This window comes from Lemur catta, chromosome 5 (genome assembly GCF_020740605.2).
Source record: "Lemur catta isolate mLemCat1 chromosome 5, mLemCat1.pri, whole genome shotgun sequence".
Classification (NCBI taxonomy): domain Eukaryota; kingdom Metazoa; phylum Chordata; class Mammalia; order Primates; family Lemuridae; genus Lemur; species Lemur catta.
The window spans coordinates 64,877,870-64,999,465 of record NC_059132.1 but is presented as its reverse complement, the minus strand read 5'-3'; the positions used below and the strand labels follow the sequence as shown (position 1 = coordinate 64,999,465).

The following is a 121,596-nucleotide window of genomic DNA, read 5'->3' as shown; positions in this document are numbered from 1 at the left end:
ATATATTTGTCCAAAAAATTAGATACAGTGGTTCAGGACTGGCTACTTCAGGTCTCCTACTAGAGAAAGCTCCAAGTACACCTGGGAAAGCCCCCTGACCATTTATACTAATCATCAGTTAAAATAACCATTAAATTCCAGGGGCCCCCATTTGCTGACTGATTCTACAATCTTCAGATGCCAGGTGTTATTGCTGGAGAACCAGCCAGGGGACCTAGTCCTTGTAAAGACTTAAAAAAAGAAGTGAGAGAAAAATATTTAAAAAGTTAAGAATATAAAGATGAAGGTATATTTTTGATAAGAAAGGTAAAAAAAGAAATAATTTTACATGAGAAAAGATCTTTTTTTTTGTTTTTTTTGAGACAGAGTCTCGCTCTGCTGCCTGGGCTAGAGTTCCATGTTGTCAACCTAGCTCACAGAACCTCAAACTGCTGGGCAAGTGATTCTCCTGTTTCAGACTCCCGAGTAGCTGGGACTACAGGCACGTGCCACCACGCCTGGCTTATTTTTTCTATTTTTAGTTGTTCAGCTAATTTCTGTTTTTAGTAGAGATGGGCTCTCATTCTTGCTGAGATTGGTCGCAAAGTCCTGACTTCAAATGATCCTCTTGCCTTGGCCTCACAGAGTGCTAGGGTTACAGGCGTGAGCCACCATGCCCGGCCAGAAAAGATCTTATAAATTTTTGTCCTAAAACAACTGGTTAATTAAGAAAGAAGGCTGGGCGCGGTGGCTCACGCCTGTAATCCTAGCCCTCTGGGAGGCCGAGGCGGGTGGATCGCTCGAGGTCAGGAGTTTGAGACCAGCCTGAGTGAGACCCTGTCTCTACTAAAAATAGAAATAAAAATTATCTGGACAACTAAAAATATATATAGAAAAAATTAGCTGGGCATGGTGGCACATGCCTGTAGTCCCAGCTATTCGGGAGGCTGAGGCAGTAGGATCGCTTAAGCCCAGGAGTTTGAGGTTGCTGTGAGCTAGGCTGATGCCACGGTACTCACTCTAGCCCGGGCAACAAAGTGAGACTCTGTCTCAAAAAAAAAAAAAAAAAAAAAAAGAAAGAAAATTTTAAGATAAAACAGAAAATCCAAACATATCACAGGTGGTCTATAAGTTGTAATAAAGTTTGTAAAATAATTTAAAAAAATTTTTGCATGTAATCAAATTGACTATAATTGAAAAGAATTGGTTAAAACAACAGAACTCTCTTAAAATATTGATTCTTCTTTGGGTCCTTCAGGAATAACTGGAATCCTGACTAACACCAATTATATCAGCTACAACTGTAATAATAATGGTCCTAATCTTAGGTCCCTGTATTTTTACTATTCTTGTTAAGTTTATCTCTTCCAGACTACAACAATTCTAGACAAAATTTCTAATAATACAGGGTTTTCAGCCAATTCCCACAAGTGATGAGTCCCTAAACACTTTAGGGACCCACAACACTTCTACCATCACAAGCCCTGTCCTTAACTTCTCTGACAGACAACAAGGATTATGGGATCCTGACCCAAATTCACCCCCATCTGACAAAAAAAATAGTTACAGACAACAAATAAGCCCCATAACCCCTGAAAAATTCAGGGTCCCAAATCCTTGAAGGCGGGATGTTAGAGTAGCTAGAAAAGTGAGACATGAGCAGAGGAGGTATACACAATGGGCCACGTAAACAAACAGGATACTGAGTAAGAAAGCACACTACAAGATAAGGGTAACCCAACTGGCACAATGTTAGTGTAAGAAAAGTAAGACATGAACAGAGAAAATATCAAAGCAAACAAATGGGATGCTGAGTAAGAGAACATACTGTAACAATAAGATAAGGGTAGCCACAACTATCTCAAGAAACATAACAAACAACACAGGACACATTATACATTATAGTTCCCCCTCCACCCCTGCATGGGCCTTGGATACCACAACACATCTGGGCCTAACTATATAAGGTCTCCCCACGCCTGACAGCAGGAAGGAGACAACATCCCTATGGGTTAAAAGAAAAAAAAAAGAGAGGGAAAAAAGACAACATCATAAAGGAAGAAAGGCCAGACAGGAGAAAAAGAGATGACATAGAGTCCCCAGTGCCACTATCCGCTGGGACGTATGCCCACTCCTACCCCTTTTGGAGCATACTGTTGCTTGCTGATTAGAAACCCAAAGAAACCCCAGGGCCACAGTCTGCTCAGATGTGTGCCTGCTCTTAACCCTTTTAAGAGTGAACTTTCACTTTAATGAACTATGATAATTTGTTATAGGAGTCCTAGAAAACTAATGCAGCCACATTATATATTACTAAGCGGGGGCAAAAAGTTGGTTGACAATAAGAAACATGAGACCATTTATGCTAAATAACTCCTCAAACACTCAAATAAAAATACATCAATAGACACAAACGTCAGAAAGTACACAATTGAAATATGTACCTTGTTTGTATCTAGGCAGTGAGATTGTGTTTTTCCCCTCTCTTTGGCATTTTTCTGTGTTTTCAAATATTTCTCATATGGTTGAATAATAGTAACATTAGGAAAAATACATGGTGCCTGCAACAAGGTTTTGGTGGTGAGCAGAGACTCTCCAGTTCATTCTTCCTCAGCAGAGTCATTGAAATAACAAACACTATTAGAAAAGGTGTGTTCAATTTTAGATATGCCAAGTGCCTGATACCTTTGAGATTCAAAATGAATGAATTTATTGATTTGAAGTCTAGGAGAGTGGTCTACACTAAAAATATAAACTTGGAACACTTTAAAAGAATTAAGGTAGTTGAAGTTATTAGAGTAGATGATATTACCCATGGAGTCTCCATCACTCAGAGTTCAACCAGTGAATAGGAACCAGCAGGGTGTGTGTATAAAGAGATTTATTACAAGGGATTTTCTTATGAAATTGTGGGAGCTGGCTAAGAAATTTCAAAACTGATAGAACAGGCAGGAGAAGATTATGAGCATCCTGGAACCCCAAGGGCAAGGGCAGAAGCAGTCAATTAGGAAGGGAAGATTCAAGAGAGCAGAGCAATTATAGAACTATTGGCTGTTTGAAGTCCCTTTTGCCAGGAAGAGCCCAGTCCCTTTTAAGAGCTCACTTTATTAGGTTAGCCCACCAAGGATAATCTCCCCAGTTTAAAGGGCCTTTAATTACATCTGCAAAATTCCTTCATATCAACAATTTACGTAGCATTTATATTGTACTAGGTAGTATAAGTACTCTAAGAGATGATTTAAAGTGTATAGGAGGATGTGGGTAGGTTATATGCAAACAGGCTATATGCAAGCATTACACCATTTTATACTTATAAGAGACTTAAGCACCTAAGGATTTTAATATCCTTGGAGGGTCCTGAAACCAATTCTCTTCAGATACCCAAAGATGACTGTATGTGTATAATTTTGGCCTGCCTCCATATAAATGTTACCAACAGCTTGGCACTTGTTCCTGAGGCCACATCAGAAGAATGAGGACAAGTGGCTGAGGAAAAGGAAAGAAGGGTTTATTAATTTGCCAGCAAATGAGAAGTATGCAGACTGCTGTCTTAAAATGCCATCATCCTACTCATAAGTAGAAATACAGAGCTTTTAAACGGAGGGTTTTCAGCTTCAGGCTATTGTTGAACTATAGTTGATGATTCGGATCCATCCCATCTCCAGCAAAGACAATCCACCCTGACAATCCATTGAGCCATCTCCTGTGGCACAAAGAACAAAGAACACTCTCCTGCCCCTCCCCACCGCTGGCTTGAGACAGGGATGCAGGTTTCAATTCCCAAAAAGAGTGGAGGAGATTTTTAAAAAGAGAAAAAACATTTTTACCCTTTTTTTTCCAGGCCAGGCCATTCCCTCTGTTACATAACTGTCCATCCATTTGGAGGAAAGAATAAAAATTGTCTTTTAATCAGCACATACATACTGTATTTTAAACACTTGCAATGAAAAGCAAGTATCTCTTTCACCCTAGCCCGTATTTCTTCATCCAGTCCCTTCTATAGAAGCATTATTATTTATGGTTTCTTGTATATCATTCCAGAAATATTTTATGCATAATAAGTAAAAATACAAATGTGTGTGTGTGTTTACAGAAATGGGAGCATACTGTATGTTCTACAGCTTTTTTAACCCAATGTTTTATCTTAGAGATTGTTCTATACTATATATGGATCTGAGGGTTTTTTTTTTTCTTTTCTTTCTTTTTCTTTTTTCTTTTTTTTAGATAGAGTCTCACTCTGTTGCCCAGGCTACTAGAGTGCAGTGGGGCAACCAAAGCTCAAATCTCATCCACTAAGTGTTCTTGATGAATAATGCAATGAATTGCTAAAATGTTGCTTCTGCTTTTTAAAAGTTGCCTAAAAACCAGTTTGCCTAACAATCACAAGTAATTTTCTATCAGATGTACAAGGAATGGCACTGGAGAAAAGAATGTATTTTCTATGAAATAATTATTTTAAATATAGATGATGCCTTTATACTTAACCATTAATAATTCTGAAATCACATTTCTTCTTCATCTGTTTCATTTTTTACAAATCTTAAATATGTTCAGTGAGGCTTTATTTTCTTCCAGTAGTCTTTCATCAGGTTATAATAAAAATTTCTCCTGACAACTGATTGTCAACACTTTTGCTATCTCCATGATTTCTTTCAACTCAAATATCATTGCTCAATAGCATAGAATAAATTATAAATTGTTTTATTTGGATTTCTTTCCTTCATTATATTAAAAAATCTCTTCGTTGTTTAGTAAGACAGCTCCCTCCCCCAATATATCATCATCATTTGGTAAGAAACAGCAAGACCTAAAGCCTTCTGATTAGATTTTGTTCTGTTTTGTCTTTTCATGCCATAAATTTTGGAAATCCTTATATATTTTAACCAATTGTATCAGAATGTTTCTGTAAAATGTTTACTCAATTTTGGCAATTACATATATTTATTTTTAGAACATTTGAAACAAAAAGTGTATTGGTAACTGTTAAATTGTGGATGAACTTTTAAAAACCAATTTTAAATATTCAACTGTGTAGTATCTGTTTTTGGACTCTGAAAATTGTGACCCCCTTATTTTCTTAGATAACAGTAGTTATAAATAATTGAATATAGTGAAGTGATTAGAGATACTCTTGACAGCCTGACTGGGTTTGAGTTGCAGTAATTCCACTTGCTCCTTATGTGATTGTTGGATTTATTACCTATAAAGTGAGAATAAAAGTCCCTATTTTATCATGTATAGTGAGGATTAATTTTTTAGGTGCTTTCAGCAGTGCCTGGCCTAATCTTGTTAGCTACTCTTTTCTACATTATGGGCGCTAAGATAGGTGCTTTATCCAACACTAGTTGAATTATCATGACAACCCTGTGAGACAGCAATTCTTACTCCCAATATGTAAACATGCAAACATGCTGAGAATTCCAAAGCAACATATCCAAAGTCCAAAGCCATGCTGCTCTTTCCCTATGCTTCCAGGGTACCTCCATCTATGTCTTTATCAAAGCATTTCTAGAGTGGAATTGTTTATGCACTTAACCTTGTAAGTCCACATCTGATAATACATCCATGTAAATAATCTAAAAGGGAAATAATTGTGTTTTATGGAAAGGAATTCATATCAGTCTTATTTATAATACTAGAAAATTAGAAACAATTTGAAAAAAAAAACATTTCCATGAATGTAAGTTTTGGTATCAAATAGACCTATGTTTCAACTCTACCATTTACCTAGTTGTTGCCCTTGAAAAAGATACTTCGTTTCTCTAGGCTTAATCTCCTCTTCCGTAAAATAAACAAAGTAATATAAAACTCACAGAGTTGTTTGTATTAGATGATTAAAAAGTGTATTAAACATCTATCTTAGTCTAGTGACTGGTACATAACTATTGCTCTATAAATGACATTATTATTCATCATCCCACAATGAGCAAATGGAAATTAAGGGGCCAAAATTTTCAGAGTAACCAGTGTAGAAATTATCTACTCTCAAAACATTACTTCCAGCTAAAACAATCTTATTACCCATCTAGTTACTGTGTGTCATCTATACTAGTAAGAAGATAAGTGATTAGAAAATGTGTTTTCTATTACCTGGCTCATAGTCATGCTGTGATGTAACAACTTCCCGACATCCAGATTTTAGATAAGTCTTTCACTTCATAATTTAAAAATGTCTTCACAAATGTGTGTTCATGCAGTCAAACAATAATTGCATATGATATGGCAATGTATTATATAATGTAAAGAAGCATCAATGTATCTTGCCACACACTTCTCATCTATTCCATCAGCTCTCTCCCCAGGGTAAAATGTTAGTAATGTGTTTTGGATTCATCTGGATTTTTTCCCCTATAATATCCTGCCATCTAGATTAAATTACTCATTCAAGGAATACATGGATTTTTACTTTTTTGTGTAACCTGTCATTTCAATAAAATGTTTAAAGTGTTTCACAAAACAATATGATGGAAAAATGCAAAGAGATAAAAGTCACACTCAAGAAAACTGTATAATGCCTCTCAATGTAAGCTGAGAGTCTAACTTCATTGCACCTCACAGAAAAGCCAACCTGGAAGTAGGGAAGTTGGAATTTCCTCACTGGTGGTCTGGAATTTTTTGGAACATTTGTGATGGTATCTTGAAGCCTTTATTATTTTAAAAATGTAAGAGAATCATAAATTTTGAGTTCTATTAAAAGCAAAGTGATGGATAAAATAAATATATAGTCTTTCTGTTCCCCCTGCAAAAGAACCAGAATGAGCGTTTATGACTCTCAATCACTCTGTAATGAGGGATGGCCAGTAATTATGCTCATGATATGGGCTCTCTCTTGAACAACCACCTGAACTCCACTAGCAACAACTGTGGGTTTTTTTTGTTTGTTTGTTTGTTTGTTTTTTGAGACAGAGTCTCACTCTCTTGCCTGGGCTAGAGTGCCATGGCATCAGCCTAACTCACAGCAACCTCAAACTCCTGGGCTCAAGCGATCCTCCTTCCTCAGCCTCCTGGGTAGCTGGGAATACAGGCACGTGCCACCATGCCCAGCTAATTTTTTCTATTTTTGGTTGTTTGGCTAATTTTCTTTCTATTTATAGTAGAGGCAGGGTCTCGCTCTTGCTCAGGCTGGTCTCGAACTCCTGAACTCAAGCGATCCTCCCGCCTCGGCCTCCCAGAGTGCTAGGATTACAGGGGTGAGCCACCGCACCCAGCCACAGCTGTGGTTTTAATCACTAATAATACAGTGGGTATGGGGCTAGATAATGCCCCTTGTGAGAACAGAGCCACAGAGGGACCCTTAGCTCCTTGGTGGGTTTCCTTAAAGCCTACCTAGGCTTTTGCAAATAGTCCTTTCATTAAACTTTCCCTAAATTGCGAAGTTTCAATGCGTTTTTCTGTTTGGACACTGGTTAATCCCAATAAAATGAAATGCAGAAAATTTTGCTTCTCCACCAATCTAAGGTGAGAGTGAGCAGCTACTTCTGTAGTTTATAAATGATAGAGTGACCACAGGAGGAATAGATAACAGGGTTGACTAAATATTGTTCCTGCAGTAGTATGCCATCCTTGTAAAATCTAATTACTATTTTTTAAAAAATAAGATTTTATTTATAATTTTTATGTTAAAATTTCAGATTTATTCTTGCATCACAGAAGTACCTTCCATTATGTTGATATTTGGCTTTGTTCTCAACTCCAGCCAAATATTAACAATAGCAGTCACCCAGTTGGCATTTGACATAAATGCAAATTATATACCTCTATCTAATTTATATATATATGTATTTACTATGTGTTGTATTCAATATGATATTATGAAAAAGCATATATCAAGTAATTAACTATGGCTACCCTAGAGAGTGGAAGTGGGATTCTTTCTACTTTACACAGTTTTCAACTAAAAAATACATATTTTTAAACCAGTGTGCATTGTTGTTATAATAAAGAGACATGAACATTTGGACAAAGAAAGACTCTAAGATGTAAAAGTACCCATTTATGTGCGTGTGTGTGAGTGTTTTTAAGAAGCAGTTTAAAGAACTATATATAAACTATGCTAATCACACACATACAGACACAAAATTAGCTTTAGATAATGAAATTATGAATGATTTAATTTTCTTTTCTTTTTTCTTTTCTTTTCTTTTTTTTTTTTAGACAGAGTCTCGCTCTGTTGCCCTGGCTAGAGTGCCGTGGCATCAGCCTAGCTCACGGCCATCTCAAACTCCTGGGCTTAAGCGATCCTTCTGCCTCAGCCTCCCGAGTAGCTACAGGCATGTGCCACCGTGCCTGGCCAATTTAATTTTCTTTCCGTGTAATTTATGTATTTTAAAGCATTTTCCCAATGGTCATGTAATAAAAATATTTATAGTAATATTAACAATTATCTGAATGTTTAAGAAACACTTTACTTGCATTCTTAGTTAAATGTTGTTATTGTCCGTGTTATGAAACCTATATTCAAGGAGGTAAGTTTTCCAGTGTTGCTAAGCTAGTACATGAAACTTATTGGGGATTCTATTATTAAACAAAGCCATATCTACAAATCTCTTCAAGACAAGCTCTCTTCTACCTTAGGATTCTTTTGCAACAACTGAAGCATTTTAGATGCCCTTGATTGGTTGAGCAATTCTCTGAGCCATTTTCTTGGATCTTTCTGAGAGCTTAGCAAACGATTTTAGAGCCAGACCCGCAATCTCATCTTTAGATCATACTTTTCTGGCAGTGCACTGGTTTTGTTCTTTGCCTTGAATACATTTTTTAGCTTTAGAATCATTTGCAGTCTGGAGAAACTAGAAATTTTCACAACTAGCAAGTCCTGGCTTCATTAGCTTCTCTCTCTGTGTTCCCATTTTGCTATAAACAAGAAGAAATCAGGCGGTGTCTTCACTGAATAGGGCTGATTTACATTAACAATAAGATATTACAGGGGTGATGGTGTAAGACTTCCAGAACTGTCACTGAAGCTTTCATCTTACTTTCTATTGGATGGGTCACTCTGGGGCTATCATCTGAAGGCCAACTGGGATTGGAGGATTCACTTCCAAGGTGGCTCACTCACATGCCGGCAGGTTGGTGCTGGTGGCTTCAGGTCCTCCATACATGGGACTCTTCACAGTCTGCCTTCTTCCTTGGTTTTTTTTTTTTCTTTTATCTTTCTCTCTTTTTTTCCTTCATGGGATATAGTAGCCTGCTGCCAAGATGATCCCCAATGATCCCAGCTAACTTGCAAATAGGTGGAATGATTTTACCAGTTCTAGCCAGTAAAATGAGTGCAGACATGGTGTGTGTCATTTCCTGCTTGGCATGTAAGATCCACAGGCCAATATGATGTTCTCTCACTTTCTTATATTTAAATAACTTTTTTATTTTAGCATAGCTTTAGATTTACACCATGGCTACAAAGACACTACAGAGAGTTCACGTATACCCTGTACCCAGTTTCCCCTGTTGTTAACATCTTATATTACTGTAGTACATTTAAAAAATATTTTTCATAGCTAATGAGCCAATTGATATATTATTCACTAAACTCCATATTTTATTCAGATTTTGTTAATTTTTCCCTAATTTTTTTTTTTCTGTTCCAAGATCCCCTCCAAGATACCACTTTGCATTTAGTCATCATGTAGCCTTAGGCTCCTTTGGTCTATGACAGTTCTCAGAATTCCCTTATTTTTTATGATCTTGAGAGTTTTGAGGAATATTGGTCAGACATTTTATAAAATGTACCTTCATCTCAGTTCGTTTTGTGTTATTCTTATGGTTAGACTAAAGTTACCCATTTAGGAAGGAAGACCACAGATGTGGAGTGCCATTCTTATCACATCAAGGGTGCCTGCTACCAACATGACATATCACTGATGATATGAACCTTGATCATCTGACTACAACAGTGTTTGCAAGAAGCAAGTCACTGTACTCTTTGTAAGCAAGGCACAATGCTGTCTTTACCTCTGTTACAACACCTCTGTGATGGTGTGTCACAAGATCAGGGAATATGGGTCTCAGAGTCACTCAAAAGAGCCACAGTTACAATATGCATTCAGTAGAAACCATAACCCCATCATAAGTTGTAAGGAGCTCTTCAATGTATAATGAATGGGATTATATCCTGATAAACTCATCATAAAGTGGGTTTCTAGGTTGAAACATTATAAGTCAGGGACTTATAATCCAATGTAAATTTACAAAAATAGTGTTTTAATTTTTTATACACTTGAATTGTATACATTTTCTTAGGGTATAAGTCTGATGCCTATGCAACTAGATGGCATGATGGCTAGTGATTTGTGTATTCTTACACATAAAATGTAAATGTGGTTAATTTCATAATTAGTGTTGTCAGCATTTTCTCCAAAGCCTGCATAAGGTAGTATCTTGTCAACAAATAACTGTACGTTTTAGGAAAGAGGATTAATTAAAATGACACAGATGGAAATGTTCCAAGAAAACTGGAGTGGCAAATTCCACTGAGGTGTGTCTTCTGATGGCAAATGATTTTATGCATTCCCTGTCAAAGTTGAGAAAGTATTTAGAGTGCCCAAAAAATTACCCTATTTCTACTTAATCCTATCCATCTCTTGTAGATGTGTACAGACTGAAACTGAGAGTTGCAGTCTGCCCTTGACCCAGGAACATATTCTCTAGACTGACAAGATAAACCACAGTCACTTTGGAGACCTGGGCAGTCTATTACATATCTCTAAGAAATGAAGCTCTTGTTCAAGCATCATTCATGCTTGTATAGGTGGTTTACTCATATAAATGTTTTCTTATATATGCATAGACTATTTAGGAACGTTCAACAAGAAGCCATTAAGAGCAATTAACTCTGGAAAGGCAAATAGAGGATAGACAGTCACTGTGTAACCATTCTGCCATGGGAGGGTGTCTCTTCTATACAGCACATCAATTTACTCCTTGAAACCTTTTATACAGATGCTTCCAAAGTGCAGGTGTTTGTGCTCCTGACAAAAGGAAAATCCTTGTCCTCTTCTCTAAGTAGATGCTGTCCTCATGAAGAAGGAGCCAAAATCTTCATCCTGCTGCTCATCACTCCCCTTTGCACTGCAGCTCCCTGCTGGTGAGGAATGTGCTGTTAGCCTTGTCTTCCAGGCTTCCAGTCAGATTCTATAGAATACGAACACTCAACAACTTTTTGACAGAATACATGAGTGAATGGCTGTCAGTGAATGGGATGACAGGCGAGCACTGTACATATTCATATAAGATTCTGATAGAACGGCCAAGCACGGTGGCTCACGTGCTGTAATCATAGCCCTCTGGGAGGCTGAGGCGGGAGGATCGCTTGAGTTCAGGAATTTGAAATCAGCCTGAGCAAGAGCGAGACCCTGTCTCTACTAAAAATAGAAAGAAATTAGCCAAACAACTAAAAATAGAAAAAATTAGCTGGGCATGGTGGCGCGTGCCTGTAGTCCCAGCTACCCAGGAGGCTGAGGCAGGAGGATGGCTTGAGCCCAGGAGTTTGAGGTTGCTGTGAGCTAGGCTGATGCCACGGCACTCTAGCCTAGGCAACAGAGTCAGACTCTGTCTCAAAAAAAAAGAAAAAAAAAATATATATATATATATTCTGATAGAGCTGGGGTCTGGAGGAACAGATGGTCACCACTTGAGTAGCAACTAAACCCCGTGCCCTGTGCATGAGATTATCAAGGACCTCACAGACTGGCAGGGTCATGCAGGGAGACTTATTTAAGCTATAGCCCACGTACCCCAAAGGAGACTTCTGAGTCCTCCTAGGAAAGCCTGCTCCTAGGGCTGCCTGGGTATGGCCCAGGCACAGTCCCCTCCCTTCTCCACAGCCCTCCACAGCCCGCACCGGCAGACTGAGCAGGGAACTTGTAACTGTCTCTACTGGCAACTTCCGTGCTGTATGTGAGGCGGGGTAGGTTGAAAAATACTGGAAACTTTGTAAACAGAGAACACAGACAAGACCTGGATCTGGAATCACGTCCTTTGTAGGGAAGAAGTTATTAAAACTGCCTGAGAAGGTACAGCCAAGACCAGTCAGCAGCAAATCCTGCATCTGCCCGCCTGACAAAGATTAGAATAGTCAACCATCTTCAAAATCGGCCACTGATTAAGTTAGCGGAGTGTCAGCGGGGAAGTGATGAGACACAACCAATGACCACGGATCAAACCTTCCGGCCACTCCCCTCGCGCCCCTCCCACCCCTCCTGGCAGAAGATGCAATCAGAGAGGATGACGGGAAATGTTCTCGGGAGCCAGTGATTGGCTGACGCTGATTGCATCCATCAGCAATCTGCCCAATAGGACGACAGAAAGGAGACGTTCCACGGCCTTATAAGGTGTGAGGGAGCCAGACCCAGAAGCCACAGGTGAGTGGACCGGTTGTGCTGTTGCCAGTTCTGACCTGGACCAAGGAGGAGTCATTAGTCTGTGCTGGTGCGGAGGGAACCACCACTGCCGACTTGGGACCCGAGGGCCCTTCCTGACCCCCTTCAGAGCCTGGACCACATGGAGCGAGCGTTGGCCTCAGGGCGTCCCTGGGAGCACACAAGCAGGTGAGCTGGGACCCAGGGAAGGACAGGGGCCTTGGGCGGGCTGGGCGTGGGGTAATCTTGCCAGGGCGCCCACCTACAGTCCATGAGGACTAAAGTAGGAAACTGCCCTAATCAGGATGGTGTGGGAGGCTACTCTGAGACGTGCTGATTAGGTTCACGTTGAGGTGACCTGAACGGCAGGGTGGGGGATGCGCGGGTTCAGAAGAGGCTGCGGTAGTTGGGAGGGAGGGGAAGGCCCAGCTGTGGTTGTGGACAGTGACCTGTGACATTAGAACACCGAACCCTAATGCCTGGCCTTGCTCTTGCCACAGACTTAATTCACTTCAATTTGGGAGATTTCTGTGGCCTTAGAGGAATCAGGACTGGCAGGAAAATGGGATTAGAGTGGGAGGAGAATGGGAGCAGATTTGTGTCAATTGTGAAGAGGAAGAGACTAGGAGACACAAGGGATTTTAGAGCTTTAAAATGTAGGCAAGGGAAAGATGAGGTTCTAAGAAGACAGTAAGAGATGAAGTTGTCTTGGCTTGGGGACAACTACACTTTGATAGTAATAGTTAGCCTTCTAAATAATGTTTTTTCTTAGAGAACGTATAAGGTACCTAAAATAGTAGCGAAATTAGTACGATAAACACTATGTACATATCTGCAAATTTATGTCCCAATCCCTCTACTCCTGAAACTTTTGAGGCAAACCCTAGACTAAATACAATTTTATGGATACATATCGCACTATGAATGGTGGATGTCCAGAGTCTCTTATACATAAGTAAGTTGAAATCATTATCAGACATAATAGTTAATTTTTGTTATGAGATTTCCTCTGTCTCCATTGACTTTTTTTAGTGTAAAAAATAATTGTGTTTAAATCAGGAAAAAGTTAACTATTTTGATTCATGTACATGTTCTTCATTGTTTTAATGTATATTATTCTCTTTTGTTCTCTTTTTTTTATGTAGAATAAAGCTAATTTAATGTCCTGGTGAATGTCCCACAGTGTGGAATGTTTTACGTGACTATTTATTTCCATTGCTTCTGGAAACTGCAGCTCTTCATAATGAAGACAACTGAATAGCCAAGCTTGAAGTTGAGGTGGATCCGGTGCCAAGGCATCATCAGTAGGTGCCTGGGTACCCCAGCAGCTTCTGGCAGCTGCTTCTAGAGCTGAAGGGAAAGAAGCAGACACACGCTTGTGGGGTTATACCTTCCTGGGACCCAGGAAAGCCCTCAGGTTGTTTTGAGGAGTTAGAGTGGTGAGGAATCAGCAGCTTCCAATTACAGCTCCTGAAGGGAGTCTCCTCAGACAGATCCCTCCCTACACAATGGCCTTTGCAGCCTCCCTGGCTGAGCTCCAAGCAGAGACCAGCTGCCCCATCTGCCTGGATTACCTGAGAGACCCAGTCACCACTGACTGTGGGCACAACTTCTGTCGCTCCTGCATCCACCAGTGCTGGGAAGACCTACAGGATATCTTCCCCTGTCCTGTCTGCCTCCACCACTGCCCTGACAAGACCCTCCAGAGGAACACCCAATTGTGCCACATGACTGATTTTGTTAAGCAGCTTCCCACCCCCAGGAGCAGCAAGAGAAAACGACAGGAAGAGGAGCCCTTGTGTGAAAAGCACAGTCAGGTTCTGGCCTTGTTCTGTGAGAAGGATCTGGAGCTCTTGTGTCTCCAGTGCAGGGTCTCCTGTGACCACCAGGGTCACCCCCTGATACCCATTGAGCAAGCTGCAGCTACTCACAGGAAGAAGCTCAAAAGCTATCTTGAACCACTAAAAAAGCAAGTTGAAGATGCAAAAAGGCAGTGTGAAATTCCAGTTTTAAAAACTTTTGACGTGAGGTGGAAGATGGACAATTGGAGTAGGGAATTACAGTCTGAATTTGAAGAACTTAAGCATTTCTTGAGAAAGGAGCAAGCCGCAATTCATAACAGGCTATGTACTGAAGAGAAGGATGTTGAAGAAAAACTAATTGAAAACCAAAGCCAAATTTCAGACCACATATCGACACTAAAAAATCTATTATATGAAGTAAGAGATAAATGTTTTCAGGCAGACTTGGATTTACTGACAGGCATCAAGAACATCCACAACATGTATGAGAATCTGAAAACCCCAGCAGTTCTTTCATACGAATTAAAGAAGGAGAATTTGAGTCTTCCTCCACATTATTTTGGCCTGCAAAAAATGATCAGTACATTTCAGGTAGATTTGACACTAGATCCAGAAACTGCCCACTCTAATCTTATTGTCTCAAAAGATGGAAAAAGTGTGATATTTAGGAAGATAAACCCCGACACTCTTTATAATCCTCATGCCTTTCATTTCTATGCAGCCGTCTGGAGTCGTGAGCAATTTGATGCTGGGAGACATTTCTGGCAAGTGGAAGTGAGAGGCACAGGGACATGGTCCTTGGGTGTGTGTAAGGACTCTTTTCCTAGAGATGCTCTTACAGTGCCATCTCCACAGAAGGGATGCTGGCAAATTCAGTATTTCAGTAGCATGTTCAGTACAAGAGATACAGTACAAGTCATCCGAATTGGCATTTTTCTGGACTATGACTTGGGAGAGGTTTCATTTTATAATCTGAATAACAGATCATACTTGTATACTTTCACTGATAAGTTCACAGAAAAGCTTGTGCCTTATTTCTCTATTGGACGGTCTTCAAAATCTCTTACAATCAGTATTGTCAGAGACCAATGATGAACTACTTAGAACACCTGTTTGTACATGGTTATCTTTTCATCTTGTGTTCTTGGAGGTGACTTGTAATAAAGATTCTGGTTCCATTTTTTATGTTTGATTGCTGATATTTTGAGGGAATCACCCTTCTTTCTTATGACCCACCAGTGGCAAAACTGATGAGGAAGCCCAGCTGCTCCCTGCTATGCTATAGGTGGGAGGTTCAAACCAAGTCAGGCCTTGGTAAAGGAGGAACACTCCCAGCAGCCCCATCCTTGGACCACCACAACAAGCCCAATCTAGTCTCCTTTCCCTCTCTCTTAAGTCATTTGTGGACCTACTCTGTAGGTACCCTGCTTTCCCCACAAAGCTAGTTATGCAATTACTGATCGTTTCCATACCTTCTTGGTATGTGTGTTGCATAGTCAATCTTGACAGTAAACCAAGTTGTGGTTGAAGGTCTATTCCCATCAGTTCAGGTTGGGAGAAGGATTATTGAGATGTTGGCTTCCACTATGAGGGGGCTTCTTTTCTTGCTTTGGTTTGCCAGTTGGCTCTGCTGCCCCATGACAAGTGGGCACTTCCAGCCCTGCTGTTTTGTGGGGCATTTGCTGAGTTTTGGGCAGGCTCTGTTAAATAGGCAACTGACCTAAGTCAGAAGTTTTGATGATTATTGGTATTTAGGGACAGAAGCAAGGAATCAGCTCTCTCTTAATGTGGCTGTGGGTCATGTACCTCATCCAGAACTATCTCTCTATTTTAGAATTCAGCATAATTTGTGACTGATGTAGGTTCATGTCAAGGTCTCTAATCTGTGACCATTCGGAGATGTGTCTCAACCAGACATTGGCCCCTGTTCCATACAGCACTCAACAGAAACATTCTATCCTATGTCATATATGGGCCCATTTGGTGGTCACTTTTTTTGGAGCAAGAATAGTCACTATTGTAAGATCCAGCATTAGTTGTAGACATGAATTATTGATGTCTTGGGCCCTTTATGTTACTATGACAGAACACTTGAGACTAGGTATTTAATAAAGACAAGAAATTTATTTTTCAACGTTCTAGGTGTTAAGAGTCCAAGATTGAGGCACCAGCGTTTTTGTTTTCTGGTAAGGGCCTAGTCTCCAAGATGGCACCTTCAGTGCTGTATCCTCTAGAGGGAGAAACATTTCCTCACATGTCAGAGGAGCAGGAGAGGCAACAGTCACTCCTCAAAGCCCTTTGGATTTTGGTGTTAATCCTTTCATTAGGGCTCCTTCCTCATGAATTAAACACCTCCTGTTATGCCTCAGCTCTCAACACTGTTGCTTTCATGATTATTTATTAAGCCTGACTTTTGGGGAGACAAACATTCAAATAATAGCAATTGAGGTCCACATTCCTAAAAGCAGATGGATATCTAGGATCCTACCAATGTCTTTACTGCTTCTGTTGTTGCTCTCTATACCTTTGTCACAACAAAGATCCTGATCATCAGGGTAATAGGCAGAAACACAGAAAGCACCTCTGTGGCACACTGAAGTGGTTAATTCCAAGCTTAAATGATCCTGAGCTTAAATGATCCTCCCGCCTCGGCCTCCCAGAGTGCTAGGATTACGGGTGTGAGTCACCGCGCCCGGCGGAGCTGTTCCAGTGTTTTAAGGAGCATGGTCAAAATTGCAATTTGGAAAAAGATATCATGCAGGGAGTGGAAAGGCATGAGGCAGACTGGAGTGGAGCAAATCACTGAAGAGGCCACACAGTGCAGGCTGGTGGAGACAGTCCTGTGGTAAATTGGACTCAATGGGACTTAAGACCTGCCTCAGGATAGGGCGGGACTGAGGACTGGAAAGAGTGGGGTCATTTTAATGGCTGCTGCATCAACCCCGTGGGGCACAAACAGGACAAGGAGTCAGCAGATGTTCAGAGCCCAGGACACTACATAAACCACTGTTGCCTCCTGGCCCTGGGCTTTTCCTGCTTCATCCCAAAACAGGTGTCTTAATTGCCCATTTCTTCCCCAGGATTCCTATGCCCAGACCCTTGATTTCTTGGAGACAATGATTCAGGAAGCATGAACCATTAGCATTAACAGCTGCACAACTGTCTTCTTGACTTGGGGCTTTTCACTGTTTCTCTTCCTGGGTTTCAGGCAGGCCCAGAGTTGTCTGTATAAACCACCCCCTGCTGGCGCGTATTTCCACAGTCACTGGAACAGGCTCAGCTTGTTGAGGAGGGCAGGGAGCAGGAGACGGCCTCAGCACAGACCTCTGCAAAGGGAGGGTAAAGTCTCCCGATCCTCGTCCCACACAGTGCTGGAAATTGCACCCTGGTTGAGCTGGTGGGCTCCAGAGCCTCACACGGGCGAGAGCTGGAGAGACCTCACTGAGCCTTTCTGTGGTTCAGTTTCCTCATCTGCAAAGATGGGATTAAAGTGTTTGGGGAGGATCAAGGGAGGATACCCAAGGTGTAAATTAGATCATGTGTATGGCTCTGGGCCCACCCGCCTGATTTAATCACAGGAGATTCCCTCCTCCCCATCAGGACCTCTGAACTCTGGCACCAACAGCCTGGCCCTTCCACCCTTCTCCGGGCGGGCGGAGCTGCAGTCCTGGGCGCGTGGGGCCCTGGTAGCTCCACCCTCCTGGCGCTGTATAAATGCCACGGTAGCCTCACTGCCCGCCAGTCTGGTGCTGGAGTGGCTTGGAGAAAACACTCTTAGACTAGCCTGCAAGAGCCTGCAAGAGCCTGCAAGACCCTTTCAGAACCGTCTGCTCCAGGTAGGTGGGGACGCGGACCCGAGGGAGCAGAGGACAGAGATCCGAGGCCTCCTGAGCGCCTGCTCTGTGCTGGGGAGCTCACACCTCCCCAGGGAACCCAAACTCGGGATCCAGTTCTTTCAAACATATGCTGTTCATTATGTCCTTGGGAACCCTAAGGGCGGGGATCACACGGAGGTCACGGTTATTGGGGAATGCAAATCCCCAAAAGTGTATAAATTTGCAGTAGTCATTAGCCTTAAAAGGAGAATCCATGATACTGTCCTTACTGCTCGGTGACAGTGTTATTGGTAGTGGCATTGGGGGGATGCTTGGGTCGGGAGGCAGTGACTAATGAGCTGAGAGCTGGCCAGGGATCAGCTGGTGCCAAGGTGCTGGGGTAGAGGGAGCCCAGCCTGCTAGAGAACGGGAAGGGAGCTGACAGCTGTAGAGAGCTGGGTGCTGGGAGACGCTGGGGTGAGGGAAGGACTGGTGCTCGGATGGGGGCGGCAGGCCTGTGGGAGAGGGGCATGATGAGCTCCCTGCCTAGAGGCCCCAGTGCATGCTGACAGGGGTGGCAGCAGGGGCAAGTGCAGTCATTCTGAGGGACAAGTTGGTAGCTTTGGGGAGAGTGGTAGTGGTGACGACCAAAGGTGGGTTCTGTGACCAGAGGATCCTGAGTGTGGACAGTCTGGGTTAGGGTACCTTCCATGGACCATGCCTACTGCTAGGAACGTCTTCCCTCTCCGATAAATCCTTTCTGACTGATTATAGTCAAAGGTCACATTGCCGTAAAGGGAGGAGCCAGGATTTCAGCCCCGGCAGCCTGGCTCAGGGTCACTGCTCTCAACTCACCAGGCTTCCTCTCCTTCCTGCCCCACTGCCTGGGTATGCAACCTCTGTAATCTTTGCCAGTCAAACCAGACACAAGGAACAGTCTGTCCTTTTCTCCACTCTCCTGTGTCTGGATTATTACAAATCATCTGCTTTGTTTTCTTAATTTTCCATTTGTTTCTAGGACTTACATTTTCAGCAGTTATGTATGAACATTTCAGTGACATCATTTATCACCAATACTCTTTATATTTTAACACTTTGAATTTCAACTTATGGCCTCTACCAGGTTTTTATTTATTTATTTTTTTTTTGAGACAGAGTCTTGCTCTGTTGCCCAGGCTAGAGTGCCGTGGCATCAGCCTAGCACACAGCAACCTCAGACTCCTGGGCTCAAGCAATCCTTCTGCCTCAGCCTCCCGAGTAGCTGGGACTACAGGCATGTGCCACCATGCCTGGCTAATTTTTTTATATATATATATTTTTAGTTGTCCAGATAATTTCTTTCTACTTTTAGTAGAGACGGGGTCTCGCTCTTGCTCAGGCTGGTCTCCAACTCCTGAGCTCAAACGATCCACCCTCCTTGGCCTCCCAGAGTGCTAGGATTGCAGGCATGAGCCACCATGCCCACCTACCTCTATCAGTTAAACCCAGAATTTCTTATTCCTGTAAGAGTTTGAGATAATTGAATCAACAGATCCTATAAGGCTGACATCATTTGATTCTTTGCTCTAATGTATAGCTGCTCACTGATCCTAATTTGAACATCAAGGGTTTAACCATGACTCCTGCTCTCTGGGGTGAATTTCTTTCAACCCTGAGAATCAGCTGAAAGCTCCACTGCGCCTCTCAGCTTCCATTTCAGAAATCAATAACTGCTTCTAAGAGAAAGCTCCAGTCCTTCTCAAGATCTCGTCCCTACAAATTCTTTACTAGATGGTAGCTCATTGATGACTTCAAAGACAAGTTTGTGTGTGTGTGTGTGTGTGTGATTCCCAGCTTCATCTCACATTGAAATCCTGATCCCTAATTTCATTCTGTGCATCATGTGAAAAATCATAATTTTCCTACTTGACAGGGTCCTCAGAGTAAATTAAATCTGGTCAAACTTCCAGTCACCTGTGTCCATGTTTCAGGAAAATCCTGGAACCACATAGCAAAACTGGCCCTCCAAAGTGAGATGGAGCAGAGAGACCAAAGGATGACTAGGAGAAGTCCAGCGTGTGAGTAAGAGGAGGTTATCTACACAGGGCCCTCTCCTGGGCAGCACAGGGCTTTTCCAGAGAGTAAGATCTGCTCTGTCTACCCATGGTGTTGCCTTAAATCCCTTCTCAGTGAGTGACACAAAGCACTTTCATTGTGTTATGACATGTTTACACTGAAACAAACTAAGCATGCTCAGTACAATCATCACCTGCCTTCAAACAACCCATGTTAAGTGAATTATATTATAACTTTCCAGGAAGCAATGTTTATAGAATTACAATTAGCTAAAGCATGCTATAGGACTGTTAAAGCATTCTAAAGCACTCAGGGCTGGTTTAAGCTGGTTGCCTTAAGAAAGTGCCTAAGCACACCTCTTGTGCCTTGTAGTATCTTTGCTATTGGCTCCATATATTTTGTAACAATTTTATTGAGCACTCCCAGCTAGCACAGTGTTCTTTCTGTCATGGGGAATTTTGTAATTTTCCCCCAGTCCACAATTGGTATATGCAGCAGTTAAGGCGCTTAGGTGAGCTGGTTGAGGTGACCCATGCCTGTAATCCTAGCACCCTGGGGGGCTGAAGCGGGAGGATCGCTTGAGGTCAGGAGTTCAAGACCAGCCTGAGCAAGAGCGAGATCCCATCTCAACAAAAAATAGAATAATTAGCCAGTTATGGTGGCATGCACCTTTAGTCCCAGGTAATTGAGGCTGAGACAGGAGGATCACTTTGAGTCCAGAAGTTTGAGGTTGCAGTGAGCTATGATGACATCACTGCACTCGAGCCTGGGTGACATAGTGATACTCAGGCTCCAAAAAAAAAAAAAAACTTAGATGAACAAGTAAACATTGGCATATTATGAACCCAGTGCTATCAGCAGTATCATGTTTAACCCTAAAAGTGGCAGACGCTTTTTTAGATTTCTCACAAGATTGCAATGTTTGAAGTTGGGATATTTGTCCTTGTGTCCTGATTCTCCTAGAGTGCAGTATGTTAAGTAACTTTCCCCAGATCATCCATATAGTATGTGACTAAGGCTGGAATGTAACCCAGGTACAAGGGATCTAGTCCCAAACCCCACACACTTTGCACAGAACTGTGCACCCCGTGTGGCTGACTAGGGCATGGGTGGATTGCTGGGGGTGGAGAGAAGAATCAGTGGCTGCCTCACATGTGGCAGTGAGCAGGGCACAGGAGGATGGCAATCTATATTAAATGAAGGAATACTTTCTTATCCCCAGGAAACAACAGGCACTTTACAGTCTGCTTACTGACTGAGAGAACTGCTGAGCTTGGCTGCCCAACTGACTAGCTGCAGGTGGTGGCGGAGCCCCTCTGGGCATCTGCCTTGGCAACTGAGGTGGCATGCACCTTTAGCCTACGTGGACCGTGGGGGTTTGTAAAGACTCCCTTTCCAGGAAGAGACAGAGGCCCCTGTCAGCACAGAATACACGCTGGACAATTCAGCTGCAGAATGGTGACTATGTGGCCCAAGGTGCTGTTCCAGTTACTCTTCTGCTGAAGGAAAAGCCCAGAGGAATTGGCATTTACCTGGATTACGAGTTGGGTGAGATTTCCTTTTACAATCTGAATGACAGGTCTCACATCCATACTTTCACTGATAAATTTTCTGAAGTACTGAAGCCTTATTTCTGTATGGGACCTGATTCAAAACCTCTTAGAATCTGCGCAATGACAGATTATGATGGATGAACTATGACATTGCTTCATTTTCTTCCTGTAATTTACAGACAGTGGCCTCATAGGACATCAAGGGCTGCCTGTAGTTGACAAGGATTCATTCAGAACAAGAAGGACAGTGACTCTGAGGGCGTATCTGCCTCTCAGGGGGGTACCCACAGAGTGCCAATGACTGAGGACAGCCCACATCAGTCCTGACCTTCACTCACAGCCCGATGGCGCTGGCAGCAGCCCTGGCAGGGCTCTGGGAAGAAGCCATGTGCCCCGTGTGTCTGGATTACCTGAGAGACCCGGTCACCATCAAGTGTGGGCACAACTTCTGTCACTTCTGCATCCAGCAATCCTGGGCAGAGCTACAGCACACTTTCCCTTGTCCTGTCTGTCGTCACCAATGCCAACAGGGACACTTCCAGAGCAACACCCAGCTGGGAAGGGTGATTGAAATTGCCAAGCTGCTGCATACTGCAAAGAGCAATGAAAAGAGGCAGGAAGAGACACCCTTGTGTGAGAAGCACAGCCAGGTCCTGAGCGTGTTCTGTGAGGAGGATGTGGAAGTGCTGTGTCCCCTGTGCACTCAGCTCCCAGAGCACCAGGGCCACCATGTGAAGACCATAGAGGAGGCTGCCTCTCATCACAGGAAAAGGCTGCTCGGTTACATTGAGCCCCTGAAGAGGCGAGTGGCAGACGTTCAGAAACTAATAGCCACGCAGGACAGAAAGCTATTAGAACTACGAGAGAAGGTACAAAGCCAAACACAGGAATTATTCTGTGAATTTGAGCACCTGAACCGGTGTGTAGAACAGGTGCAAGAGGCAGCTCTCTCTGAGTTAGTGAAAAAAGAGGAAGACATTCAACAGAAACTCAATGCAAACATCACAGCATTTTCAGACCACATTTCCACTCTAAAAGGTCTGCTAACAGAGGTGGCAGAGAAGAGTGTGATGCCAGAAGTGAAACTGCTGATGGATGTCAAGCGTGTCCTCCACAGGTGTGAAAGCCTGAAACCCCCAGCTCTCTCTTCCTGCCTCCAGCTGAGCAGGGGGGGATACAGTTTTCCTCCGCAGTATTCAGTTCTTCAGAAAATCACACAGAAGTTTAGAGAAGAAGTTACTCTGGATCCCGAAACAGCACATCCTAATCTACTTGTGTCTGAGGATAAAACATGTGTGACATTTGTGAGGAAAAAGCGAAGAGTTCGCCAGAATCCCAAGAGATTTACGGTTTATCTAGTCGTCCTGGGTTCTGAGGGATTCGATTGTGGCCGCCATTACTGGGAGGTCCAAGTGGATGACAAGCCTACGTGGACCGTGGGGGTTTGTAAAGACTCCCTTTCCAGGAAGAGACAGAGGCCCCTGTCAGCACAGAATACACGCTGGACAATTCAGCTGCAGAATGGTGACTATGTGGCCCAAGGTGCTGTTCCAGTTACTCTTCTGCTGAAGGAAAAGCCCAGAGGAATTGGCATTTACCTGGATTACGAGTTGGGTGAGATTTCCTTTTACAATCTGAATGACAGGTCTCACATCCATACTTTCACTGATAAATTTTCTGAAGTACTGAAGCCTTATTTCTGTATGGGACCTGATTCAAAACCTCTTAGAATCTGCGCAATGACAGATTATGATGGATGAACTATGACATTGCTTCACTTTCTTCCTGTAATTTACAGACAGTAGGTAGAATTTTATACAACCATCAGTGAATCTAGCACCAACAATCATTTTTAAGGTACTTATGATTTAAACACAAAGAATATTTTCTTACTTTGTATTTTTTAAAGTTATTTTGTTTCAATAGCAAGAGATGTAGAAACTAATAGAGATGTGAGGATTAACTATGAAGTGTTTCTGGAATACTGACATTAGAGTGTATGAATTATAACTCCATAGGCCTACTAAACTTTGTGTACATTTACATATTTTCAGCATCTATATATTTACTTGTGCCATTAGTACTGTACAAATTCCAGGTGGCAGAGAAGACATTGTGGGAGGCAGTTCTCCCAGGGTCTCCTGTTTCTGCGTGTGTTGGGAACAAGGCACTGAGTGCTCCAGACTACTTTTTCAAGGAGGGTTTTATGGGAACATGGTATGAAAAGGCTACGTATTGTATGATTGCAACTATATTACACTCTGAAAGAGGAAAAACTGTCAAAACAGTAAAAGGGCCAAAGTTTGCCAGGGGTTGGGGAGGGAGGGATGAATAGGCAGAGGACAGGATTGTTAGGGCAGTGAAACTGCTCTGTGAGGTGCTATAATGGTGGATTCATGTCATTATGCATCTGTCAAAATCCATAGAATGTGTACCACCAAGAGAACCAATGTAAACTTCGGACTTTGGGTGGTAATGATGTGTCAGTGAAGGTTCATCAACTGTAACGTACAGCCCTGCTGGGGATGTTGATAGTGGGGGAGGCTGTGTTTATGTGAGGGGAAGGCGTATATGGGGAAATCTCTGTACCTGCTAAAACTGCTCTTTTTAAATAAAGTTTATAAAAAATAAAAGGAAAAGAACAAAAGAGTATTTTATCTTTCCTCTTCAGGAAGCTTGAGGGGATTTTTCTCTGATATTCACTGTGAGAAGCTTGCAGCTCTCCTGGAACGTGAAACACAAAAATGTAGGTCTGGCTCCCCAGTGACTGGATTCCGATGGACTTTTTAATTCTCAGATTTGAGAATTAAAGCTCAGGCTGAGTTTTCAGCACTTCATCCATTATAGTTTTTTCCTACCCTGTTACTGATTCCCATAGAGGTTTCTGCCTTTGGCTTCCCTTCCAGTAAATTGGATGTGGATATTGTTCCCTGTTGAGTAGTAGCTTATTCCATGTGCTGTGGATCTGACTACCCAGGGAACTCATAGAATGCCAGAGTGACTGAGGACACTTATTTAAACTGTAGCCCAGGTACTCCAAAGGAAACTTCTGAGTCCTTCCTTCTAGGGGAGGCTGCTCCTACACCTGCCTGGGTGCTGCCCAAAGCCCCCACCTGCAGATTGAGTGGGGCAAGGAGAGATGTCCCTAACGGCGACTTGTCTGCTGTGTCTGAACCTATGAAGGTTGAAAACTACTGGAGTAAGTTTAGGGGTCCAAAAAACAGGCAAGGACTGACCTTAGAAACAGTTTTAAGGGGCAGAAAAAATTAAGACTGCCTGAGAAGGAAAAGGCCAAGACTAGTCAGGAAATCCTGCATCTGCCTGCCTGACAAAAACAAAATGAGAGCTTCTCAAATATTCAATCAACCCAGAAATAATTTACTGAGCCAATGAATGGCTCCTTCTCTTTCATGCCAGGCTAAGGCATCTATGCTGTCTGAGGTTTGCTGGACCAGTGATTTCTGTCAACTAGAGCAATGTTGCCTTTTGGGTTTTTTTGGGGGGGGATTGGGGGGTGCTTTATGAATGAAGAATTTCTTGGCCTCTGCTCCTAAAAGAGTTTCCTATCCATTGGCAATAGTGTTGAGGTCTGTGGATGAATGGTATTCAGCTAATAATGGACCCTTTGCACCATGCCAATCTTTTTTTTTTTTTTTTAACTTCAGAATATCAAGGGTAGAAATGCTTTGGTCACATGCCAATCTTAAAAAACAGAATTCTGTCCTGCATGGTTTTCCATTCTTCCTATGCCTTAGCCGTGATCATGGCCTTGGGGAAGTGAGCCTTCCACCAAGTATAAAGTGAGAATAGGCAAAGCCTCCTCCTCCTTTGCATTCAGTTCCTCCTCATCACTCTCCTCTGTGACTCTGTCATCATCTGTACTCTTGACATTATGATACTTACACTTATGGGAATGGCCCCCCTTGGGATATGGGAGCTCCTCTATGGTTTCACTGGTCACTGTTTATTGAAACTCGGTGCATTGAGCTGGTTCAAGGGGTCTGAGACCTCACCATGTCATATCTGCACTGGAGTAGCACACATGCAGACTGTGCAATAGAGTCTAGTTTTAGGGTCTGTTTGTTGCCTTACCTTTTTCCTTTTGTAGAAAGAACATTATATTCCACAGGTGTAGGGAAGACAAGCTCTAGGGAAGACAAGGTATAATCTGCCCTTTTTGGGGATAGCAGCAGGTAATTTGGAATTTTGTTGCTTGTATGGCAATTTCCTGGGCCTCTGGATAGTGGGTAGAGGCCTTACTTCCTTAGAAACCCCCCACTCCACCCATCCCAACCAGAACCTTGCTCAGGGCCACCCCTTTCAGTGTTAAATAGAAAAGAGCTTTTCTTGACGGGGAGGTTCAAGAATCATCAAGGTGTTTTTGACAAGTCTGCAGGATTCATGCTTAAAGAAGAATAGACAAGCCATGAAAACATACACACACACACCCTGGTGGCCAACAGGACCTCCCACCAGGAACCTGCAACAGGTGAGTAGAAAATATCCCAGGGGCCTATCATGGCCATTTCCTTGAGCTCTTCATCAGACAGACAGCCCAGGACAGCAGTGCTTCACCCTAGTTCAGCCAAGCACTATCACCCTGATATGCAGGAGATGGACTACAAGCATGCCACCACATCCAGCTAATTTTTTAATTTTTTGCAGAGATAAGATCATGCTATGTTGCCCAGGCTGGTCTCAAACTCCGGGTCTCAAGCAATCCTCCAGCCTGGGCCTCCCAAATTGCTGGCATTACAGGCGTGAGCCCCTGTGCCTGGCCCATAATGTAATATATTCAGCCATAAGAAAGAAAGAAGTCATGTTAGGTACAGTAACATGGATGGAACTGAAGGTCTTTATGTTAAATGAAATAAGCCAAGCACAGAAATACAAATATCACATGTTCTCACTCATATGTGGAAGCTTAAAAAGTGGATCTCATGAAGATAGAGCATAGATTGAGGTTTACCAGAGGCTGGGAAGGTGAAGGGAAAGGGGGGGATAAAGAGAGATTGATTAAAAGGTACAAATACGGTTTGAAAGAACAAATAAGACAGAGTTCAATAGATCAGTGCAGTCACTTTAGTTAACAATAATCTATTGTACATTTCAAAATAGCTAGAAGAGAATAATTTGAGTGTTCCTAGAAAAAAGAAGATAAATCTTTAAAGGTGATGAATATACCAATTATCCTGATTTGATCTTTACACGTTATATAAATGTACCAAAATATTACATGTATCCCTAAAATATGTATATCTATTATGTATCAATAGAAAGTGAGAAATAGAATTAAAAATCCAAAAGAAGTTCCAGGAACTCTGAACATAAATATGGCCCATTGTTTTTCTTTATTACTATTTTCTCTTAATTCATAACTGTCCACTTGCAGTATTAAACAGAATGTCCAGTGTTTTCATTTGGAGGTCCTCTTCCCCCTGAATGATCTCCAAATTTCAGGCTCCCAAAATAAGTTCGTATCAGTTTGCAAACCCAACCAAGAAAACACCCGAGTGTAAGTCCCCTCCTGCCATTTTTCTCAGTGCCACAAGGGAGCGCTATTGAAACATGGTCCCTCACGGGATAAGCACTGACAGGGCGGTCACCGTAATGAGAACTCACTGTTCCAGATCCAGGCCACGACGGTCCTTCCAAGGAGACAGACAGCCCTCCCCACTTTTTCATGGCAACTGCGTCTCAGTGAGCCCTGTCTGTGTTCGGTTTCTTCTTAGTGGCTGATCTTCGTTCTCAAGTCTTCCAGTCCGAAAAGCACCCATCTCCGTTAGAGAGCCTGCAGCCCAATTACTCCGGCAGAATTTGTTCGGGCGTGAGGATCTTGACGCCCTGCTCAGTATTCCCTCTTCCTCCTCTTCCCAGTTCCTTAGTGTCAGTCTTCACGAATCCTCAACAAAAACAAAACAAGCGTAATTACGCTCCTTCCCCAGAAGATGGCGCTTCCTACCTGCGCGCTCTCTGCGCCTCCCGCCGAGCCACGACTCGAGGGCCACCTCCCTCGTTTGCCCTCTTAATAGTGACCAAGATAATTTCCCAGTACTTCTTTCTCTGGGACAGTGTAGGGAGGGTAGCGGAGGGTGACCGAAGTTTAATTTCCGGAAGGGCATCCCACTACACATACCTTGCGAATGAGCCACCCAGCAACGAAATGGGATGAACTCCCTGAGCATAACGCTGTGGGTCACTGTGCCTGCGTGACACTGGGGCTTCCCGGCTGGAGGCCAAGTTTTAAGCCCGTGGATCCCATTTACCTCCGCTACGCTCTCGGAATACCCTGGAATCTTCCTCTTTCTGGTGTCTCCGGCCTTATAATCCCTTAGCGGTGCCTCTTCAATGAGGGTGCAGTTCTGATTGTGGTTGTGACCACCTCCGAACAATCGCAACCCTTCCTCGTACGTCCTCCAGGAACGGCTTGCAGAAAAGCTGGACAAGAGTCAGTGGGGAAGAAGGAAGAGGCGCGCTGTCCAGGGTCCGCAGACCGACAGCAACCGCTGCAGCCCCTGATAAAGCAAGACCAGGGTGATGGACCAGAACTGACTCCTTTCGCCCTCCAAAGCTCTCTAAGCTCCTGAAAAGACAAAAGCGGGGCCCACTCTGGGACATAAGGACTTAGTGAGCCTGACAGTGAGATGGCCCTGCCAAGAGAAAATGTTCCCCGAGGGAATAGCGCCTTCTGCAGCCTGGTGTGGGAGACTGAATTAGAACAGAAGGGAAGGCGTCCTTGAGCCACACTGGCATTGGGAGGTGTAAGGGATTGTAGGAAAAATGGTGTCAGGGAGAAAGAACTACATCTCCATTAATTCAAAAGTGTTACTATCTAGGCAGGGATTAGCTTTGGATACCAACAACTCAGTTCTTTGGCTGGAAAAATACGCAAGGAGGCTTATTAGAAAACTCTAAAGTAATAACAAAGGGAGGAACAGCATCAGCATCTGCATGTCAGTAAAATATAAATTTTAGTATTATTTGGCTTATCAAAAGACATTTCTGCCTACTTCCTAGTTATATGGGATGAGTTTATAAGAATTTGGATCATAGAATAATCTAAATGTCCTATGAGAATGGGAACAGATGCAAGTGCTGACAGTTCTTCATGAAAATTTGGAAATTGTTATTAATATTATTCCAAAGTCCTATTTGCAATCAGTTCGATTACAGCCTCTTAAGATGATCCTCCTGATTCTGGCCCTAAACCAGATTTGTCCAGACCAGGGGTGGGGAACCTAAGGCCTTAAGGCCACAGTGGCCTTTTAGCTCCTTAAGTGCAGCCTTTTGACTGAATCCAAATTTTACAAACAAATCCTTTTATTTTTATTAATACATTTTTGTTCATATTTTTATATATATTTTATACTTTTTAATACTTTTATATTTTTATTTTTAAAATGAACATACTTAAAATAGCAAAGAATAAGTTTCAACCAAATAATCCTCCCAGATTGATCAGCCCAATTAGAACATTAATAGGCTGGGCGCGGTGGCTCACGCCTGTAATCCTAGCGCTCTGGGAGGCCGAGGCGGGAGGATCGCTTGAGGTCAGGAGTTCGAGACCAGCCTGAGCAAGAGCGAGACCTGTCTCTACTAAAAATAGAAAGAAATGATTTGGACAGCCAAAAATATACATATAGAAAAAAAATTAGCCAGGTATGGTGGCACATGCCTGTAGTCCCAGCTACTCGGGAGGCTGAGGCAGAAGGATTGCTTGAGCCCAGGAGTTTGAGGTTGCTGTGAGCTAGGCTGATGTCACGGCACTCTAGCCCGGGCAACAGAGTGAGATACTGTCTTAAACAAACAAACAAAAAAAAAAAACTGTGAACAATCTGAGATTTTATTGTACTTGTAAGATAACAAATTAGCTTACCAGTTTTATGGTTGCTGGTGAAAAGGAGATTCCTGAGAAAAGACAAATGACAGTTTATTTGTTACAGCAATGGCAGAAGCCAGATTATCAGGCTTTGTGCAGATTCCTCAAGCACCAGTTCCCACAAAGGTGACTCAAATGGGCCCAAATGGATGGGTACACGTAGAGTGGGAGAGGAACCCTGAACTTAGGGAACCCAGTAAGCATGTCTGTACTTTGCTCCACATAAGGACACTGTCTCTAACTTCCAAGGATGTTCTTTATACAAATACCCTTGAGAAATAGTCCAAAACAAAGGGCAGTTAATGACTCTGTGGCATAATAAGAAATCTATGTTTGGTCTTTGTCCCTGGTTCCCAGCACATAAGTCTTAAATCTGTTGACATTTTTTGGATGATAGAACCCTCTTTCATTCTAATGAGATGATGCTTGATGGGCCCCTAGATAGATAGCTTCAGGTCACCGGAAAGACCAGGCCTTAATTAGAAGCCTGGAACTTTCAGCACCACCCCTCAACTTCTGGGGAGGGAAAAGGGGCTGAAGATTGAGTTAATAATTGATCACATCTATGATGATGAAACCTTCATAAAGACCCCTAAATGACAGAGTTCAGTGAGCTTCTGAGCTGGTGAATGAATTGGGGTGCTGGGAGGATGACTTACCCAGAGAAGGCATAGAAGCTCCAAGTACTTCCCCATATACCTTATCCTATACATCTTTTCCATTTGGCTGTTCCTGAGTTGTATCCTTTATAATAAACTGGTAAATGTAAGGAAAATATGTACCTGAGTTCTGTGAGCCAGTCTAACAAATTATCAAACATCAGCAGGGAGTTATGGAAACCACCAATTTATAGCCAGTGAGAAGTATAGGAGTCCTGGGACTTGCTTCTAAAGTAGGGGACGGTCTTGTGGGTCTCAGTCCTTAACCTATGGGATCACTAACTTCTGGTAGTGTTAGAATTAAATTGTTGAACACCTAGTTGGTGTCCACGGAGAATCAGAAAATTGGTTGTTGGTAAAAACAATACAGAGATGGCTTACGATACATGCAAAAACTGAGAGACCCACGGACAACTAACTGTCTTTCAACAGTAACCACTGGGATCAATCTGGTGACTGTCCTTCCATCTGTCATACAATACATATTATTATCTAACTTCTTTATTTTCTTAAATCGGGAACATCATTTGAAGTCCACACATAGAAAGCTACCTCTTTTTTAGTATAGATTGTACCATATTTGGGTAATAATTTATCAAATGCTTTAGAGCCCCATGAGAACTCCACTACCCTCTAAGTTCCATGGGGGCAGGGACAGACCATATGTAATGTTCTCCTCCATAGCCTCTCCATACCTTCCCTAAATGTAATCCTGTAGCTGGTAGGAGGGAGAGGGAGAGATTAGGGAAGGCTTCCAGGAAGAAAGCCCAGAGAATGAGAGAGAGACGCAATGTGTGCAAAGAGAACTGCTCAGAGCAGGGAGGGTTCCCCCGAAGGCCACAGAGATGGGGTGCTGAGAAGCAGGCAGAGGAGTGAGCGCACGTGGCGCTGGTGGGATGTGTCTGGCAGTAGTGAGGCAAGGCGAGGCACTTGTGCTTTCCCTAGAGTCATCTCTTCTCCAGTCCACATACTAGGGTTCCAAACATGAAATGAGCACACTACAGAGAGGCTGGAGGAAGAACAATAGCTGATTTTGAACATAAAGTATTCTGTCACAGGATCTGTCTTGAGTTGCAGGCAGATTCCAGGAGACTGACATCCATTCGTCTGTTTGTAACAAGGAAATATATGAAGTATATGCCATAAAAGCTTTGTTTGGGTTTGTTTTGGTTTCACTGGGTCTGTGTTACTCATTGCTGTATCTGGGGCACCTAGAATATATTGGCTTCTGTATAATGAAGAAACACTGTTCTAGGGGCAGTTATCTTTGGTGCCTGGGTAAACAGAAGTCAAGGTTGGGGGAAAGTGGGCTTGACAGTGGAAGATGTGTGAACAGTCAGTCTATCTACACTGGGCATGAAGAAAGAAGTCTCCGAGGTCAGGCCACAGTAAGAATGAATACCTTGGCAGCGGTGGGATTCGAACCCACGCCCCCAAAGAGACTGGAGCCTTAATCCAGCGCCTTAGACCGCTCGGCCACGCTACCAATCCTGTCTTGACGGGTCCTTATCAGTTTCCCTGTTAGCTAACTTCGTCCCCTTCAGACTCACATGAAGTCTTCTTGCGATTCTTCCCTCTTTGACACTTCCCCAGAATCACCAAAGAACCACCCAGCCTGCTAGAAGCGAGGGGAGGAAGCCCGCGGATCCAAGATGTCCGCCCCTTTTATCACAACGCAAGAGAAAGGGGCCGCGCGGACCCAGAGCCCCAGGCGACGCTGTGGGTGGCAGGTCCGCGGTGGCAGGTGACGCCCGGCGGGAGCCCCCACGCCACTGAGTGAGTCCCAGAGTGAGTCGCAGAGTGGTTTTGGCCAAGGGATAGCTACCAAAAAGAAAAAAAAAGTGGTACCCTGCAACAGAGCGATTTATTGAGGTAAAAATGTGGGAGGTGGCCCGTGGTCTCTGCAGAAATGCCCCCAGGGCGAAAGGACCAGGGCTGTTCATTTTTAGACGCCAAGATTCGGATCATTTAAAAGTATAATTGCTGCCATGATACAGTGCAACAATACATTGCTAAAGTCTCTCCCTGCCTTTCCCCTCTTAGTGCAGGTGGTAGTCCGCAGGTTTCCTTGACCCAAAAGTTTTGACTCAGACATGGAAGTCCTATTGTAAATATGAACTGTGCAGTTTATGACAGAAATAAGATTGCAATAAAGGAAGTTAACTATCACTAAAGTGTGTTTGTTTCGCCATTCATCGTCAAGAAAGTCAATGCTGATAAGCATTTTTATCTAAATAGTCCAGTGAAAACTAGGTTGTCTCACAAATTCCTACATTTGAATTGTTCATATGAAATTTATTACATGGTGCCTGGGTTAGTTTTGTGTGACGACTGTAACAAATTACCACAAACTATGTGACTTAAAACAACAGAAATTTATTCTCTCACAATTCTATAGGCCAGAAATCCAGTCAGTATGGCTGGCCAAAATGAAGGTGGAATCAGGGTCCAGCAACCTCTGGAGACTCTAGAGGAAAAATCCTATCCTTGCCTCTTCCAGCTGCTGGTGGTTGCTGGCATACCTTGGCTTGTGGCCACATCTCTTCAGCCTTCAAGATCAGCATCTACAAATATCTCTCTGCTTTGTCTTCACAAGGACTTCTCCTCCCAAAAAGTCAAAAATTGGCTGATTTAGGCCGGGCGCGGTGGCTCACGCCTGTAATCCTAGCACTCTGGGAGGCCGAGGCGGGTGGATCGCTCGAGGTCAGGAGTTCGAGACCAGCCTGAGCAAGACCCCCGTCTCTACTAAAAATAGAAATAAAAAATTATCTGGACAACTAAAAATATATATAGAAAAAATTAGCCGGGCATGGTGGCACATGCCTGTAGTCCCAGCTACTCAGGAGACTGAGGCAGTAGGATTGCGTTAAGCCCAGGAGTTTGACGTTGCTGTGAGCTAGGCTGACGCCAGGGCACTCACTCTAGCAAGGGCAACAAAGTGACACTCTGTCTCAAAAAAAAAAAAAAAAATTGGCTGATTTAGTAGAATCTCATCATTTTAGTTGCAATATTTTAGCAATAACCAGAGGTTATTTCCTAGGGAAATTAGTTTAGGAAAATGACTAAGAAAAAGGATTCCCAGAAAAGCAGAAGCAACATAGTCACCCTCTACTCTTCCTCCTGGTTAAACCCTCACTTTGCCCTGTTCCATCATATATCCCAAGCTAAGAACCTCTTTTTTCACCTGGTGTGTCCATTTGAACTCTCTGCCTAGGTTCCTCTCTGTCCCTTACAATAGCAGTAGTCTCCTCTTCATTATTAGGACTAAGTGCTTTTATCAGTTCTAGATCTCTGAGGGTAAGATGGCCAGAGCATGGGGGAGATTGACCACTTTTTGACAGCTTTAACCTTTGGAGCACAGAGCAAATGCACTCTCCTGATAGTTGCTAATTGGTTCAATGCTTCATCAGTTTCATCTTGGTCCATCAAAGGGATCAATCCAGGGACCAATTTTCTCTCTGGTGTTTGCATCCCTGCAGGGTAAACTAAGAAGGGGAAAACAGATAGAAATATGAAGAAATAATTTGAGAGAAAGTGACTATATCAACAAGTGGGCGTCAGAAATTCATTAACTCACTCAACAAGTATTGACTGAGTGCCTACTATGTGCCTGGGCACTGGGTATTCAGGAGAAACACTGACATCTGTGGGCCTCACCTTCAGAACTACTAGCAGGAATGGCAAAGTGATTAAGTAATTACAAGTCAGTGTTACGACTGAAGCAGTGCTGGGTCACACAGCTCAGTGATTGGAACTTAGTATTGCAAAGCAAAAATAAAAATCTCAGGACCCCACAAAATACATTATGCCAAAAGGGGGAAGTGAGTATAAGAACAGTGAACTAAAATAAAATCTTAAGCCCCCCAGCCAACTGAATGGACCCCTTCTTGCCCAACAGAATCCCAGAAATATCCTAAAGCTGAGTTGCTGACCAAGAGAAGGGAGGTCAGACATGCCTAGTTATGCCCTGTCCCTTTTGGAGTTATTCTTTGTAACAGTAATATAAAAAATCATTAAAAAGCCTAAGGCCACGTAAGACAAAGGTTAAACTACACCTGCAGGTCATCAATTTATTAACAGATCACTTGAATCTTGCTATATGTCCAGTGACTTGTCTTTGATTAACAGACTTCCTTATCTTAACTTAAAACATTCCAAGCCTTTACAACAAAACTTCATTTCTTAAACCAATTGCAAATCAAAGAACCTTTGAACCCACCTAGAACTTGTAATGTCCTACTTCAAGATGTCTTGTCTTTTGGGCTCAAACCAATGTATGCCTTCCATGTATTGATTTGTGACTTTATGTGTAATTCCTATCTCCCTGAAACGTATAAAAGCAAACCGTAATGCAACCACAGTGAGACCACTTGCTCAAGGCTTCTTGGGCGTGGCACTGCAGGCCATGGTCACACATATTCGGCTCAGAATAAACCTCTTTAAATTATGTTACAGAGTTTGGGTTCTTTTCCATTGACACAATATCTGCCTCCTCCACTCAACATAAGTACCACAGAGCAATAATAATTATGATAATGGCAACAATAATGTACGGATTCAGACAATAGTATGGCTGAGTACTTTTTGTGCATTATTTCCCTTATTCTTCACAACTTTATACAGTAAATACTAACTTACTCCTATTTTACAAATGAGAAAACTGGGGTTTAAGGGTATTAAGAGGTAAGACTGTGTCTTGCTCATTTTTTGTTTTCCAGAGTGACTAGTGTAGTACAAGCCTACTGGTTCTCAATATTCATAGATTGATTTATTGGCCCCATCTGTTGTCCTTTCCTTACAGCCATTTACATCCTCTCTCATCCTCTTGTCTTTATGGGGATTGTATCATGTTATATTTTGGCCACTTTTGCTCTGAGTTGACAAGTAATCAGTTAACGGTCTGATGAGTAAACAAAACCTACTGTGCAAAAATGCAGAACTGGGGGACTTTTTCCTCCATAGACAGTGAGTAATAGCTCAGAATAGGAGAGGGCAAGAAAATCATGTAGCTTTCAAAGAGTTCTTTGTCTCTAATCCAATTAGCTTTATCTAGAAAAGGGAAAAAAAAAAGCAAAATGAAATACAGGCATTAATCAAGATAGTTCTTTCCACGAGCGTATTCTGGGGTCCCAACAAAACTGTTCCCTAAAAACAAAGACATAAAAACTGATGAGCCAAAGGATTCTTGCTACACATAGAGGAGACAAAGTAGAATATCATGAGAAAAGGACGGTGTTTAGGAAGTGATTGCCACCAGGCCTAGAGAGTTGAACTCCTATGAAACATTAGACTTGTCAACAAGAAGCCAAACTCTGTAAAATATTTTAAAGAGGTTTATTCTGAGCCAGATGTGAGGACCATGACCTGGAGCCACGTCCAAGAAGCCTTGAGCAAATGGACTAGCTGTGGTTGGGTTACAGTTTGGTTTTATACATTTCCCAGGAGACAGGAATTACAGGTACAGTCATAAATCAATACATGGAAGGCATAGATTGGTTTTGCCCAAAAAGGTGGGACATCTCAAAGTGGGGGCTTACAAGTCATAGGTGGGTTCAGGGATTCTTTAGTTGACAATTGGCTGAAAGAGTCAGGCTTTGCTTAAAAGACCAGGAGTCAGAGGAAAGGGGTTAAGATAATGGTCTTCTATCTTTCATCTGATACTATGCCAGAATCAGGTTGGGAAGTAAACCACATTATACTGAGTTAACAAAACCTAGTTAGTGAGATTTTATCATTTGTAGGCATGACTCATCAGGCCCTCTTAGAAAGGAATTTGGGCAAAAGAAAAAGATCAGAGTTTAGTCCTCAGACAGAAAGGCACAGAATAGCTTTAGTACATATAGGAATTTGACAAACTATACTACTTTTATGTTATGTCAAAACAAAATTTTGTAGTCAAATTGATCTTATGTAATGTGTCAAAGTTTATTAACTCAAGGAGAGAACTGATAAGTTGACAAAGGAGTGTCCCAATTCACGGAAGTTTTGAAAGTTGTCAATCTATGTGTGGGAGTCGGAGGAGGGGAGAAGGGAATGTGCAGTTAATGAGAAAAAGAGTACTGCTTCATTTAACGTGTTCATAAAACATCATGTCCCCCATCTATTGATAAAACAAGATCAGGGACATCATGACCTTTGTTTGGAAGTTTGTGGAGAAGTTACATGTGCATTGAAATTTTATAAGAAATAAGAAAGAAATAATAAGCAATACATCTCTGGCTGCTATTTAGAGCAATGAGACAAGAATAGAAAATTTCAGGACCTTCCAAATTTGTTATGCCAAGAGGAAAAATTAATCCCTGGAAGCAGAGTCGTGAAACACGGCTGTTTTTCTTCTCTGGTGCCTGACCTTTGTGTTGAGATGTAATACCTTAACCAGACTCCCTAGTCTTCATTCAAACCTAGGCTAAATGACTCTGGAGATAAAGACCCTTGTGATTGTTACCTCTTCACAATAGAACGTTAAACAACCCCCTTAAAGTGTAATCAATACGAGCCAATTAAATCTTGTATCTATGTGTTAGCCTTGTATGGAATATAGAATTGTGTCAGCACCTCGGTGTTTTCCTATGTAAACGATCCTCCTCACAGAGAACATTGGTCACCTTTCTTTGGTGTCCGTGTTTGCTAGGACAGCCCTCACATTTTGCGTTGGAATAAACTCATTTAGCTGGATCCCGAGCCTTTTGATTATTTTTAGATTGACACCAAGTAATAAAGATTCATGCCTCAATACTATCAGACGGGAGCCAAGTAGCACAGAGACACCGAATCTTGCCCAGAATAATAAAGTCTGCCTTTTCTCAGGTAGCTATCAGTAAATTTCTCAGGTGTGCATTCAAAGATGCTGAACACATCGTTTGCCTGTTTCTCAGTTTTGTGACAGCAGTTCCCTTTGATGCTTATGACCTTCTCCTATTCGCTTTCTTAGGAAAAAACAGGTAATTTGTACGTTCACAGGCGAGGACAGGCTGAGGCTCCAGGGGAATCGAGCAGCTCGGAGACCGCTGTGGCCCAGGATTCACCGGTTACTGTGCGGTGGCTGGGGCTGTACCCCAGCGCCAGCCGCTGCGGGGTGGAATCGAGGAATCCGAGGGAGCCGGAGCGCGTGTTTAACCCCCGGCGGCTCTCGAAGCTTCGGAAGCTCCGCACAGCGAGTTCTTAAATCAAATATCCTGGGAACCATTTCTCCATTTCTTCCCTCTCATCTTCATAATTGTCTTTCCAACGTTTTATGCTAATCTCAACAACCAACTTTTAAAGCTAATCATTTGCCTCCGAAATTTCCCTCTCACTGAATCACCCAATTGAATGAGTTAGAAATCGTAAAGTGCCGGGCACTGGGTCTACACCAGATTAAGTATTCATTAATAACTTTTTAATAATCCTTGAAAATAATTTTTCATTTGGCATACCAAGACAGGCGCAGGATTTCTAGGCAGGAAACAACTGGTATGAAAAATGAAATTGCACTTATATTCAATGTAACGTTTACTCATTAGAGATTTCCTCCTTGCCTTAGGGTGGGGGGAAAAGAAGTTGCATTCCCTGACCGGGAATCGAACCCGGGCCGCGGCGGTGAGAGCGCCGAATCCTAACCACTAGACCACCAGGGAAGGCGAAAACAACCTCCTTCAATAAACCTATGAATCTACAACTCCACCTGTGAATGGTTTCCTATTCCCACTTCCTCCATGAGCCAGTGCAAATTCATGCACCCACCTCCTGTTCCGCACCAACCAATAAAATCTGAGCTACAAGGAGGTGTGGCATAGCAAAAGGAGTAATTCAAAAGGATGGCGGGGTGTCCTCCGCTTTGGTATTTCCATTCAACCGGTAATAAATTGTAGCATTAATGTGTAGTCTTCTTGCCTTTCTCTTCCTAAAATGCTGAACCGTTTGAAGACAGAAATAATGTTTATATTTGTTTTTGGTTCACGCACAATATTTGTTATGATGTTTTTTTAAATAAATAATATTTAGGGGATAAAAAAGATGGAAGTGATAAAGTCATTACACTTTGTTTTGAAGCGACGTGGGCGGAGCCGAAATAGCTCAGTTGGGAGAGCGTTAGACTGAAGATCTAAAGGTCCCTGGTTCGATCCCGGGTTTCGGCAGAAAGTTGTTGTTTTTTTTTTAATATTGAATGTTACCTGTACAAATATGGAAATTTTCCTTAAAACGAAATAAAGGGACAAATTTTTCTCAAATTCATGAAGGAAGATACAAGAGAACTGTGAGATAGAACGACTGTTCCAGTAGGAGAACCCTAGGTGCGGGTTTCAACATCTCCCTAGAAGACAGACAAAAGGCAAATGTGCTGAAGGAAAATCATTTGTCTCTCTTTGTAGTATTTAGTACCTTCTTTCTTGATGTGAGCTCTGTTCCACTTATTCTATGTTCTGTTCTTCCAAACCTACCCCTTCTTCACTCCCACGGAGTTATCCCAACAGCCATAAGCCAAAGTCAAATCCTAAAGGCCCTCTTCTACTCTTTGTATTTTATGAGCCTTCTTTTCCCCCTAGTCTTATTCTCTGCTGACTCCTAATACAAAGGGTACTACTGGTTGTCCAAATAGATGTGGAAGAGAGAAGTTTAATATGAGTTATACCAATTACGTTTTTTGGCTCTACGTTCTCTCAAAAAATATTCATTAAGTGGACTCTTATGCAACTCTGAAGGGATCGATAGAGGCATGACAAGAAAGCTGAAGAAAAGGTTCCTGGAACAGGGAGTCACCTGAGTTGAGTTTAAGTGAAGAGGTGGCTCCTGGCTGCGGGGGTGGGAGGATGCTGAGCCTTGAAGGAGAGAGAGTCAGGGTATTCCCTCAGCCTCCTTTCCCCCATCTCCTAATTTGTTAGTTCTTTGCATATCCCAATCTCTTCCTTCCCAATATCCTGATTGGGGAAAGTTTTTTTCTCATTTTCAAGGTTACTTAATATTTCATCTGAGCTTTTGACCCCTCTCTCCATTCCATTCTGTCCATGTGCCTTTTGATCTCTCTCTTCCTTACCGACTGTTCTTCAAACTACAGAATGCCTAAATCTCCATTTTCAGACAGCAAAAATGGAACACATTTCCTCCTATTTTGCCCTCATGCACTATCCCCAGATTCTTTCTTTCCACCTAGCACCAAACTTGTGGAAGAACAGTGTTTTTATCCACCTCCTTGCCTCATCAGTTGCTCATCCATCACCTCATATCTGTCTTCCAATCTCAGGGACTATTATCATCAACTTCCCAATTTTCAAATGTCTTGGCTCTTTTTTGGTCCTACATTTAATTTTGCACAGTATGCAACCCCCTTGACAACCCTTCCTTCATGAATCAGTCTTCCTTTGGACCTTGGATCTCCACTCTCCCCCTTTTTGCTCTGTACTCTCTGGCTGCTCCATCTCAGCCTTCACCCCACCCCCACCCCCCATGCTTTAATGGATCTTTAGAAATGGCTACTTCTCAGGGTCCTGACCTCTGTCTTTTTTTAATTAAATTTTTAATTTTTAGGTAATTATAGATTCACATACAGTTATAAGAAACAACACAGAAAGATCCTATATCTCCATTACCTAGTTGCTCCACTGGTGACATCTTGAAAAACTATTATATAATATCCCAATCAGGATATTGATATTGATAAAGTCAAGATACAAAACATTTCCATCACCACAAGGATCTCTCATGGTGCCCTTTTATAGTCACATCCACTTACCTCTTGTCCTTGCCTCAACCTCTGGCAACTGCTAATCTGTTTTTCACTTCCATAATTTTGTCATTTCAAAAATATTATATAAATGGAATCATGCATTATGGAACCTGTTGGGATTGGCTTTTTGAATTTACTGGCTTTTTGCACTCCAGAGGTTCATCTAGGTTGTTGAGTGCATGAATAGTTCTTTCCTTTTTACTGCTCAGTAGTATTCTGTAGTATGCATTTACCAATATGTTTGAACATTTACCCACTTAAAGACATTTGAGTTTGTTCCAGTTTGTTACTATTATGAATAAAGCTCTTGTAAACATTTGTGTACACTTTTTTTTAATTTTTAAAAATACATTATCTGGAACCCAATATGCTCAAAGTATTGTCATTTCAGCATGTAATCAATATGAAAATTATTGAGATGTTTTAAATTCTATTTTTTATATCAAATCCCCAAAATCTTATTTTTAATTTTTTTTAATTTCAGCATATTACAGGGGTACAAATGTTTAGGTTACGTGTATGGCCCTTACCCCACCCGAGTCAGAGCTTCAAGTGTGTCCATCCCCCAAACGGTGCGCACCGCATCCATTACGTGTGTGTATATGCCCATCCCCTCCTCCCCCCTTCCATCTGCCTGGCACCCGATGAATATTATTACTATATGTGCACATAAGTGTTGATCAGTTAATACCAATTTGATGGTGAGTACATGTGGTGCTTGTCTTTCCATTCTTGTGATACTTCACTTAGTAGAATGGGCTCCAGCTCTAACCAGGATAATACAAGAGATGCTAGATCACCATTGTTTTTTGTGGCTGAGTAAAACTCCATGTTATACATCTACCACGTTTTATTAATCCGCTCATGTACTGATGGGCACTTGGGTTGTTTCCACTGTGTACAGGTTTTTGTGTGAACATAAATCTTCTTTTCTCCAAGATAAACTCCCAGGAGTACAACTGCTAGGTGGTATGGTGCTTGCACATTTAATTTTTTAAGAAATTGCCGACTGTTTGCCAGAGTAGCTAAATCATTTCACGTTCCCACCAACAGTGTATACAGCCTTATCAGCATTTGGTGTTGCTACTGTTTTTATTTTAGCCATTCTGATAGGTGTATAGTGATATCTCACTGTGGTTTTAATTTGTATTTCTCTAGTGCTGAGGATATTGAAAACACCTTCATGTGCTTATATGCTATCTGTATATCTTCTTTGGTGAAATGACTCTTTAGGTCTTTTGTCCAATCCAATAAGAATATTTGTATACAGGTTTTTGGTGTGAGAAGTCCCCCCAAAAGCTGGAAATTCAGATCTGCTGCAAATCTCTCTCTTAGATTATAAAGTTGTCATGCAATGCAATTTGAACAAAAAAATAGGATCTACAAACCCTACCAGTGAAGTCACGTGGTTTTTTGTAAGGCAAAAACAACGCTGGGGATTTGAAAGAAGAAAATCCTGAAAAAGAAAGTAACGGAAAAAGAGATCGGGTCTCGTCAGATGTCCCGAGCGGAACTGCAGGCATTGCTCGCAGGCGCGGTCCCACCGCAGCCCAACACGGGGAGTTTGACCTGCTCCGTGTCCGGCCTGGGCCGGGTCCCCCCCTCCTTAGACAACCTGGTACCCCCGGGCTCCCCCAGGAATCCCATGTTGGTGCCCGGCTCGGTGCGGACGCCCGCTCCACACAGCGCCGTAGCCCCGAACCCCCGAGCACCCGCGATCCGCCGACCTCAGCCTCCCGGGGAGCTGGGATTACAGGCGCGCGCCACAGCGCCCGGCGCCCGACGCGGTGGCAGCCAGGGCCTGGAGGCTGCGGCCGCCGGCGTGTGTGCGGGGAGGCGGGCTCCGCGCGGCAGTTCCCTTAGTGCCCAGCCCACTGCTACTCCAGATGTCAGAGTGGCTGATAGAACAGATCCAAAGAGACGCGGAAAGCACTGGCCGAGATGTGATTGAACAACTCTTATTATGTTGTGCTCGGGATCTTCGCAAAATGGGTAGTTAAACAAATAGCTGTAAATTTAATAATGGAAAGGGTGAAGGACTGTGTTGAGTGTGCTTCTCAGACTTCAGTATGTACAGAAAATCACTGGGGATCTCGCTGACATGCAGATTCTAACGCAGCAGGTCTAGGGTGGAGTCCCAATAGTCTGCATTTCTAAGAAACTCCCAGGTTCGGTCAATGTTGCTGATCAGCAGCCCATGCAGCAAACGACAAGGTTGTTGACACTTTGGAACCTGATGGTTCTACATATTTTCGTTACATCATTAGGATGTTAGAACATTAGAGTAAAAAGAGAAGACAAAGGATAACCACAGTTGCAGCCCCACAGTGGCTATGGATATTTTCTTTCTTCCTTTTTAGTTCTTGTCCTTATTCATAAATAATTTTTCAATGGTAGAAACCATGACATTTGCACAATTTTATGTTCAGTGTATTTCCATCTCGTGTAAGTAGTAACTATATGCAGAGAATTGTTCAATCCCTCCTTCTGCCAGCCAGCATTTACTGAGACCCTTCTCCGTACCATATATATCTGGAGAAGAGAGATTTGAAAAAAGTAAGAAAACAAACTTTGAGTCTGGTGCCTTGACACAGTTTTTCATGCAGATGAAGAAATGCTATTGCATGCTAAAATGTTTTGAGATTCCCTGGGTCAGCAAGACTGGATTTGGAACAGAATGAAAGGAAGGCTACAGAGCTGATGGGGGTGCTTTGGTGGGAATTATCTTCTTAACATGCTCAAAGAGAACTGACTGAGAATTTAGAGATCTCACAAATTGAGGAGGAAGGAGGGAAGAGGATGAGGCGAAAAAGGAGGAGAAGAAAAGGGTAAGGAGATAGTAACAAAAACATATTTTAAGATAAAATCTAGGACAGTCTTCTTGTGGAAAGAAATATGATCACCTTCCTTGAGAATAGGATCCCCTTCCTCTCACATCTTTACTTCCCTATTTGTATTAATACAGCTTAGATTTCATGATTATCAGCATTACTAGCTTGCAAAACCATCAGCTCTTTTGTCCTATATTTAATAAAAAATTACCCATTATTACCTAAATTTAATGCAAAACAACAATGGCATGTTTCTCTCTGTGCTGTAGGTCAGTAGGATATCTTTATCCTTTCTGCTTCCTTTTCCGATATTGTTTCTGGGACCCAGCTACAACATTTAGGACATCTTTAGTTTCTCTAAGATAGTGCTAAATCTGAATAAACTCAAAGATAAAATTCACTTTGACTTGCAGTTCTGTTCTTATCAAGCCAGTATTACTTAGATTCCTGGTATTATTCCAACGTGATAAAATCACACTAAATAGCCTCTCAACAAAAGCATTTGAGCATTGAGTACTTGGAAATTTACTTACTAGCAACAGCAGGTTTTTAGGCTTGTAGGAATTAGAGTCTAGCTTCCTCACAATGTCCATTCACTTTGTACCTACAGGCTTGTTTTCGTGGACCAGCTGTTTGTTAATCAGGTCCATTGCATCTATAAATTCATCATATCACACACATGTCTAAGATGTCCATAATTTTTAAATACTCCAAAGCACATTGAATATTGAATGTCATCATAAGTTAAATCTCTCTTTCTCAGGGAAAATGGTTTTAAAATGTATCAGTAATTTGAACTTGTGAAATAAAACATTTCAAGTAAGTTATACTTTTGGTAAAGAAATTGATAAAATCCTATTTAATATGGCTGCCTTTTCTGGTACTTTTTTTTTTTTGACATTCTGAAGCAGTCTTATTTCAAAAAAACAGAATTTTGTTTTCAGTTTATGAGTTTTGTGTCACAATCTATATAACATAACATTGTTATGACTTATGGGAGTCCATAGTTTTGGACAGAGCTCCTGCACTAGGCCCCAACAGATCAGACCAAACCAGAAGGGAGTCAAGTGCACCAGATGCCAAGTAATCAAACTGTTAACAGAAAAAAATCTAAACTCTGTAAAATAGTTTAAAGAGGTTTATTCTGAGCCGAATATGTGTGATTGGCCTGAAGTACATGGCCTCAAGAGGTCCTGAGAAAATGTACCTGTGGTCCTGGGTTACAGTTTGGTTTTACACATTCATGGAGACAGGAATTACACGTGAAATCATAAGTCAATACATGGAGGGTTTATATTGGTTTGGCCTCAAAAGGCGGGACATCGCAAGGTGGGAGGGGGCCCTGGGGGGTTACAAATTATAGGTGATTCTAAAGATTGTTTGATTTCTAATTGGTTAAAGAAATGAAGCTTTGTCTAAAGGCTTGGAATATTTTAACTTAAGATAAGATGTCTGTTAATGAGAGACAAACTGCTGAACATTTACTGAAACTCAAGTGATCTGTTAAGTAAATTGATGGCCTGCAGATGTGGTTTAAACCTGTCTTGTATAGCCTTAGGCCTATTCATGATTTAGAATCTTACTGTTAGGAAGAATATCTCCAAAAAGGAAGTGGGGCACGAGGAGGCATATCTGACCTCCCTTCTCTTGGTCAGCAACTCAGCTTTAGGGTTTTTCTGGATCCCTTTGGCCAAGAGGGGGTCCATTCTGTCAGCTGGAAGGCTTAAGATTTTGTTTTGGTTTACAAAACTGAACTTTAAAACAGTCCAGTTTTCCAGAAAACCAAGCGATTCACTGCAACCAATAGAAAGGGCCAGCCTAATAAGAAAGTACCCTCTGCTTTAACCCTGTAAGGAAAGTAACTTTGAAATGACCGATCTGCTTCTTGTTCCTTGTTTATGTTTCTTCAGCCTTTTTTACCCATAAATACCATTTGTCTGCTGGGCTCATCAGAGCATCTTTCTACTTTCTGTTTTATAGGTGAGATGTTGCCTGATTCATGAATTGCTAATAATAGCCTATTAGATCTTTAAGCTAGATTTGTTGAAATTTTGTTTTCTGACAATTTCAAACAAATGAAAGTATAAATTTCTGTTTTACTGTAGTCCTTTTCTCCATTCTTACCCTCAAAGTATTTTCAAATTACAGAGGTAAAGGCCAGGTGTGGTGGCTCACACCTGTAATCCTAGTGCTCTGAGAGGCCCAAGTGGGAGAATAGCTTGAGGTCAGGAGTTCAAGACCAGCTCTGAGCAAGAGCAAGACCCGCCCCCCCAACTCTACTAAAAATAGAAAAAATTAGCTGGGTGTTCCACCTACTCAGGAGGCTGAGGCAGGAGGATACCTTGAGACCAGGAGTTCGAAGTTGCTGTGAGCTAGGCTGATGCCATGGCACTCTAGCCCAGGCAACAAAGCGAGACTCTTGTCTAAAAAAGAAAAAAAAAAAAAATAGAGGAGGCATTTCTCTTTGTTCCACAGTTTGAAAATATGATTTTACAACAAGCCAACATTTCAACATCTCTTCTATGGCCAGCAATTTTGATTGTCATCTTTTAGGCATACATCTAAGGAAGCTATCTCCTTTTATTTCTATAAAGTAAAAAATCTCATTAAGTGCTTCTGCACATTTTGAGGAAACTGTAAAGTTACCATAAATCTCAATAAATCACGAAAGCCTCAATATCACAAGTAAGCAAATCACAATCCTTTTTCAGTGTTTTGTGTACACCTTTTTCAGGTGTGCAGGACATTAGCATGTAAGATCTTTTCACTTTCTTTGGTAAGAAGTTTATAGTGTGAATGGAATTTGCCAAAATTTACATTTGCACTGTGTGTCTGATATGCAAATAGATGAAAAAGGTCGAACTTGTGTTTGACCAAGATAACAATGGTTTGCTTTATGTTTCTGATGGTTTTATTAAATCCTCATACAAATCAAGAAGATGATCTTCAATGCCATGTTTCAAATTAAAGTATGTAAGAGCTAGGGGATTTGTGTGTGTGTGTGTGTGTGTGTGTGTGTGTGTGTGTGTGTGTGTTATCAGTGATTCAACACATCACTTGATGTATTGTAGAGAGCATGGTCATCTGACAAAATCAGGTCTGCACTGCAAGGAGCAGTGATTTTGATACATGAGACATTGATACAATTTTGATTTCCTCTTTTGTTTGCCCACAGGATGAAAATTCTGAATCAGGAAATAGAATAATCAAGGGAACCATAAAATAATGCGTGTCTTTTCTAGTAACGGTATACCCAGTGCTATATTTGACTGAGCATTGGTGTCATTTTTGGGAGACGAAAAAAACGTTTGATTGATTCCAAAGTTCTTGCCTGTCTCATCCCAGACTTTTAAGACTCAGTCTCCCTAAAAACTTTCACATCCAAATTCTCTCTTGAATATTACGCAGTATGCTCTGTTTTGATTATCCTCCAAATCCAGTTGTATGTGCCCTGTCATTAAAACAACACATTTAGATTTTTTTTCAGTGATGTCTGGGTCATGCTGGCGTTTGCATGATAATCTTTCTCATTTTCATTATCTGAACTCTTAGAAAATATGGTCATAATATTCACAATATTAAAAATTAAACTAGCGCTATCTCAATACAACCTAGCACTATTTCAACACAACAACCTACAAAGACCGACTGCTAACGCTCGCGACTGCAAACACTTAACATCAAGCGTTTAAGTAGCATCACTCAGAGGGAAGCAACACTAGATGGCCCATAATGGTGAACCGAATATTGTGGTTGTCATCATCAGCGGCCAGGGGAAAAACAGCCACGACCACCGCAGAAGTAGGATAATTCTAAGCCCTGTCCAGTCCATTGACAGCCAGTAAAATCAGTGTTTCATTCAGCTTCCGGGCGGGGTGGGGTGGGGATGGGACTGTTCCCCTCCCCCCTTTTTTTTTCCTTTCTTCCAACCCTCCGCCTCCATCGCTGAAAACCAAATACCGGACTTTTCACATCTCAGGAAGGGCTTTCTCGGGAAATGGGTCTTTAACTGCTAAAACCAGGACAATCTTCTGGCGAACCAGAACAGTGGGTAAACCAAGCTTTTCACCTCTTCCTTTTCCTGTGACCACCGCTCTCACATGCTAGCAGATTCTCAAGAGTTTGCACCAAGAACACCTCATTCTTTAAACCGTTGAGTCCCATATGTCCTGGCACCCTCTTTGGACTTCCTAGAGACGGAGGGGTGATCCGGGAAGAGCGCAGTGGGTTGAAAAGCCAATGGGACTTGGGAGTTGTTTTCAAAAACAGGGACAGACGGCCTTACAAGAAGTCTGTGCAGGAGCAAAATGTAAGAGCGATAGCCGGAGACTGAAGCGCCTAGTCAAAGGAAATTGTTTTGTTGTTTAAGATAGTAAACGCTTGAAGACTTACCCGATGGAAAAGACTCGGTATAGAGGGAGAGAGGAATAGTGAGGGAGGAAGCTGGCTGGTTTCCCGTTCCATCGAGACAAAATTGATGGGACGTTTATGTAAAAAGTAGGGGTTATCAGTTCAGAGTGGGGGGCAAAAGCAGCAGGGTCAGTAGCGACTTTCTTCATCTAATTCAGATTTTTGGAAGCTGTTGAGCTTTTGAGATGTTCCATAAGAACACTTCATTTTAGAAATTCAAAATGAAGTAACGTGGATAGTTGTTTAATGTGAAATTTAGTTCTAAAAATATATAATGAGGGTACTTTGCTATCTGCCTCCTTAGCGCAGTAGGCAGCGCGTCAGTCTCATAATCTGAAGGTCCTGAGTTCGAACCTCAGAGGGGGCAGTTTGGTTTTGTCCCCACTTCCTTCCCCAACGAGTTACCACAGTTGTTCTGCCTGAGTCTACGTCTACCAGTCCTGAACTGCATGGACGTTGTAAAAGAGACTAAGTCTCAGCTTTCTACCTCCTTACTGGTTTTGAAGTTCTGGCAGATCTCTTCCTTCAATTCTCTTTTACGTGTATTAACATGTTACCACCATCTATCTCCATGGGCAAGCTGCTTCATCCAAGTTCCTCTGATTTCAATTCCTTCTTGGGACAGTATTCTACTGGTGCAACTTAATTTATTGAAAAAATGAATAGACAAATAGAAAAAAACTCCTATATTCAATGTTCCCAGTAAGTCTTGTTGTTTCTTCTTTACATATACACGAAATCTCCTTGCCATGACCTCCTTATATAATCTGGTCCTGACTGGCTTTCCCATCTATATTGCATTGAACAATGTTCAGCAAAAATTCCAGTGCTTCTGGAACCTCAGAATGTAAGCCTATTTGGAAATAGGGTCTTTGCAAATGTAGTTACTTAAATTAAAGTGAGATCATACTGGACCAGGGTGTCACTCTGTCTCCACAGAAGGCCATGTGAAGACAGAGAGAAGACACACAGCAGGAGGAAGGTCATGTAAAGACAGAGACAGAGACTGAAATTATGCTGCCATGAGACAAGGAATACAAGAATTGCTAGTCACCACCAGAAGCTAGGAAGGGCCAAGGAAGGATTGTTTCCTAGAGCCTTCAAAGGGAGCACAGCCCTCCCAATACCTTGATTTTGGACTCATCCTCCAGAACTGTGAGAAAATAAATTTCCATTGTTTTAAGCCATCCAGTTTGTGATAATTTGTTAAGGCAGACCTAGGAAACTAATAAACCATCCCTTCTGTCACTCACCAGTCTCCCATCACATCACCTCAACCTAGTTTATTTTCTTCATAGAATTTATCACTATGTAGTTTCCTTGTCCTTTCATTTTTTAAATACCTTTATTTTCTATTCCCCATCCAGTCTCTTAGATTGTAAATGTCATTAGAGTCGTCACTGAATCTGTTTTATCCACTCTTATATTTCCAGTGCCTAGCATAGTATCTGATAAACAATAAGTATTTCTCAAACAAATCAATGAATTAATTACCATATTAAATGTTATTGTTTTCCTTTCATACTTCCTGTCACTATCTTACTCTAGGCAATCAACATCTCAAATTTGGATTATGTGCAATAATCCCTTCGGGAGTCACACATACCATGATTCACAGTGCACACTACACCTCTCTGGCCCAGCCTGTGCTGGGAAAAGAGAGGACGCTCCTTGGGAAGCTCCTCCAAAATGTCTGGACCCCGGGGTCTGTATTTCAGGACAGCTCTCTCAACAGTTCCTTCTGGTGCAGACTTAAGGAGGCACAGGGACATCTTAGTGCCTGCTGGATGGATCCTCAGCGGCTGGTTCCAGAACATGCATCTGTCACAGTTAAAGAGATGCAGTTAAGGATTTGGGGGAGGCCTAACAGCTGGATCGCCAGGCTGTTTAGGTAGCTCCTCAGAAAATGTTTTAATACTTGTTGCAGCTATCACCATTCAGAATCTGTTCCTCTCCTTTTCAGAATCAGAAAATATTTTTTAATTCATCCAGAGATTTTCAGGCTTGCAGGACTGACTCACAATAGCCAAATGTCAGAGACTTTCCAAGCCAGAATGTGAACATAGTATAGCCATTTTTGTAACTGATCAGCATATTCCCTCCTATGTAAATAAACTCTACACTCGAAAAGCAAGTAACAACAGAAGGTTGCTCTTCTAGGGCATTCCCTAAATGTTATTTTCTTCACAAAATCTGGGGTTGTCTCACCATAGAGGTACCAGGTATTCACCTATCTTTTTTGTTTGAGGGCCGAAATATTTAACCCTAAGGGGTTTTGTAAATATCCCTCTTTTTTGTCGTTTTTTACAGCATTTGCAATCTGTCCTGCACACCATGGCATGGATTTTCACTTTACACCAAAAGCCATATCATGGAACGCCCAAACAGGGACTTGAACCCTGGACCCTCAGATTAAAAGTCTGATGCTCTACCGACTGAGCTATCCGGGCTTCCGAATACAAAGAATTTCCTATATGTTCTAGTATGAAGAAAGGTGCCTGAACAAAATTTTGAAGTCTTCTTTAATTCTGTTGACATTCCTTTTCTTTATTACCAACTCTAATTTTACTCCATTTAAATATAGCTCACGACTATACCCCTAGCTGGCAGAAAAACATTAACTTCTATCCTTGTGTAATGTAATCCAAACGACTACTTCTAAAAGTAGTATATACCTAATAGAGACCTAGTCACTTGTCTTTAGTCTGCAAAGCTTATGCCCTGTCTCCCTGGCGACCTTAAGAATGTGTGGCACAAAGCGCACAAAAATAGGTTTTGAGAACTTATTTTGAGCAAGGCGTTCTGCTTTGCCCAGGGTTTACAGCCGTGGAAAGGTATCACTTCTGTCCTTGGGGAGTTTACACTTTTAAAGGGAGAAGCAGCCATTAACCCACGAACTGCACCATAACTGCTTAAACAGCCTTTGTGATGAATGCTCTCGTGAAAAAGTTCAGGTTACAAGATGCTAAGAGAAATAAACAAGTATAATCTCATGATCTGAGTTTTTGAATTAAATGAGATAATGCAAGTAAACTCTTAAAATCATGTCTGGAACATGCTAACAGTTCAATGAAAATTAGGTGTTAACATTATTACTCCTATTATTGTAAAATAAAAGATCATTTAGAACATCATATTTAGTCGTTTTGATTGTGTCACTTTAGACAAGTTTTTAATCTCTCATCTGCTTTCCTTCCTTAAATCCTACAACAGAAATTTCTTCCTCAAAGGCTGGGTTTAACACAATGATTGTCACGTAGGTTTAAATCAGTATAAAGGGAACATAGAGGTAGAAAATTAAGATGAGACAAAATTATGCACACAGCAAATTACACGCCCCTCCCCCATCTCCATGAGAGTGGATTATAAAGGGAAATTACTTCTTCCAGGGGATTAGAGAAGGCTTCTCCCAGGAACTGATTTTTAAACTACAAACTGAAGGCTTAGCAGTAATTAATCGGACAAAAATGTGGCTCCAGTGTTCTAGGAAGATCAAAGAGCAGAGCACTTTCAGAGACCTGAAAGAAGGCCTAGGGAGCTTGAGTGCAGAGAGTTTGGGAGAATGCTGATGGAGGTGAGGGGTGAGGTGGGCAGGTGATTTTAAAAGATTATGCTGTTTTCATGGGAAGAATGAGTCAGAATGGGGCAAGAGATGATGCAAAAACATAAATTGGGCCAGTGTGCAGAGAAGGCTGTACAGACTCAACCTAGTGATGCGTGGCAGTGAGGAGAAATGGTGCAGAGAAACCAGGGAACATCTAGAAGGAAGAAGACTTGGGCCCACACCTCCCCTGGAAACCCAGAAGGCAGGAGGTATCAAGGTGATTCATTCCTCTCAGCAGCTCACTTCCCAAAAAACGCTCTTTATAGGGAAAGGCAGAAATAAAGCAGAATAGGAAAGGGCATTTTGGATTCTTTGAGAGTTCTCTGGGAAGCATAGAGCATTTGTTCTGCTCTTGATGAGCCTTGTGGAAACTTGAGGCAACTGCCGCTGGCTCTGACCAGTAAGTGATCCAGAGTGATCAAACAAAAACAATCTTGGGAGAAAGTGATCTCCCCAGTGACAGTAAATGTGGGATAAAGGGATATAGGTAAAGCATGTTCTAGACTAGGGCTTCCATTCAAATCTCATGGGGTTGTTCTTAAAAATCCAGATTCAATCTCAGACATATGGAATCAGAATATTTTAGCATGAGGCCAGGGCATTTTGTGTTTTTAATAAGACTCTCAGGTGACTACTGCACAGTTAAATCTAGAAATGCAAATTTATAATTTATCTATTGATGTGTAACAAATAACAACAAACTTCATGTTTTAAACCAACACACACTTATTATCTGGTCATTCCTAAGGCTAAGGGGTCCAGGCATGGCTGAGCTGGATGCTCTACATTAGGGTCTCTCACAAGGCATCCGCCAGCCAGGGCTGGGTTCTCATCTGAAGGTTCTACTGGAAAAGGATTCACGTTCAAGCTCATTTGCATTGTGGCAGAATGTAGTTTCTCAAGAGCTGAACTGGGGACCTGAGTTCCTAGCTAGATGTTGGCCAGAGGCTTCCCTAAGTTGTTTGCCACATCGGCTTCTACAACATGGCAGCTTGCTTCATCAAAGACTACAAGCTAAGAAGGCAACAGAAGTCACAGTCTATGAAACCTAATCACTGAAATGACATCCCTTCACTGTTGCCATATTCTATTGGTTAAAAATAAGTCACCATATGCAGCCTAACTTCAGAGAGAGGATTACACAAGAATGTGAATACCAGGAGGTAGGGATTATTGAAGGCCATCTCAAAGTCTGCCTGCCATACCAGGTTTCAAAAGTGTCAAAGAAGCTCTTTTTCATGGCACCTCAGAGGTGATCAGCTGCTTCAACATGAAGCTGACCATCTCCTTACCAGTCATGGGCTGCCAGAACTTATTGAAGCGAATGATGAACACAAATTTCGTACTTTTCATGAGAGGCTCATGGCCACAGAAATTGCTGCTGATGCTCTGGGTGAAGAATGGAAGGGTTATGGGTTCCAAATCAGTGGTGGGAATGACAAGTAAGGTTTTCCTGTGAAGCAGGATGGCTTAATCCATGGTGTGGTGTCTGCCTGCTACTGAGTATGGGGCATTCCTTCTGTAGACCAAGGAGAACTGGAAAAAGAAAGTGCAAGTCTTTTGGGGGTTGCATTATGAATGTCAATCTGAACATTCTCAACTTGGTTGTTGTGGGAAAAAAAAAAAAAAGGACAGAAGGATATTCCTGGACTGACTGATACTATGCTTCCCCAACACCTGGGGCCCAAAAGAGCTAGCAGATCCACAAACATTTCAATCTCTCTGAAAAAGATGATGTCCATCAATATGTTGTAAGAAAACCCTTTAAGGGAAACCTAGGACCAAAGGACCCAAGAATCAGCATCTTCTTGTTCCACATGTCCTGCAACACAAATGCCAGATGTTGCTCTGAGGAAATAGGGTTCCAATAATAATAATAATAATAATAATAATAATGAACAGGCCATAGAATATGCTAAATTTTTGGCCAAGAGAATGAAGGAGGCCAAAGAAAAATGCCAGGAATGGATTGCCAAGAGACACAGGCTATCCTCCCTGAGAGCTTCTACTTCTAAATCTGAGTACAGTTAAATATAAGAATTTTTTGGAGTAACTAATAAATAAAATCAGACCTCAAAAAATTAAAAAAATTTTTTTTCAAAAAAGAAGCAAGTACGGCCAGGCATGGTGGCTCACACCTGTAATCCTAGCACTCTGGGCGGCCGAGGCGGATGGATCGTTTGAGCTCAGGAGTTCGAGACCAGCCTGACCAAGAGCGAGACCCCCCATCTCTACTAAAAATAGAAAAGAAATTAGCTGGACAACTAAAACTATACAGAAAAAAATTAGCCTGGCATGGTGGTGAATGCCTGTAGTTCCAGCTACCGGAGGCTGAGGCAGGAGGATGGCTTGAGCTCAGGAGTTTGAGGTTACTGTGAGCTTAGGCAACAGAATAAGACTCTGCCTTAAAATTAAAAATTAATAAAAAGGAAATCATGTGCCTGGGGCCTCCCAGAAATTATGGAAGGAAGTTTTCCCTTCTTGGTTTTGTGTGTATGTGTGTGTGTAAATGTGGTTTTAAGTAGATTTGCTAGAAAGGGTTCAAGCAAAAAAATATTCCTGAGTTTTTACATGGTGATAACACCTTGTGCCTTTATATTTGTAAATAAGTTCATTGGATATGAAATGCTTGGCTCACAATTTTTTTTCTTCGAGTATCTTAAGTCTACTATGTCAATATCTACTGGCATAAAGGATTGCAATCAACAGTCTAATGATAATCTAATTTTGTTTCTCTTAAAGTCACATGTGCTCTTTGCCTAAATGTCCAAATGATTTTTTCCCTTTTTCTTTAGTAGTCCAGTAAAATTACTAGAATATGTATTAGATGTTTGTCTTTCAAGGTTGATATTCTCAGGCACATGATGTGACCTTTTAATATGTACTTTTGAAGTTTTTGATCTTTTTTTTTTTTTTTTTTTTGTGAGACAAGGTCTTGCTCTGTCTCCCTGGCTAAAGTGCAGTGCCATTATCATAGCTCACTGCAACTTCAGACTCCTGGGCTCCAGTGATCCTACTGCTTCAGCCTTCCAAGTAGCTGGAACTATAGGCTCATGCCATCAGTTTCAGCTAATTTTTCTATTTTTAGTAGAGACAGGGTCTCGATCTTGCTCAGGCTGGTCTCCAACTTCTGGCCTCAAGCGATCCTCTTGCCTTGGGCTCTCAAAGTGCTAGGATTACAGGTGTGAGCCACTGTACAGGGTGGAAGCTTTTGATTTTAATTAGGACATTTTTTTCTTGAATTATAGTTTTTATTAATAGTACTTGTTTTGTTCCCTTATTAAGAATCTCTTTTTCTGAAGGTCTGGCTGACCTCCACAATTTTTCCTGGATTTACTAACTTCACTCTTTGGTGTCTTTTTCCCCCCTATGCAATAAATTCCCTCTCTGATCATTATCATGACTTCTAAGACCCTATGTGATCTACATGCATACTCACGCCCTTATGCCCTATTAAGTTTTCCCTTGCTCACTGACCTTCAGCCACCCTAGTCTTCTTGTTGTTCCTTGAATATGCCAATCACACTCCTGCCAAGCCATTTGTACTTGCTCTTTCCTTGCCCTGGAATTCTATTCTCCCTGATAGCCTCACAGCTCACTCACTCATTTCCTTCAGGCCTCTGCTTAAATGCCTCCTTATCAGAAAGGCCTCCCTGGTTACCCTTTATTATATAGTAGCACCCTCCCCTTTATTATGTATTCTCTCGCTGCAATTTCTTTTTCTTCATGGTGTGTATAACTGCCTGACATTTTATATATTTGGTTAAGAGTTTATTTTCTGTCATTTCCCACTAAAATGTAAATGCCATGAGAGCAGGAGCTTTTTCTGTTGTGCACACTGCTGTACCGGCAACCCCTCTGTATCGGTCAGGGTCTACTTAAGAAATAAGACTAAGTATTGCAGCTGGGCACACCGTGGTAACCCAGAGATAATAACCACAGGAAGCAGCTACCTCCCTGCAGGGTTGGAGGAACAAAAGAGAAGAGGTTATAGGACCAATGAGAAAAGGCACCTGGGAGCTCGAAGCAGGAAGCACTGGCCTGCCACTGCTGCTACTGCCATACTTATGGAAGGGCACAGCGAGATGTTCTGGGAGTGCATAAAAGAGCACATATGTCTCCTCCACTCGCGGGCGTTGACCCATTCCTTCTCCGGAATGTGAAAAAATAAAAAATAAAAAGAACACGTAGATGTTGGACTCAACTGCCATTGTTGGAGTGACTTGACAGGAAGGGCAAAACTCAGAAAAGCAGTCCCTTCCTCTCTCCTCCTGCCTTCCACTCTCCCTCTGGTTCCTCTTATTGACAGAACCTAAGAGAAAGCCAGTGAGCAAAGGTATTTTGCAAATGTAATTTGCAGACACCCAGACCCAACATCAGGGAACAGAGTATAGGAGGGTGGATTTGAAGCGGAGAGAGAATAGATTAATAGAGTCACAGCTTTGAATAGTGTCTGGCACACAGTAGCTGCTCAAGAGCAGGATAATTTTAATAAATACCAGTCTTCTTCACTGTTATTTGATTCAGGGGCTCATCTTGACTTTAAATATCAGCCTGTCTTCTTTATTTCTTTTTTTTTCTCTTTTTATCTCTTCCCACTGTCTTGTAGTTTGGGTGACTTAGATTCGGTCAACAGCACTGGAAGCAGGAAAAAAGGTCCAATGTAATGAGACGGGGCTGGGGGGGGCGGGGGATTTTTGTTGTTGCTGCTTGTTTGTTTGTTTTTCGTATAGGATGTCATGGCGACTTGGGGTAAGCCATTCCAGAAGAATGGTAAAAGATAACGAGTTCAGTAATTAACAAAAATATATCGCACCATACTACATCTTCTCCACCCTCAGTACAAACCTTCATGCTCTCTCCTCTCTCAGCACCCTAGAACCGGCAGGTTTCTTGACCCTGGTGTTTTTATTAAAAAGACAACTGCCAAGCATATGTGAAAAACATTTGAAAAATCTTCCATCTCTATCTGCAATTGTTATGAGAAAAAAAAAAACAGAAGAATTTTGTGTATTTAACTCTTAGTGAAAATCACTATTTCATAAGTGAACATTACGTGGTTCTGTTAAACAGCCAATTACCCGTTCAGTCTCATCAAAGTAATTGTCTTGGATTTTTTTACAAGACAAATTGTGTACACGTTTCTAGAGAAAAAGTAGAGAGAAAACACAAAGATTTGTTAATCTCTTTCATTGTTTTGCTTCTTTTGAATTAGGACAAAGAAAAATGGAAAAAAAAAATGCACACGTTGCCCCCTCTGAGGTTCGAACTCAGGACCTTCAGATTATGAGACTGACGCGCTGCCTACTGCGCTAAGGAGGCAACTGGTAACCAGTGTTTCTCAGAACGTCTACCAACATCACTAAAAGAATCAGTTTTATTTATTTATTTATTCCTCTCCCCTTCTTCCAACCCTTTTCTTTTTTTCGTCTTTCCAATGAAGGAAAGGATCACTTTGAAATTCTCTGAATCATAGTGTTTCTAAATAAGGCGGAACTGTGATTTAATTCGCGTCTAAAATAATTTGGTTGACAAAGCCAAACACAAGGTAGGGGCCAACCCCGTTTGCCCTAAGGACTTTTCTGCGGAGATTTTAGGGGCTGTGAGGGCAACTGAGCCCGGAGTTTGCAAAAGTCTTGTACCTGGCCCGAGACTTCTTGTCTCACTCCTTGGCCAGAGGCAGCAGATTTTTCCCTCTATGATCAGGGCTTTCGTAGACGCGCCACTCTCCGAAAGGCAAAGAAAACTTAAATAATAAGGACTGCACTCTCCTGCCTCTCTCGTGAAGTTTTGTGGAGGTGCTGGGTCCCCCGAAATGGTGAGAAGAGGAGGTCTCAGGGTTCTTTCCTTGCTTCTCCTTATCAGCAACCGGCTCAAACCAAAAGCGGCACTTGCTCTCACTCCTTCATTCCGGGGACTTAATCCCTGGAGGACAGGCGGATGTGGAGCCCACACGCCTTCTGGAACTCTCCGTCTCCGCGACCCCCTTCCCTTGTGTTGGTGGCAAACGTGGCAGGAGCCTCCTCTCGCACCACCTGCGACGTCCCATTTAGGGACCACCTGGAAGATGTGAGGAAGCTAAGTGTTGAGGGTCGGGGGTTCTCGGGCTATGCTGGGGAGTGGGAGGAAACGCTGAGAAAAAGGGCCCGCAGGGACGGCGTGCAGGAAGGGACCGTAGCCTTTTGTGGGAAGAGGAGGATTGACAGGACTGAGAAGGGGCGATACTCACTACACGGGAAAGGCAGAAGAAGCGCGGACACGCGGGTGGTAGCGTGGCCGAGCGGTCTAAGGCGCTGGATTAAGGCTCCAGTCTCTTCGGGGGCGTGGGTTCGAATCCCACCGCTGCCAGAGTCTTCTTTTTTCCTCATCTCTCTAACCTGATATGCGTCCATTTTCAAGCCCAGTGTGGACAATTCTCACAGCCTCCCTAGTCAGGCAGGTTCCTCTCCTACTTTTGCTTTCCCAGGAACCAGAGATGACATTCATACGTACAATGTCTAACACATGATAGGCCTCCAGCTAATTATTTCAATTTATAAAGAATTAGTACCTACCGTGTGAAATTTACTTCTTTGACCACCATTGTCTTTTCACCACTCAGAGGCGTGCAACATATAACAGGCCTGTGTTTAATTCATTCGTTTATTTAAAATAAAATTATTCAGCGCCTACTATGTGCCAGGTACTTGCTTGGGCCCTGCAGATACAGCAGCATGTCGTTATTACATTATTCAGTAAATGATGGACAATGAATGGTTATTGGTCTTCCCGAATCCGCTGCAACTGGTGACAGGTACTGCCTACGCCACTGAGGAAACGAATTCTTTCTGAACCTGTCACTGTTCTCAGCATCGCAGCAGCCTTCTCGTGTCACATTTGGAACCCTAATTGTGCTGATCTGAGCTGTGGTGCCTGTACGAAAGGCGTCGCGCGTTGCCACGCAACTGCCCTTGCATTCCACCAACTCCGGGCGCTCCGTCTCTTTATGCGTGTCTCTTTGTCTTTCTGGGGGCGCCCTCTTTTTGTTCCAAGCAATTCATTTCGGTCGCATCGGTTTTTTCATCCTCTGGGCCTCAGCTTAGCAGTTGCTTTCTCCTGGAAATTTCCCTTGAACTCTCCCTCCTACCCGCTCCAGAATTACAATGAGGTACTGAGGATATGCAGGGGAATAGGAGAGAGGGTTCCTGCCTTGATGCCTACTGGGGAACACAAGCCTTAGACATATTGCCCCAATATGGCACAACTTTTACTGTAAAGAATGAGATTGAATTATGAATGATGTCTGAGATATTTTGTTACCAGAATAAAGAATGTTACCAAATACTAAAACAGTACAATATATAGAAGAGCACACTTCATTGTTCTCAGTGACAGTGACCAGGGAAAGGGGGAGATTACAAATTTTACTTTAAACACTTCGCTTGAATTGTTAGAATGAGTAGCAATTCATCAGAAATTGAATAAGTGAATTTACAGGTTCTAACTGAATTTTTTAAAAATCTCATTCTGACACAGACAGCAAGGAAATGCCGTGTGCTGGAGAGCATACAGCAGGCCTCAGCTCAGCCCTTCCTTCCTCTGGCAGACTTTGCTCATGCTACCTGCCCTGAATCCGATATTCCTCTTGGTAGACATTGGGTGTGTTCTGCTATCGCTCAATCCCTCACTTATTTTAGTATTTACCATAGCTTTAGGAAAGTTTTGTGAAATTCTCTGCTTTTCTCCGTATACCATGAGTTTTGTCAGATATGGAACCATTTTTCTTTTGCTTTCCCACATCAGGAAAACTAAATAAATATGTTGGTAAGTTTCAGAGAATAAATACATGAAAGAATGTCTTTCTAACTGGCAAATGAACAAGATACACAGAGATGAGGAGCCAGGAAGACCCTGTGATCTTCAGTTTTAGGTAAAGCCATGTGTTTGGAAGTCTCATTTGCACAGGACACTCCAGCTAACTTGGGTTATTTACTGGTGATTATGCCACACTAACTTGCTCTTTCTGGATTCAACTCTGCTACCAGGGGATCTAAAATTATTCTTGCTCAGATTACCAGGAAACAAATTGTTTCTGGATTTTGGGGCTCAGTCATCTCTTCCCTCAGTCATTTCCTTCAGTGTCCTTCATGTATTTTCATTCACCTTGCAATATTTGTGAACCATCATGGGCAATTCTAAGGAAAACATTCAGGCTTCTTAACATCAGACTCAAGAATAAATAAACAAACCCATGGCCATCTGCCCTATTTCTCAGGTCTTTATTCACTGTTCTTTCCAGGGGATAAATGTGCTAAGGCTGAAATAAACAGACAATAGTCACATAGACCCTTTTCCCCTTTGCCTGTTCTCAGAGGACAGTTTAAGGCCTTTAGTTGAACAGTAGGCTTTTGAAGCCCTGATATCATTTTAAAACCAGTGAACATTTTTCTTTTCTTTTCTTTCTCTATTTTTCTTTCTTCTTCCTTCTTCTCTTCTTCTTTTTGTTCTCCCTGTCTTTTTTTTTTTTTTTTACACATAAGGCCCAGGCTCATAGAATAATAATAATAATAAAAGATACCTATGCTAGCTAAAGAAGAAAGACCCAGTCCATTATTTAGCTGAGTCTGAGATAGTTTAGAACATTTTTTAAGGCTAGGGGACTCAAGGAAACAGAATGGAAAGTTTATGTGTTTGGAGGAATGGGGTAAATATTAAAGAACACTTTATAGTCATTTAGCCAGAAGTCCTCAAATTTAACTATTTTCTTCCTCACCTTCCAAAAGATGTATTCAATTCAATCTATATTTATTGAGCAGGCAACTTTCATGGTTTGAGATCCAGAAAAATATGAATGCCAGAAAGTGATTCAAGGGTTCCTTAGCAATGCAGCCTTGAGAGACTACCAGAGACACATTAAGCATAGATGGCTGATAATTAATATTTATTAATATATTGACTAAAGTAGTAATTTATGCCTGAGTATTTCTTTTATTTTATTTCAGCATATTATGAGGGTACAAAAGTTTGGGTTACATATATTGCCCTTGCCCCCACCCCCAGTCAGAGCTTCAAGCATGTCCATCCCCCAGACGGTGCACATCGCACTCATTATGTATGTATACAACCATCCCCTCCCCCCTCCCATCTGCCCAACACCCAATTAATGTTATTCCTATATGTGCTCTTAGGTGTTGATCAGTGAAACCAATTTGATGGTGAGTACATGTGGGTGGTGCTTATTTTTCCAACCTTGGGATACTTCACTTAGTATATGCCTGAGTATTTCTTCAAGTCATGCTACATATATGGTCTCTTTGTTACATGTTTTTACAGTTACTAGATAAATAATCATGTTATCTTAAGATCTGAAAAAACAAATGACTATGTTCAGCACTATAATATCCTCAATTGGTAATTCACACTCTAGGACACCTATTTGTGGGGCCATCTGAACACTGAAATAGCCACCTGGGAGCTGGGACTCAGAGAGGCAAAAGATGAGGAAGGAAGAAGAGGAGGGGAAGGCCGAGGGGAAGGAGAAGAGGAAGAAATTAGCACCTTTTAGCCCTGTCAAATTTAGCCTATTGAGTGAAGGCAAAAAGAAGTCTAAAGTCTGCAAAAAGTCTAAAGCTGGGCTATCCTACTGAGTATTCATTCGTTCATTCATTCACTCATCCTTTCATTCATGCGTTCATACAGCAAATGTTGATAAACTAAGTACCAGACCTCGGGTTATCAAAAAAGAGTGAGACCCATTCCTGCGCTTAAGGCATTTTGGAGCTGGAGGACAGATTTTCAAAGTTCAAGCCTATGATTACAGGTGAGTGGGAAGTACCAAGATACTGGGAGAAACCAGGAGAGTTAGTGCAGACCAGAGGGGGACAGAGTGAGTGGAATTCAAGGGAAGGGAAGTACCAAGATACTCTGAGTTTGCTCTGGAGGTGTCTACCGATATCGTAGAAAGAAGACGTGAAACGGTACAGAGGAGATACTATATTTTACTTTTCTCCCTTTTAAATGGTGAGACAAATCCAAATTGCCCTTTCGTGGGTTGGACATGACAGCAAATCAAACTCTCCGGGAGTAACCATATTCCTGGATCAGGATCCTGCTCTGCCCCTGAGACAGCGGGTAAGAAACCTGGGAAGAAGACACAGTGGATACAGTGTACGGATCACTCCCACTTCCCCTCCCACCCGTGTTTGACATTTCTATTGCCTCTCCGCGGAGAAGCGCAGAGATTTTCATTAAAAAAAAAATCGTCCCGGCAAAAATTACTTTAAATAAATTAGGAAGAAACGTAGAGCTTTCATTTAAAGTAGCATTTTATTTTTAATTCTAGTCTATGAGAAAATGAGGAAAGAGACCCCAGATGGATGGGTTGTGCGACCGTTGCCAAGAAGGGTTCCATGGTGTAATGGTTAGCACTCTGGACTCTGAATCCAGCGATCCGAGTTCAAATCTCGGTGGAACCTTTCAGGTTTCCGCTTTTGCCTTGCTTACGTTGATTTAGCGCAGTGAACCGTGTTGCTTTCAATTTCAACATTTTGATTTTTGATCGGTTCTGACAGCCAATAATGACATGTAGCATGCGATCCTAATCCGTGAACTCAGGATCAGGCTATAATCACGGAGGCCGTATATATGTCTTTTCTGTTCCCATCACCTTAATTTTCCCCCGAGGCTGCCCCTAGGTTAGTGTGCATTTAGTAAATGTGCCTTTAATGAACTAACCAGAGCAAAGAGCACGTGATTCGTGATTAGTGAGCAAGATGGAAAAGGAAGGGGAGAGATCTCATTGAGGGTCCATCATTTTTGTTAGGATCGAAAAGGTCGAACGAAGAATGAAAACAAAGAAAAGGCTGAGAAAGGAACAGATTAAGGGGTGTGGAGGCGCAAAACATATTTGTGTCAGAAGTGGGATTCGAACCCACGCCTCCATTCGGAGACCAGAATCCTCAACTTGAGGAAGTAGAGCTTGAGTCTGGCGCCTTAGACCACTCGGCCATCCTGACATCTGAGGCAAATGTTCCCAAATGAATATAATCTTCAATTATTACGATGACCGTGTGCTAGTATGCTTCACTATTATTTTTAGAGTTTATGGTTTAATCTGAGAAATGGAAAAGTAAATCCCTATAAATTAATAGAAAGTTCTTTTTTTTTTTCTCGATAGAGTTAGGAAGTTTGATTCAACTTTCCAGGCTTTCCTCCCAATCTGAACTAGAATTTCTCGCCCTTTTCCTCTCTTCCGTCTACTCTTCCCTGCCCGCTCCCGGGTACAGGAGCGCGAGGATCCTAACAACCCAGTCCGGGACTGGACGAGAGAGAGAAAGAGAGAGAGAGAGAGAGAGAGAGACCCTTTTATCCGTGACAAGAAAGAACACAGCACGGGCTCTGTTGCCGAGATGCTGCTTGGCAAACTAACCGAATCGGCATGAGCGCAGCAGGGAAGAAGTGAGCGAGCCAATGCAGACCAGGCAAGACGGCAGGAGAGTCAGGGTAGACCAGAGGGGCGAGTGGGGTTCAAGGGCCTCGAGCACGAAGACTGGCTGTGGATGCGTGACGCGGGAGTTGACGTGTCAGGAGGCGAAAGAGGGAGAAGCGCGTGAGTAGCGAACCAGAGTGGCATGAAGGAAATGTCAGTACCGGAGCCCAGATCCCATCTCTTTCCTTACTAGACTCCCGGAACTAGGCGAACCGGCTGATCCCCCTACTGCTGTCATGAGGTTGAACGGGCATTTCAGTGGAAACCAGGATAAAGTTTCCTGGAGATAAAGAACGACAGACATTAACATTTGAAGGTCCCCCCAAGAAACAGCCAGGCCTCCATCTGATGCCCCAAAACTCTTCAGTTCCCAGCGTGGCCCAGGTCCACAGACCTTCCAGAATCAGTTCTTTATTTCCAATATGAACGACAACCAACGATAGCCAGATGTCTGTGAAATAATTTCTACAATAAGACAAGGACAAGGCCGGGCGCGGTGGCTCACGCTTGTAATTCCAGCACTCTGGGAGGGTGAGGCGGGCGGATCGTTTGTGCTCATGAGTTCGAGACCAGCCTGAGCAAGAGCAAGACCCCCGTCTCTACTAAAAATAGAAAGAAAGCCGGGCGCGGTGGCTCATGCCTGTGATCCTAGCCCTGTGATCCTAGCCCTCTGGGAGGGCGAGGCGGGTGGATCGCTTGAGGTTAGGAGTTCGAGACCAGCCTGAGCAAGAGCGAGACCCCCCCCCCCCCCCCCCGCGTCTCTACTAAAAATAGAAATAAATTATCTGGACAACTAAAATATATATAGAAAAAATTAGCCGGGCATGGTGGCGCATGCCTGTAGTCCCAGCTACTCGGGAGGCTGAGGCAGAAGGATTGCTTGAGCCCAGGAGTTTGAGCTTGCTGTGAGCTAGGCTGACTCCAAGGCACTCTAGCCTGGGCAACAGAGTGAGACCCTGTCTCAAAAAACAAACAAACAAAAAAGACAGAGACGAATACAAACAGGAGGGCAAGGGGAGGAACTAAGGGGAAGTAAATAGGTTATTAAGTATGAAATGTCTGATTTCCTTAAGTACTAAGTTTGACAGTTGATATCTCTGACATTTCACTTTGGCACTTGTTATTTTTATTGTGAAGGTACATCCTCAGTCTTTCAAATGCACATTTTGGCTTGTGATTATCTTTCACATTTTTTACAGCAATTTTTGTGAAACCATGGATACGTCAAAACTTTGTGTTATTTCGGAGTATGAGTTCTGTCATGGAACCAATGCAGCACAGAAAGCTTGAAATATCAACGAAGTGTTTGGGAAGGATGTGGCTAATGAACGAACAGTACACTGATGGTTTAACAAGTTCCCTTCTGGAGATTTTAATCTTGAAAATGAGCCACGTGGGCGACCTGAGACCAAGGTGGATAATGATGAGCTGGAAGCTGTAGTGGAAGCGAATCCATCTCAACCTACACATGAATTAACAGCAAGGTTTGATGTTACTGTTAATATTCCAACAACATTGGACCATTTGAAACAAATTGGCAAGGTAAAGAAGCTGGATAGACGGGTTCCCCGTGAATCAAAGGAGCGTCAGAAGAGAAATTGTCTCAAAGCTTGCCTTTCCTTGCTGTCAGGGCACAAAGGCGAACCATTTGTACACTGTATTTTTACGTACGATGAAAAATGCATTCTTTTTGACAATCAGAAGTGTTCAGCACAATGGTTCGATAAAGATGAAGTGCCAAAACACAGTCCAAAACTGAATATTCATCAAAAAAAAGCGCTAATGGTGTCTGTTTGGTGGTCCAGGGCTGTTATTATCCACTACAGACAGCTTTATGAAACCCGGTCAATGGACTACAGCAGATGTCTACTGCAACCAATTGGACAAAATGATGAGGACACTTGTGAGTAAGCAGCCAAAATTGGTCCATAGAGACAGGCCAATCCTCTTGCTCAACCACATGTTGCACAAAAGTTGCTACTCAAACTACAGAGTCTGGACTTGGAAACTCTCTGTCATCCAGTGTATTCACCAAATTTTGCACCAACTGACTACCACTTCTTCCAGGCTTTGGACCACTTCTTGCAAGGAAAAATATTCAATTCTCAACAAGCTGTGGAAAACACCTTTTTTGATTTCATCACAACTCTCTCCAGGCTGCATCGCTGCTGGCATAAGCAAGCTATCGTTAAGATGACAAAACTGTGTTGATAGTTTAGGTGCATACTTTGATTAATTGTACTGCTTCTTGTTTGAGACATAATGAACTACACTTTTGATTCGAAATCGGACACTTCATATTTAATGAACTAATACAATGCAGGAACCCGGATTTTTAAAAAAATTATAATTAAATCCTCAGGGAGGTAAGAGAAGATACTGCACTCATGAAACAAGAGAAGGGGAGCTGTTAAAATTAATATTATGATAGCAGAATTTTTTTTTTTCATTTCAAAATAATGTTGTAAGACTCTCCTAGAAAGTATGTGATGGGGGTGGAAAATAGAGAGTGGGTAGAAGATAAAAGGGTGAGGCTGGGCATGGTGGCTCATGTCTGTAATCCTAGCATTCTGGGAGGCCAAGGTGGGAGGAATGCTTGAGCTCAGGAGTTTGAGGTTGCAGTGAGCTACAGTGATGCCACTGATGATGCCACTGCACTCCAGCCAGGGCGACAGATCAACACTCTGTCTCAAAAAAAAAAAAGTGTATAGTAGAAGATATGCCATTAAATGACCAGGGCTTCTAGGAAAAGAGAAGGAGAAAATGAAGAAAAGGAAATAAAGACATAATACAAACTTATTATTCAGAACTAAACACCTTAACTTTCTAGATTAGAAAGGCCCACAAAATGCCCAGCATAATATATGGCAAAAGTCCCACATCAAAGCACATTACTATGAAATATCAGAACACTAGGAATGAAGTAAAAATCCTAAAAATTTCCAGAAAGAAAACACAATAAATAGGCTGCATAGAAAGGATTGGGGAACAGAATGGCATCTTTTTTCTCCACAGCAACACTGAAAGCTGGAAGGCAATGCCTTCTAAATTATTTCCATAAAGGAAAATAATTTCCGCAGCTAGATTTCTGAACCTGGCCAAACTATCAATCAAATGTAAATGGACATTTTCAGGTCTCAGAAAAAATTTACCTCCCGTACATCTTTTCTCAGGAAGCTTCTGGAGAATTGTTTTACCAAACAGGGAATTAAACTAAGAAAAAGGATACAAAACCTAGTAATTTAGGACCTAACACAGAAAAGAGGTAAAGAAAAGTTTCAGGGCACCTGCTGAGCGGCCAGCTAGAGAGCAATCAGACTGTGGTAGAATAGAAGAAAGGATGGCTGAACAGAGACGTTTCCAAGGTGGGAGAATCAAACAAACTGAAACTGAAAATATTGCTTCATGGGTTTGACCACAAAATAGTGTCAGAAAACTGGTCTTGAATTAGAAATAAATATTTAGAAAAGTAAGCAAAGATGCAAGAGACAATTATTAATTTTAGGAAGAACAAAAGATTATTAAAGAAAGGAAAAGTAATTATAGTATACTATTAGCTCAGCTGTGAAAAATATTACAAAGTCATAATGATGAAAGCTGTGAATATTGATTTAACTCAAAATATATATGAATGTTATTATATTCGAGAATTTACTCAATAAGTATTTGCTGAATTAATGGATATATGAGTAAATAAATTTATAAGGAGATTCATGAAGAATATATGTTCAAGCACAAAAATTCTTATGGATATAATCTTATAATAAAATACATTATTAATTAATATATTTTTATGAATATATTCTTTTTATGTCCCTCAGTCTCACATCTCTCTGCTGGACTAAGGAAAAATTAAATCTTCTCCAAAAAGCCATTATTAAGATAAAGTGAAAACAGTTCAATTGTAACTCCACAGACATCTTTAAAAGCTGCTGAAACCACTCCAACATATATGAATTGATGTAAATTTTATAATTAGTTAAAAGAAACAAGTAAACTTGGTGAATTAGTTTTCTATAAGTGCATCTATTTTCTGCTTTTAGGACACCATGTTAAGGTGAGATGAATAGACATAAATGCATTTACAAATTTATGATAAAACTTTTCAATAAAGGGTGCTGGACCGATTGGGAAATAACTAGATCTAGACCCCTACCTCACATCAAACACAAAAATGAATTCAAAATAGATCATGCACCTAAATATGAAAGGGAAAGTAAAACTTCTAGAAGAAAGAGATTAGCTTAATGAACTTAAGGTAGGCAAAGATTTAAAAAATAAAAAGGAGTAACAGCAACAACAACAAAAAATTAGCCAAGTGCACGCTTGTACATCCAGCTACTCCAATGGCTAAGGCAGGAGGATCCCTTGAGCCCAGGAGTTGGAGGTTGCAGTGAGCTATGGCAATGCCACTGCACTGTACCCAGGCTGACAGAGTGAGACTGTCAGGAAAAAAAAAAAAAAAAAGGCCTTTGGCTCACACCTGTAATCCTAGCACTCTGGAGTGGGAGGATTGCTTGAACTCAGGAGTTCAAGACCAGCCTGAGCAAGAGCGAGGACCCCTTCCCCACTTTCTCTACTAAAAATAGAAAAAATTAGCTGGTTGTGTGGTGGCACAGGCCTGTAGTCCCAGCTACTAGGGAGGCTCAGGCAGGAGGATTAGCTGAGCCCAGAAGTTTGAGGTTACAGTGAGCTGTGATGATGCCACTGCACACTGGCTGGGGGACAAAGGAGACTGTGTGGAAAAAAAACAAAAACAAAAACAAAAAGACACCAGAGGTGCATGTGTGCAGAGAGAAGTTCACGTGAGGACAGTCAGAAGGCAACTGCCTGTAAGCCAAGGAGAGAGGCCTCAGGAGAAACCAACTCTACAGATACTTTGATCTTGGTTTTTCAGTCTCCAGAAAATAAACTATGAGAAAATAAATTTCTGTTAAGCAACCTGGTCCGTAATATTTTGCATGGCAGCCCAAGCAGACTAATACAGCCATCTTCCATAGTGTCTCAGGACTCTAAGAGACCAAGGCAGAGGCTGTCAAGTCCTCTCACAGGCCAGGCCTGGCACTAGTGTAGAATCACTTCTGCCATTCTCTGTTGGTCAGAGCATTCACAGGTCAGCCCAGGTTCAAGGGAGTGGAAAAACAGACTGTACCTCATGATGATGCAATGTCATGTGCATACGGGGAGGGAAGAAACTGATGCTGGCCATCTTGGAGACAGGTCCCACCATTGCCTCCACCCAGCCCCACAGTGGTCTGTGAGTCTTGTCTAAGGTGTTTACCAGGCATACTCTGCTCGTATCAAAGTGCCTATATTAAGGGAAATCCCCAAACCCTTGCTATTTGAAAGAATGTGCCAGATTAGCTTTTTCCTCACTGTCTTCAATTATTTGATCTCCAGGAAATAGAATACAGTTAAATGTTGGGAAGCAAATTACCAAAAATTACCAAATTACCAAATTTCAAAAAGAGGTGATATTTAAATGACTAATGACAATCACATTTTTAAATGACAGTACTACCTGAGTATGACTTGAGTTCTTGTATCCTGTCTCTTGTCCTAAATTGCTTGTATAATCCAACTCTTCACAATGGTTCCTAAAAGAAATAACCTATACCAGGGAATGTTGTCATGAGAACTAACTAAACCCAGCAATACAAGTATCTGATTTTTTACTGTAAAAAGGGCCTGGCATAGGCCTGGCTCACGTTAACCGAGGCTGTTTAGGGTAGATGTTGAGAGCCCAGGTTCTGGAGCCAACCTACCTGGACACCAGTCCTAGCTCCATCCTTGGACAATTTACTTACCAGTTAAGTTTCCTGATTTTTTTCTTCCTACTTATTCTCAGGCCTCCTCTCAATCCACATAGTCCATCCTGAGAGTTTGCCTTTTGGGTTCTGTCTGGATAGGGTTTCTGTGAGATGGTCAGAAAACTACAAAGCCACATCTGTTCGAAAGGAGAACTCATTTTTCTTCCGAGAGTGCAAGCAAATCCCTCTCTCTTTATCAGATGTCTTGCTCTCCCTCTCTTCTGCCCCTAGCTCACTTCATTACTGTGCTCCTCTTTGTCTATTTTAAGACATTTATCTCCTCCTTGACCATTCAGCTTCATTATCCTTAGAAGTAGCTGAGGAGGATGGCACGGAGTGTCCTGATTCTTATCTACCTCTCTACCCATTCCTCTGTTTCTATTAACTCCCTCTAATGTCCTTTGTAGCACTATTGCAATAGGGCCCAAATTGGTCCTCCTAATTGGTATTGCCTCGTCAAGAGGTCCCTGCTGTGTTCACAAAGCTTCAGTGGTCCTCCCTGGTTAGGGTTCAGGACTCAGGGTCTAAGTCCTCCACAGCTAATTTTATAACCATTGCTTTTTTTTCGTGAATCCGTATCTAGCCAAATTTGTCAGTACTGCCTCTAAATTTTCTTCCACATATTCAAACCCGGATATATTGCAAGTTAGAATCTCTTAGAGATTGCCAATATCCTTCCAAGAATTTACTTATTATTGCTCTTAGAAGCAGCCACAAAGGATTTGAGGTGGTTGAAAAGAGTACTAACCATATTACAAATCAAAAGAATTTTAATTTGAAAAAAAAAAAATGGCTAAGGAGGGAGTTTGCTTTGAGTTCTTGGCTTTACCCCTTTGCAGTCTCTTGTCTAACTCTCTAGCTCTTCTTTTCCTTAACTTTTAAATTATCTTTACTATATTTTCTGCTTACATAATAGCATATGCTTGTAGTGAAAATAAAACATATATTTCAGAAATATATAACCTAGAAAATAAAAGTCACTTCTATTCCACCCTCCCTTCCCAATGCTTTCTACACATCAACCCCTTCCTTATTAATTTGGTTTATATTCCTTCAGATATTTTTCAGTATATACATTAGCACATCATTATTTTACAAAATGTTAATTCATTTTATATAATGTATGGCAACTTATTTTTAATTTAACAGTATAAGTTACATATGTATAAGTTCCATATCAGTACACATATTCTTTTAATGACATAATGACATAACATTGTAGCATATACCATAATTTTTTAATTAATGTATTTTATTTTTTTCCTTTGCTGTTTTCTTTTTAACTACTTAGGTTCTCACTCTCTGTTTTTCTCACATAGCCCCAACCAGATAAAACATTTGATTTGATTTGTATTAGATTTTAGTAGTAAACAAATCTGAAAATAGCAGATGGTTTTATAATGGAACTTTTCAGTATCTCAAAATAAAATATCTCATGCTATTTCTACTGTTAGAAGAAATTTCAGGGCTTGTAAATCGATCAATATTTCTCAAAAGCAAATGGCAAATTTCTGAGACAAAAGTTATTTTTTTAACTTAAACAATACCACTTTAAATTTTGAAATTTAAAATAGAGTATCTACTCCCCTGCACAGAAAGGAGTACTTTAAATACTGGAGAACTCATTTGTTTCCTTATTCTTTTAATTTTTTTTTTTTTTGGATAGCTAAGACATGCACACAGAACCACCTGTAAGGATCCATTGAGACTAGGAGTTCAAGGTTGCAGTGAGTGATGATCACACCACTGGACTCTAGCCTGGGTGACAGAGCAAGACCCTTTGTCTCAAACATATACACACACACACACACACACACACACACACACACATATATAAAGTCCACCAACTTTTCACCCCAGAAATACCTTCAGATTATAGGGTCTCAGTCTGTTCTGTTCTGTTCTCGGTTCTTGGTGTGCTTTTGGCTGAAGAATGACCGGTCATACCAAAAGCAAGGCAAGCATAAAAGAAGTTTATTGAGGAAGGGTGCAAAAGATTTACAGAGCAAGAGCAAGATTATGTTTGCCACAGACAATGAACAGACCCCTCCGTTGTAACAAAAGGGCCCTGATTGTGGTCTGGGGTCCTGTTTTATAGTGTCTGGATTAGGCTCTCCTTGTGGTTCAGATGTCACTGCTAAACAACTTTGATGGACAGTTAATGACAGGACAATTAGCCTTAGGTTACTTTAGGTCACTTTCCAAATCCTATTGTGCCTGGGCTGCCTGGCCTATGGGCTGGGGGATTCCCTACATTCTTTTGCAGATTAGCAGGGGTTCGTCCTTCTCCCAGGTGTGGCAGTTGCTCAGGCCAGGCTTACAGTGGGGCAGGACTAAGATGGGATGCCTACCCTTGTCCTTCCTCCCAGGTGAGGCAATTGTTCCAGGCAGCACCAAGGCAAAGCACCCATTTTTGTCCCTAGGAGAGTCTCTGAGGTCCCTTGCTATCTACCTAACGAGATTACTATTATAAGAATCATTTGATCACACCTCTCCAAGGTTATTTATTTATTTAGTTTTTGAGACAGGGTCTTGCCATGTTGCCCAGGCTGCTCAGTTCTTGAACTCCTGATAACTCTTTTATTTTTTGTAGAGGCAAGGTTTCACTATGTTGCCCAGGCTGGTCTCAAACTCCTGGCCTCAAGCAATCCTCCCTCTTAGGCCTCCCAAAGTGCTGGGATTACAGGCACGAGCCGTGGCCAGCCACCTCCAGGGTCATTTCAACATGGATTTAGCAATCCCTCCAACCTTCCTTTCTGCAGCTCCTCCCCTGTTGCCAGTCTCTATATCGATGCCAGAGCAAAGACAAGAAGCAGCCGAACAGGGCATGTAGTGCTCTCTGCTTTGTTTCCTTCTACAAGCTATTCTGAAATTCTCTTCCAAGTTGGGGTAAGATGGATGACGGAAGAACTGGCTTTTTGCTTATACTAAGTTTGACACATTTCTAATATGTTTATGAAAGTTTTCTCATCTTGTGTTCATGGTTTTTGTGTAGTAAGGAATTTGGCCTCACCCAAAGAGAGGTCTGGCCTTTGTTTTCTGCCAGGGGGTAACCTCTAAACACTTAGAATTTCCCCTGTGAGAGGAGTGTTTGCTGTTCCTAGTGGGTTCCTCAGAGCACACCTAACAGTTTATGCGGATGAGATTGACTGTGTGGGGTATGCACACACACGCCTCAGGTCTATTTCATGAAGCCTTTTGACTTTTGGCTAAGGGAAGATGTTGGAAAATGAGGAAGAGAGGGAAGAGATGAGGACCAAGAAGGGTTTGGGCATAGCCACATTTCACATCCTATTTTGAGTGCCTTTGGAGAGAAGGGTGAAGGTTGACTCAAAGGAATTGTTTCAACAGAAACTGAAATTCAGGTTACAGATAGTGCTAATTCAGGGTCTGTGAAAGAAACTGCTAATTGCCTACCCATACCCATTCTCACTTTCTTCCTTCCTTCTTTACAGAACCCAGATTTTTATCCTGGATAGCAATGTGCTCAGCTGAAAGACTGTATCTTCCAACCTCCTTTTGCAGTAACTGATGACTCTTAAGTGGAAGTTGTTTTTGTGGAGTAGAAGAGACTTCTGAGAAAGATCTTCAAAGATAGGGTGATAATTTGTCCCAGTTTATCTGGGATACTTTCTGTTTCCACCTCTTGCCCTAGTATGGTTATTCAAAGCACCACTTTCTCTCTCAAAGGTGTTTAAGTTTATGCAATGAATAAAATGGTTACCTTTTTTATGGCCACTTTTTGTTTTTTAAAGGGGGTTTACTCACTCAGGACAAATGATGTTTGCTCTTTTTCTTTCCTATCTTTCCTATCCAGCAGTCATCTAGACTATGAGATAACATTGAAGGTAGATGCCACACCTAAAAATGCAGAGCAGAAAAATAGAAAGAGACTGAGAAACTCAGGATAGTGAAACTGCCATACTAGTCCTCAACTGCCTTCTCCTGGTCTTTTTACATGAGACATATAAATACTCTGTTATGGCGAAGGCCCTTAGTTGGGTTTAGCCAGGAGAACATAATTGTAATGGATATAAGGCCCAGTTGACTAAAGAGGGTGAGGGTAGGGAAGAGGATATAGCCGACCTTATAGATGTTTCACCAGCATCCAGTCCACTCCAGTCCATAGTACCCATGAGGTTTCAGAGTTTTGACTTGAAGGATAAGCTTTAACTGGTACAGACCTAAGAGCATTATCTCAGCCCACCTGCCACAGTAATTGGTTCAGGGATAGCAAAACCAAATCTAAGCCAATTGGCACAGGACATTTCTCTGTCCACAGTGATTAGTCCAATAAGAGCAAAACACTGAGCTTTGTTGGCTGGGAGAAGACCAGATATGGATGCTGTGATATGCAGAAAGTTTAAAAAATTTTTATTTTGTGATAATTGTAAATTCACATGCAGTTGCAGTAAATAATAGAGATCCAAGATACTCTTTACCCAGTTTCTCCCTATAGTAAGTAACTTGCATAAAGTATAGTACAATATTACAACCAGGAAAGTAACATTCATATAATCTGCCAATCTTATTCAGATTTCACCATTTCACATGCACTCAAGTCTTTGTGTTAGTTCTATACAATTTTATCATGGGTATATATCACATGTGACCAACACCGCAGTCAAAATACAGAACTGTTCCATCAGAAGGATCCCTTATGCTGCCCTTTTACAGCCACAGATATGGCCTTCCCTCCCCTCTTCCTAATCCCTGGCAACTACTAGTTTGTTCTCTATCTCTAGAATGTTGCCATTTCAAGAATGCTGTGAAGTGAATCATACACATTGTAACCTTTGGAGATTGACTTCTTTTTACTCAGTATAATTCCCTTGAGATTTATCCAAATTGTTGCTTGTTTCAATAGTTCATTTATTTTTATTGCTCAGTAGTATTCCATGACATGGATGTACCACAGTGTGTTTAGCCATTCACCATTCAAGGATATTTGGGTTATTTCCAGGCATGACTATTATGAAAAATGCTCTGTGCAGATTTTTGGGTGAACATAAGTTTTTATTTCTCTGAGATAAATGTTCAATGACATGCAAATTTGAAACTCAAAACTGCAGCAGCTATTTGGCTACCTCATCAGAGAGTCCTCCCCTGATCACCCTATATGACACCCTAACCAGTCTTCATCCTCCAAAACCTGATTCTTTTTCCCTCATGGCATCATTCATACTATTAATATATATTTCTTGATTTGCTTATTGTCCATCTCTCCCTCTAGATAGTAACTCCAGGAGCCCAGGAACTTTGACTATTTTGTTCTGCACAGTGTCCTGAAGCCTAGAAGACTGGCACAATAATTGACACTCAACAAATGTTTGTTGAATAAATTAATGAATAAATACATCTCAGATATCTTCCCATTAGATCTAACTCATTTGGGGTGGGGTATCTAAATAGCATTCCATTATATGCCTTTACAGTATTTTCATTAACTTGTCCCCTACTGAAGCATATTTGTGTTGGTTCCAGTATTTTACGAATCCAAACAATGCTGTAATGACAACCCTTGTATAATCAAATATCTTTGTGCAGATGGCAGAGAAGTGGAGCAGAGGTTCAACACGTACGTGCATTTACAATTTTTTAGCTATTGCCAAATTGCTTTTAATACTTTTCTCCCAATTTACTTTCTCACCATATATTGGAATTTCTCATATTCTCACCACTATTATTTCAAAGTTTTTAATCTTTGCTAATCTCATAAATGAAGATCTTTGTCACCTCTTTTCGTATGTTTATTGGCCATTTGTTCTTTTTCCCTGTACCACCCATTCATATCTTTTGCTCATTTTTCCTCTCTCTCTCTCTCTCTGTCTCTCTGCTTTTATTTATGAAAGTATATTATCTCTCAGGGAAATTCATTCCTTATTTGCTAAAATAAAGGATGAAGAAAGTTTTTGTGTGTATCAGTCACTTGATTTTTAATTTTATGTGATCAAATGTATCCATTTGTGGCTTCTGTGTTTGGGGTCATGTTTAGAAAGATCTTCCAGATGACGAGTTTTTTTTTTTTTTTAAATCAATTTTCTTTTTTCCTAGAACTTTTATGGATTCTTTTATTTAAATCTTTCATTAATCTGCAATATATTTTGGTATAAGAAGTGAGATAGTGTATTATTTCTCTCCAAAATAGCTAGCCAGTTGTTCCAAGATCATTTATTGAATGTACATCACCAACCTGCAATTTCTTATACTAAATTCTTATTGACATTTGGCCTTTTTCTCTCAATATGTTATTCTGTCCCGTCTGTCAGATTTTTTTTTTTTTTTTTTTTTAGATAGAGTCTCACTCTGTTGCCTGGGCTAGAGTGCTGTGGCATCAGCCTAGCTCACAGCAACCTCAAACTCCTGGGCTCAAGCAATCCTCCTGCCTCAGCCTCCTGAGTAGCTGGGACTACAGGTGTGCACCACCATGCCTAGTTAATTTTCTCTACTTTTAGTTGTCCTGCTAATTTTCTTTCTATTTTTAGTAGAGACAGGGTCGCGCTCTTGCTGAGGCTGGTCTGAAACTCCTAACCTCAAGCGATCCTCCCACCTCAGCCTTCCAGAATGCTAGCATTACAGGCATGAGCCACCACTCCTGGCCCTCAGTTTATTCTTTAAGTATTGTAGTGTTGTATATTTCCTGACTATTCTTTTATTTTTTTAGCCTAAGTTTAGTATCAGTTGGTAAAAGACAGATAAGACAGGAGGAGATGGAGGAAGCAGAAATACCTTTGTCCTCACCAGGTCACAGTTTGTTGCCTAAAAAAATAATGAGGGAGGGAGCCACAGTGTCAAATGCCTCAGAGATGTTAAGACAAAGACTGAAAAGTATCCTTGGATTTGGTCAATACTAGTGGAAGTCACTACCCTTCAGGGCAGGTAGGTTGAATAGGGCAGGTATGAATTTATTTTAAAACAAAATATTTTATAAATAAAGACTCTATTTTATCATGACTTCATGCTAAAGAGCTTGCACAAACTCCCAGAGGCAAAAAAGAAACTTCCAGGCTTTCTGAGTGAGAAGTGACAGAATAAAAGAAGCATTTTAGGAAATTTTTAAGGATGATTCTCTTCCTTCAGGTGGTACATAAATCAAGAAAAGAAAAAGACTACAATTAGGGAAACAAATGGGAATAGGTGCATGGCTACTAATTCCTTTCAAAAACACTTGCAAACTGATACATTGTTGCAACAATTTAGATCAGAGTATAGTAATAGAAATTTAAATGAACAGGCAAGTTGAACAAACCAAAATTCCAAGAAATCTAGAGGATGAAGGGAAAACAGTAATCATTCCCGAAGGCGGCTGATAGAGATTACCAAATATAAATCTTGCCTTTCCCCCTACTCCTAGCCTACTCCACTCAACCCATCTATTTTGTTTGACCCTTCTTTACCTCCAGGGCACCTGCTTACAGGGGTTCTAAAGGGTTGAGAAGATAAACACCATCAATCCTGAAAAACAAAGCCAAACTCCAGGCCTGCATCCTTTAGATAAGGAGGAGGTGAAGGACATCCTGATCTACCTGTCTGCATCTCTCATATTTATACAGTTTAAATGCTGTGTATAAATAATCTTTTTTAAATCTGTGTATATTTAATCTTTTTTTGGAGTAAATCAGAGTAGAAGCATCCTTTAATTCCTCCAAATGTCAATTTTGACCCAATCTCAAACCCAAACCAGACTATGGTGTAGCCTAGCCCAAGTAATCTACATTTTTCTGGAAGAGGGCTAGGGCTACTTGAGCCTGGAATCTCAAAGACTGGGAACTCAGAGTGTGATTGAGAAAGGGGATGTGGACTTGGGGCTGGCAAGTCCACTTAGTCCTTCAGACTTCCTATCCCATGGGGAAGAGGACCAGAGTGGAACTGTAAAGTGATAGTCTGGAAGCAGAAGACCCCTTGCTCAGATACAAGGACAATACTGAGAAAATCCCAAAGAAAATTAAGAATTACCAAATCAGGGATGAAGAAGCAACACAAAAGAGCTGGAAGTCTACTGGATGATATGAGAATGCATATTGTGGGACGCCAAGACCCTAGACCAGGGGTGGGGAACCCGCAGCCTTAAGGCCACATGTGGCCTTACAGGTCCTTAAGTGTGGCCTTTTGACTTAATCCAAATTTTACAAACAAATCCTTTTATTTTATTAATACATTTTGTTCATCTTTTATATTTTTATTTTATAAAATGAACATATTTAAAATAGCAAAGAACAAAATAAGTTTCAACAAAATAATCCTCCCAGATTGACCAGCACAATTAGAACATTAGTAAGCCATAAGGACTAAATTGACAGCTGCTACAATCATGATTTAGTCTAACTTCCCCCACCTGACTGGCGCCACTACCACACCAGGTTGGTTGGCTAGAGTTTATGGGAGTTGAGTATGCCAGTCTGTTATTAGCTTTTGACAATGGTGCACTGTGTTTCTATTTGAAGTGGAATTTGTGAATAGCTGCACAGCTCAACAGTATTTTTTAATTCTATCTGCTTAACAGCCCAGCATGTCAAAGAAGACCAAGAGAATGCTGAAGGAAGAAAACAGATTTTTTAAAATGAGGATTGGGAATTGCAATATTATCTTGTTTCTGCTAAAGATGATTTACATGCTTTGTGATACTGCAATATCAACATTAAAGAAATTCAATTTTCATCAGCATTATAACAATCAAAAGGACCACAAATATTTTAAATCAGAGGGAGAGGCATGAAAGGTTGTATTGCAGAAATTAAAAGATGAAAAGCAAAAGCAAAGACAATTCTTTCAAGCAGTAATAAGACCTGGAAATAATGCCGCTGAAGCAACTTATAAAGTAGCTTATATACTCAGGACAAATGGGAAGCCATTCAGTGATGTAGAAATTGTTAAAGAATAAATTGTCGAAGTTGTAGGATGCTTAGACCCTGATAATGTTTCAAAGTACAAACAACTGCCTCTTTCAAGGAGAACCATAACTGATTGGCATCATGAATTACGCTTCAACTTAACAGAGAAACTTCATGCAATACTTCAAAAGGAAAATACATATTATTCAATCACTTTGGATGAATCAACTGATACTACTGACTGAGCACAGGTTTTATACTTCGTTCGTGTTGTAACAGAAGCTTTTCTTTGCTATGAAGAGTTACTCATTGAGATGGAAAAAAGTCTTTAAAACAAAACATCAACAACAAAAAAGAGTTACTCACTTTGGGCACTCTTGTGAACAGAACATGGGGAATAGATATCTTCAACAATTTTCAAGATAAATGTTGTGAGGTTGGACTGAATTTTGTAAATTTAGTGAGCGTGTGTACAGACAGTGCACCTTCCATGACAGGAAAACATGAAGAGTTTATTGTACAGATAAAACAAGTATTAACAGATCCAAATGCTCTCATTTCTTTTCATTGTATCTTGTGTCAGCAAAATCTCGGTGCTAAAGTGGAGATTTAAAAAATCCAAGTATTTCAAAACAAGCTGTCTTTTTTCAAAACAATTCTTCTTCAAAAGGAAATTTCAGGTAAACATTTTCCCCAGTTAGCAAAGGTCATTGATAAACAGGATGATATATGCAAATCATTTGAAGAATACGCAGCTGTTATAGACCTATTAATCGAAGAATACAGTGAAAGGTTCACTGACTTTGAGAATCATGACACTCAAATTAGCATTTCAGCCTCACCTAGTTGATATCACCAAGGCACCTAAAGAACTACAGATGGAATTGATTGAGCTTTCAGTAGATGACATTTTAAAGTTATTGTTTGATGCTAAGATTCAATTGAAATATGGGAAAATGCAGTAGAATACCCACGCCTGCGTCAACATGCCCAAAAAATGCTTTCTTGCTTTTCAATCACTTATTGCTGGGAATCTATATTCTCCTATGTAACCCAAATCAAGACACTCTTAAGGTCACAAATGGCTGATACCCATCTAAAGGATCATCTGAAACTTTGGACTTCCATGCTGCAACCAAATATTCAAATGCTTTCCAACAAAAAGCAGACACAACAAAGTCATTAAAAGGTTAACTTTAAAATTAACAGTTATCATTTTTTGAAACTATTAAATACATAGTAGATTTTTACAAAATAATGTATATTTTCAGTATATCTAATTGAAGCTTCTTGAATGCAGCCTGATTTGATTACAGCTAAATTAATGCGGCCTTCGAACATGGAAAGGTTCTCAACCCTTGCCCTAGAAAACCGAAGGATTCTCAGTCTCTATTTCAGAAATGAGCAAAGAATTTTTAGGCCCTACTCAATAGAACCACCCTATGTAGTAGGCATTTTATTCCTATTTTAATGGATAAACATCCTTACGGTTCAAAAATTAAAAGATATAATGAATGCTATCTCCTTGCTAGGGTTTAATTACCATACCCATGTCACAGGAGGAGAAACTGAGGCTTAAAACGGTAAACCAACTTGCTTGGGTGCAAATGAGGAGTAGCAGAACTGGGCCTGATTCTGCCCCACAGAAACGTTACCGTCTGATAATCAAACCTTTCTGTTTCTAAACAAAATTTCGAGTGCCTGTGAGTGGGTCTGTTTAATCACGTGCCTCACATACCAAGTGGGGCTCAGTCTGCTACCCCCATCCTCCAGCTTCTCGCGGAGACCAGGTGCTTGCGCTTCCCAGTACCTATACAAAGCCAGCTTTCTCTTACAAGGGCTGAGGGCTGGGCCCCGAGAAGAAACCCAACAAAAGATCTTCCAGGCCCGGTAGCCGCGGAAGCTTGGAGGCAGGCCCGGAGCTGTGGCAGGGTACCCTGTCACCGCCGCGCCTCGGAGGCAACATCTGCTCCTGTGACCCTAGGCTCGAGAGCGCCCCTCCCAAGGGCAGGTGGCGAGGCCTCCCGGTCCTCCCCAGAAGGAAGGAGCTCAGGCCCAGAAGCCACGAAATCCTGTCGCTCGCTGGAGGCGCGGGCCAAGCCCCGCCCCCCCGAGCCGCCTCTTCCGCTCGCGCCGGGGTGGGGTCTACGCGGCCGCCGGGATCCGCTGGGACGCGGCCACGTTGTCTTGTGCGCTTGTTGCGCCTGACCCTGTGAGCCTGGCGGCGGGGCCCTGCTCCCGGCCCCCTGGCGTAGTCGCGAGGCTTGGTGAGGCGGCAGCATTCCCGCGCTCACGCCGCGGAGCACAGTGGCGCAGCGAGCGGCCTGGCCACTCCGAGGCTTCCGCGCGCGGTCGCGTCTGGGATCCGGGCCTGAGAGGCGCCGCCCTCCGTCCGGCCCGCTTGCCTCCTCCCCGTGCCGCCCAGGAGCAGCGAACGGGAAAGAGCGCAGGAGAGCTGGGCTCCACGTAGAGCTCGGCTCCGGGGCCCATGCCCTGCGCCCCCGCAGGCCCGCGCCATGGCCTCCGGGAGCGTGGCCGAGTGCCTGCAGCAGGAGACCACCTGCCCCGTGTGCCTGCAGTACTTCGCCGAGCCCATGATGCTCGACTGCGGCCACAACATCTGTTGCGCGTGCCTCGCCCGCTGCTGGGGCGCGGCAGAGACTAACGTGTCGTGCCCGCAGTGCCGGGAGACCTTCCCGCAGCGGCACATGCGGCCCAACCGGCATCTGGCCAACGTGACCCAGCTGGTGAAGCAGCTGCGCACCGAGCGGCCGTCGGGGCCCGGCGGCGAGATGGGCGTGTGCGAGAAGCACCGCGAGCCCCTGAAGCTGTACTGCGAGGAGGACCAGATGCCCATCTGCGTGGTGTGCGACCGCTCCCGCGAGCACCGCGGCCACAGCGTGCTGCCGCTCGAGGAGGCGGTGGAGGGCTTCAAGGTGAGGGCGCAGAGCGGGCAGGGGTGGGAGCGGGAGGCGGACAAAGGAAGGAGGGAGCCGAAGGGGCTTCCCTTTTTTCCGCCTAGAAAATGGCTGAGCCGGACGTGTGGTTCACAGCCGTCATTTCCTCTCTGTCCTCTCCAGAGCCTTCGCATTTAGATTTGGGAGGAAAACCTGTAGCTGGTGAGGAAGCCAGAAGTCTCCCCACCCCCACTCTCCTTTCTCTGTTTGCCCCTGGGTTTCCCCGCTCACGAGCACATTGTACATAAAGACGGCCCACGGAGAACCTCTTTTTGACAGTTTAAATGTGGAAAACCACGTACACAACAAGCTTCAGATACTTATACTCCCCTCCACTCCCAAACAAGCTCAGACAAAACACATTCGGATGTTAACTGACGGTATACACATCAAGCAGATACTCATCAGTTTGTAAGTATTTCCACAGCACTTTCCTGTAATCCTGTTCTAGAAACTCACAGAAAAAGACAGAGTGCTTTACTGCCTAAGTCATTTAGCCATTCTGAGAATCAGGAGATAAGTTATTATAAAGATTAAGTGAAATCATAGGATGTGCAGAGCCCTTTGTGAACTGTTGAACAGTTTGGCACAACTAAACAATAACATGGAAACAAAGTACTGCATATAAAACAGTTTTAAGGCAACATTCAAGGAGACTAGGATGCTGTGTATTTTCTGTATATTTGAGGGCTGCAGGAATACACACACAATTATGTCCTTGTTTAAATGTGAGTGCATTCATGCATAATTAATCACTTAACACTTATGGAGCTTTGAACTATATCATTTTACGCACTCTGGTGATAACTCTGGAGTAGGTTGGAAAGGTGGGCTTTACACATATCACACAGTGTCTCAGTATTCTTCTGTGGAAGAATTACAATGTTATGCTTCCTAGTCCAGTCACCTTTCCACTAAGCCATGCAGTATCCTTTTAGGGACAGGTAGATGATTCACTGTTTTAAAAAACACATAAATTGCCAAAGGGGAGGGTTGGTGGCCCTGTGCTCTGGGCCTTTCTCCTGTGGGTGGCAGTGTGGTCTAAGGACGAGCTCTAACCAAGGAGTTGGTATTAGGAGTGTGTGTTCCATGTATGCTAGGCAATATAGCCATGATGATGCTGAGATCTGCCTAATCTTGAACTGCCCATCTGTTTTTCTTCTTTTAGGAACAAATCCAGAACCAACTGGACCATCTAAAAAGAGTGAAAGACTTAAAGAAGAGACGTCGGGCACAGGGGGAGCAGGCACGAGCTGAACTCTTGGTAAGGGTTGTTGGAATACAGTTAATATTGTGCTTGCTGGTCACTCTCTCTTCTGTGGGGCTGATGTTATTTCCCTTAACCTTGTCCAGCTAGGTCACCCAGAACTTCTAGGTACAAGTGGAATGAGCCCACATGGCACTCAGTAGGAGCTCACCTGAAGACCAAGGGATTCCCCAACTTTTAGGGAAAGGATGGGGGAGCCAAGTTTGGAACCTCTGGAAGTTAGACTTATCAGTAAAGTTTAACCTGCTGGCTTTGTGTAGAATGGGGTTGATCCTTGACAAAGCTGAGATAGGAAGAATTCTTGGGTATAGTTAGCCTTCGTTTTGGTACCATCCTGCAGACGGGTGCCGATAGTAGATTTGCCTAAGCCCCACTGTTGATTCTCTCTGGAGTGTTTCCCTTTCTTGACAGTGCCTCAATGCTGGATTTTTCACTCTGCTCTCTTCCCCTAGTCTCACAAGGCCTTGGCAAGTGGCTGATGTACTAATGTGATAGGGATATTTGGGAATTTGTTTTGGAAAAAAATCCAAAGAAACCAAAAACCTCAAAGCCAAAAAGTACAGAAACTTTTATAATATACACTTGCATATCTACCACCTAGATGTTTAAAATGTTTTTGAACAACAAATAAAATATTATAAATCCCCACTCATTAGCAGTATTTACATCTGAAATGCAAACTCCTAACTAGTTATGTCTAGAATCCTCTTGTGAGAAATTTTGTCAGTCCTGGCAGGGTGTAATAAAGAACTACTGAACAGGGAACTTATTTCCATGGTGTCCTTAGATCCCACCACTTTCTCTGCCCATGCAGTCTGTTGAAACCTCAAGCCCTCCTTGCTTGAAAATAGATCTGATGGGTGGAGAATCTTCTCCATGAGGCTGAGTGGACTCAAATCACTATGCATACAATGGTGTTCTCTGTGGGAGGGTTACCAAAAGGGAGAGACCCCTTCTCTGAGAATCAGGGTACCTGGGCATGCTTCCAGGCTCTGACACTACCCTTAATTGTATAGATGGAGAGGGTCACACAACCTTTCAGGGCCTTAGTTTCTTCATCTGTGAAATGGGCAGGGTGGACTAGACTTTGTGGTTTTTGAGCAAGGCCTGTACTGCCCTTTTCTTTATAATGGTGTGTGGGTGTTTCTTCCACTGTCAACTGGAAGAATCGAGTGGTTGGGGAGGGGAGGGGAGGGATGCTAAATATCTTGCAATGCAAGAAACTGTCTTGTGTCAGGCAGAAGACTGGAAATAATAAGTGAGTGAACACGGTGCTTGTTTCAGTATCCTAGGATGAAATGATGAGGTCTTGGGGGTGGGCAGTCAGGGAAGAAATATGAAGGACACTAGAAGTGATACTTTTCTCTCTTCACTGCTCTTCCCTGTCATCTATATAGAGCCTGACCCAGATGGAGAGGGAGAAGATAGTTTGGGAGTTTGAGCAGCTGTATCACTCCTTGAAGGAGCATGAGTATCGTCTCCTGGCCCGCCTGGAGGAGCTAGACTTGGCCATCTACAACAGCATCAATGGTGCCATCACCCAGTTCTCCTGTAACATCTCCCACCTCAGCAGCCTGATCGCACAGCTGGAAGAGAAACAGCAGCAGCCTACCAGGGAGCTTCTGCAGGTAAGGCTTGGAGAACTCTGCCAAGGTAGCTCCCACTAAAAGTAGTCTTTCTTCTCCTTTTTGCCAAGTAGTATCCAGGACCTCCTGTCTTCTTGCTAACTCTGCAAGAGTGGCAAGGGCTTGCCAAACTCTGTATTGGGTATGTTGGAAAGAAAATGTATGTTAGAACTTCTTGTTGACACAGCTTGGATCAGTCAGTTGCATTGTTTCATGGAAAGGGCAAAGAGAAGACCTGATGTCCAAGCCTGCCGTGCTCTGACAAGTGATCTGATCACAGGGGATGCTCTTGATCTCTGTGGGCCTCAGTGACCTCATTTGCTCATGAAACGAGGGGCTAGACCACGTGTCATTCAAAGACCCTCCTCATTCCCGTATCCTATAACTTCAACATACATATGCTTTACCACAGCCACAAAACAGTAACCACTTAAGCAGGAGTGGTTAGTTTGAGCAGTCCTGTGATTTAACCTTGGTAGTGGAGGTGATAAAGCTGCAGCAGAACTAACCCAGCAGAACCACAGGAAACGAGCTAATGCCTGTCTGTCATTTGTTCTTTCAGCACATATTAATTGTGTGCTTTAGGTCATGCATTATTAAGTGCTAAATAAGCTTTTCTGAATTATATTCTAATGTGAAGCTCAATTAGTGAATAGTTATCACAGGTGTTGGTAAAAGCCATTAAAAAGGGACAATTGGATAGAGCAAGGGTCAGCAAATTATGGCTCATCACCTGTTTTTGTATGTCCGGGGAGCTAAGTATGGTTTTTGCATTTTTAAATGGTTAGAAGAAATCAGAAGAATGTATTACATGAAATTCAAATTTACATGAAATTTGTTGGATTTATGTTATATGAAATTTAAATTTAGTGTTCCTACATTTTTATTGGAACACAGCCATGCTCGTTCATTTATGTGTTATCTCTCACTGCTTTTCTGCTACAGCAGGAGCATTGAGCATTTTTGACAAAGACTGTATGGCTCATAAAGCCTAAAATATTTACTGTCTGGCCTTTTAAGAGAAAATGTACTGACCTCTGCTTTAGAAGAATAAGAGAAGGCAGTTTGAGCCTTAAGGTACATTGGTGTTTGCTTGCCAGGGAGGCAGAATGTTTTAGGAGGGAAAGTGGACAACACAGTAATGCAGCTGAGGTCAAATAATAATCAGAGCTGATATCCATTTGGTTTAGCAACATGACCATCATTGCTATCCTTATATAGAACTCCCACCATGGAATAATTTAGGGAGGAGCCATGTCGGGGAGTTGAGTGGTGACTGGGTGGGGTGAATGGAGACTGCAAGAGTAGATGATTCTTTCAAGAAGTATAACTGTGAAGGGGATCTAAGAAAATACTTGGAGGTGAGGTAGGATTGTGGAGCTATATCTGGAGGTGATGCTAAGGAAAGTAGTTAAACATATTTTCAAAGTATGTGTAGGAAAGAGGGTCTATATTATGAGGTTTCCAGGTGAAGGAAGACATTGAAGCTACAAGAAATGATGGACTAATACACAGTGTGCTGTTCCTGAGAAGGCAGGTGGGAATGGGGACTAATAACATATGTACAGGAGTTAGCTTCAAAGGGTCATCTGTTGTATGGGAAGAAATTATTGTTTCAGAGTATGAGAGGGACCGTTGGTTTGTGAGACAGAGTAGGATTATTTGGTCAGTTAACATCCGTTTATGGTGGGACCATTCTGCCCTGTTGTGTGGCTTTGTCTGCTTTGCTTTCTCACATTTTGGCTGCTGTGGTGCAGTCACTGAGAAAGAGATAGTTGGGCTCATCCAGGGGTTGAGGTTTTGCCAGATGAATTTGAAGGTTTGGTTTTTTTTTTTTTGTAAAATATACATAACATAAATTTCACCATTTCAAAGTATAGAAGTCTGTGGCACAAACGTATTTATTAAATTCACAATTATTAATTGTGTGCAATTATCAACCACTATCTAAATCCAGAACACTTTCATTACTCTCAGAGGAAACCCCACACTGTGAAGCAATCACTTCTCATTCCCTTCTATCCACACCCCCTGGCTCTATGGATTCATCTACTCTGTATATTTGATATAAATGAAATCATATAGTATGAGGCCTTTTTCTTTCACATAGCATAATTTTTTCAAGGTTCATCCATACCATATCATGTTTCAGTACTTCATTTCTTTTTACGACTGAATAATATTTCATTGTATGGCTATGTACTACATTTTGTTTATTCATTAGTTGGCGGACATTTGGGTTGCTTTCACCTTTTGTCTGTTGTGAATAGTGATGCTGTCAACATTAAACTATAAAGGGATTCACAAATTTTTTTGTAATTCTTGTGCTGGGGCCATGCTAATCTTCTCTGCATGGTTCCAGTTTGAATATAACTGCTGCTTAAGCATCATTCTTAAGATTTTAAAACTTTTTTTTAAAGGTAGAAGGTATTTGTGAGAATCTATTTGAATAGATGGATCATAAAACTGGAGTTGGATTATGAGGAAAGGGGAGAAAAAAAGGGGATCATGACCTCAAAGACGGAGGAGGGTCTCTATGATTATCAAAAAGTACTTACGGTGAAAGTCATCAGAAAAGCAAGCTGAATCTTATGGCAAAATATTAGAGACAGTCCCGTTGATCAGGAACAAGGCAGGATGACTACTGTTGTCTCCCTCTATTTAACATTGTACTAGTGGTTTTAACCAGTTTAGTTAGATAAAAGAACTAGAGCCATAAGAATTGGAAAAGATGTTAACATAAAGAAATCATCAGCCTTTATGTTCCAGGTGACAGCCACTAGAACACATAGTAAAAGAAAACACTTTAGGCCTGGCACGGTGGCTCACGCCTGTAATCCTAGCACTCTGGGAGGCCGAGGCAGGAGAATCATTTGAGCTCAGGAGTTCGAGACCAGCCTGAGCAAGAGCAAGACCCCGTCTCTACTAAAAAAATAGAAATTAGCTGGACAACTAAAAATATATAAAAAAAATTAGCTGGGCATGGTGGTGCATGCCTGTAGTCCCAGCTACTCGGGAGGCTGAGGCAGAAGGATCGCTTGAGCCCAGGAGTTTGAGGTTGCTGTGAGCTAGGCTGACGCCATGGCACTCTAGCCTGGGGCAACAGAGTAAGACTATCTCAAAAACAAAAAAAAACACTTCATTTCCAATTGCAAAAGAAAAAAAAAGATATACCTGGGAATAAACTCACAAGAAATATACAGAAACGTATGTGGAGAAACACTTATTATAATTATCAGACACTTCTGAAAGACATCAAATAAATTTGAACAAATACAAAGATGCCACTTATTTAATGACATCTCTGTAAATTGTCAGTCCTCCAAATTCATAAATTTAACACAATTTCAATAAAAACACCAATAAGCTTTTTTTCTATATCTAGACAGTAAACTTCAGATAAGAAAAATAAGCACATACAAATAGCTGGGATACACTGAGAAAGAAGAGCTCTGATAGAGAACTGGCTCTACTGATATTAAAACATACTACAAACCTGTATAATTAAAGCAGTTGGTATTAGCACAAGGAAAAAAAAACATGCATGTATTGTAACCAGTCAAAAGACGATGTTAAGCCGGGTGAGGTGGGTCATGACTATGATCCTAGCACTGTGGGAGGCTGAGGTGAATGGATTGCTTAAGCTCAGGAGTTTGAGACCAGCCTGAGCAAGAGTGAGACCCGGTATCTACTAAAAATTTAAAAAATTAGCCAGGTGTGGTGAACACCTATAGTCCCAGCTACTCGGTAGGCTGAGGCAGGAGGATCACTTGAGCCCAGGAGTTGGAGGTTGCAGTGAGCTATGATGACGCCCCTGCGCTCTGGCTGGGGTAACAGAGCAATACTCTATCTCAAAAAAGAAAAAAAGATGATGTTAAATTAAAGTAAAATATTTGCAACAAATATCACAAATAGAAATATTAATAATAACTCTAATATGTAAAGAACTTTCCAAAATTGAGAGAAAAGATCAAAATTCTATAGGAAAATGGGCAAAAGACACAAGCACGTTGCTAAAGGCATATGAAATTTGTTAACATCTGAAAAAAATGTTTAGCTGTACTTACAATAAGAGAATTAAATTATCACGTATACTCTGAAAATATGTTTATCTATTGTGTATCAATAAAAAATAAAATAGAATCCAGGCTGGGAGTGGTGGCTTACCCCTGTAATCCTAGCAGTTTGGGACGCTGAGGCAGGAGGATTACTTGAGGCCAGGAGTTCAGACCAGCCTGAACAAGAGGAGACCCTGTCTCTACAAAAAATACAAAAATTAGCTGGGCGTGGTGGTATGAGCCTATAGTCCCAGCTGCTCAGAAGGCTGAGGCAGGAGGATCACTTGAGCCCAGGAGTTTGAGGTTGCAGTGAGCTCTGATGGTACCACTGCACTCCAGCCTGAGTGCCTGCCTGTCTCTTAAAATACGTATGCATAAGGTTATTTGCTGCAACATTTTTGTAAGTGCACAATATTGGAAATAGTGTAACTTCTAAACCTGGAAGATTGTTTTAGTTAATTGTGCATGTATAAACAACGATACACATGGAATAGTAATACTATGCAACTGTAAAGAAAAAAAAGACACCAGTGAACTGATACGGAGTGGTTCCCAGTATACGTTGCTATATGAAAAGATCAAATTGTAAATTACAGAGTATGCTACTTATTGCGTAAGAAAAAAATGGGAATTGGAAAGTATATGTATCTGTTTATTTTTACAAAGGAAACTGGAAAGACAAACCAGAAAACGATGGGCTGGGGAGAATGAGATAGAAGGGAATAGTGGAGGGAGTGACACGAACTCTCTGGCCAACTCTCAGGCTTTTTGAGCACCAAAATAGATAAGAACAGTAATGGGTTGTAACCCATTGAATAAAATAAGAATCTATAAGTCCATACTAATAATAAATAAGGGAAAATTTTTCCTTCCATTAGAATGTCAACTAAGTAATGTAGAAGGAATTTTGAAGTTAGAAAATGGCCATTTGGCAGTCATCTTAGTAAAAATTAATTTAGACAAAAATTATCAATGGATGCTGCATCTAAGGGGGGAAGTTTGATGAGGACTGGAAGTATCTCTTATAGATTACTTATTATAAATAGGAAAATAGTAACTATACAGCGATCAGAATTAGTATCACAAATAAGGGAATACCATGTACCTTTAGAAGGAAACAACATGTACTAGTCAAAGATGGTAAAACCTGAGTTTAATCCTGAGGGAAGTATCTGACAAACCCAAGTGGCGGGACATTCAATAAAGTAACTGGCTGATATTAAACACTGTTAATGCCATGAAAGACAAATCAGTGCTGAGGGACTGTTCCAGTTAAAGACACATGTCATCATAACTAAATGCAGTGAATGATTCTGGGTTGCCTGAGGGGAGCAGGGTGGGAGAGCTGTAGAGAACATTATTAAGGCAGTTCATTAAATCAGAATATGAACTGTGGGTTAGATAAACATGTCAATGTTCAATTTCCTAAGAAAATGTACTCATTCTTGGGATCAACATGAAGTATAAAGAGATACAATCTAAACAATGACTTCTTAAAAGGGTTTGAAGATAAATATGTCATATATGAGAGGAGAGAGAGATAAAATGATAAGTGAGCAATTAAAGGTTGGTAAATTGAGGAAAAGAATATATAGGAGTTTTTGGAAGTAGCAGCTTTTCTGTGTATTTGATATTATTTCACAATAAAAAGCAAGCTGGACAGGTGGACAGTTGCAGTCCAGGGGTAAAGTGCTTGAGTTAGTAAATTTGAAATCATGAGGTCCTTGACCAGTAGATGGTGAGTGCAGAAGGAGCTCATAGGAGATGCTGGTATAGCAAACATTATGTACCCAGTTTCCTCTGCCTGATTCCTTCCTCTGTAAGGCTGTGAGTTATGTTCAGTGAGCCTTGTTTCCCTGGTTTCTCCTAGGAGAACCAGCCTATACTGGTGTTTTCAACAAATATCTATGAAAGAAAACTGAAGTTATGAATGACTCCTTATGGTTATCTTATTCCTTTCTCTTACAGGACATCGGGGACACATTGAGCAGGTACCGTTTTTTTCTCCCAAATGTTAAATAAAGCATGGAAAGACTGTCTCCCTCACATTGTAAATCCTGAAAGCAGCCCAGAGCCTGAGATAGACATCTTACCAAATTGATACATACCCTGACTGTCCCTGAAGAGAGTCACTAAGTATGCAAGGAACGAGATGAACCACAGCTTTTCTCAGTAAAACTTAGGAGTTATTGACAAAATGTGGATTTGGGGGGAATGGGTTTCACTTGGGAGGGTGCTGGTGGATTTAGGGCTATGGAGTGGGTGGGGCCTCTTACAGGGACTTAGGCAGAGTGCAAGGGTAGCTTATGGCTGTTGTTTCCTATATATTTCAGAATCCTTTCCCTTTTGTTATCTTTTTTTTTTCCTATAATAGTGGAAATAAGGCCTAAGGAAAGTACGACTGGCCTAGAATTACATAATTACTCATGAGCCACATGGATTCTGGCTCTTATTTTAGTTAGTTTCCCACCATTAAACAACAGGTGAGGAAGAGCTCCCTGGAAGTTGGGACATGACCAAAGAGGGAGAACTTGAAGGGGGCAATAAGCCAGGGTAAAGCTGTGTTTGCAGGATGCATGGCGAGGCAAATGGGATAAGCCTTGGGAAAATGATGTTTGGTACAAGAGTGCCTTCAGGGGTGGAGACTGACTTTGAGGGAACTGGACGTTGAAGTTGATTAAAATCTTGAGTAGTGAAAACCCTCGAAAGGAAAATGCAGCTTGACTATGTGGGAGCATTTGGGGAGATGGAGGAGGGCCTCATAGATAGGGTAGGTTGGCTGGGAGGTCTCTATGTATAGAGAATCATGTTGATAGAATTGAGGTTCTTGAGGGCTCCTGGGATGGAGATAAAGTTGGAGCTCGTACCCGTCCTAGCCAGATGACCCAAGCAAATACTACCTTTACATGCTACTTTTTGATGCCAGTCTAGTTCTGACCTAACATATGGAGGTGGATCTCTCAGACTCTAGCAGTTTCTGACATTAAGGATTAGGTTTGGGTGTATGAGATAGAAAACCTAAAATTTCATTGGCTTAAGGCTTAAACATAATAAAATTTTTTCTCACCATATAAGAAATGTGCAGGTAGGTAGTAGCCTGGGGTGGGCATGGTAGTTCTAGAGATCTTCAGAGACTTGGGTTTCTTCTCATTACTATTCTACTGTCCCCAAGGTAATGGTCCTGATATAGTCCCGTCCATAGCTGGTAGAAAGCCAGCCAGAAGGAAGGAGATAAGTTGTATCACATTCCTTTTTAAGTAGACTTCTCAAAATACTACGGATATTTCCTACTTCTCAGTGGCCTGAATTCAGTCACAAGGTCATGTGCAGCTACAAGGAACACTGGACCGCTGTGAGCCATAAAAGGTGGAAGATGGGAGAAGGGCTATTGGGTAGGCAACTAGCAGTCTTTGCCATAGACTCCCGTGCAGAGGTGGGGAAATTTGGTATTGTCCCTCAGAGTGCCTGTCTGTCTGAAGATGTCATTCTCTTCATATTTGGGAACCTGAGGATTCTGGATAGTTGCCTACCATTAATATCAAGGATTGTCATGGAAGATAGTGCTTTCTGGCAAGGTCAGCCTCATAATCAATTAAATTCAGTAAATCTTTTTGAATACTTGCCATTTGAAAAGCCACGAATGAAGTACTTTGGGGGATACAGGAATGAGTAAAATGTCTTCATTGTTCTGGTCTAGAAGATCATAGCCTAGGAGGAGAAGACGGGAACAGCTGTAGTGTGTGGTTTTAAAGGCTGTACACCTGTGTTGGACAGTTTATCCTAGACCCGGTCCTGGCCCCTGGAAGGTTATGGAATTAGGAAGTCAATTTAAAAAACTTCTTTTTTTTTTTTTTTTTTAAATTTAGGGCTGAAAGAATCAGGATCCCTGAACCCTGGATCACGCCTCCAGATCTGCAAGAGAAAATCCATATTTTTGCCCAAAAGTGTCTGTTCTTGACAGAGAGTCTGAAGCAGTTCACAGGTAATGTGAGGAGAGGTGTCATAAGGGGAAATGGATTTATACTCTGAATATCTGTGTATTGTCTGAAAGGATATATTTTCCAGCCAGATAGTGGGATACAAACTGAATATCTTCTCCTTTTCTCTTCTTAGAAAAAATGCAGTCAGATATGGAGAAAATCCAAGGTAAATTTATCTACCTACTGGACTTTTGATGTTGAAGTTTCTTGAGAAGAAGAGCATCTGCATTAAAAGTGTGGGAAAATGGGATAAGGATGATACTCACTGGCTACCCTCCCCTGACATTTTATGTCTTCCTTTTAGTCTTATTAACTTTTTCAATTAATAGCCTCTTGTTGTAATTTGAAGTCTGTTAACCATATTCAATCAGTTCTCCATCTACATCAGTGAAGAAGAAAAATAGGCAATCTGAAAATTAATTAATCCAGAATTAATTTGATTATTTTAATTTTTTTTAATTGGGAAAGAGAATGAACAAAAACTATGCTAGTTTTTAGTTGAGCCCATTTTTTAAATTAATTTACTGAGTTCCTCCTGCTTGTGGGCACAGGTGTCAACCAGGACAGGAGGAATTGAACAACACTGCCAGGGAAGTGGTTAGAAATAGTTTTTACCTATAAGATTATAAGGATTAAGATTTGTTACCATTGCTAGTGCCTTTAGAATGAAACCTGACACATAATAAGTCCTATATTTATGTTTATTAAATAAAGTGTTCTGGGCATTTGGAGAAGCTTTTCCAAGTCTAACATGTCCTGCTCCTGAGCCACATTCAGTTTGGAGTTGGCTGCATATTGAATACTAAGTTCCTAGGCAGGCAGTCTGATAGAGTCTGAAATCCAGTTAAATCCTTTTATTATTTATTATAACATGATCTTTGATAATTTTCTATATTACGTATGCTGAAGCCTTATTTGTATTGCATCTTCTCAGAAATGTACTTTTTTGGCATCTAGCAACATAGATTTCGGGAACACTCACATGTCCTCCACAAGCAAGACAAATAGGGAGAAACTCCACTCAGTGTGGTAGATAATACCAGAAGTGACTAGTTCAGGTGTGATTTTCCTTGATCTGGCTCTCATTTACTTCTCCCCTTCTCTTGCCACTTATCAGTGAAATCATATGTGAATATGCTTTGTCAGCTGTAAAGTGCCTTATAAGTGAATAGTCTTGTTTGCCCCGGAGTGGCAGTGGTTGTCCCTTGAGCCACCCAGCTCCTGCAACAGAGATGACTTATGATAGCTAAGAGTGGTGTATGATGTGGGCTTGGAACCGGGTTTCCCTCTGCAGAGCCAGCTGGCTTGCTGGAAGGTGGAATCCTTGATCTTGTCTCAGTTTGACCCCATGTCCTACCAGTCTCAGGTGTGTGGTTATCCTCTACTCGACGTTCCCAGTCTCTGTTTCCTCAAAGCTCTTGGCTGGTTGATAAGAGTCATACATTGTATGAAGAAATCAGTGTGTGGCTGACAACAGTTGTTCTGGGGTTTCTAGTGAAGACCATTGCTTTATGATGACTAATCAAAGGTCCCTCAGTTATGTTTTTCCTGGAAATACTCATGTGACTTCCATAATTTATTTTCTCTTTGTTCTTTCAGAATTGAGAGAGGCTCAGTTATACTCAGGTAGGTGATGGGAGACAAGACCATACTGGGGTAAGGAGTTAAAATCCTTGTGAACCTAACTACTAACGTGAATGGTATACTGCTCTCCTGCCCAGCCTCAGGGGCAAACTGTGATTTGTGACAGGCAGGAGTAATGGAGCTCAACTCCTATTCTGAGTGCTAGAGAGAATCCAGGAGTCTTGTGTCATCCCATCACTATGCCTCAAGGCAAAGCTCGAAACTCCCCCTTTCCTTGACAACCACCTTCACCCTATGATTTAGAGAGACTGGGTAAATCTACAATCCCAGAGGTACTCAGATCTGAGGTCTGTACTTTCCATAGTCACACAGCCACCTTCTGTTATGAGGAATCCTCTTCTTAAAGAGAAACTCTACATACAATAGGTCTTCATTCACTGGTGTCCACTGACTGTCACCCATATTTAATTCTTTCGGAAAGTATTAACTGAGTACCTTACTTATATCCTACACTGTCTAACATTGTGCAGGGCACTTTAGAGGGAACAAAAGAGTATGAGACACCATTCTCCTCTTGCAGTTTGCATTGTTAGGTTGGAGGTATGAGGTGTACCCACGACACAAGAAAGAGATAGGGCCTGATGCAGTGGCTCACGCCTATAATCCTAGCACTCTGGGAGGCTGAGGTGGGAGGATTGCTTGAGCTCAGAAGTTCGAGACCAGCCCGGGCAAGAGTGCGACCCTCTCTTGACTAAAAATAGAAAAATTAGCTGGGTGTTGTGGCATGCACCTGTAGTCCCACCTACTTGGGAGGCTGAGGCAGGAGGATTGTTTGAGCCCAGTAGTTTGAGGTTGCAGTGAGCTATCATGTCACCATTGCACTATACCGGGGTGATGGAGCAAGATCCTGTCTCAAAGAAAAAAAAAAAATTGGCAGCCATTGTGGACAGATTGTTGAACCAAGAACCAAAGGTTCTGGGGTTCTTGGTCACCTCCCCCAGTTGCTTGTCTTGAACCTTTTATGGGAGTCATTTAGCCTCCTGAGCTTTGACTTCTGAGAGGTCATGTTTGATTTCCTTGTTGCTCCTGAACAAGATGTGAAGAACAAATGACAGCATACATTTTAGTGCTTTGAAAACAGGAAAACACCATATGATTGCAAGATGCTGTAATACTAAATACTAGAGGAGATGACATGGGTGATACACAGTTTTCGATTTAAGAACAGGAAGAGTGTAATGGCTTGGGCTTTGAAAAACTTTGAGGAAGTGTGGGTCTTGCACTGGACATTAGAAGAGGATGAACAGGGTTTGAATGTGGAGAGTAAAGATCTTATATTAACAGAATGGATAAGAGTGATTCAAACGGTGGGCAAATTTGTTCAGTTTCCCAGTCCCTTACCCACAATTCCAAAATCCTAAATCTCTGAAAGCCAAAAGCTTTTTCATTATTTTATGGCAAATTAGTAATGGTAGCAAAGCCTGAATTTATGTGGGACTAGAAAGTCCATATTTTACATGAGGTGAGCATTCATATGTCTCACAGTAGATCTATTAATATTTGATTATAGAGTGCTGTACCAGAGCCTGTCTGTCTAAAATCTGTAATATTCTGAATTCTTTGAAACTTTTGGCCACTGAGGCTTTCAGATTAAGGGATTGTGGACATGTAAGAAAACCTCAAATTTGACTTTATAATGGATATTGTGGCTTAAGATGTGAAAGAAAGGGAATGGGTAAAGTTTTAGTACTTTCAATATATCTTGGCTAAAACAGGTAACCAGCTAATTGAAGCAGTAATTTTTGAATAGTGATCTTTAGGATGTATTTCATATAAAATGACTGCAACCTCTAGTGGGGAGCTCTTACTCTCAGGGAGATAGGAGGAGGGAGGGCTAGATATTCTAGAGCTGGCTCTCAGGCTGACCCTCCCCTTTGTGTCTCTGCAGTGGACGTGACTCTGGATCCAGACACAGCCTACCCCAGCCTGATCCTCTCTGATAATCTGCGGCAAGTTCGGTACAGTTACCTCCAACAGGACCTGCCTGACAACCCTGAGCGGTTCAATCTATTTCCCTGTGTCTTGGGCTCTCCATGCTTCATTGCTGGGAGACATTATTGGGAGGTAGAGGTGGGAGATAAAGCCAAGTGGACCATAGGTGTCTGTGAAGACTCAGTGTGCAGAAAAGGTGGAGTAACCTCGGCCCCCCAGAATGGATTCTGGGCAGTGTCATTGTGGTATGGGAAAGAATATTGGGCTCTTACCTCCCCAATGACTGCCCTCCCCCTGCGGACCCCTCTCCAGAGGGTGGGGATTTTCTTGGACTATGATGCTGGCGAGGTCTCCTTCTACAACGTGACAGAGAGGTGTCACACCTTTACTTTCTCTCATGCTACCTTCTGTGGGCCTGTCCGGCCCTACTTCAGTCTGAGTTACTCGGGAGGGAAGAGTGCAGCTCCGCTGATCATCTGTCCCATGAGTGGGATTGATGGATTTTCTGGCCACGTTGGGAATCATGGTCATCCCATGGAGACCTCTCCTTGAGGAGGTGAACTCAGGCCACAAGAGCTATTGGCTATAATCCTATGCCAGGCACAAGGCATCTTGTCTTGCCACTTCCTGTCTGTCACCGCTGGATATCCTTACCATGTTCCATGCCCTTGCAGTGGGAGACAGAATGTCTGTGTTCTCTACCATTTTTTTCCATCCCACACACATTGTGAGATATAGTGAGAAGTATCGGGATTTCCCAGAAATAAAAACCAAATGTCCACCTCCAGTATTTTCACACTTTGTGATTTTACACATTCCTGGAGAGGATAAAGAATGTGGATAATCTTTGGATTTGGAGAGCCATACAAGATACTTACACCTTCTTGGCTCAGCCTGGATTCCTCTGGTTTAGCCCCACATAGTGATTATGGGTAATTGCTGTCATTTCTGAACTAGGGCTCCTTTCTGCTAACCTAGAATGGAACTGTACAAGGCCCTGTCAGCACAGCTCCCTTTATCCCAGTTTTTCCTTCTGGAAACAGTACCTCTACCCCGATTCCCCATCTGCTGTAATTTTATTAACTCCATTAAAGAGGCCTGTATGTGTTTTGGTTAGTTACAGTTATGTTACAATAATGGTGGGAAATGGCCCCACTTTTGTTATGAGATAATGTTCTAATCAATGTCTCTTCGCCTTTGTATCTTTTCTGAGGGCTTTCTCTGTTCCCTTTATTCCAATGAAAGGTGTATCCTGGTGCTGGGTGCACATCATCCAGGATAATATTCCACCCAACTCCGTCCACAGTTTCCCAGTCCTATTTATGGACTGGTGGTCAGTCATATGCTATCCATGAAAGAATTCTGGGGTAGTATTCCAGGGATTCATTGACTTCTTGCCTCCTTTTCTCCATCTCCTTTGGAGAATGGGGGAATTGACCTTTCTAATGTGTATATCATCAAGGGGCAGCTCCATCCCCATGGCCATTAAAACATAAGACATTCTGGAGTCAGAAGGCTAGGACAGATCACTTTGAGCAAGCCCCCATGATGGTTCTTAGTCCTCTTCTCTGTGGGTACATGCTCCTCTGTTTAAAAATAAAGTGAATATGGATGTTTACATTGTTGTTGTTTTCCGGGTCTTGGTAGGATTGGGTTCATAGATGTTGGAAGGGAGGGGGAGGAAAGGCTTAATGGTTTTGGTTTCCCACATGGGTCCAGAATCCCATGATAAAACTACTTTCTCAGTATCATATTGCTGCTTTCTAATAATGCTGAAAAAGTAGTGTTGGACATCATAGCCTACAGCTCTTGTATTGGTTAATCCTGTAATTTTGTTAGGAAAGTGTTTTCTCAAGTCCTTTTTTTATAATTGGAAATGGAATAATGCAGTAATACTTGGCATAGATCAGAAGACCCAAAACTTGCTTCCTAGCCCAGAACCACCAGCCCAAGCCCTTGGGGGCATGGAGTCACCATGTGCTGAGGAAGAAAGATCAGGCTGAGAGAATAGCAGGGATTTGGATTATTTCCCTTTCTGAACATGGCCTCAGAAGACAGGATTATGAGTATACTTATCCTGTACCAGGCATTGGGGTTCCATGGCTGAAGATCATGAGTTGTGATATCACATCCTAATTTTTTATTCATCAGGTTTTAAGGGAAATAATGTAACCAGGGGCTATAGAAAGGGGCTTCCATGAGGCTAGGTTAGCTTTTGCTGAATACTCAGATATAAATGCATATGATAACTTATATACATTTATATAAATACTTTCAAAAGACATAAGCAGTGCTTGGCACATATTATGAAGAGCTTTATGCACAGTAACTTATTTAATGCTCATAACAACCTTATCAAGTATGTACTATTGCCCTTATTTTACAGATAAGGAAACTGAAGCAGAGAGAGGGTAAATGACTTATCCAAGGTGCACAGCTAGGAAGCAGCAAAGCCAGGATTCAAACTGAGATGGAACACATGACCACATACATCAAATCTTGCCCCAAAATATATATAGATTATGCTTTTCTGCATAAGAGGGGCAGAGCAGAGACTGGAAGCCTTGGAATGCCAGTCCATTGACCTGGGATGCCTGCCTTATAACACTGTCTACTCTAAACTTGAGGATCTTCAACTGGAAAATGGGGTGAAGAGTCCCATTCAAAATCATTCCAATTTCATTTAATTTAGTACATTGGGGAAGGGAGGAAGAATAAAGGCCCACAAAGAGGACACTTTGTTCCAGTCCAAAGAAACATGCCTTTGGGATGGACTCCTGGTTCTTGCTGCCTCAGTGATGGGGCTGTCTCCAGGCTAACTTAGAGGATCTCACACTGAGTCTACTTTATTCCCAGTAGACCTAGTGGAGCAGAATTTTGTTGCATTTTTATTCAAAGCAGCAGCTGGAGCAATGGTAAGCAATCTTGTTGGATTCAACAAAGCTACTTCCAACTTGAATGGGATGTATCTATAAGAGTAAATCTTAACTATCAATGCTGAATGAAAAAAGCTTCAGAAGAATGAGCTGGGCATGGTGACTTCAGCCTGTAATCCCAGCCACTCAGGAGGCTGAGACCAGCCTGGGCAACATAGTGAGACCCTGTCTCTAAGAAAAAAAGTTTCACAAGACTGTATACCTTATGATAACCCTTTTTATAATATGAACAATGGGATCATGGTTACCTATGGGGTGTGTGGGAGGATGGGGTAGAGGAGGGTATAGGTTGATATGTGTTACTGGTTATCTTCTGCTATGGGTGGTGGGTTCATAGGTATTTATTTAAATTTTTAATTTTAAAAAGCCTGCCATTTTGAATGAGGTTAAATGAATTTGTAAATGACTCTAAATTTACTCATTTGCAGAAAGGTAAGCACCCTTTGGGTTCATTGAATCAGCAATTGGGTCACACAGTTATGGGCCCAGTAGGATTCTTTTGGCTCCTCTCTGTTTCTTTCCTCAGAACATCCGGAAGTTGTTAATTACATATTAGGGCTTCAACAGCTCCTTCCTTAATTGTTTTGTTGCCCCAGGAAAATGTGTGTGTGTGTGTGTGTGTGTGTGTGTGTCTGCACACATGTGCACACATACGTGTCCAGCTGCCAGACACGCAGAGAAGAGCATCTTCCCCAAGAGCAGACAAGGCCTAGAAGAGACAGGTTCAGAGAATAAAGGGAAACTGAACATGACCCCTCCTCTCCACCATGTACAATTAAGTAAGATGAGAGAATTCGACACTATGAAAGTAAGCAAATAGCTGTCAGATGATAAAGGAGAGCCATTCATTAATGCCTTCAGTTATCTGAGATCCAGACCAAAGAGTATAGAGGGCAATCACATCTCCTCCCAGCAAAATAAAAAACAAAACTCAAAAGGTTTTTGGCGTACCAATGGTGGGTGAGTTGCCTCTTAAGAAATGAAAGACATTCTTTGATTCAAATATACAACTAACCAGTGTTGGGTGCCTCAGCTGAACTTGACTCCTGAGGACAATACAAGAGAACATGGCCTCTCTCCTTGGAACAGTTCAAGTCAATTGGGAAGGGCAAAAATAACATGAAAAAGAAGTGGAGCACAACTAAAGACAGTTGGGGAAAAGTAAAACATTGTGTGCTGTAGGAGACTTCTGTGGACCACAGTAATCTGAGAGGAAGCCCAAATGCTAGGTCTGTATTTTTTCTTTAGTGCCCTTTTTCTTAAGGTTCATAAGCTGGTGCCCCCTAGCTCAGTCCTGCTTTGACTTAATTATGTAATTAAATTACTAATTCCTGCACCTTGTTTAACCAAGAAATTCCTCCTATGAGGTTTCTGTGAAGAATAATGAGAAAGCCCAACCAAAGCAATGTTGGTGGGGTTATGGTAGGGAAATTGACTTTGCTAGCATGTCAGTGAAGTAGCTTAGACATCAAAATGTGCAAACAATACTTGTACTTTACAACATTGCCCCAGTTATATTTCCTTTTTCCCTGTTGAAGAGAAAGTAAATTTCTCATGTCTGACTTATTTATTTATTTTTGCATTTGAAGTTCAAATGTAAGCAAGGCATTTGAAGGTAACCTTTTCAAATGCACAGGTCTCTTTACCAGATTCTTCATTCAAAGCGCATACAGAATTTATTTGGATTTGTATGAGATGTGATCCAGTTCAGGGTTTGTGATACACAAGAATGTAATAGGAGAAAAGTGAGAAGATAATTTCTTTTAGTTTAGAAAGACTTCACATTTTCAATCTACATATTTAAAAAAAATTAACATAGATGCTTTTGGCGAGACCAGGGGTGTTTTTTTGTTTTTTTAAGTGATGGGGTCTCGCTTTGTCACCCAGGCTGGAGTGCAGTGGAGTAATCATAGCTCACGGTAGCCTGAAACTCCTGGGCTCAAGCCATCCACCTATCTGAGTCTCCTGAGTTGCTGGAATTACAGATGGAGCTACTGCCCCCGGCAGATTTTTTTTTCTTTCTATATTGCACTGTTCACCATGGAAACCTTTAAGCATACACAAAAATAAAGAAGATAAACAGTGAAACCCCTATATCGTCTCTCAACCAACAACTATCAATTTATGGTCAATCTGATTTCAAAAGTAGCCTCATCTAGTCTAAAGTAAATCCTGGACATGGTGTCAAAAAATCAGATGATTTTATGGAACCTCCCATAAAACAGTCAAGATATTGATTTCAAGGTTGGAAATTAAATCCTGTTTTTTAAAATTGGCATAGGCCACCACTGTCAGCTTGTTTCCTTTTTAGCCTCTTCCTCCCCCTGCACTTACCTTCTTTAAATAATTGGTCGGGCCTTTCAAAATTCCTCTTGTATTAAATAGAAGATGTTTTCATAAAAATGTAGAATGACCTCTGGGGAGTCTTTTTGCACCATAAATATTATTAGTAAATAGTAAAAATATTTACACATTTATTTATACCTCATTTTCTTCCAAAATGGACTTAAAGCTTCCAAATGGACTGTTTAACAGATAAAATCAAGGTAGCAGGAGTTTAATGTGCCATAAACAAAGACAGAATAAGGATGGAACAAAAAATTACCAGGAATAACATAATAAACATATAGCATAATAACATTACAAGGATGTTAAATGTGGGCCACAGTTTCGTTTTAAAAATTGACACTGGAACCTTGTTAACTTTTATAGCTCATAGTTTCCATGAAATGACAATAGAACACATGTTTAAGGAAGTTAATGGGATTCTTGTTATTAATAGTAAAAGGAATTTCTGCTTGGGTTCTTAGTAAATAGAAACTATATCATAAGAGCTTAGTTTTCATAAAATGTCTTACAAATTAATAAGGAAAGATGAATATCAATAAAAATCTGATCAGCAATTTACTGAGGAAGTATAAACATCCTTTAAACACGAATGTTGAACATCACTAATAATCAAATCTGTAAAAAAAATGCCTTAACATTTTTCACCTATTAAAATGTTTTATTGTTTTTATTGTTGTTTGTTGTTTAATCCTGATATCCTGTGTTGGTCAGGTTTTCGGTATCTAAATTACTTCACATCTTTTTAGCAGGCAGTTGGACAGTAAATATTAAAAGCTTTTAAAACTGTATAAACTTTGTTCTAATGATTCCACTGCTAGAAATTTAAGGAAATAATTATGGATGTTTGTAAATATTTGTCTACACAAAGATGGTCTTCATAGCATTGCTCATGAAAGTGAAAAATTAGAACTACTCCAGGGTTCCAACAATATTGGTTTGAAATGGACTATGTGCAGTCATTAAAATTTATGCAAAATAATATTTATGGAAGTTCATAATACTTTCATTTAAAAAGCAAGTTAGCAAAGTATGTACTACACATGACCTTGGGAAAAAATGTATGCCATATGAAAAACTAGAGTAAATATATCAAAATGTTAATAGTAGTTAACCTCTGACTAGTGAGAGTATGGATAAGTTTTATTTTTGACTTATTTGTATTTTCAATAATTTATGTGTACTTTGCAATTAGAAAAAAATTATAAATAATTAAGGGGTTACTGTTGCCATGTTGGAAATCACTTCCTGGATAACTTCCTTCTAATAGAACTATAGCTTATGAAAGGAAACATACCATAGCTCATATCTCGGAGGGAGATTGAGAAACCAGTGTTCATTGTACTTCTCATCTACCCATTTCTCTTTAATTATCAAAAATAGAATATAAAACCAAGGAAGTCTAAGATAGAGCCTACTGAAACTCAAAATTCTCTCTCCATGTGGAAAAGAGGCCTAACATTTGCTTTATAGAAAGAAAAAAGAAACATTTTAATGTTAATGAATAAATAGCTTATTGAGGCAAAATCTAATTAAAATTCCCAAGACTGTATTTCTGCTCTCTGAATACAGTAATTAAAATGGTTGAATTCAAATACATTTTTTAGGCCCCTACCATGTTTGTCAGGCACTGTCCTGGGGGCATTTGGCCACCAAAGGTTATTTTCACACGGTATTCCTGGCCTCTAAGGGCTCTATGTCTAGTTGGAGGGATAATATCTTGCTGTTTAGTTTTAGGGTCCCATTAAAATCTGTGACCTCGGGCCTTCCAGGCCCAGAGCTCAGATTATTGGCACAAGGCTGAGGAACGGCTGGAAAAGTGGGTCATGGGATGTGGTTCTCACCCGCCATCCCCCTTAAAAACTGCCACTGGCAATGGACACCTTGGAGACTTTCAATCGGAAACACCAGAGAGTGACCAGGAAGGTTGGGGGCATGCGTGTCGCTCCTGGGGTTTCTCGGGACCTGGGACAAGTCAGTCCGTCGGGGCAGGAACTGGCCTTGCCCCTGCGGCCCTTACTCCATCAGCTCCCTACGCCGGCTTTCCCGGCAGTCCCCCTGGCTGTCACTTCCGGACCCAGGAGAAACTTTTCAACGAGGCAGTTCTGGGGACAAGAGGAAACGAAATAGAGGGGACAAAAATGGACTGTTCGGTAGTACCAGGGTTTTTTTATTTTGTTAGGGTTTTGTGGTTTTGTTCACCATGTTCAAAAGAACGAAACCCTAGTCCTAGGGGAAGGTTAACCACTATCAAGAATTCAGTAAAGATCAGAGGCTGGAAAGCCGACCCAGCGACCGAGACAAAAAGATGTTCTTCCTTTCTTTCCTTCCTTCCCGAAATCTGGGTAGGCTGGGCACAAGAAATGTGTGCACGCAGAACGTAAGGCCCGTAAGAGACTTGTATCCAGTTTTACGCATAAACATTTTTTCTGCTCCTGAGAAATCTTTTCCTTTTTCAATGCACAGGTGGCTTTCTTTTCTTACCGTTACCAGGCAACCCTGACATCATCGCTTCTGTGTGTACACGTCACAGAAACATTGCTCGCTGATCTCTATTTTAGAGAAAAATCTCTCCCTTTCAGTAGGGTGTCAGGATGGCCGAGTGGTCTAAGGCGCCAGACTCAAGCTTCGCTTCCCCGCGCTGGGGATTCTGGTCTCCAAATGGAGGCGTGGGTTCGAATCCCACTTCTGACACATTGTTTTGCCCCTTTCACTTTTGGAACAAATATATTAAACTTGATCTCAGAAGTACGCGCAAATAACTACCAACCTACACTTTAAAAAATCGACTTTTAAAATTTTCTCACAGGGACTATGAACACTGAAAATAGTAAAAGCGGAAGTATCGCGTTATTTTCAAGAAGCCGCGATATTTGACGCAAAAACGTTCACTCTAGCGGAGATGACTAGAAATTGAGTTCTTTGTCGCATCGGGAGATAATCTGGCAGTCGTGAGGTTGGGGACCCAGGTAGCTCCTTGCCTAGCGGAGCCGGAGGAGACGGGGGAGCTACGGCTGGGTTCCCTTCTCCGCCAGGCCACACACCTTGTTTCAGATCCAAGCCCTCTCCTGGATACTTCCTGTAGCGCTTTGCTACCAGTCCCACAGTCCTCTGGCTCGCGACAGTGCGATGTCTAAAGGAATCTTACACAGATCCTCTGCTCTTCTATTTTCAAAAATCATAGAACTAGTTCTCAAACGTTTCCTTTGTAAATTACACATATGCACACTCGCGTTGGCATCTGATAATTATGACTTTGTTTACCCAGTCAAAATCGAATACCAATTTCACTCCTGAATAAAATATCAAAGCTACGCCTTCTTCTCCCAAAAGTAGTCGCCATCAACAATTTGTGTTCCTTACAGTTCTTTTTTCTCTGCATTCGCATATATCTATTCAGTTATATTTTCTTTTTTACAGAATTGCAGCCGTACGAAGCATAGAGTTCTCTGACATATTTTTTCCTTATATCATGGGCTCTTTCACGTGGAACACTCACTCTTTTTCTTTATAAAGGAAACATTGCAACTCATTACACAGCATGGTTATATTCTACTTCTTTTAACCACTTACTTTTTTACTGAACATTTAGAATATTTCCAATTATCATTATTTAATGAGTGCTTATTATGTGCCAGGAGATGCAGCCTTGGGGGATATGGCTGTAAAAATATGAAATTACAGTTAAAAAATAAAATTTCACCCTTGTGGAGTTTTATTCTAGTTAAATGACTTTGGCTTTGCCTTAGGAACATCACCTTCCAAGATTTCCTTATCTCTTAGGAGAAGAATGTAAATCCTGGATCTTCAGACTAAATGCCTTATGCCAGCTATTATTGAAGATTCATATCTACATAACCTTACATTTCTCTGTGTTTATGACCATTCATGATGGTGTTCTTTTGATTACTGAATTTATCCTAATAGTCGAAATGTGACACTGGGCAGGAGAAAAGACAGCTGGCTTATCTGAATATAGACCTCTCAGAAGACATTCATTGTGGACCAGATCCAATTGTTCCATTTGGGAGGCAACATTCTGAATTCAGTTGGCTGAACCCAAATAATTTCAAGTACAGTACTGCCAAATAGTCCCAGATCCCTGCAGTACTTAAATTAACTGTGGATAGGTTAGATATGAAATGGAATTTCAAAGGTTGTGTAGGGGAAATGAAACTAATTCTCATGGCATTTCTATTATCATCATTATTAAATACATAAAAGTACGGGGCATAATATAACCTGTTTATGTGTAGCCACTGCCCTAATAAGATCTTTTTCAGATAAGTATATCTCTGCAGATTCTGGAAGAAATTATAGATCCTGCTGGAGAACTAGATGAGTTAGAAAAAAAACAGGAAGACAGTATGAGAGGAGATGGTGTTACAGCAAGTGTTACAGCAGGTGCTTCTGAGGACAAACCAAGTGGCACACGGAGAGTTGGAGAATCAAGGTTTATTTGCTGGCGGCCTCAGAGTGGTCTCGCCACCAAATTCTGAGCCCCGTCTACCCAATTTTTCCCACTTTTATTAGATTGGGGTGGTCCCAGGGGTGGGGTCTCAGGTAGCTAATGCACCAGGTAATAGGTTAGTTGATGTGCCAGGTTAATAGGTTAGTATTATGTTGATGAGAGTCTTTCCGAGGGGTGGGAGTCTCAGGTGGCTGATGCACCAGGTAATAGATGGGAGTTTTCCTTATCAGTGGCAGCTGTTTACCCGGGAAATTTCTAGAGAAAAAGAAAGCAAGGATGCTGCCATAAATGACTTTTCATATGACTGTCCATATGAATTTTAAGATCGTAGAGAAGTGATGAAAGTTGTAGCAAAGAAATACTTATGGGAAAAAGAAGTCAGCAATGTGACGAACATGAAAAGTTCTTCACTAAGAAATTAAATCTTATTTAACAGTAGGGAATTCACACTGGAGAGAGCCCATATAAATATAAAGTTTGTGGTAAAACCTTCAGTGAGAGCACCAACCTCTGTCTCCATCAGAGGATCCACACTAGGGAGAATACTTGTAAATGTGATGAGTATAGAACAGCCTTCATTGTGAGCTCCAATCTGATCCTGCATTATAGAATCCATGCTTTACACAGACCCCATGAATGTGATCAATGTGGTAAGATTTTCAAAATTGCAGCTCTGATCTTAGTAAGCATCAAAGGCTTCATACTGGAGAGAAACCCCTAAGGATAATATGTACAATAAGACCTTCAGTCAAAGCTCTGACCTTCTCAAACACCAGAGAATATACATACTAGAGAAGAACCCTAAAAATGTCTTATGTTGAGAAAGCTTTTAATCAGAGCTCACTTCTTTTTAAGAATTGTGGAGTATACATTGAGAGAAACCCTATCACTGCAAAGAATGTGGAAACAACTTTGGTCAGAATGCAGGTCTGACATCATATAAGAGAGTACACATAGCAAAGACCTTATAGAGGTAAAGAGTTTGGGAAAGGCTGAATTGAGAGTTTACTGCTGAATGTGGAAAATTCTTTGCTCAGAATGAAGGTCCAATTTCAAATCAGAAAAGCCATACTGGGGAGAGACCCTATAAATATGATGAAAGTGGAAAAGCCTTCCACAATCAAACCTTTTGCCCATTTTTCACTCAAGTTATTTGGTTTTTTTCTTGTTATTGCTGAGTTGTGGGAGTTTTTTTTAATATATTCTAGATATTAACCACTCATCAGATATAAGATTGCAAATATTTTCTTCCATTCTGTAAGCTGCCTTTTCACTCTGCTGATTGTGTGCTTTGATCCACAGAAGTTTTTAAGTTTGATGTAGTCTCATTTGTCTACTTTTGCTTTTGCTGTCTATTATTTTGGTGTTATATCTGAGAAATTACTGCCAAATACTATGTCATAAAGATTTCCCCTATATTTTCTTCTAGGAGGTTTATACTTTGGAGTCTTAGGTTTTTTGACCCATTTTGAATTAATTTTTTAATATGGTGTAAGTTAAGGGTCTGGTTTCATTCCTTTGCATGTGGATATCCACTTTCTCAACACCATTTGTTTGAAGAGATGTTCTCTTTCTCATTGAGTGGTCTTGGCACCTTTGTTGAAGACCATGTAACCATATACATGAGGGTTTATTTCTGGGCTCTCTGTTTTATTCCATTAGTCTGTATGTCTGTCTTTGTGGTAGTACCACACTATTTTGATTACTGTAGCTTTGTAATATGTTTTGATATCAGGAAGTGTGAGACTTCCAACTTCATTCTTCTTTTTCAAATTGTTTTGACTATTCATTCTTTGGTCAACTTAATTTTTTTTTTCAAAATATCAAGAGGGTACAAATGTTTTTGTAACATGGATTGCTTTTATAATCCTTAAGTTGGGACTTTTAGCGTGTCCATCACTTGAATAGTGTTCATTGTACCCAATGTGTAAGTTTTTACCCCTCCTCCACCCCTCCCTCCTTCTTGATTTCCAATGAAATTTACATCTCTTTGTGCCTGTGTGTGCCCATTAATTAGCTCCCAATTATTACAGAGTACATGTGATCTTTGTTTTTCCATTCCTGAGATACTTCATTTAGGATAATGGTGTCCAGTTTGATCCAAGTTGCTGTAAAAGACATTAATTCATTTCATTTTGTGGCTGAGTAATACTCCATGGTATTTATATATATTTATGTGTGTGTGTATATATATATATGTCTATATATACCACATTTTCTTAATTCACTCATGAATTGATGGGCACTTAGGTTGATTCCACATCTTTGCAATAGTGAATTGTGCTGTGATAAACATTCTAATTCAGGTGTCTTTTTGATAGTGGTTTTGATTTTTGATAATGATGCCAAGTCCATTGAATGGTGAAAGAATACTCTCTTCAACAGATGGCTCTGGGACAACTGGGTATGCACATGCCAAAAAATAAAGTTGAGCCTCTACCTTACATCATATACAAAAATTCATTCAAAATGGATCAATAACTTAAATATAAGAGCTACAGCCTTTAGAAGAAAACTCTTGGAAGAAACACAGAGGAAAATCTTCATGTCCTTGGATTTGGCAATGGATTCTTAGATATGACACCAAAAGCACAGGGAATTTTAAAAAAGATGATAAATGGTACTTAATCAAAATTAAAAACTTTTGTGCATCAAAGGACATCATCCAGAAGGTGAAAAGACAACCTATAGAATTGGAGAAAATATTTACAAAGTATATAACTGATGAGGGTTTAACATCCAGCGTATACAAAAAACCTGATACAACTCAAAAACAAAAAGAAAACCCAATTTAAAAAGTAGACGTAGGGGCCGGGCGCCATGGCTCATGCCTGTAATCCTAGCTCTCTGGGATGTCGAGGCGGGAGGATCTCTTGAGCTCAGGAGTTGGAGACCAGCCTGAGCAAGAGCGAGACCCCGTCTCTACTAAAAATAGAAAGAAATTATCTGGACAACTAAAAATATATAGAAAAAACTAGCCGGGCATAGTGGCGCATGCCTGTAGTCCCAGCTACTCGGGAGGCTGAGGCAGGAGGATCGCTTGAGCCCAGGGGTCTGAGGTTGCTGTGAGCTAGGCTGATGCCACCGCACTCTACCCAGGGCGACAGATCTGTCTCAGAAAAAAAAAAAAAAAAAGTAATTTTAACTCCTTTTTCTGCAAAAAGCGACTAGAGCTCAATTAAAAATGACCAGGACTTTTGCTTATCCATCTCTCACTGCTCTTTCTCTGTAGTAATGTTCACATCCATTTATGACATTTGTCCTCTTGCTTAAACTCAACCTATCATGACTACCCTAATAGAAGTTGCAACAGAGGATAGTTCAGTTTGAGATAAAACCTTTGGTGGTTTCTGCCTTTATTCTTCTTTATGAGATCAGTATTTAGGAGGTGGTGACAGTTATATTTGTGGTAGCTAGTGGAGGACACCAATTTCAAATCATCTTCAGAGCCTCAGTCATAGAGAGTCCTTGTCAGAGATCTCATTCTCAGAAATTTAACTCACCTTTATCCCTTTCAGTTGACTTTTTTGGTAGTGATCCCCACCCCCAAAAATTGTTCAGCAACTTGAACTTTAAGAATACCTGGTGCTTTCAGATTCTCAGTGAGATAAGCAAATGCTATTCCTTTGCCTAAAATATACTCAACCTTCAGCTTAAATAGCATCTCTTCAAGACCTCCAGAAGGACACCACCTAAAGTAGCCCCCTTCCCATATTCTGATTTCATCCCCTTGCTTATTTCTTTCACAGAACTTGAAACAAATGTTTTAGTCTTCTCCCCCCACCTCCCGCCCCCCGTCTCCCGCCCTCGTCCCCCGCCTCCCGCGTTTGCTTGATTTCATCTCTCTGGTCCAGTAGAAAGTAAGCTCCTTGAGGACACGTGCTATTTTTGCCTTGGTCATTTGTAAAGCACTTGTCACACAGCAGGCACACCATATACACACGTTTAAAAAAGAGTTATACCTTTAGGTGTGATCCGGCAGCCAGATTGCAGCAAGAAAAATGCTGCAATTTTTTAAGCATCTTCCAACTCCAAGAATGGAAAAAAACAGACGACCACGAAGGGACTCGAACCCTCAATCTTCTGATCCGGAATCAGACGCCTTATCCATTAGGCCACGCGGCCAACCGACAGAAAGATTTTATCACGTAAGACACAAAGGGAATATAGCGAGGTGGGCGAAGGAGGCTTTTTTAATGTTGATTTTAATAAAAAGTTCCTCGTTTAAAATTAAAATTCACTAACAGTTAAAAAATGTCTGCAGCATCCTCTAAAATTTGCAAAAACTGAGACACATGTCAGAAACGGTGACTGGGAGGGCAGTTAGATAGTTCATCAATGTGAACCCTGCTGAAGTCTTGATTAATGACTCTTAGAGAAGTCGGGTAGGGAGGAAGATGCTCAGCCTGGAGCTGATGCTGCAACCTGTAGGGAAAGCAAGCAAGAGGAGGGAGAGCGCGCACAGATGGTACTTTTGGAGGGTAGGAGTCTGAAAGGAATGAGGGCGCTGCTGGAGGCTGGGCAATAGTGACCAGAAAGCTTCAAAGAGGGTTCTACTGGAAATGCGAGGTTGATGATGCAAGATCACTAAAAAGTGGGTTATTCAGTTCACATTTACTATTTATTTTAAAAGACGGGTGAATGGACGCTGTCCAGCACGTCTTCATGGAGCTCGGTGACTTCCATGCTTGACTTGGAGACTTACCAAGTTTAACCTGGTCTTGACAAGAAGAAAGAAGACATCCAGTAGGTCACTGTGGGTTAGTCCATAGAGCAATAGGTTTTTTTTTGGGGGGGGGGACCACACAGTCACCAAAACTGTGGGTGGGATAATAAAGATGTAAAACGTCCAACTCCAGAAGTAACGCAATAACACTCTTCTATCCATTTACACCATAGTTTTGGCTCCTTGAAAATGACAAGTTCTTCTAAACAATGAATTCAAAGCAAAATTTCTCCCCTCCCAAACCCTATACTCTTTCCCACAAAGAGAGTCTTTTCCAGCAACTTCTATTTTCCCCAGTGTTCTCTTCCGTAGTCTCTTCTTTTGCAGCTAAGACCAAGCTCAAATTATCTCCAAATTGTTCAGTCAACACTTTTAGAGTGCCTACTTTGGGCTTTGACATCTAGCTCAGGGCTGGAACCCATGGACATTGATGAGGAAGAGACCAGGAGTGGGGGGGGGGGGGATGTCCCAAAATGAGCACAAGATTTGGAATAATAATATGAGGGCTTCCTGTCATTCCATACAGGATTACCTAAATTTCTGTGGAGCACAAAAAAGGAATAAAGATGTCCCAATTCATTGTAGAAAGGTAGCTTAATCTTGACTCTAAGAGCTGCAAATATTGCCTAAACATGCAGCAACTATTAATAAAACACAATGTCACCATGAACAAATATGGAGCTAAATGTAAAAATCGAAGAGTATTCTCTACTCAGATTCACATCTTAGTATTAAAGGAAATTCTCACTCTCTTTAAATAAATTGAACACTCTAAGTGTATTTAATGCAACAAACACACAGGGAACTTTAATTAATGGATTCCTCTCCCCTTTTTCAAAGTTTGGTGAATATTTTCAAGTAAAGCAAAATATTTGAAGTTACATGCAACTGTTGAAACTGAATATATTGAAATTACTGAAACTGATTTAAAAAATCCCCTGGAAGATATTTTCTCATCTTTATCATCAGCCTTGGGATTCTCTTACTGTGAAAAGAATATGTAGCTCATCTTTTAATGAATTGAAATCAGACCCACCTGAGGTTTGTGTCACCCTCTTGGACTGCAGAAGGACAGTTGTGACTGATATTATGATTCATGGTCCTAATCCTTCCTCCAAAGAGGCCAGAACAGAGCTAAGAGGTTTATATCCTGAATAGTGATAATATTAGGATCTGAGATCTTTGTGAGTTAAAATTCAATTGCCAGCTTTCTCACAGGGCTCTAATTTTGAAACAAAAAGAATGAGAGTTCATTGAGATTTTTTTTCTCTCCTTTTTCATGCCATCTGGTTAACCTGAGAATGCTAAGCCTTCTAACTTGCTGCCACTCTATTTCTGACTTCCTTTACCTGGTTATCATCCAAAACTATCCTCTACACTTTCTTCTGCTCAGAGAAGAGCAATTCCTAACTGGGTCCGTTTTCCTGCCCTTACTTCTACCCCCTTTTCTGTGTTTACTTTGGCTTCAGTCCCATTCTTTTTTCCACATATACTTTACACCCTGTGTCCACTGCAAAACAGATCCAGAAATATGTGCTTGGTTTCCTCTCTTGCTTTCTGTTCTCTTTTATTCCACTTTTCTCATTTTTACTGTCCTTAGACAATATTAGGTCTGTCTTTGAAGGGGAAAATAATGGAATTCCAGGAGATTTTCAAAGAATCCCCTTTTGAAGTCCAAAAACTTCTGTGCTTTTCACTCTCCCACTGCATCACATGAAGAGAAAGTAAAAACCTTGGTGAGAGAGGGAAGTGTGAATGGAAGTCTGTAGGAACCTGGACACTGAGAGCTCCATATGCTCTTACTGTACTCAAGAGGGTACATAATTCTCATCTCCCTGGCACTTATGTAAGAAGCAGGAGATCATAGAGAAGTCACTTGGGGGAACTCCAGGATGCTTCAAAATGCCTCAATATTTTCAAAACTTGCTGATTACATTTAAAAATGCAGTCAAAACAAAGTTAGAAATAAAAATGCCTGGTGGTAGGTATACAGATCACTGCAGTGGGATTTTGCAGTGGGAGAGACAGATTGGGTTCAACTCTGAAAACAGAATGGGCAAGGAGCAGGGTGGGGGTCAGTGGATAGAAACTTACTAAGAGGAAATATCAGGGGGTAAGGAGGATTGTGGCTAAACCAACCTAACAGGATTCTTGCTGAAGACAGGCCAGGGTGATCAGACATCACCTTGGGAATGGTGGAGCATGAGGAACCAGATCAGATATTGAGGTAATCAGATATAGAGGGAGGGAGGTTCTTGTTAAACTGACTTAGTAGAGTCCTTTGCTAAAACGGGATTTTACAAAGAAGTACACAGATGGGTGCAGGAGAAGATTCAGAAGCCTGACTAAAGTTGGATCAGGCAAAGAATCTTCATCAATTTTCCATGAATTTCATTAATAAATTCCAATCCCTAAATCTCAAAGGTTACTTTTCAATCTGGTACCCAGTTTTCATGGGTACTCTCTCCTATAGACACATAAAAATCAAAATCTATAGATTTGAGTTCTCTGTAGAGTTTAAAATCCATGGATCATAATGCTTGTCAGACATTTCCATGAGACTTTCTCATAAGTATTTTAAATTCTTGTCCAAAACCAAACTTATCTTCATCCCCTTCTGCATACCATCCCACTTCCTGCAAATAAAAATAACCAAAAAAGCATAAATCCTGCTCCTCCTTCTCTACTTACTAGCTTGGTGAAAGGCAACAACATTCACATCATTCAAACTGCTTCTCTCTCTCTCTCTGTGTGTGTGTGTGTGTGTGTGTGTGTGTGTGTGTGTGTTTATTTCCTGAAGACACTCTCCATCTTTCTTGGTCTGCAAATCCATAGAGTATCTAAATGCTGTGGCACCCACCTTCCTTTTCCAGTGCATACAGGTTCTTTCTTTTTTTTTTTTTTTTTTATCCCCAAAGCCTTTGCTAGTATAGACCTTAAGCATTGTTCCACTGATTGTAGGAGCCACCCATTATGCCTTCCTTAGAGTAGAACAGAGAACAGGGTCGATGATTAACAAAATGTTGAACCATTGCCCTCCGATTGTGTAGCAACCCTAGCTTACTCATAGTTCTGCTCTTGAGACTTCTTTCTAGCCAATAACAGTGTGTGAGCAGCACAAGAGCCAGCTGCAAATGCTGTAAAAAGAGTCCCCAGAAGCAAGCCAGGTTTTGACAGCTTTATACCTGGAGAAGAAAGACATAATTTGGGTGCACATGGATCAGATTGAACCCAGGATCCTGGGAGTAAAATGCTGCTTAGATGCCCAAACTCAGAAACTTCATTTTTTTCTGATAATCTTGTAAAATGTATGCATTTGTCTACAGTCTGCCTTTTCTTATTTTTTGCCTTGGATTCCCAACTAGATGTGCTAAAAATAAGCAGGCAAACAGGCAAGCAAGGAAACTAAGTCAGCCTTTCTCCCTGCAGCTGGAACCGACCAAGCCTAAGGAGGCACACCTCTCGCTTGGATACCCAGCACTGCTCCCTGAAAACCACATAGGTTGCCTTCCCGGTACTAGTTTTGAATGGCAGCTATACGTGACCAAAGAACTTCAAACATACACTTTAGGAGATGCATCCATCCAGAAACTCAGTTCAAGTGAGACACTCTTAAAGTCACAAGAGTCTCAGGCAAAACAAGCTGGGTTTTTCCTACAGAGGTTCTGAAATTTGGTCTTAGGATCTCCATCAGCATAATCTGGAAACCTGTTAGAACTGAAAATTCTTGGGCCCCACCTCAGACCTATTAAATTAGAAATTTGGAGGAGGGTGTTTCCAATATATGTTTCAATAGGCCTTTCAGATGATTCTGATGCACCTAAACTTTCCAAATGGCTGACCTAGAAGGATAGACACCTTTTGCTCCCTCATCTTAGAGCAAAGGGCTTTCTGTCTTCTCTAGTACCTGGAGGAAGCATAGGAGTATTGGGGATCTTAAACATGTCCAGATCTGAGCATTCATCTTTAAGGCCCCACCTTGCAGTACACTTCCTCCCACCTCTTCTTCTGTCTCCTGCTCTGGGATTCCCCCTTCCCTTCCAGTCTTTCTCCTCTCCCTGTGTTAATTTTCTCCAGGATCCTTGTTTCAGCTTTTATTGTCACTAGATTTTCAAGCCCAGTGCTTCCCAAACTTGCCTGATTATCAAATGCAACAGAGAAAGATTTAAATAACAAGATTCCCAGGCCCCTTTCCAGAGGTTCTGAAAGCATTCAGCATCTCACTCTCATAGGTAAGGCCTGGAAATTCGTGTTTTTATTGAGCTTTCTTGGGTAATTTTCCACCTTTGGAGATTCCTGCAGTGTCATCCAAAAAGCACTTAAAGGAAGGGGTAGGGGAGAAAAAAATATCTTTCCTTACCCAGTGCTAGGTTCATGGCTGAGACCTCAAAACAAAAGATAGATTAACAAAAGAAAAGCATACAGATTTATTAAATATGAGTTTTAGGTGACACAGGAACCTTCAGAAATGAAGATCCAGAGAAATAAGAATATCTGTGTACAGCAGGTCCTTGAATAACTGTGGTTTCATTCAAAGTTGTAACGCTGATGAGAAAAAAATCGATTTTCTCCAGGACAGTGTCCCTGTGGAGTTGGCACATGCTCCCCAAGTCTGTGTGGGTTTTCTGCAGGGTACTGTGCTTTCCTCCCACATCCCAAAGATGTGCACGTTAGGTTCATTGACATGTCTAAATTGTCTCAGTCTGAGTGAGTGAGTGAGTGACTGTGTGTGTGTGTGTGTTTGTGAGTGCACCCTGGGATGGAAAGGTCTTCTATTCAGGGTGGGTTCCTGCCAGGCTTTCTGAGAAGTGGGGTTAGGCACTAGCCACATACTACCCTGAACTGGAATAAGCAGGAAAATGAAGAATGAATACAAGTTATTGCAAAAAGAAATTCGTGAAGTATACAATAATCATATAAATGCACAATAAACGGTGTGATTCTAAAGCACTCAGCAAGCCTGCCATATTTGTTCTTGTTTTTGAACTGTGTGGTGGTAGGAGGTGCTCCTTACAATTTTCACTTTACATTTATTCCTTCATCTAATCCACTGCCCCTATCACTGCATTCACTCACTGATTCACCAAAAAAATGGGTAAATATAATAATTATCATACTTGATTTTATTAATTTTCTTAAATGTATGTGTAGCTCACACTTATTTCGATGTTTAATATTAGACGTGTTTGGAGTCTGTAATCCCAGCGCTTTGGGTGAATCGTTTGAGGCCAGGAGTTTGAGACCAGCCTGGGCAATATAGCGAGACCTGGTCTCTATAAAAAATAGAAAAATTAGCGGGGGCTTGGTGCACCCCTGTAGTGCCAGCTACCCAGGAGGCTGAGACAGTAGGATAGCTTGAGCTTGAGTTCAAGGCTCCGTGAGCTATGACAGTGCCACTGCATGGGTGATAGGGCGAGACCTTGTTTTAAAAAAAAAAAAAAAGTGTTTGGAGTCTTTATTTAGAAATTTGGTAGTGGTGTTTTTTTTGTTTTTTGTTTTTTTTTGACAGAGTCTTACTCTATTGCCTGGACTAGAGTGCCATGGCGTCAGCCTAGCTCGCAGCAACCTCACACTCCTGGACTCAAGCGATCCTTCTACCTCAGGGTAGTGTTTTTCTATGACCACAAATATGCCATAGGAAATTAACTCTTGTTTATATCAATTAGTCAATGATAAAATTGGTTTCGTTATAAGTCATTTCGCTTAAAGTAGTAGTTCCAAGACCCAATCAATAACATTGCGGACTTACTGTATTTTTGTGCTTAAATTCGATAAAGTGGATAGTACTGCAGAAGTATAATTGCACAAAAGAGGGTGTGATCTAATGGTAACAAACTGGGAGAAACTTAGTAAAGCCGGTTTTGTTCAGATTCTTCTTGGCATCTGCATCTTCATTCCTTTCCTCCAGGCATTGGGAAGACCCCTCTCTGAAGTGAAGGTCTTATGATCTACTTTAAGGGGAAGATCAGCTAGCGCTTATGTCCTGCTGCTGGAGAGAAGGGGACCAGAGAAGGTCAGAGTGATCTGTCTGCTTCTGCTCTTTTCTCAAATACCACAGTGCCATATTTTGAGGTCGTGCGACTGAACCCAAGGACGCCTTTGTCCCGTTAATCTTTGGGTCTGAGATTCGCCTGTGACCCATGCATTGTACGTTTGCAGTCGGCCATTCGCCATGTCTGTCCACCGGTAGCTGCATAGGGCAGCTGGGTTTTGACTGGTCTGCAGGTCCAGGCCTGGAGCTGGGAAGGAACCATAGGGAAGATGGTATTTTCAAGTTTCCAAGAACACCCAGGTCCTTTAGGGGTGAGAGAGAATCAGAAGAAAACTTGGAGAAGGATTTAGGATTTGCTCCCAAAACGAATTTCTGGGTTGACTTTCATACCAAGCTTTGGCGAATGGCAGAAAATGCCTGCCGGTTATACCCAAAAACTCTCCACAAGCGAGGAGGGTTTATACTTTTAATTGGTTTTGCAGATGAAGCCTACCCGTTCAAATGTTTTCCTCCTGCGTACTTTTTATGCAGTGGCGAATTCCGCCCAGAGGGGGGCTACATAAATGCTGGTGCGTTTTTCTCGCTTCTCTCTTCCCAGTGCGCGGCCGGGGCCGGTTCTCCGCTCGGTGGCTGGGCCGGGGACCTGCGGGAGCAGTAACCGCGGCCGCACCAGCCGATCTGCAGTTCCCCTCCTGTCTTCTTTCCCACCTGGACCTAAATCTCCACAGCAGTGTTTAGAGCTCTTTTCTTTTTAGCTTCCTGCATTATATTTGCAGTTTTCTGGCCACCTTTTAAAGCAGAGCGCACCCCATCGCAGACTTTTCACTGAATTGTCCGTCCAGGCGGACTGCTCCCTTATCTGCCCGGCAGGTGGCAGTCGAGCGGGCGTCCGAGAGGGTGACCAGCAGCAAGAGATCCTAGGACCAGAACGGGATATTCGATATAACATTCAGTTTTCTTTCTCCCAGCATAACTGCGAGACAGTCTCCAGTATGAAGAATTTAAAAAAATGAAATATTGTTACAGACGAAAATAATAGTAACAGGTCATAGAAGTGTTTCAACCTACCTTCAGCGTAGGGGGGTGTAGCTCAGTGGTAGAGCGCGTGCTTAGCATGCACGAGGCCCCGGGTTCAATCCCCGGCACCTCCACTTTTTTCTTCTCCCCTTTCTTGGGGCGTGTGGAGTCACATTTCCTGAACCGCAGCTTGCCTCTTATTGGGACTTTCGTTCTGCATCAGTTCTTTTAATTCACACAGAAACCAAGGAAAACAAACCGACTGCCCTTTGCTCTTTAATATCAACGCATTTCTGCTCTAGGGTCTTGACACCTCCCTGGGAGGCTACATCTACGCGTGAACCACAAGATGAAAGGACAGGGGGGCGGGACCGGGCGGGGGGAGCACAGACTCACTCAGAATTCCAGAACCTGAAAAACAAGCAAAGCACCAAATTAACAAGCCTAATCACACTGGTTATATTTCTCAGTATTACTGAAGAGTAAGAAACACAGAAAGAAAAAAAAATGCGAAACCACAGGAAATTTTCTTTAGATTCCTTCTTTTTCTCAGTTGTTCCTGGGTCCAGGGACAGACCAGAGGAGAGGAAAACTTTCCCATGGATTCCCCCACCACTCTCTTGCCATCGCAACCGCCTTCTTTCTTTTCCTCATTCTGTTTTCTGTCTCCTCCCTCTGGTTTAATAATTTATATGTATTTCTTTGACTCATTGTTCCTGACTTTAATTAGGGTAACTGTTTAAGTATAATATAAGCTTTGGATCTAGATAGAAATTCTTTATTGTGTTAAATAAATTCAAGTCTTGTGCCTGGTTGACTTGAAGTAGCACTTCGTTTTAAAAGGTAAGTTAAGGAGGAGAAAGAAAATAAAAATACACATCCCTAACCCTCTGTCTTCCCATTCCTGACTTCATCTCACATTTTGAAGGGCCTCACATCACACATGCGTGTGTGAGCACAACACACATCCAAGCTTCATACACACCATTGGCAAAGAGCCACTCCTGAGCCACGAGGCCTAGGGGCACAAACACTAATGGCATGGTCTACCCTTAGAAAGACGGATCAGGAAAGAGGACTTTGCAGGCCTTGGGAAAAGGATCAGGGCCATTTTCGTAGGGAGTTTTGGCAGCCCAGGTAAATAGAGTATGGACTCCATGCCCATGGGAAGATGCATGGCCAGGAAAGGACCCAGAGCATAGGCACCTGTTGCCCAGAGCCCAGTGTGATACGGGGTGTATGCTCCAAAGTGTAAGGGCATATTTGTGTGTAACAACACTGGAAATGATCCTTTCCAATGTAGTTCTAAGGTTAACCTTCCATGGTGTCTTTTCCAAAATACCCAGTTTTCTGACTCAGGGTTGTCTCTTTTGGAAATGAAACTTATGCCTGTTGGACACAGGACTGTATACCTGACAGTAAAATTTGACAATATCTGCAAAATTACAATGTAACAAGGTAGAATCTGTCAGAGGAAGAACCAATCTAAACTTTATAGATTTCTGTAGCAGTGTTATATAAAGAGTTTATGGAGATTTTTGTGGCATAGATTATATTATTTTAGGACTGACAGAATTTTTTTTTTTTTTTTTTTTTTTGAGACAGAGTGTCACTTTGTTCCCCGGGCTAGAGTGAGTGCCGTGGCATCAGCCTAGCTCACAGCAACCTCAGACTCCTGGGCTTAAGCGATCCTACTGCCTCAGCCTCCCTAGTAGCTGGGACTACAGGCATGAGCCACCATGCCCGGCTAATTTTTTTTGTATATATATTTTTAGTTGTCCAGATAATTTCTTTCTATTTTTAGTAGAGACGGGGGGGGGGGTCTCACTCTTGCTCAGGCTGGTCTCGAACTCCTGACCTCGAGCGATCCACCCGCCTCGGCCTCCCAGAGCTAGGATTACAGGCGTGAGCCACCGCGCCCGGCTGACAGAATTTTAGTCTAAAGAAAGCTCTTCTGAAAATTTGAAAATGTTGCTTTTTAAAAAAAACATAAATTTGTACTACTTTCTCAGAATTTTGAGAATAATAAGGACAATAAAGTATATGTTTTAATGGGTGAATTTTAAGAATTTCACCACTAGGCCAGGCATGGCGGCTCACACCTGTAAGCACTCTGGGAGGCTGAGGCAGGAGGATCACTTGAGCTCAGGAGTTGGAGACCAGCCCTCTAGCCTGGATCCTAATAGGATTGTTTTAAAATTTCTACTTTTACATATTTTTGCTCATGTTCCATGCCTCTTCATAACTTATGAAAAATAATGAATCAGAAAAGCTTTTATTCTCTGCCTCAGTATTTCCTTAATCCTCTCCTCTGGACTACATTTAACTACTGAACTTCCTTAGGGCGATAAGTATACCATCCTTGCCATGAAAGATAATTAGGTGCTATCTACGGTACAAAAGGATACCTTGTAAGGCTAACAAATACACCGATGTGAGACAAACAGCTAGTTCCAAGTGTATATGACTGCTTTGGTTTCTGAGACAGTATTGTGGCATGTGGTAGGATTTCCTTCTTTTCTAAGGCTGCATAGTATTCCATTGTGTGTGTATACCACATTTTGTTTATCCATTCATCTGTCAATGGACATTTTGGGTTGCTTCTATTGCTGGGCTATTTCAAATAATGCTGCAATGAACATGTGTGTGAAGATATCTTCTTAAATCTTGCTTTGAATGCTTTTGAATTCTTTTGAATCCCACCCAGAAGTAGGATTGCTAAATCATATATGAGTCCTGATTTTAATTTTTTGAGGAGCCTCCATGTTGTTTTTCATATGGCTGCACCATTTTACATTCCCATTAGTCCTGACTTTTCCTCATCAACAATTATTTTGTGTTCCTTTGATAGTGGCCATCCTAATTGATGTGAGGTGATATTTTATTGTGGTTTTGATTTGCATTTCTTTAATGATTACTGATGTTGAGCATCTTTCCATATGCTTATTGGCTATTCATACATCTTTTTTTTTTTTTTGAGACAGAGTTTCACTCTGTTGCCCGGACTAGAGTGTTGTGGCATCAGCCTAGCTCACAGCAACCTCAAAGTCCTGGGCTCAAGCAATCCTTCTGCCTCAGCCTCCCGAGTAGCTGGGATTACAGGCATGTGCCACCATGCCCGGCTAAGTTTTTCTATATATCTTTAGTTGTCCAGCTAATTTCTTTCTATTTTTTGTAGAGACAGGGTCTTGCTCAGGCTGGTCTCCAACTCCTGAGCTCAAACGATCCGCTCACCTCAGCCTCCCAGAGTGCTAGGATTACAGGCGTGAGCCACCATGCTTGGCCGGCCATATATCTTCTTTCAAGAATGTTTATTATTAAGGTGTTTTACCCATTTTTAAATCAGGTTATTTGTTTTATTTTGTTGTTGTTGAGTTGTAGAAGCTCCTTATGTAATAATATCTGGATATTTACCCCTTATCAGATATATGATTTGCAAACATTTTTCTCCCATTTTGTAGGTTGTCTTTTCACTCTGTTGATTGTTTCCTTTGATATGCAGTTTTTAAGTTTGGCATAGCCCCACTTGTCTATTTTTGCTTTTGTTACCTATGTTTTAGTGTCATTTCTGAGAAATTATTCTCAAATCCAATATCCTAAAGCTTTTCCACTATGTTTTCTTTTAGGAGTTTTATAGTTTTGGTCCTAGGTTTAGGTCTTTAATCCATTTTGAAATAATTTTTGTGAATGGTGTAGGTAAGTTCCACTTCATTCTTTTGCATGTAGATATCCACTTTTCCCAACACTGTTTGTTGAAGAGCCTGTCCTTTCCTCATTGTATAGCCTTCGCATGCTTGTCAAAATCATTCATCCATATATGCAAGGATTTATTTCTGGGCTCTCTATTCTGTTCCATTAACCTGTACTCTTATTTTTATGTTTGTACTACACCATCTTAATTATTATTGCTTTGTAGCGTGTTTTGAAGTCAGGAAGTGTAAGGCCTCCAATTTGTTCTTTTTTAAGGTTGTTTTGGCTATTCAGGTTCTCTGAAGATTCTATATGAATTTTAGGATGGTTTTTTCCTATTTCTGCAAACATGCCATTGGGTTTTTTGTAATGATTGCATTGAATCTGTAGATCAGTTTGGGTAGTACATACGTTTTAACAATATTAAGTCTTCCAATCCACAAGCATGGATGCCTTTCTATTTATTTGTATAGTCTTTGATTTCTTTTAGCAATGTTTTGTAATTTTTAGTGTACAAGTCTTTTACCTCCGTGGTTCAGTTTATTCCTAAGTATTTTATTCTTTTTGGTGCTACAGTAAATGAGATTTTTTTTTCTTAATCTCCTTTTCAGGTTGTTCATTGTTAAGTGTACAGAAATGCAACTGATTTTTGTGTGTTGACTATGTACCTTACTACTTTTCTAAAGTTGTTTATTAGTTGTAACTGTGTGTGTGTGTGTATGTGTGTGTGTATGCGTGTGTATGTGTCTGGCATCTTTAGGGCTTTCCACATGGAAGATTATATCATCTGTGAACAGAGATGTTTTACTTCTCTTTTCCAATTTGGATGCATTTTTTTCATTTTCTTGTTTAACTACTCTGGCTAGGACTTCTAGTGCTATGTTGAACAGTAGTGGTGAGAATGAACATTTTTTCCTGGTTCCTAATCTTAGAGGAAAAGCTATCAGTCCTACACCATTGACTATGATGTGACCTGTTGGCTTTTTATATATGGCTTTTATAATATTGAGGTAAATTTTTTTATTCCTTGTTTGTTAAGTATTTTATCATGAAAGGGTGTTGAATTTTGTTGAATCCTTACTCTGCATCAGTGGAGATGATCATGTGGTTATTGCCCTTCATTCTGTTAATATCATGTATTACATTGATGAAAGTTTTGTATGAACAATCTTTGGAATCTGGGTATTTTTTGGGGATGGAGTTTTGCTCTGTCACCTGGGCTAGTGTGCAGTGGTGTCTGTAGCTTGCTGCAACCTCAAACTCCTGGGCTCAAACAATCCTCCTGCCTCAGCCTCCTGAGTAGCTGGGACTATAGGAGCATGACACAATGCCCAGCTAATTTTTCTATTGTTAGTAGAGACAGGATCTCGCTCTTGCTCAGGCTGGTCTCAAACTCCCGAGCTCAAGCAGTCCTCCCACCTCGGCCTCCTAGAGTACTAGGATTACAGGTGTGAGCCACAGTGCCCAACCCTTAAATTTGTTAAGACTTTTTTGCAGGCTAACATGTGTTCTATCTTGGAAAATGTTTCATATGCATTTGAGAAGAATGTGTATTCTGCCATTTGTGAGTGTGCTATATATATCTATTAGGTTCAATTGGTCTCTAGTGCATTTAAGTCCTCTATGTCCATATTGATCATCTGTCTAATTGTTCAATCCATAACTGAAAATAGGGCATTGAAATCTATTATTATTGTGTTGTCTATTTCTTTCCTAAGTTCTGTCAATGTTTTCTTCTATTTGCGAGCTCTAATGTTAGCTTCTTTGTCTCTTGTGTCTGTTTTTGCTTTAAAGTCTATTTTGTCTAAGTATGGCCACCCTGCTCTCTTTAGGTTCCTGTTTTCATGGAATATCTTTTTCCATCCTTTCACTTTTAGCCTTACGGGTGTCCTTAGCTCTAAAGTGAGTCTTGTAGACAGCAAATTGAATCTTGTTTTTTAAATCCATTAATTCACTCTATGTCTTTTTATTGGTGTGTTTAATCCATTTACATTTAAAGTAATTTCTGACAGGGAAGGGCTTACTATTTCCATTTTGTTCATTGTTTTCTCTATGTCTTGTAGCTTTGTTTGTTTGTTTGTTTGTTTGTTTGTTTTGAGACAGAGTCTCGCTCTGTTTCCTGGGCTAAAGTGCCATGGCGTCAGCCCAGCTCACAGCAACCTCAAATTCCTGGGCTCAGGCAATCCTTCTGCCTCAGCCTC

At 41.5% G+C, this 121,596-nt stretch overlaps 1 protein-coding gene, 13 non-coding genes and 1 pseudogene across 14 annotated transcripts; 8 read left to right on the top strand and 7 right to left on the bottom strand.

Moving 5' to 3' along the window:
- Nucleotides 1-31,502: 31,502 nt before the first annotated feature.
- Nucleotides 31,503-31,584, bottom strand: TRNAL-AAG. The gene has a single exon. It is a non-coding gene; the product is annotated as a tRNA-Leu (tRNA).
- Nucleotides 31,585-37,642: 6,058 nt separating this feature from the next.
- On the bottom strand, nt 37,643-37,714 carry TRNAE-CUC. Its single transcript has one exon. It is a non-coding gene; the product is annotated as a tRNA-Glu (tRNA).
- A 428-nt stretch (nt 37,715-38,142) lies between these two features.
- TRNAF-GAA lies at nt 38,143-38,215 on the top strand. Its single transcript has one exon. It is a non-coding gene; the product is annotated as a tRNA-Phe (tRNA).
- A 9,121-nt stretch (nt 38,216-47,336) lies between these two features.
- On the top strand, nt 47,337-47,409 carry TRNAM-CAU. The gene has a single exon. It is a non-coding gene; the product is annotated as a tRNA-Met (tRNA).
- A 2,010-nt stretch (nt 47,410-49,419) lies between these two features.
- TRNAK-UUU lies at nt 49,420-49,492 on the bottom strand. Its single transcript has one exon. It is a non-coding gene; the product is annotated as a tRNA-Lys (tRNA).
- Nucleotides 49,493-51,916: 2,424 nt separating this feature from the next.
- On the top strand, nt 51,917-52,677 carry LOC123638801 (annotated as a pseudogene).
- A 3,218-nt stretch (nt 52,678-55,895) lies between these two features.
- TRNAM-CAU lies at nt 55,896-55,968 on the bottom strand. The gene has a single exon. It is a non-coding gene; the product is annotated as a tRNA-Met (tRNA).
- Nucleotides 55,969-56,912: 944 nt separating this feature from the next.
- Nucleotides 56,913-56,994, top strand: TRNAL-AAG. Its single transcript has one exon. It is a non-coding gene; the product is annotated as a tRNA-Leu (tRNA).
- A 4,034-nt stretch (nt 56,995-61,028) lies between these two features.
- TRNAQ-CUG lies at nt 61,029-61,100 on the top strand. Its single transcript has one exon. It is a non-coding gene; the product is annotated as a tRNA-Gln (tRNA).
- A 434-nt stretch (nt 61,101-61,534) lies between these two features.
- TRNAL-CAA lies at nt 61,535-61,640 on the bottom strand. The gene is made up of 2 exons: nt 61,603-61,640; nt 61,535-61,580 (listed from the first exon to the last, which is right to left on the bottom strand). It is a non-coding gene; the product is annotated as a tRNA-Leu (tRNA).
- A 17,258-nt stretch (nt 61,641-78,898) lies between these two features.
- Nucleotides 78,899-95,835, top strand: TRIM27 (tripartite motif containing 27). The gene is made up of 8 exons (XM_045552055.1): nt 78,899-79,690; nt 80,880-80,975; nt 82,376-82,606; nt 88,630-88,652; nt 90,528-90,643; nt 90,775-90,807; nt 92,241-92,267; nt 94,174-95,835. The coding sequence occupies exons 1-8, from the start codon at nt 79,271-79,273 to the stop codon at nt 94,767-94,769; spliced, it is 1,542 nt and encodes a 513-aa protein (XP_045408011.1). The 5' UTR covers nt 78,899-79,270; the 3' UTR covers nt 94,770-95,835.
- Nucleotides 84,889-84,991, bottom strand: LOC123639010. Its single transcript, XR_006735580.1, has one exon. It is a non-coding gene; the product is annotated as a U6 spliceosomal RNA (small nuclear RNA).
- Nucleotides 95,836-102,087: 6,252 nt separating the features above from the next.
- TRNAL-CAA lies at nt 102,088-102,193 on the top strand. Its single transcript has 2 exons — nt 102,088-102,125; nt 102,148-102,193. It is a non-coding gene; the product is annotated as a tRNA-Leu (tRNA).
- A 5,829-nt stretch (nt 102,194-108,022) lies between these two features.
- On the bottom strand, nt 108,023-108,095 carry TRNAR-CCG. Its single transcript has one exon. It is a non-coding gene; the product is annotated as a tRNA-Arg (tRNA).
- A 7,672-nt stretch (nt 108,096-115,767) lies between these two features.
- Nucleotides 115,768-115,839, top strand: TRNAA-AGC. The gene has a single exon. It is a non-coding gene; the product is annotated as a tRNA-Ala (tRNA).
- Nucleotides 115,840-121,596: the final 5,757 nt, after the last annotated feature.

Coding starts and splice junctions, on each gene's coding strand:
- TRIM27 (XM_045552055.1), top strand. CDS start 79,271: ATGGCCTCCGGGAGCGTGGCCGAGTGCCTGCAGCAGGAGACCACCTGC. Junction 82,607..88,629: donor CTACCAGGGAGCTTCTGCAG/GTAAGGCTTGGA, acceptor TTTCTCTTACAG/GACATCGGGGACACATTGAG. Junction 92,268..94,173: donor AGAGGCTCAGTTATACTCAG/GTAGGTGATGGG, acceptor GTGTCTCTGCAG/TGGACGTGACTCTGGATCCA.